At 36.6% G+C, this 144,179-nt stretch overlaps 4 protein-coding genes across 5 annotated transcripts; 2 read left to right on the forward strand and 2 right to left on the reverse strand.

Annotated features, from left to right (window-relative positions):
• The first annotated feature begins 13,838 nt into the window (after window positions 1-13,838).
• On the forward strand, window positions 13,839-48,458 carry LOC127814111 (uncharacterized). The gene is made up of 12 exons (XM_052355376.1): window positions 13,839-14,106; window positions 31,786-31,870; window positions 33,557-33,608; window positions 33,696-33,716; window positions 33,810-33,863; window positions 36,800-36,850; window positions 38,068-38,130; window positions 38,821-38,886; window positions 39,066-39,104; window positions 46,131-46,253; window positions 46,630-46,722; window positions 47,856-48,458. The coding sequence occupies exons 1-12, from the start codon at window positions 14,001-14,003 to the stop codon at window positions 48,201-48,203; spliced, it is 1,101 nt and encodes a 366-aa protein (XP_052211336.1). The 5' UTR covers window positions 13,839-14,000; the 3' UTR covers window positions 48,204-48,458.
• Window positions 48,459-48,489: 31 nt separating this feature from the next.
• Window positions 48,490-63,778, reverse strand: LOC127814112 (phosphatidylglycerophosphate phosphatase PTPMT1). Of its 2 annotated transcripts, XM_052355378.1 has the most exons (7): window positions 63,465-63,778; window positions 63,119-63,333; window positions 57,057-57,179; window positions 49,958-50,051; window positions 49,613-49,695; window positions 49,431-49,520; window positions 48,490-49,109 (listed from the first exon to the last, which is right to left on the reverse strand). In XM_052355378.1, exons 2-7 carry the CDS (start codon window positions 63,242-63,244, stop codon window positions 48,729-48,731), a joined length of 897 nt encoding a protein of 298 aa, XP_052211338.1. In that variant the 5' UTR covers window positions 63,245-63,333; window positions 63,465-63,778; the 3' UTR covers window positions 48,490-48,728. The 2 variants fall into 2 exon arrangements, with proteins under 2 accessions (XP_052211338.1, XP_052211337.1); XM_052355377.1 differs by having other exon boundaries at window positions 63,119-63,778.
• A 16,531-nt stretch (window positions 63,779-80,309) lies between these two features.
• On the forward strand, window positions 80,310-82,197 carry LOC127813867 (uncharacterized). The gene has a single exon (XM_052354964.1). The coding sequence runs from the start codon at window positions 80,684-80,686 to the stop codon at window positions 82,085-82,087; it is 1,404 nt and encodes a 467-aa protein (XP_052210924.1). The 5' UTR covers window positions 80,310-80,683; the 3' UTR covers window positions 82,088-82,197.
• A 23,021-nt stretch (window positions 82,198-105,218) lies between these two features.
• LOC127787375 (homeobox-leucine zipper protein HAT4) lies at window positions 105,219-107,235 on the reverse strand. Its single transcript, XM_052315392.1, has 4 exons — window positions 106,860-107,235; window positions 106,170-106,498; window positions 106,001-106,080; window positions 105,219-105,899 (listed from the first exon to the last, which is right to left on the reverse strand). Exons 1-4 carry the CDS (start codon window positions 107,041-107,043, stop codon window positions 105,542-105,544), a joined length of 951 nt encoding a protein of 316 aa, XP_052171352.1. The 5' UTR covers window positions 107,044-107,235; the 3' UTR covers window positions 105,219-105,541.
• Between the last annotated feature and the right edge of the window lie 36,944 nt (window positions 107,236-144,179).

The raw sequence follows: 144,179 nt of genomic DNA on the forward strand, positions 1-144,179 counted from the left end.
ACTAGAACTGGTCTTTAGGGCTCATATCTAACAATCTCCCACTAGCACTAAGACCATTCAGTGTGGTATCTCATACCCCACCTATCTAGATGAAAATCTAGTTGCTTCTGGTTCATGGCCTTAGTCAGTGGATCTGCTGCATTCTCTGATGTATCTATTCTCTGCACATTGACATCTCCTCTACCAATGATCTCTCTAATGAGATGGAAGCGTCTTTCAATATGTTTGGACTTCTGGTGAGACCTCGGTTCCTTAGCTTGCGCTATGGCTCCATTGTTGTCGCAAAACAAGAGGACGACAGACTTTATAGAAGGAACCACTCCAAGTTCTGTCACAAACTTTTTGACCCAGACTGCTTCCTTTGCAGCATCCGATGCTGCAATATACTCGGCTTCTGTTGTAGAATCGGCAGTCGTATCCTGTTTGGAACTCTTCCAACTGAATACTCCTCCGTTGCAGGTAAACACATATCCAGAGATAGACTTTCTATCATCAACATCTGATTGAAAATCAGAATCTGTGTAACCCTCCACTTTCAGTTCTCCTTCACCATAAGTAAGGATCAAATCCTTAGTTCTTTTCAAATATTTAAGGATATTCTTAACGGCAATCCAGTGTTGCTCACCTGGATTAGACTGATATCTGCTTGTAACACTTACAGCATGAGCAATATCAGGCCTAGTACATAGCATTGCATACATTAGGCTTCCTATTGCTGAAGCATAAGGAATCCTAGACATGCGTTCTCTCTCTTCTTGTGTCTTGGGGCACATATCACGAGAGAGGTGGATTCCATGTCTAAAGGGCAACAGTCCTCTTTTGGAATCTTCCATGTTGAACCTCTTCAACACTCTTTCTATGTACTTATTTTGGGAGAGTCCTATCAATCTCTTGGTTCTATCTCTATAGATCCGTATAGGCTGCTTCTCCCAAATCTTTCATGGAGAACTTACTTGACAACCAGACCTTTATTTTTGACAACAACCCTACATCATTCCCAATGAGTAAGATATCATCTACATATAAGACCAAAAATGCTATTGCACTCCCACTAGCCTTTTTATAAACACAGGGTTCATCAACGTTTTGTATGAAACCAAACGATTTGACTTCATCATCAAAACGAATGTTCCAACTTCTGGATGCTTGCTTAAGACCATAAATGGATCTCTTAAGCTTGCATACCTTCCCTGCGTTAACTTTAGGTGTGAAGCCTTCAGGTTGTTCCATATAGATTTCCTGATCTATATAACCATTTAAGAAGGCTGTTTTCACATCCATTTGCCAAATCTCATAGTCATAATGAGCAGCAATGGCTAGTAAAATTCTGATGGATTTAAGCATGACGACTGGAGAAAAGGTTTCTTCATAGTCAATCCCTTGTCTTTGTCGATAACCTTTTGCCACAAGTCTTGCTTTATAGGTCTCTACCTTTTCATCTGAACCTATCTTCTTCTTGAAGACCCATTTACATCCAATAGGTACTATACCTTCTGGTGGATCTACAAGAGTCCAGACTTGGTTCTCATACATGGAATCCATTTCAGATTTCATGGCTTCTAGCCATCTTTTCGAGTCGATATTTGATATCGCCTCTTGGTAAGTGGTAGGATCATCTGAGTGATCATTATCTCCTACAAAGAACAACTCTTGTTCATTTAGAAAACCATATCTCTCAGGTTGATGGGGTATCCTCTCACTTCTTCTAATGGGACGTGCAACACTCGACCCTGGCTCCTCAATTGGTACTTGGACATCTCGTGGCATAGTTTCAGGCTCGGTGAACCCTTCACCAAGTTCTATTTTCCTTTCATTGCCTCTTTCTTGAATAAACTCTTTTTCAAGAAAAATGGCATTCCTGCTTACAACTACTTGTTGCAGTTCAGGAATATAGAACTCATATCCTAAGGTATCTTTAGGATAACCCACGAAACTACCCTTTAAAGATCGTGTCTCAAGTTTCTCTGATTTAAGCTTTTTCACAAAAGCTGTACATCCCCAAATCTTAACATGTTTAAGACTGGGCTTCCTATCAAACCATATCTCATGTGGTGTTGTAGGAACTGACTTGGAAGAAACTCTGTTTAAGATATATATTGTAGTAAGAAGGGCGTGTCCCCATAGAAACAAAGGTAAGTCTGTACAACTTAACATACTTCGAACCATATCTAATAAAGTCCGATTCCTCCTTTCTGAAACTCCATTCAGTTGAGGCGTTCCTGGTGGGGTCCGTTGTGAAATAATACCTGAGACTTTAAGAAAATCTTCAAACTCGTTACTAAGATACTCACCTCCACGATCTGATCGTAAGGCCTTTATCTTTTTACCAGTTTGATTTTCTACTTCAGCTTTAAAATCTTTGAACATTTCAAAAGATTCAGATTTATGTCTCATGAGATAAACATATCCATATCTAGACATATCATCTGTAAAAGTTATAAAGTATTGATAACCTCCTCGGGCTATTACATTAATAGGCCCCCACACATCCGAATGTATAAGTCCTAACAATTCTGTGACCCTTATACCTTGCCCAGTAAAAGGCAATTTGGTCATCTTTCCAAGGATACAAGATTCACAAGTTGGATATGGTTCAGAACCTAATGGACCCAAAAGCCCATCTTTCTCCAACTTAGTGATTCTGTCATCCCCTATATGACCCAATCTGTAATGCCACAGAATTTTAGAATTTGGGTTATCACGTGGTCTCTTATTATTATTTGATACATGCAGATGCTCACTATTATCAACAGTCACATTCAAAATGTAAAGACTATTGACAAAATTACCAGTAGCAATCAATTTATTTCTAAAATAAATTTCACAAACATTATTCTTAAAAGAAAATTCATAATTTTCTTTCACCAATACAGGAATAGAAATAATGTTCTTAAAAGCTCCAGGTACACATAAACAATTGTTTAAAATTAAACTATGTTCATGTGATAAAATTAAAGATACAGTGCCGATAGTTGTGGCTGCAACTCTTGCCCCATTTGCTACCTTTAGCACAATCTCATTATCTGCAAGCCTTCTACTTTGTTCCAGATCCTGTATAGATGCACAAACATGAGTTGTCGCTCCAGAATCTAGAATCCATAAAGTAGAAGAGTAAGCAATGGAAAAATACTCATGAACTATCATCATACCTGTCGCTTCCTTCTTCAAGGAACTAAGGTAATCTTTACAGTTCCTTTTCCAATGTCCCTCTTTGCCACAATGGAAACATTTTCCTTTGGCAACAGTTTTTCCCTTCTTCTTTTCAATCACTTTAGTTGCTTGGGTGGCCTTCTTTTTACCTTTCCCCTTTCTAGTCTTACTAGTAGAGGACACAGCCATCACAGTGCCTGTTTTCATGGTACTCTGGGCCGTTATTAGCATATTCATAAGTTCCGCCGGGGTACACTCAATCTTGTTCATATAGAAGTTTGAAATAAAACCCCCATACGAATCTGGCAAAGACTGAAGAATTGCATCTATTTGAAGATATTGATGCATTGGAGCATCTAATTCATTCAGTTTATCCATCCAGGAGATCATTTTGAGAACATGGTCTCCAACTGATCCTCCAGCAGACATCTTTGCTCGAAAGATTGATTTAGATATCTCATATCTAGCACTTCGACTTCGCTCACCATACAACTCTTGTAAACGAGCAATAATCGAATACGCATTTGGCATCTTATTATGCTGCCGCTGTAACTCTTGACTCATAGTAAGCAAGATGTAACTCTTAGCAACAAGATCATCATCTTGCCACTTATTGAGTGTATCTTGTTCCTCCTGAGTAATATGTTCAACAGTTGGCTCAGGGATAGGCGTTTCCAAGATATATGTGATTTTTTCCAAGTTTGTAATCAATTTCAAATTTAGAAGCCAGTCGTTGAAATTTGGTCCAGTTAGCCGGTTTGCGTCAACAAATTTAGAAAGTGCATTTAGTGAAGCCATTTGATATATCTGCAGAAAATAAGTAGATTATTAGATATCTTGTTTTCTTAACTATCTGATTTTGGTCTTTAAATCAAACAGTACCTCCCACTGAGTTTTTCAAATTCCTTACTCCCATTTGAAGAAAAAAGCAAATTCACATTGGCATGAATTCTAGTGGGTATTTGGATTCTTATTAATTTTATTACTCCTCACATAATAGATTCTTGGAATAATAAATTCAATAAGTGGACAACGCTTGTCCAGTACATCTTATGTACGGCCCAAATATTTTGTTTCGGCTCCCAGTCCAATGTACCTCACATAATAGTTTCTTGGCAATTGAACATAGTTAAATCATACCATCACGCTGACAAGTCTGCACAGTTGAATATCGATTGCCTCACATAATAGATTCTTGGGTCACGATATTTGTGCATCCCCATCTCATCAAATGTTTTAAATAGAAATTAAAGTATTTTAATCAATGTGCAACCCCTATGTATCCATAGCCGATCAACACACAAATTAAAAAGCCCCAATTTCTACCGTGATGGAGAGCCCCGATTAGATTGTCTTAACTCTTAAGGTCCAACAAGTTACAATTTAATTTTATAAATATGGGAGATTTTTAAATTAATTGGTCTCACTTTTCACATGCAACGTTTTAACATACATCAACTATGTAAATAAACATTGCATAAAATTAGTCGATATGGTCATGGACTCAATCATGCATTCTAAGCGCAATTCCAGCCATTGGAATTGTGCGGTGCATTCGTGGGTGAATAAATAAGGAAACGCCTATAACTATTACAAGCATAACCCTTTCACATAGGGTCTTCATTTCCTTGATTATTTTGCCATCAATGACTTCACTCCAAGCCTTGCCTCGATTGGTGTGAATCCATTGCTTTTACAATGTACTATAAACTACTTTTACAATAAAATTAAAAACAATAAATAATTATTTTACAACCGTCATGAAAAAGACGGCTACCTTCGGCACGCAGACCGTTAAATAAAATAATCCATACATCCACATCACACATACATCATCCATGTAGTGTCCTAAGTCCATGACCAATACCGATATGCAACAAGGCATCCACAACATGCTATTAACAATTAAAAGCATATTATAAGCAATCATATGATTATTGGACAATTGTATAACTAATTATACATTGGTATTTTTTTTTAAATAATAAAATAAATAAATAAAATAATAATAACAATTATTATTATTTATTTTATTCATTATTATTATTATTTTAAATAAAACAAATAAATAAAACAAATAATAATATTAATTATTATTATTTATTTTATTCATTATCATTATTATTTTAAATAATAAAACAAATAAATAAATGAAATAATAATAACAATTATTATTATTTATTTTATTTATTATTATTTTAATTATTTTAAATAAAACAAATAAATAAAACAAATAATAATAACAATTATTATTATTTATTTTATTATTATTATTTTTATTTAAAACAATTAAAAATAATAATAATAAATAAATAAATCTGCCAATGGCAGACAGAGGGGGGGCCAGCCCCCACTGCGCGCACAGTGCGCGCGCATAGTGCGCGCACTGCGCGCGCATTCCGCGCGGTGGTGCGCGGGCGGGGCCCGCGCACCCACCAGCGCGCGGCGCTGGTGCGCGGGCCCTGCCCGCGCACCTGCCCGCGCGGCGCGGGCTAGCCCCGCGCCTTGCGCGCATGGGCGCGCATCTGGGCGCGCCCATGCGCGCCCAGCGCGCCCAACGCTCGCGTCTGGGCGCGCTGGGGCGCGCCCAGCACGCACCCAGCGTGCTGGTTGCCCCCCGGGATGCACCCGGTACTGCCCGTCCGTCCCGAAACAAATTTCGATACTTCCAGCTACGCCAAAACTGATTCCAGCACTGTCTAACAGTGTTAAATCAGTTTTAAAACGCTGCCGGCATGCACTCTTCTTCGGATCTCATCCAAAATTGTTTTATTTTTCAAAATACCAATTCAATGTCCAATAATCACATGAATAAAACCATAAAACTGAAAAACGATGGCTCTGATACCACTGTTGAGTTACATAGATCTTATCATATGCGCAGCGGAAATTAAAATTTAATTTGGAGGTATCCCGTTTTTCAGAAATTATGGTTTAATAAAACGAAGGCATAAACGAAAAATACCTCTTTGATGAAATCTTATTTCACCGTTAGATTTCCCGCCGTATAATCCTCCAAGTGTAGGATGCCGAGTCGGTCCACCCGAAATCACTTCTATTCAAGAATATCAAAGAGAGAAGATAAGTAGAAGAAATTTTTCACAAAAATTTCTAACTTACCTCTTGGATTCAAGAACACTTCTCCAAAATTCTCTCTACATTCAAGTGAATCAAGAAGACACTTATGAGAGAAAATAAGAGTTTGGAGCTATTTATAGTTCCAATTTAAAAACTATTCTTCATTAAATGGGTTGGGCTTCTCAAGCCCATTCCATTTAATGCAATTGGACCAAGCCCAATCCAATGGAATTTATTTGAATCCAATAGTGCCATTGGGCCAAGCCTAATGTACTAGCAAAAGGCCCAACCCAATCTATGATTAAATAATTACATTCATAATATAATTATTTAATTACTCTTATTTATCCAATAAATAAATGCACTATAATTAGTAATTATAAAATTACTAATTTATTTATTTTCTCTTTGAAAGTAATTTCTTTTTGGGTGGGACTTTCTGGGTCCACAAATAAATTGGCAACAAGAATAATCAACAATTAATTCTCGTAAATCATGAGTGACATCTAGCAATATATCATGATTACCCAATTTATTGTGAAGCGGGTATTGTGAACCTTTTACTACGTTACCATACAATACGGTCCTTCTATCATCCTATATCCCGACAAGATATGAGATCATGGTCAGTAGGTCGAATCTCTTAATCTTGTCATATGACCAAATCCAAAATCAATATTGACAAATTATGACACAACCCGTATGGAACAAATTCCATCGTCATATTACCTCGGCCAAGGATTTATCGTCAAGTGATTACTGGATCGCATAGGATATCTTCCTCATAAATCTCGAGGTGATAGATTCCATGTCTAATGCACACATACCTCATGTATCACTGAATCAGGCACATAGATACGTATGATTATCCTTGATTAGAACAACCACATGATATCGTTGATATCCTAATCCACCAATACACAGATATCCATGTCATCTCAGGTCTAAGGACTAGTTGTAAAATCGCAGCTAACATTAAATCATTGACCCGTGAGAAATAACCCATGTGATTTAATGTTAACAGTCCCGTTCAGTGAACTCGTTCTTGTAACGAGCACCCACTTATCTTCCTTCTATAGCTCATACAGAATGGCACGAGACTCACCAACCTTATCTTTCAGTATCTCATACTGAAACAAGGAGGAAGACAATGTGCTGGCCTTTACGAGTTGCTATCATCCATGATAGGAATTCTATGGCCAGGAACATGTTTATAGTATAACAAATTGTGGATTATCCGTAACTCGTATTCTTAACACTTAAGAATGGTATCCACTTCTTATTATACTAATGGATATATGTTTTATAATTTAAACCATATTGCAATTTAAATAAAAACATAAACTTGCCATTTAAATAATATTTAAAGAATTACAAGATCGAATCCCTTTGTGTCACTAGAACTGGTCTTTAGGGCTCATATCTAACACTTACCTACCCCATAATCTCACTAGAGTTTTTCAAACCAATCTCAACTATCTTCCCATGGCCAAAATTAGAAATGTCCCTAACTAAGAAAACCCAAACACTAATCGTCTTCCAAAAAATCCAACCACTATGGAGGTTCTCCTCTAGACCATCTAACAGCTTCAAAACCAAGTTGTTGAGTAAACCCGAAATCAGTAGTGTGACCAACGTAGTGAATGGGTTGATAATTAGACCGTCTAGGCCCAATCTCAGCCTTCTCTTTAGGCCCAATCTTGGTCCTCCCTTTAGATCTAGCCTTGGCCCAGTGCCAGCCTACCACGGCATCATTGCAACTCTATCGGATATCCGTGCAACCGTCTCAGATCCCATCCTCATTAATGGCGGATCCCACCCACATTAATGAGGGTCTCGTCGCCACTATGCTACCACCTGGGAATCTCCACCTGTGTCGAATAGCTAGTTCCATCACTTGCAAACGCATGACGCATGCATGTAAGAGGACATCTCCTCTTTCTATACAACCAGTTCTCCTCAGAGCCAATGTATGTTTTGATCTCTAACCTACTAATACACTGTCCCTCCTTACTCTCTTACTCACTCGATCGTCGGAGTGCATGTAGGTGCCAATCGCCCCCCCCCCCCCAAATGGACCAGTGGCAAGATCTCGCGCCCCGCCTCCAATCGTCATCTTTTGGTCAGGAAGGAACAATAATGATGCAGAGGATAGCCGCCACCAACACCACCAGGCTACCTATAACCTTATTCCCCTACCTTCTACATCCTTGTATTCTTCAGGCCATCCCTTCTTAGAGTTTATTATGGTTGTACATTTGCTAGACAGTTTTTCCCCAACACTTTGGAACCGTATGACAACACTATTAACCCTTCAAGAGCACTTGACCATGTTCAACACTGCAATGCTATTGAATAAAGGCACAAATCCTATTATGTGCCGAGCCTTCCCCAACACACTCAAGAAGTCGGCAATGTTGTGGTTTTCCTTCCTAGAGCCAAACTCCATTCACAACTTCCCTGAGCTTGCTACTCGCTTCCTCACCTATTTCTCCACTAGCCAAGCTTATATCAAGACCTCGGCCAACCTCATCAACCTGAAGCAGGGCAATAATGAATTACTTTGGGCGTTTATGAACCGATTCAACTAGGGGGTCATCCAAATCAAGAACTTCAATCCAACAATCTCTCTACACATCATCATGGTTGGACTACAACCTGAGCCATTCGCCGATTCACTAGCAAGAAAGTCGTCAATCGACCTTGACAACTTCAACAGGCGGGTGACATGTTACATCACCATAGAAGAGGTCTCGGCCGCCAGGAACAATTACCCGACTAGAGAATGAAGGAATAGTAAGGCGAGAGCTCGGAGTCGGAGAATGGAAGCTCGGCTCTACCCCTACCGAGTCACCCATAACCTCGACAACGAAGCTTACCACCTGGGCGAGCTCTTAGGGATTCCCCTACTAAGATCATGGAATGCGACCAGTCTACGAAGATACTACAACCATTTGAGTTTCCCTGTTATAAATCAATTTCATCTGTTAATTTATTTGCTCAAAGATTTGTTGTTTGTTATAACAATACAGGCCCAAGCCTAAATTTTGCCTTATTCTTTTCCAACATTTGGTATTCTCACATCAGGCTTTCGCCTATTGTATTATGCAATTACACATCGTCAAATAAAATTGAAAGTTGTTCAACTCTGATTACCTTTATCTTAAAGACCGGTTGCTCTTAATTTATCTGGGTTTCTCTCTCATTACTGTGCTCCAGTTTTAGACCGACGCAATTAGTTCACCCTCAATTGCCGAGGTTTACCCTGACAAGCAGACCTCGGGCCTACCCCACTCTCTCATTATCGTGTTCCAAGTTTAGGCCCAAGCGGTCAATCAGCCCCCAAGCGCCCGGATCTACCCGGTGGGTGGACCTCGGGTCTACCCTGTTCTCTCATTGTCGTGTTTCGGGTTCAGATCGATGCGGTCTGTAACACCCGAGAAATTCTTGAGGTCTTAAAGGTAATTTCTATAGGGGTCGTAAGTGAAATTTTAAGAAGATTTGGGACTATAGTGTAATTTTTACATTTATAAGTAACCAGATCAACTACAAGGAGTACCCTGGAACCGGGATGTCTAAGGAAAATAATACGACTTTGATGAGCGTTTTGAGACGTGATTTTTGGTATTAAAAGAAATCAAAATCGAGATTATTTTCGATACAACTCCGATTCAGACTAAAAAATTAAATTGTTGTATGGGACTTTCAGGAAGTTAACGAAACTCAAAGGAGACTCTGATGGAACAATCCTAAAGTGGTTTCAGGATAAAGTAAAGGTCTTGTGAGGGTACAGAGGCAAAATCGTCCTTATTGAGTAATCTTTGAGTTATTAATTGTGGATTTTCAATATTTGAATTTGAATGAAATTTACGTTTGAGGGTGTAATTGCAATTAGGGAATTTTTCAAATGATATAAGGAGGAAATTTGGATTTAAATGTATAATTTTTTTATTATTATAATGTAATATGTAGTTATATATATATATGTATGTGTGTCTGTTCGCATGTGCGTATGGATAGCCTTGCCCTACAAGATTGATGGCTGCCAATGGAGGGATTTACACGCAATGAAGGATGGCCAAGGTAGTGAGGAGAGGCTGAGGATTGCCTATAAATAAATGGAGAGATTGAGAGCAAATGGAGAATGGAAGAAACAAGTAAGGGCCGGGAATGGAAGAGGAGGCAAGCAACGATGGAGGTAGAGGCTGGGTGGTTGAGCAGTAAGCTCGGCAGCGAGGGTGGCCTGTGATGGGTGGTAGGAGGCGGCTGCAACAGCAAGCGCGACCACAGCTGCGAGATGGACGATGAACAAGGGCGGCCAGAGAAGGCCAGACGGTCAGCGAGGCCAGTGGTGATTGGTGCAGCGAATGGCATGGGCGGAGGTGGCTGGCTGAGGCGGGCATGCAGTGGCTAGGTATGGTGGCAGTTCGCACATGAGGCAGATTAGAAGAAGAAGAAAAGAAAAAAGAAAAAGAAAAAGAAGAAAAATAGGAAAATTTTTTTTAAAAAATTCTAGAAATTAATTTGGGGCTAGAGGAGCATGTTGAAACCAGAAAATTATTGGGGCATTTGTTTCGAGGTCATGACACGTATACCGGGGAAGCCTGAGAAGCTAACTCAAGGTAAGTGGGTTTTTTCTAAAATTATTTTTTTATGAATTATGATAGTAGAAAAATTGAGAAAATATTTGAGAAATTAGTTATTGAGGAATTATTTAGTAAGGAAAATGTTTGAGGAATTATCGAGGAAAATAGGGAGAAATAAAAGGGAAATTATGAGAAAATTATGGAAAAAAAAATATTGATATTCTTTTGAATGAATATGACGCTTAGGGACCGTTAAGCCTCGAGGTTGAGCATTAGTACTATTACTTGAGGACTGACACAAAAATTGAGGTTGACACAAGAATTGAGGTGGTTTGAGATATGTTCAAGGTGAGTGTTTGTCCTATAATTCGATTTATTGTGAGTAGTTTACCATCAAAACTTAGCTTGTTTTATACAAATGGCTTTGACTTGAGAGAGTTTTTGTTTATACAAACGATTTAACATGCGATAAGTTGGTTTCATGTGGGACGTTTGTCCTAAATTGTTTTATACCTATGCATTGAACTTCGTGCGTTATAAATTCATGCATTGAAGTGTTCATTTTAAATGATGCATGTTATGTGTTGCGGCATTAGCATGTTTATGTGTGGTTCATGTGAGATGTGGGTTGTCAACCTATGTGTGGCACTTGAGTGATAACACTTGGGATATGTGCCAATGATTAATGCTATGTGACCTACTTGGGATGAGGCTGAGACGTACTTCACCCTATGGTACTCAAGTGGCGAGGCTGAAAGTGGACACTACCCCGAATGTTGGCTCAAGTGGAAAGGTTGAGAGTGGATACCACCCCAACTACCTTTGAGAAATATCATTATTGCCTAGGTGGACATTGATTCTGGGGATAGTGTTGATCATCTTGTGGCCAGAGTTGTGTTAAGATTTGGAATGCTTTTGAATGGGAGCATAATGCCTAACATGATATAGGTACCCGAGTTCATGTGTTGAGGTTGTCTCTCTTAAGCAGGATTGTGTTATGCCAATGTGTCAATGAGATTGTACTGCTTTTAGAGAGATTGCATTTTCCCTAGTTAGGGTTAAGTGCTATGTGGGATTTTCTTGAGCTGGGTCATGTCGGGATATATCGATTTTGTTTCATGGTCTTACATATATTCATGAAAATGTATTTGAACTCTTACTTAGATGATTCAATATCTAATTTTAACTATGTTTTTGGAATATTCAAACGTTCCAGGTGAAAGCAGCGGCGCTAAAAGAAAAAGGGTTATTGAGATTAGTCATCATTTGCGTTGGGGATCTTTAGTGTACATTTTATCTATATTAGAGGTGTTTAGCAGTTGTTATTGAGAGATGTGTCTCTATGTATTTTGTTTTGAAGATGTCATGTAAAATAATGGTTCGATTTCTACGTTATGAATAAAGTGAATTTGGTTATGTGAAATTTGAAGTTTCGATCTTGCTTCCACTAATGTGATGATGTATCTGTCTTAGCTTATTCACTTTAAGTTTAATATGCTGAGAAGGTAGAATAAGATTGTTAAGATCTAATTTAGGTTGAGTGTATGTTGAAAAAAAAATATTCTTGAAATTACATGTTAATGCACACTTGAAAAAACGGGGCGTCACACGGTCAGTCTGTCTCTAAGCACCCAGGTCTACCCCGGTGGGTGGACCTCAAGTCTACTCCACTCTCTAATTGTCATGCTCTGAGCTTAGACCGACGCAGTAAATCCGCCCCCAAATGCACGAGTCTATCCCAACGGGTGGATCTCGGTCTCATTCAAACCATGCCTTATATCAAACAGGCATGGCCAAACCTTGAGTCACTTCGGTCTCATTTAAGCCATGCCTTGTATCAAACAAGCATGGTCGAACCTCAAGTCCATCCTGGTCTTTTTCTCTTAGCATGCCCCCTCAGACCCTTATTCCCGTTATATATATATATATATACAAGGACAAACTCGACAGCAAAAACAAAGGTACTTACCCGATCTCAAGTTAATATTTTTAAACATGCAACAGGACAAGAAGACCACCTTTATAGTCAGATTCAGGCCGAGTTCAGCACTCCAGAAGGCCCATGTTATTCAAATCGCAATCCCACCTCGGTCATACATCTCGGCCACGCTCCAACATTATCTCGGCCACACCCTGACATCATCTGGGCTATGTATCTTAGCTAAGTAACAATATCACCCGGCTTCCCCTTTTCTAGCTTGGATACTCGCCTCTCAAACATCCGACCTGGGGGGCTGTGGACCCGACTGGGCAAATCAGGCCCGTCCCAGTTTAGAAGGCCCAAAGATCGCTTGGCCTATGGACTGATCTCGGACCAACTTCACCCTGCAACGACCATCATCATCACTGTCGTACTTTGACACTTCTATGCCTATTACCAGTCCCATCGGGATTTATTGTAGGTCCTATCTCCCTACAACTCCAGGATAGGCATACGCACAAGTGGGTCTCCCCCCTCCTTTATATAAACTAGCCTGATTACAAGCCAAATGTATGTTCTTTTTGAATCTACTAATACTCTGCTACTTAATCTCTTACTTATTAGAGCATTAGAGTGTTTGGAGGTGCCAGTCACCCCTCGACGTACCGATCAAATGAGTCTATTCCCTAAGGCTACAAGCTCATGTCCGACCATCCATTTAGGCCAGAAGGAACAACAAATATATACATATAAATAATCTCTTTAATTTATAGTACAATTTTAATTGGTGAATATAATAATCTCTTTAATTTTTATATATTTTTTAAAAAAATAGTGATTTAGAAGAAAACCCAACAATTAAAAAAAAAAAATCTAATGAACCATTGAATTTATAATAGTAGTTACCAAGTGTCGCCTTTAACAATAGCTACTTATGTGTTTTTTATTTACATCATAATTTTTTGATAAATTTTTAAAAAAGAATTAAATTATATTAAACTAAAATTATAAATATTATTATTATTAGACAAATTAAGATATAAGAACTAATTTTTTGTATAAAATATAAAGTCGAAATACTATCAAGTCACTTAAATGGAGAAAAGACCAGAGTGTGAATGGAAGCAATTGTTTTGTTGCCTGAGCTGAGGACAAGAAGCGTTGTAACTCATAGTTGCTTGATAGACTAATCCCTTCTTCACGCAAAAGTTCCTGGGGAGGGATTGATCCATTGGTTGGGAAAAGCCCCCAATTCTGCAATTTCCATGGCTCGTTGTTCTTCGCCATCGTCAATTATCTCCACACTCATCATCACCGTCGCCTTCGCTATCGTCCCAATCTCATCCTCACTTCCCTTCATCGTACTTCACGGTAATCTACTGAATTCTACCCGATATGTGTTTATATGTAATGCTATGGTACCAAAATTGAATGGCGTGTTTCCCTTTTAATTCGATCTTGTGGTGTATTAGACGTGATCCTAATGAGTTTTATCGATTCGAGTATCACGTGTTAATGGCGATCGATTTACAGGAACTGTCAAGACAATTTTGCCTACTAGTTTCTCTTCATGGAATATATATGGCCCGTGGTATCACATAGATTTACAGGTTTCGAATTTGATTTGTCTAGATACCAGTCTAAGCTTTGAGGGAGGGAGGTAGGGAGAGAAGTTTGACTTAATTGGCCTGACATTATTTGCAGTGCAACTAGTGTTATAGTAGTAGAGCTCACTACAACCTTTTTGTATTGTCTGGAGATAAATACATTGCAGGAGAGATGAAGTCTCATTCTTTTACAAATTTTGCATGGGATATGGTTTTTCGATAGGATTTTTTTCCGTCATGTGTTCCTATGATATTAGGGTGCTTGCCCCACACATGCTTCCTGCATTCTTTCACGGAAAATGCACTACGCTGAAGCCTCATTCTTATGCAAATTTCCCAACAAATGCCGAAATTGCAAAACTGTTAGTCAAAAGTGGCCAACCACTTTTGAATACTATCAGAGTCTTACTACCCCTCGCTGTAAAGCTGGACGACCACTTTACCAATTAGATGTGAAGAATGTTTTTCTAAATGGAGACCTCGAAAAAGAAGTATATATGGAAATTCCTCGTGGATTTGAAACTAATCTCACAAGAAACAAGGTATGCAAACTAAGAAGATCTCTTTATGGGCTCAACCAGTCTCCTAGAGCTTGGTTCGAGAAATTTACAAAGGCAGTCAAGAAGTATAGATATAGCCAATGCCAGACAGACCATACTTTTTTCATCAAACATTCTTTGGAAGGTAAAATATCTATTCTTATTGTGTATGTTGATGATATAATTGTTATGGGGGATAATATTTCTAAAATCAAGGATGTTAAAGAAGTCCTGGTGAGAGAATTTGAAATCAAAGATCTAGGAAGCCTAAGATACTTCCTAGGCATGGAAGTAGCAAGGTCCAAAGAAGGAATTTCTATTTCTCAACGAAAATATACCCTAGATCTTCTTATTGAAACAGGTATGATGGGATGCAAACTAGTTGATACACTAATGGAAACCACTTCAAAACTGGATGTTGGCAAAGAAAGTGCTCTAGTGGATAAAGGGAGATGTCAATGTTAGGATTAGGAGCTCTTAGAAACTCAATTCAATACTTTAGTTTGCCAAATCTCTCAACACTCTTCTCCCGAAATCAACCCACAACAGAAAGATATAAATTGGAAATGAAAAACAACAAAGAGATTAAGGAAAGAAACATTCAAACCAAACAGCAGGCGCAATCTTTATCCTGGTTCGAATTGATCAAGGATCAATCCTACATCCAGCCTCTAATCCCGAGAGCAAATTCCACTAGAAACCGTTGAAACAGATTACAAGAACTCACAACTCTCTATCATACAAGTACACTGCGCTCACACAAGAGATTACAAAGACTAACTTTCCCTCAAAGCCTTTTCTCCCTCTCAGTAATCTCACTTGTATTTAGAGATAGAAATGAATGATTGTTTGTTGTATCCGACTGCCTAACCCTCGCCTCCTATTTATAGACCATAAGGGCGATAATTACAAGACCGATTATTTTATATACTCAATGTCTAAAATAACCTTTATAATATAACATCTAAGTTAACTACTCTAACTTAGAAATTTCCAGTCGCATTCACTCTACAAATGAGTTCTACTATTTTCTTTATCTTCTAGACATAATTCTCCATGCAAGAACCCAACAAATCTCCACCATTTTTGCATGATTATCTTCTAGAGTTCGGCTCCACCAATTGCTCTCATCTTGGATCTACAAAACAAACTAATTATTCACAAATATAAATGTGTAAGAGTCTTAAACAATGATGTAATTTTGACATTGGCACTGCTTTAGTAAACATATCTGCAGCATTATCTTCTCTTGCTACCTTTCAAATCTATTTCCTTCTTATCAAATACTTATTTGATAAAGTGATAACTAATATCAATATGCTTAGTTCTTTCATGATGTGCTTGATTTTTAGCCAAGTGTATAGCACTTTGGCTATCACAATTTAAGATTGCCTTAACCTTTCTCCTTAGGAGTTCACTTACTAAACCTCTCAACCATAGGCACTCATTCATAGCTTCTATAACCGCTATGTACTCTGCCTCAGTGGTTGAGAGAGCCACTACCGATTTTAAATTTTTTTTCCAGTTTATGGTAGCATTCCATAGCTTAAATACATAACTGGTAGACGACATCCTTCTATCTAGGTTTGTTGCATAATTAGCACCAGTGAATCCTAGTATATTAGGCTCATCTTTTTCACAAGCTCTACCATAAACTAAAGCCATGTTTATTGATCCTTTAAAATACCTAAATATCCATTTAACCACAACCCAATGTTCCTTACCCGAATTAGCTATAAACCTGCTAGCAACACTCATAGCATGGGCTAAGTCTGGCCTAGTACACACCATACAATACATGAGGCTACGTACAACACTAGAGTAGGGTATCTTGCTCATTTCTCTTATGCTCTCTTTATCACTAGGTGATTGGTTGTGGGATAGCTTAAAATATTGTGCAAAGGGAACATTAACCTCCTTTGCATCATGTATTTGAAATCTCTTAATCAATTTCTCTAGGTATGATTTTTGAGATAACTTGATTAACCTCTTTTGTCTATTTCTTTCTATTTCAATGTCTAAAATCTTTTTAGCTTCTCCTAGCTCCTTCATCTCAAAAGCTAAATTTAATTGCAGCTTTAACCTATGAATTTCCACATCTAATTAGCTAGCAATCAACATGTCATCCAAATAAAGAAGGAGATAGATAGAGATTTTAGATGAAATATGCTTAACATAGACACAACAATCAAAGGCACTTCTCTTGAAGCCTTGGTTGATCATGAATGTATCAAATTTTCGATACCATTGTCTGGGGGATTGCTTAAGTCCATATAAGGACTTCTTTAGCAAGAATACTTGCTCCTTCTTACCCCTAACCTCAAATCCCTTAGGTTGATCCATTAGAATGTCCTCTTCTAACTCACAATGAAGGAATGCGGTGGTCACATCCATTTGCTCTAGGCTTAAGTCCAAATGGGCAGTCATTGCAAGCAAGATTCTAATAGAGGTATGTCTCACTACTGGTGAGAAAACCTCATTAAAATCTACCCCAGCTACTTGGATGAATCCCCTTGCTACTATAACCTAGCTTTATACCTAGGTTTTTGCTCCTTACCTGCCCCCTCTTTAATTTTGAAGAGCCACTTACAGCTTACCACCTTTTTACCTAAGGGTCTATCAACCAAAACCCAAGTCTTATTCTTCTTTAGAGAATCCATTTCCGATCTCATTGCATCCAACCATAACTTGGAATCCTTTGATCTCATAGCCTCTTCATATGTAAGAGGTTCATTTCCAACTGTCTCTTCTGCACTTAACAGTGCATATGAGAGTATCCATACCTTATAGGAGGTCTAACCTCCCTCCTTTGCCTATCCCTTGCCACATTGTACCTACCTACACTAGGGGAACCATCCGAACCTGAAGATCCAGCACTACCAGAAGGCTGGAACCTCTCAGAACTTGAGGGAAGGTAGGGGAATCAGGATCAGCATCATGTTGGTTTATTTGCATAGGATAATCAGTACTGCCAGTGTGTTGATCTGCTGCCAAATCCATGGGACTATCCATGGCAGCATCTTGGACTTGCTGTTCCATCTCAACAGCCTTCCCTTTCCCTATCCTATCTTTTTGAATACCTACCTTATCATCCTTTAAGAAAGAATTCTCACTGAAAGTCACATCCCTACTCACCAAGGTCCTTGGCAATCCTTCTTCTAGGGCCCATAACTTATATCCCTTGACCCCACTTGGATAACCTATAAATAGACACCTCTTGGCTCTAGGCTCTAATTTTCCTTGCTTAACATGTGTATAAGCAATGCATCCAAATACCCTTAGATGCTCTAAGCTTGGCTTATGGCCATGCCATATTTCATAGGGTGTTTTAAACCCTATTGCAGCCGAAGGTGACCTATTAATCACATAGGCAGCTGTTGTAACAGCTTCTCCCCAGAATGATTTGGATAACCTAGCATGGATTAACATGCATTTCACCCTTTCTAAAAGGGTCCTATTCATTCTCTTAGCTAGGCCATTTTGCTTGGGGTTTCTTGGAACTATTAGATGCCTAAGGATGCCACTTTCTTTACACATTTGGGCAAATTCTTTGTTGCAAAACTCAAGACCATTATCTATTTTAATAACCTTGATTTTCATACCTTTTTGATTCTCTATTAAGGTTTTCCAGGCTTTAAATGCTTCAAAAGTTCCATCTTTTGATTTTAATACAAATACCCAAACTATCCTAGAGAAGTCATCTATGATAGACAAAAAATACCTTGCCCCACCATGTGTTAAAGATTGACTGGGGCCCCATAAATCAGAATGAATATATTCCTAAAGGGGCTTTGTATATGTGGTTTGCTTTCTTAGGGAATTTTACCTTGGAAGACTTACCAAAAATACATGTTTCACATTGGTCCAAATCTGTTAAATTTTCAGCCCCTAGGATACCTTGTTTGGACAGTTCTCTAAGTCCCTGCTCACTAATGTGAGCCATCCTATAGTGCCACAATTTAGTTTGATCATAGGTTTTATTTTCACCTATAGCTGCCTCACCACTTAAAGTGGTTCCTTACAGCACATATATACCATTGTGAAGGTCAGCTTTCATGCATATAAGGGATCCCTTTTGATACCCTTAAAACTCCCACCATGCCCTTTATAGGAATGACCACTCTTATCCAATTCTCCTAGGGATATTAAGTTCCTTTTTAAATCTGGAACACACCGAACAGATTTTAAAATCTTTTCCAATCCATCATGCATTCTTAATTTTATGTCTCCTATCCCTTTTATGATACACTCATGGTTGTCCCCTAACATCACCTTTCCACCACCTATATCTTGATAGTTTAAAAACCATTCTCTATGGGATGTCATGTGAAAGGAACAACTTGAGTCTAAAACCCACAAATCCTTATCTTCTAGGCAAGATGAAACCAATACATCTGCACTATCATAATCATACTCACATAGGGAGGATGAAATTTGAATTTAATTTTTCTTTAAATTCTTTCTTTCTCTTAGGGCAGAATTTCTTAATATGTTCCTCTTCATGGCAGTGATAACATTTAAACTGTTTCTTGCCTTTCTTAGACTTGGACCTAAACTTCCCCTTTGATTTAAACTCTCTTTTTTCAGTCCTACTTCTTGCAGTTAGGACATCTCCAGCAGTCTTTCCTTCTATTTTCTGTTGCAACTCCTTAGAGTTCAATGCTCCTATTACATCTTCTAAGGTCAGTGTATTCCTACCATGCTTAAGGATATCTACAAAAGTTTCATATGACTTAGGTAAAGAATGTAATAACACAAGGGCTTTATCCTCATCATCATAGTTTACATCTATATTTTCTAAGTCAAGACACCACTTATTAAACTCATCTATGTGACTATGCAATTTCTGCCCTTCTTGCATCTTAAAGGTAAAGAATTTTTCCTTCAAGAACAACTTACTAGATAGGGATTTTGTCATATACAAACTCTCTAACTTAAGCCATAATTCTGCTGCAGTTTCCCTTTTTGAAACTTCTCTAAGTACTTTGTCTCCTAAACTTAGAATTAGAGTATTGCATGCCTTCTTAATTATTTCTTTCTTCTTTTCCTTAGAATAATCTTGCGACATCTTTGACTTTCCATCGAGAGCCTCTTCTAATCCTAGATTACCCAACAAAGCTCTCATTTTCATTCTCCGAAGTTCGAAATCATTAGACTCATCGAACTTCTCAATGTCATACCGAGCAGCAGAGGCCGCGAAAGCCATGGCAAGGAACAATCCTATTGATTTCTAGGGTTTTTGGCAATTCTTGAAAGAGTTCTTGGCTCTGATACCAATTTGTTAGGATTAGGAGCTCTTAGAAATTCAATTCGATACTTTAGTTTGCCAAATCTCTCAACACTCCTCACTCGAAATCAACCCACAACAGAAAGATATAAATTGGAAATGAAAAACAACCAAGAGATTAAGGAAAGAAATATTCAAACCAAACAGCAGACGCAATCTTTATCCTGGTTCAAACTGATCAAGGATCAGTCCTACATCTAGCCTCTAATCCCGAGAGAAAATTCCACTAGAAATCGTTGAAACAAATTACAAGAACTCACAACTCTCTATCACACAAGTACACTGCCCTCACACAAGAGATTACAAAGACTGATTTTCCCTCTAAGCCTTTTCTCCCTTTCGGCAATCTCACTTGTATTTAGAGACAGAAATGAATGATTGTTTGTTGTATCCGACTGCCTAACCCTCGCCTCCTATTTATAGATCATATGGGCGATAATTACAAGACCGATTATTTTATATACTCAATGACTAAAATAACCCTTATAATATAACATCTAAGTTAACTACTCGAACTTAGAAATTTCCAGTCGCATTCACTCTACAAATGAGTTCTACTGTTTTCTTCATCTTCTGGACAGAATTCTCCATGCAAAAACCCAACAATCAAAGATTGGTGGGAAAACTTATATATTTGTCACATACTAGACTAGATATAGGTTTTCCCCGTAAGTGTGGTAAGCCAATTCATGAATGATCCTCGTGATATTGCTCATTTGTTTGGGGAAATTTAGTTACTTGGCGCACTAAGAAGCAATCAATGGTTTCTAGGAGCAGCGTATAAGCTGAGTTTAGAGCTATGGCTCATGGGTTCTATGGGGGTATGTGGCTAAAAAGGTTGCTACAAGAGTTACAGGTGACTATGGCACAACCAATACTAGTATTATGTGACAACCAATCGGTTATCAGTATTGTCAAAAATCCTGTCTACCATGATCGAACAAAATATGTAGAAATTGACAGGCATTTCATCAAAGGGAAATTAGAAGAAGGAATTTTTTAGCTAAGTTACACTTCTACAAACAGCTAGGTCACAGATATTCTGACTAAGCCATTACAAAGAAGAGTATTTGATGAGCTAAGTACTAAGCTTGGCTCGAATAATATATTTAGCCTAGCTTGAGGGGGAGTGTAGATTGGAAGCTGTTAGGCCGAGCTGTCGAGCTGATGGAAGGCCGAGCTAATGGCCGAGCTGATGGAGGGCCGAGCTGCCGAGTTGTTGAGTTCGTTATCTGCTGATTTATCCTCTCTGCTTATCTTGATTTATATTGTTGTTATATATTATCTTTCTTAGTTATTTTTTATTAGATTTGTTTGTATTTAAGATTGTTGTAATCTAGTCTTACAGAGTAGGAATCTAATCTTTAAAATTTAGGAGAATTCTTAGGCTCCATTGTGTATATATTTGTTGCATTCCCAAGGGAATAAACACAGCGTATTATTCTCCCAAAAAGAGGATTTTTGCAGAGGAATAAAAAGTTGCGTTTTGACAACGGTGGAGAATATGAAGACATTGGGTTTAAAAAGTTCTGTTATGAGAGCAGGCTCAAACTCAAAAGGACTGGGCCAGGGACACCACAACAGAACATATGAATAGATCATTGACTAAGAGAGCTAGAAGCATGCGTCTACATGTAGGGTTGCCCAAGTTGTTCTGAGCAGAGGCAATTAACACGATAACTTACTTACTTAGCCAGGGACCATCAACAACCTTAGATTTCAAAATACCAGAAGAGGTTTGAACTGGAAAGCGGTTAGACTTTCACATTTGAAAGTATTTGGTTGTGTCTCTTACATGCATATTAGTGATAATTCTAGGAATAAACTTGATGCCAAATCAATTAAATACACATTCATTGGTTATAGTGGTGATGAATTTGAATATAGATGCTGAGATGACCAAAATAAGAAAATCATTAGAATCATGGATGTAGTTTTTAACGAAAAGATCATATATAAAGATAGAGACACATTACAGTCCACTAGTCCAATAGATCTAGAATCTATTTACTCTGAGCATGATGACATCCCAAATAGTGTTACTGTTAAAACAGGTCAGAATCCTCAGGAGGAGGAAATTATAGGACAGGTTATTGAAGAGCCACAAGATTAGGTTCCTATATTGAGGAGATCCAGCTGACCGCATGTACCAAATAGGAAGTACTTAACCTATTTGCTACTGACAGATGGAGGAGAACCTGAATGCTATAATGAAGCATGTCAAGTAAAAGATGCGAGCAAGTGGGAGCTTGCAATGGAAGATGAGATGAAGTCTCTTAAATACAACTAGACTTGGGAGTTAGCAAAGCTACCAGCCAGTAAGAAAGCTTTGCAGAACAAATGGGTGTACCGAGTCAAAGAGGAGCATGATGGCTCCAAGAGATACAAAACAAGATTGGTGGTCAAAGGCTTCCAGTTGAAAGAAAGTATTGACTACACAGACATCTTTTCTCCGATTGTCAAGCTGATTACCATTCAGTCAATTTTGAGTATTGTAGCAGTAAATGATCTACATCTAGAGCAGTTAGATGTGAAGACAATTTTTCTCCATGGTGATCTGGAAGAAGAGATATACATGCAGCAACCAGAGGGATTCACAGTAAAAGATAGTGAAAGTCTGGTGTGTAGGTTGACTAAAAGCTTGTATGGTTTAAAACAAGTACCCCGATAGTGGTATAAGAAGTTTGATGGCTTCATGTAAAACAATGGCTTCCTTAGATGCAATGCTAACCACTGTTGTTACTTCAAGAAGGTCGGTTCCAACTTTATTATTTTGCTACTTTATGTTGATGATATGTTAGTAGCAAGAACTGAAAAATATGAGATTAACAAGTTGAAGAAACAGTTATCCAATGAATTTGAGATGAAGGATTAGGGTCCAGCAAAATAGATACTTGGGATGAGGATTAGTAGAGACAGGCAAAAGGGTACCTTGCAATTATCTTAGGCAGAGTACGTCTGTAAGGTCTTGCAGAGATTTGGTATGAGTGATGCCAAGCTAGTTAAAATGCCACTAGCTAATCACTTCAAGCTATCAAAGGAGTAGTGTCCAAAGACAGATGAAGAAAAGGAGTACATGGCTAAAGTTCCATATGCCTTAGCCATTGGAAGCCTAATGTATGCCATGGCTTGTACGAGACCAAATATTACTCATGTAGTGGGAGTAGTGAGTAGATTCATTTCCAATCCAGGCAAGCAGCATTGGGAAGCAATTGAATAGATACTGAGATACCTGCGGGGTATTACCGAAAGGTGTCTATGCTTTAGGAAAGGCGAGCTGAAATTGCAAGGTTATGTTGGTGCTGACTTCGCTAGAGAAGTAGATCACAGAACAAGCACTACATGGTATGTGTTCACATTAGGACTACAACAGTTAGTTAAATTTCTCAGTTGCAAAAGATTGTCTCTCTCTTTACAACTGAGACAGAATACGTAGCAGTGATAGAAGCAAGCAAGGAGTTTACTTGGTTACAAGGTTTGTTAGTAGAAATGGGTTTCAAACTAGAAATGAATGTGTTGCACGGTGACAGTCAAAGTGCAATACACTTGGCTAAGAATTCAGCATTTCATTCAAGGACCAAGCATATAGGATTCTGTTATCATTTTATTCAATCATTGTTGGAGGATGGAGTAATAACGCTTGTGAAGATACAAGGCAACAAGAACCCAATTGACATGTTAACCAAGACAGTCACTATTGAGAAATTAGAGCTATGTACGGCTCTAATTAGTCTTTAAGGATAAAAATGATCAAAATGAGCTACTGCATTGACTAGGTGTGAAGATAGATGGAAATCAGTTTTCAAGTGGGAGACTGTTAGTCAAAAGTGGCCAACTACTTTTGACAAAAGGCTGCACAACAACCTTTTGAATTAAGACAACACAACCATCCTTTTTCTTTTGACAAAAACAGCTTCTACTTTTGAAAATTTGAAGCAATAGCCATTGAATTGGAAGAAGAGAAATTGCGACACACAAGCGGTGCCTCTCTTTTGACAATGCGCACAACAAAAATTTTTGAGTAGTCATATGTCAGATCTAACTGATCTGGCAAGAGTTTGCCTAAGAATTCCGCAAGGAATTCTGGAGTTAGGATAGAAGTTCGACTGTAGGGAGAGAGAGAAGTATAGAACGAGAGAAAGAGAGGGAAAATTAATATTCAATTCATTCATAAGATCTTTGGTGGGATCAGTTTCTATTTGTATTGATTCCCACGGCAAGTTGAAGTCTCCTGCCCAGCGCAACTTGCGCAACTTGCTTCCTTCGCGCCACTTGCCAGCATGTGTGGCATGAAAGTTAGTTATTCAGTTACAATTATTCTGTTACAATGTAGGCGGTCCATGACAATACCCGCCCCTTGAGGAATTTCTTATCCTCAAGAAATACAAAGTAAACTTGCTACCCTAGGAAATTGTTGGAGTAAGTCCGGAAGGTACTCCCACGTGTTGTCAGTCATGGGTAGGTGATGCCACTTGACCAGTACTTGAATTAAGGGCGCCCCTTGCCGGTATATGACCCGCCTGTCGAGGATAGCTTCTGGCTCAGCTGTAGGTTCTTGGTTCTTGGTTCCCGTTGGTAGCTCAAGGCTCACTGGTTGTCCCCCCATGTATTTCTTGAGTAAGGATACGTGAAAGACTGGGTGGATGTGGGAACTGTCTGGGAGTTGCAGTTTATAGGCTACTTTGCCCACCTTTGCTAAAATGGGAAAAGGGTCGTAGTACCTTAGGCTGAACTTGGTTATGGGCTCGTCGGTGATGGCCTTTATCTGAGGGCTTCTGAGCTTCAAATACACCTTGTCGTTCACTGAAAATTCCCTTTCGCTTCAGCCTTTGTCTGCTTGCTGCTTCATTCTATTTTGTGCCATAGCCAGGTCGCGTCTTAGTTGTTGCAGTAATTCTTGTCTCTGCTGAAGGTGGTCATCCACTGCTGCAACATTAGTTAGCTCAGGTGGGGTCGGAAGTAGGGGAGGTTTGTACCCAAAGAGGGCTTCAAATGGTGACATCTTGATGGAACTATGGTGGCTTGAGTTGTACCACCACTGGGCTAGAGCTAACCATTTATACCACCGCTTAGGCTGTTGAAAACACAAACATCGTAGGTAATTTTCTAGGCACTGATTGACCCTCTCGGTCTGCCCATCCGTTTGTGGATGATAGGCGAATGACATGTTCAACTGGATTCCCATTGATTTCATCATCGTTTGCCAAAAGAGGCTGGTAAAAACTTTGTCCCGATCAGATATTATGGTGCGAGGAACCCCATGTAACTTGATGACCTGTTCAAGGAACACTCGTGCAACTTCCTGAGTGGTGTAAGGATGCGATATACCGATAAAGTGTGCGAATTTTGTAAGTCGATCAACCACCACCAATATACAATCCTTACCCTCTGATCTGGGAAGACCTTTAATAAAATCCATAGAAACACTCTCCCAAGTTTGCTCCGGAATGCTTAAAGGTTGCAGTAACCTTGGTGTGGCCACGGTTTCATACTTGCACCGTTTGCAAGTGTCACAAGTCATTACAAACTGAGTTACTGTGTCTTTCAATTTAGGCCAAAAGAATAGTTGCTTTACCTTGTGGTAAGTATTCTGAATTCTTGAATGTCCTCCCAAAGGAGACCCATGTAAGGCCTGAAGGATCTTGTCTTTCACTTGGTGACAGTCTCCCACTACTATCCTCCCCTTATACCGGAGCACTTCATTCTGTAGCTTGTATCCTGTTCTACTGTTAAGATCCAAGATCAATTGCTCGAGGATCCTTTTGATGTGGTCGTCTGCATCATAGCTGTTGGCCACCTCCTGGTACCATCCTGGTATTATCGTTGTGATGGCTGCTACCTTTCCTTGCTCTTGACATCTTGAAAGAGCATCTGCAACCACATTATCCTTACCCTTCTTATATTATATGATGTAATCAAGTCCCATCATCTTTGCCATACCCTTTTTTTGTAGCTGTGTGTGAAGTTTCTGTTGCAGCAGGTACTTCAAACTCTGGTGGTCAGTCTTGATCACAAATTGACTACCCTCCAGATAATGCCTCCACTTCTCCACTGCCATTAAGACTGCCACAAATTCTTTCTCGTAAATACTCAAGCCCACGTGTCTTTGAGCTAATGCTTGGCTGAGGAATGCTATGGGTTTGCCTTCCTGTAATAGTACCGCACCGATACCGTTATCACAAGCATCAGTCTTGACCACAAAGGTCTTGCTGAAATCCGGTAATCCCAATACCGGTGCCTTGCTCATGGCTTGTTTTAATTGTTTAAAAGCTGCTTCCGCTTCAGGCCCCCATCTAAACCCTTCCTTTTTAAGCAGCTGCGTAAGGGGTCGGCTTATCATTCCATATCCCTTCACAAACCGCCTGTAGTACGCGGTCAGGCCGAGGAAGCCTCTTAACGCTTTGAGAGTGGTCGGTCTGGGCCATGCCTGCATAGTTGCAACTTTTTGCGGATCAGTGCTGACCCCTTTTCCTGATATAATATAGCCCAGGTATTCAACTTGTCCTTGTGCAAATGAACATTTTGACTTCTTAAGATACAATTGGTTGAATCGAAGGATCTCAAAAGTAGCCTTGAGGTGTGTAAGGTGTTGGTCAAAAGAATGGCTATACACGAGTATGTCATCAAAGAATACGAGAATAAAATTTCTTAGGTGCGGTTCGAATATTTGGTTCATTAAGGATTGGAAGGTGGCTGGAGCATTCGTGAGACCAAAAGGCATTACCAAGAATTCGTAATGGCCTTGGTGGGTTCGAAAAGCTATCTTATGAATGTCTTGAGGGTTCATTCTAATCTTGTGGTAGCCTGCCCTCAAATCTACAACAACAACAATAACATATCCAGCCTTTATCCCACTATGTGGGGTTGGCTACATGAATTCTAGACTTCCATGTATTTCTGTCTTTTGTCATATCCTCATTTAGATCCATATATTTCATATCAAATTTTAATGTCTCTCCCAAAGTCTTCTTGGGTCTACCTCTACCTCTTTTTGTGACTAATTGTTCCATTTCATCAACTCTCCTCAAATCTAATTTAGAAAAAATGGTGGCACTCTTTAATTCATCTAGGAGATCTTCAATGAGGGGAATGGGAAATTTATCTTTGACAGTTAAGGCATTCAATTGCCGGTAGTCTACATAGAAACGCCACGTTTCATCCTTTTTTTTAACTAATAGAACCAGGGATGCAAACGGGCTGTGGCTGGGTTGTATGAGAGAATGGTGCAGCATTTCTTTAACCATTTTCTCTATTTCTATTTTCTGTGGAGGGGGATAACGATAGGCTCGGGCGTTGCAGGGTTCTGTTTGAGGTTTTAGGATGATGGAGTGGTCGTGGGTTCGAGGTGGAGGTAAGGTCTTAGGCTCTTTAAAAAGATCCTCATATTCAACCAAAAGTAAATCAAGTAAGTCAAGTTGGTTTACCTCCCATGCCTGTTTGGCTGGACTGCTGACCACCAGCCTGAGTTCTCCTGCGTTTATTGGTTCCTCCTCTTCCTCTTCAAGTGCTTGAATGGAAAAGAGTTGGGCCACACTGCTCATTTTTTGCTTTAGTATCTTCTGCAGCCGTTTCCCTGTAATCATTTTACACATTCCCACTTCCTTGCTTCCTACTATTGTCATTCTTCTTCCCTCCTTCTCAAATGTCACCTCCATCCTATTAAAATCAAATCATATGGGGCTCACATGCTTCATCCAATCTACTCCTAGGACCACATCACAGCCCCTCAATTTGAGCAATCTAAGATCAGTTTCAAAACTTTTCCCTTGCATGGCCCAACAAAATCCAGCACATGCAGATTTGCTCACCACCTTACTTCCATTGGCTACCATCACTGTGAGAGGTTGCGTACTAATGAGAGGGCATTTCAATTTTCTTGCAGTTTCCTCATCTAAGAAACTGTGGGTGCTCCCACTATCTATGAGAATCATCAACTTATATTCCCCCACCCTTCCTTCCACCTTAATGATTTTGTTGTTGGCTAATCCCCGCAATGCGTGCAATGAAATTTCTCCATTATCTTCTTCTCCTTCCTCCCGTGTTTCCGTTACATCCTCTTTTTCAAGACTATCCTCTTTGCCTTCTAATAACAGTAGCTGTTTCTTGCACTGATGCCCCGGAAAATACCTATCTCCACATTTGAAGCAAAGGTTAGCTTGTCTTCTCTGTTCCATTAATCTATCCCCTTGTACTTTAGGACCCATCGATGGCAAGCCCTTCATCTCCTGCATGCCCCTGAAATTATCTCTTCCCTGATTCCTTCCCACGGGAGTCAAGACATTGTGAGTCCCTCCCCTATTCAGCAACCTCTGTTTTTTTATAAGCGCTTCCACTGTCAACTCATGCAACCTGGCACTATCGGTGGCATGTTTAAGGGTCTTTGGTTGCAATACCTTCACCATAGGTCTCAATTCCTCGCTCAATCCACTTATAAAGCTTGAGACAAAATATCCTTCTATGAGATACGGATTGTGGTTGAGCATCAGCTCTTTTAACTCTTCAAACCTCCTTTGATACTCCGTCACCGATCCTCCTTGCCGAATCTTATTGAATTCCTCTACTACATCAGTCATTCCTCTTTCTCCGAACCTCTCACACAGTTCCTCCGCGAACTCTGCCCAGTGGCACTCCTCCTTCACCTTGGCCCATCCTTGATACCAATCATCCCTTGCATCGTTGAGATAGGCTGCAGCTAGAGTCACCCGTTGCGGCTCCGGCACGCCATACCATTCAAAGGCTCTTTCACACCTCCTCACCCACCATCTAGGGGTGTTTCCGTCAAACATGGGAATATCCAATTTAGGCATGGGTATTCCCGGATGACCTTGGACCCCAACTACTCCTTGTCTTCGTCCGACTGTAGTTTCACCAGTTTCCAGTTGATCCTCCTCCATCTCGGATGTTCCTGGCCTCCTTCGGTTCGTCCCATGGTTGGGAAGAATTGGTTCTTCTCTGTCTCGAGGAGGAAAATCAGGCGAGAGACTTACCTGGTGCTGCTGGGTGAACATCACCATGAACCCTTGTAATTGCTCCCTGATCTGCGCTCCCACTTCTTCACGGATTTGATTGACTGCTCCATCCAGTTTGCGATCAATGGATATGATCGCTTCATGGTTGCGATTGGATCCAAGCTCCAGCTGATCCACCCTCGCCGATAGATCCGACATCGTGGAGCCAAACTGCTGCAGCTGCATCTCCATGTTCTTCATCCTGGTACCCTCCGCCATCTTTCCAAATTCACCTTAATCGGAACTGGCCCGGATGGGCTCTGATACCAAATTGTCAGATCTAACTGATCTGGCAAGAGTTTTCCCAAGAATTCCGCAAGGAATTCTGGAGTTAGGATAGAAGTTTGACCATAGGGAGAGAGAGAAGTATAGAACGAGAGAAAGAGAGGGAAAATTGAGAGAGAAAATCAATATTCAATTCATTCATAAGATCTTTGGTGGGATCAGTTTCTATTTGTACTAATTCCCACGGCAAGTTGAAGTCTCCCGCCCAGCGCAACTTGCCTCCTCCACGCCACTTGCCAGCATGTGTGGCATGAAAGTTAGTTATTCAGTTACAATTATTTTGTTACAATATAGGCGGTCCATGACACCGTAATGTTTTATTTTACACTTGAAGCGCTGAAATTATTTGCGGCTGAAGAAGAAAATTGCAGCAGCGGGAGAAATGCGGTAGAATTGGAGTGGCGCACGCAACGCGTAAGGGAGGCCTATAAATTGGCCTCCCCAACTCATTTGTTTGCAGTTCATGCAGCCCAAAAATAGAGGAGAGAGAGAGAGAGTTAAAATAAGAAGAAAAATTATGTGGGTGTATTTGGGTTGTGGTTTTGTGAGTAGAGAGTGTTTGTAAAAACACTGTGTATATTTTCCTACATGGTGAAAATACTGCAGTAGCTCTGTGGATGTAGGCGATTTTCCCGAACCACGTAAAATTCTCGTGTCCTTCTTTTATTATTCTGTCCTTATTGTTACTTGTGTGTCTCCTTCTTTCTCCCCCCATTCCTAACACAAACGAGTACATAAATCTTGAATTTTTCCTTCTCTTTTCCAAAAGACAATAGATCCCCTGTTTGAAACTCGTCTTCTAACTACCAACATTGTCATCACACTTAAAAAGTCATTGTACTCAACATTCTTTCTGCTATGCTAGTTGTTGTGGGCATTGTTGGATACGGTTCCTGCATAATTGAATAATACAAAAGTGAACCCATGTCTCAACTTCATTTTAGCTGTCTCTCACTGAACTTTTGTTATGCTTATGGACAAATTGCAATTGCTATGTTCCCTTTGGTTTTCCTTTTTCTTTTTTTTCTTAGCACCTAGTTTTGTCTTGGTGAAATTGAAAGAGCCTTCATTTTAATGACCCATAGATACAAGGGATTTAAAGTTATAAAGTCTTGGTGAAATTAAAGCAGCCTCCATTCTACTTGCCCATAGACCCAAGGAATTTAAAGTTATAGTATCTTTGTGAAATTAAGAGGCCATCCAAATTTTTTTTATCTGAAAATCCAATTCCAGTTCAGACAACTTCGCAGTAAGAAACTTATGCCCCAAAGAGCCAATACTCTGACCTTGTCAGTGTTCATTTAGAATTCTATTTTCTAATGTAAACAACCACTTATTTCTCTCCCCCTCCCTCTCTGACCCCTGGGTTTTCTTTTTTATCAATGTTAGCACGCAACTGATTTTCCATATAAAACTGTATAAATATGTGTGTCAAATTTTCAACTCTCTCTTTTTTAACTAGTGTCTGGAGAAAGGGCATTGTTTTTTTCCCTTCATCTTTTTACTTGAACAGAAAGAATCAGTATTTTAACAATGGTTAAGTTTGTCCATTTATGCTTAATATGTTTTTCTAGCTCAGATTGATTGGGAAGATATCTTTCCATGCTTTCTAGTACATGAGATGTTTTTCAATCCCAAATCGAATGCAGGCCTCTGCATCCCAGGTTACCACCTGACCCATTGAGAAGCTTTCTCATTTCACAAATCCTATTATTTGCTGTTCAGGGATCTTGGTTAATGTTAAAAATCTATACGACACATATATATATCCTTTCACATGGCTATAGATCCAAAGTTTTAAAATTTAATGCCATTTAATTGAGTGGTATTTCGTTACAGTTGCTACCTTGAGTTCACTCTAGAAACTTTAGTAAATATGTTGTTGTCTCTTTTTCTATTCGTTTATGTTGAAGAGCTGGTCTGGCTTATGAGATTTACTAATATATAGCTGCGAAATACATTAATTTATTAGAGGAGTCACAGATTTGATTGAGGCATTTCAATCTTTATTAGATGTGGTCTTCATCTGTTCCATTATAGGATATTGTTCTTAATGGGATTTAAAATACATTATTGTCTTCATACTGTTTTTGTTTTTACATTGAACCTTATTCCATTGATTTATGCAATTGCCTTTATTTATCTAATTCAATTTGTACTTGGGCTTTCTAGATTGTAATAACATCTCAAAGTATTGCAGAATCTTTTAGAGGTTTTTGTTATAATATCCCTTTATATTTTGATTATTGGATAAAGAAGATAATTTGTTATTTCTGTTTTATTACTTTTGAAGTATGCTTCCAACTGATTTCTTCTCATGGCAGGAATAGGAGATCAGTGCTCCAATCGGGGACTTAAAAGATTCACTGAGCAACTGAGCAATTGGTCCAAATCTGAAGGATACTGCATGTATGATTATAGAGTTTCATAGTTTCAAAACAAGCTAGGGTTGGTCATGGGGTGGTAAGGGAGCAGTGGGTGCAGGGATGTTTAATGAGCTATAGTAGAACCAGTAATAGCGATGAGCCAAGGACTTGGCTGGAGGTGGCAAAGGGCTGTTGCTACAAGTTTGAAGGAGAAGAATCATGGAGTGAGGAAAAGAGACTAAGAAGAAGAAAAGTTGTTGCCTATAAGGGAAATAGAGAGAGAAAGTGAGGGAGTGACTGACAATGTTGGAGATGGAGAAGCAAGAGGAGAAGAGAGGAAGAGCTTCTATCTCCAAAATGAAATCTAATTTTAAGGATATCTTCATTTGTTTCAACATGAAAAATTGCAAAACATTGGAATTGAAATGGTGATTCCGTTAGCACATTATTCCATCTTTGTCATCCAAACAATGATTAGTCATTATCACTATAACAACAAACTTTAGTCCCACTAATTGGGGCCAGCTCCGTGATATCTATCTTTCCATTCATCAGTATAGATGGCCACATTTTTTGTAAGTCCATTATATTCCATGTCCGTTGCTTAGAAGGTTATGTCCCAATGAAATAATATTTTGTCTAGAATTCATAATGATGATCCTTTTTTTATCCCCACTAGTTGTTGAGTACCTAACACAACCCTTTTCCTTATTTGGGCTTGGTACTAATAGTAGTAAAGAGGAATATCTTCAATGCTAGAAGTGAAGGGATAATTAGCAAAAAGACAAGAAAAAGCAAGTGTTGAGGAGATTACTCAATTTTTATGCAGGTTAAATAATGACTGATATGTTGCTTATTTCATTCTATTGCCAATTTTCTTTCAATTTTCCACATTCATTCATCCCACCCTGTTGCCTTACAGAGGATATTGCCATGGATAGAAATGGTTGGAGGTCTATAATTCATGTAGCTGTCCCTGCCTAGTGGGTTTAAAAAGCTTGTGATTGTTGTATTCATCCCATTCCATCCTACTCTATCCATTCCCCCCCCCCCCCCCTTCCCCCTCCCCCACACCCACCCACCTCTCTCAAATAGAGGTTGGTAGCAGGGGCAACCTACATAGCAGCCCTGACAAGGATGGGGTTGGGGTGAGCTTACCATAGGTAGCCTTGTGAAGGGATCATGGCTATTAGGCAGAATTACGGTGGGATATCCAAGTCCTGCCTAGCCATCCTTGTCGATCAACAATATTTGATTACCTTAAAAACATTTAAAATGGGAAAAAAGTGGATAGGTTTTCTATTGAATCTGCATATTTGATTACCTTAAAAACATTTAAAATGATAAAAAAAGTAAATAGGTCGTTTTCTATTGAATCTACATCTATGCATGGATGTGCACCCTAACCCCACTTTACAAAGCAAGACATTCATGATTTTTGGTTTTGGAAGAGCCACAACAATAACATATCAAGTTTGGTGGTATCTGAAGAGCAGTATGTGAATAGATGTGCCTTTCCTTTATAGATTACTTTTACATTTTCCCATTAATTAGTTCATGCATTTGGATTATTTATTGGATTCTGTTTTTTAATGCATCAGAAGGATGTTTCTGCTGTTGTTAATATCAGGGAAATGACTCATACTCCAGTTTAGCTATGGCTTATATATATACATAATAATCAGAGCTGCCTGATACATACCCTTTTACTTTTTCTTTTCCTCTGCAGAGAAATTGGTAATGGCTCATGGGACTCCTGGTTTATGCCCCTATATAAACAGGTAAGACATAGCATAAAAATAAGTTTTTGTCTTGTCATCTTCTTATTGGTAAGTTGAGCTTGACTTGAAAATGTTCAATTTTTGCAGACTGATAAAGCTTGTGACAAGGTGATGTTTCTTCCTGACCACATTTAGCTGTTCCATTGCCTGGTTTTTTAAGTTTATCTTTGCCTATTGACAACTTTATAATTACCATGACAGGTGAAGAAAATTAAAGAACTAAGGAATGGTTACAACATAGTTGGGCTCTCCCAGGTGATGAATGACAGATACATGTTTTCTATTTTTTTAGGCTGTGCATTTGTCATGCAGTGTACACCATATTAGTTTTTTTTCTTGACTAACGAAATTCCTTTATTAGCTATGCTATTCTTTGGAAAAATCGTGGTTTCAATATCTGAAGAAATGAAGATAGAAGAGGTGGCATGGGTCAGATTATTATGATAGATAATTAAAGTCAGAAACTGTTGACAGTATATAACAGATAAATGAGAGGTGCAACTGGTTGAACAAATGACCACCATTACGTTCTTGCACCTGCCAGGAGTGGCCCAGTTTCCCATTGTAGCAACTGCAAGAGTAGTTGCAGTGAAAACCAGGATATAGCCATAGCACTGGACTGTATTCACTATACTTCTACAAATTTGGTGGCTTAATAATTAATCAGACCTTGGTAAAGCTAAACTTTCTTTAAATGCAACAATTGTGCTATTATGTGTTTCAATACAAGGTCAGAGAGATGTAAAGCCAAAAACCAAAAAGATATATTTATGTTCTGAATACATTACCCCGGTGAGTTGGATAATAGGTACTGTAATTGGTATTCTTGTGATCTGTTTAATGGGTATTTTCTCATTGAGAAATGCAACAATTCTTGTACTGGGAGTCTCAAAACCACCATTTCTGATGATTCCTTATCAATCTCAGTATCAATCATTTACTTTTAACTTTTAAGTTAAGAAGTGTTCTGATTGGTAAATTGAAGAAACTTCTTGAATGAACTATGAGATTCACATGTAACAACAGTCTTGTGAGAATTTTCTCAATCTGGTTCTTGAACATTAAGAGGAGATGGCATTCAATGAGAATGCAAAACATGCCTATGCAATTCCTTAAATAAACATTAGTCCTCTGTTGGGATTACTGTCTAAGGACTTAACCCTAGCCATGGCAATGGGTCCCCTAATGGCCCCCAGTTACCCTAATGGGTCCCAATTACCCATTTAAAATTAATATAAGTATAAAAATTGAGATATAGGAATAATGCCTATTTGAAAATTTATTAAAACAAGTATGTATTGAAAATTTATTAAAACAAGTATGTAAATACCCAATGGGTCTCAATTACCCATTTAAAATTAAAACAAGTATAAAAATTGAGATATAGGCATAAGAATTACTTGAAAATTTGTTAAACTAAGTATGTAAATGGGCAACACCATTGCCGTCCCTACTCAACGCTACAACTCCTTCCCTTGAACAATGGCAACATATTCTGAAGTCACTTTCATATCTCTGGACATTGTGAACAATTTTATCTAGGCCACTGGCCAGGAGCTGAAAGTTCCTGAGGACTGCCTTTCAGTTTAGAAACTTTGCTAGTGCTTATGTGTGCTCAAAATGTTAGCAATTGCAGAAAAGAGAACTAGTCCTTCTCCTTACCCTTATGAACATTTATTCATAGAACTATTCACTCTCCTGCTCAACTCAACTGAATGAATCTCAGCCAACATTTTGTGCTTGCACTTCAGCTTCACTGAATCTCTCAAGAAAGTTGGAAAAGGCCTTCAGTTTTCAAATTGTTTGAGACTATGTGCTGTGTAAATGCAGCAGAGATGTCTCCTGGAAATGATTGTAAAGTGACATTTTAGATTCCATTTATGTGTCATCTTGTTTGTTATTATCATTGCTTTGACTCTGGTTGTATCTTACCTGCTTAACTTTGATTCAAGAAAAGGGACATACAAATTTTGTTGAAAAATGATTTAAATTAGTTAAATTAAAGAGTTTGAAGCCCAATAGACTTGGCCACCTAAGAGATGTACATTAACTAGAAGAGACATACATTACCTAGGAACTCCGAATGACATTTATATTTTAGGAAGGCATCCCAAAAGACATTCATATAGGAAGTCCAGAAGATTTGCCTTCGAATAATAATATATTCATAATGAAAATATCTGAAAACACTATTACATAATGTAAATATATATATATATATATATTGGGCCCTAGATTTGAGGTTGATAAGTACTTGCTTTCCATCTCTTAGTGCAAAACTGTAAAGGCCCATTTGGTATGGCGATAAGAAAGTGGTAATGCCATCTAAAAGGGTAACCATGTTTGGCATCTCAAATGAGTAGGGATAACTTAAGCCAAGTAACTTACAGAAAAAAAAAAAACTTTAGCCAAGTCTTAATTTATTCCATTTTTAATTTATCCCACAAAACTGGAATAAATTTATACCAAGTCCCCCCAAGTATTATATTATCCCACTTCTATGGGATTAAATTTTTGTGTTGGAGACAATTTTACCTCTCTCTCTCTCTCTCTTCATTAATGTCACGCTGTATCTCATTCAGGATTTTTTGTACCAAACATGGGATAGGATTAATTTAAGTTTATACCTCTGTAAAACTTAGAATACCAACAAACATAAGAGTTTCTTGATCCCTTGCATAGTGGAGGCTCTGACTATCTTCAAGAAACGTCATCGCGCCTCTTAGCAAGAGATTTGACATTTGGTTAAATTCTGGAATTTTCTGACAACACTCATTTTAATTATTGTTTATTTTCAAATATCAGTCTATGTTTGGGTTATTGTATGTCTTGTAAGCTTTGTTTGGCATGTTGATTTTATCTGATGGTGGTTTATATGGGTGATTTGTAGACACATTCAAGCATCCAGAATTTGCACTATAAGTTGATCAATCAGGAAGGTTTCCCACATAAAAGTCATGGCAATTTCTTAATACTTTTGTCACGCTTCCATTTAATTCCACTGGGAAGAAAGAAAATGAGTGTCTGATCTTGTTTGTATAAAATAGTTGTTCCTATAATCTGTTTTTCTTTATATCTTTTTCAATTTTTACTGCTTCTTACTGAATAATCCTCTTGAATATTCATCTGAATTCTGATGCTCAGGTAACTTCAGAGGTTATAGTATTCAATAATTTTTCTTTGGTGGACAGGGTAACTTAATAGGTCGAGGTGTCGTAGAGTTTTGCGAGGGAGGACCCCCTGTAAGAATCATCTATTTTAGAATGTTGCTGGTTTCCTGGTTTCTTGTTCATGCCTGAAGATTTTTCTATATTGTCCAAAGTATTTTGAGTGTGTTATTGTACGAATTATCATTTGAAAAACTGTTTTATTTGTTATGTCCCCAACCATTGTAGCTAAATTGTGGGTCATGTGGCATAATGAATGTGGTTAAGTTCTTGAGTTGTACCTGGCTGGTTAGTTTAATTAGACTTGTCTCTCATTCGTTGGGTTTATGAATGTTTATAGAAGCACCTTGTGAAGTATGTGGATTGGCTTACTTTCTCTTTCCTGTTTATTCATCCTATATCAAGCTTGCAACCTGTTAGAATCTGTGAAAAATTGCAAAGAATGGAACTGTAAAGACTACTGACCTTTTAATGTCAATTCAAAACTGGCCTTAGTTTATTATCAAAGAAAAAGAACAGAAAATAAAACTGGCCTTAGTTGATGCAGTGCTATGGCTAATGATATGGAGAATGAACTGCTGAAACCATTGCCTTAGGAGGAAAAAAGAAAGAAAAAGATTGAACACACACGCTTGTGCATAAAGCCACGTTCTAGTTTGTTGTGGTGAAGATTCAAAATTGTTTCATGGAAGAGTTGAAGCTGTGGTTGGCACAATTGGTGTTAGACCTTGGGAAAAAGAGGTGGAAGTATCATATGAAAGATGTTATTTCCTTTTTAATACTGATTGTTGCAATCGATCCTATTGTCCCATCTCATTCTTGAATATATAAATTGTGACATGTGCATTCTTAGTTTTCCTGTATTGCTTCTTGAACTGTTGCAACCTCAGAGTTCCAAAATATGAAGAACCCTAAAACCCTCTTGGTTTTACACCTGACCTTTCGAGAAGCCATTGACTTTTTCTGTGGGGGAGAGGAGGATAGCTTCTTTCTATTCAACATTCACTTGCTCCATTATTGTTAAATAATTTATTTTCTTTAGTCATTCAACAAGTTTTTAGTATTTTACTCTAGAAAACAAGTAGATTTCACATTCACTTGTTGCTTTCAAGAGTTATGCTACTTACTTTTTCTCAATACATAGTATTTAATCTATACCTATGGCATGATGAGCCAAAAGTTCAGTTCATTCATTGATAATGGTTCAGTTGATTGTTCATGTGCAACATGTCTTGTTTCCCTTAACTTCCCAGTCTTTGACAATGATAAAAATTCTCCCTTCCATTGAACAGGTAAAAAATTTTATTTCATTAGGAGGACCTCATGCTGGTACAGCTTCTGTTCCTCTTTGTGGTGTAAGTGCTATTATAATATTTTTACTATTATTACCTCATTCACAATGCTTTTAAATTCTATTTGGATGAAAGGTGCGCAGAGGTTGTGGGTAATGTGGGAGGCGGAATAGTAACCCAAAGGTTTACCTGCAACATGATGGATCCTATAAACTATACAAGTCAAGGATAGAAAGTTGTGATTGGACCAACTTTTACCGAGAAAGGACAGAGTAACTTAGGGGGCTGTTTAGTTGTAGAAAACAATTCCAGTTTTCCAGAAAATTGCTCCACTGAAAACAGGAAACCAGAAAACTTATTCAAATACAAAAATTTTCCAAATGGAAAATGGAGATTTGGAAAATGTGGTATTCCAAAATTGAACTAGACTTGGAATATGAGTATATCTGATGTGGGTTTATTCTTTGTCTGAAGTCTTTTTGAGTTCCTGATCAACTCATACATTTGCTACAGTTAACACTTAACAATATATTATTTAAACTATAATAAACTATTGTCAGTTGCCTGAGAAAACTCCCTGGGCTCTAGCCTAGGTCTATCAACTGTGTTGTACTTTAGAGTTTTCACTGCCAACTACTATTTGCTATTGAAATAAACGTACTCTGGTTTTTCCCTATCATCTACTATTCACTCAAAGAAATATATATATTTTATGACAGTTATTGATTTAGAATTGGAATTTTTCTTTTACAGTCTGGCATCTTTTGCATTTTGGTGGACAACCTGATCAAAACTGAAGTCTACAGTGACTATATCCAAGTATCCATCTTTCCTTGAACTTTATTCAGACATGACATTAGTGTTGGAGAATTTTCTTACATGTAAAACTCCTATTGAAGATTGGATCTGGGCTTCTCTTTGCATTTTTTCAATTTTAACTTTTGTTTCTGTTGTCTCTGACAAGGGCCACATATTCAATTTTAATTTGTGGATTGCAGGCTCACTTGGCTCCCAGTGGTTATCTTAAACTACCAAATGTAAGTAATCTGTTTCTTTGTCTACATGTAATCTATGAACTACCAAATGTTATTGTTTTTATCTATAAGTATGATGTGTAGCTAACAAACGGAATTTGGAATGGTCACTGATGTGTAAAATTTCGCATTCTCCTCACACTTTCTGTAAAATTGTCCATACATATTCCAGATTCTTGAACCAAAAGTTTTCTGTTTTTCTGCAATGGTCATTTCTATGTTTTATTGTTAGTTCTTACGTATAGTACAAGAGCTCATAGTCTCTTATTGAAATCCATTATGCTTGATATTCTGTATAACTCTGCTTCCCTCCTTGAATTGTGAAACTTCTAAGCCTTCTGTTTCAATCAAGTACCGCAAGAAGTGAGCCAGTGTGTTGATGTAGGGAAATCCAAATAGCGCATTATAATAATGATCTAGTGATCTTGTCTGATCCTTTAGGCATATATTAGGCTTTACTGATATTCCTAAAGCGAGTATGCACACTACTGGGTGCCATCCACTTTAAATTTCCTATAATCAGTTAATAGAAACATAGCTAACAAATAAAATTTTTAGCATTTAGAAAAGTAACATACCAACTGAATGGAAATGTTACTGATTTTAGCAGTTATGCCTAGACCTCTCACTACCCTGTATCATGTGTGGCCATAGTTTAAAGTTGCTACAGAGTACCATTTGTAGCCATAGTTTGCCCCAGTGTTGTGAAAAAGCAAGCGTTAAGCGCAACTAAAGTGTAAAGTACAGTTCTAGTGCTTTTAATAGTCTACACAAAGCACAAATGAGAAACCTAGCCTAAATGCGAAAAGAGAAAGCCTAGCCTAAGTGCTAAAAGCGTGCTTTTCTGTAAAACGCAAGGTGCAGTTATTTATTTTTTTTGATATTTTACTATTTTACGGTTTAAAAAGTGTTATTACTGTGGACCCTAATGCACCAAGATGCACCGATCTATTATATAAATATCTTGGGGTGCTATAGAGGAGAATGATTCAGTATTTGGTTATATTTTTTGACATGGGGTGCTATTGCTAATATGGCTAGAGGTGAAGAGTATAGATTTAATAAGTAAAAGCAAAGGATGCAATGCAACTACTGGAGCACTAACTTCAACTTCTAGCTCATGGCTAGTTTTGGTTGAAGAAGTCAATTAAATGTCATCAATGATGAAGGTGATGAGAATTATAACTCCAATTCAGATGACTGCCTTAATCTAGACTGAATCACTAAAAATGAATTAAAAGACCCTCTTTTGTTCTCTTTTGGCAGGAATTTCTGTATTGATAGTATTATCTAGTAATTTAGTGCAGTTATTATATTCCTTCTTTATTTTTTTCTCTAAAATTTGCGCTTTATTTTGATTGAGCACGCACTTGCACTTTGCACTTAAGCTCTGTAAGGTATTGTCACGTACTTAGGCTATTAGGCCTTTACAAATAAAGGAAATTGGCATAGTTGGAGGGGTGTTATAGCATTACAAGTTGTATTAGAGATTGATAACCATTTTGGCGCCAATCTATTGCTGAGGATCAGTATAAAAAGAACTGACCCAGCCATTTCAAATCATGGAAATTCAATTGAAGTAATTCAAATTCCCTCCTCTCTCTCTCTCAATTCCCGAATTCTATACCTTCTCCCTCTCACTTTTCTATCAGATCTAGGATCTGACATTTTGGTATCAGAGCAAGCTCTTGGACGATGAATTTCAAGCGATTAGTCCACCATAGCCAACGGTACCCGAATGAAGCAGATGGAGTCATAATTGCAACAAGTTAACGGCGACGGTGGTGGATATGTAGAACTGCATGGGATTCATGGAGGAGGTGATCAGATTGATGGTGGATAGGAAGTTAGATGCGGTTGCAGAGAGATTACACGAAGATATGCGCAATCACATATGGGAGAAGATACGAGAGCAAAGCAACATGCTGCACAATTAGATGCAGTAATTCATGCTCATGTTTTCCAGCTAAAATCAAGTAAGAATCTCGCCTAATTCCCCCCCTAGAGATAGGCTGGAACCAATCCTTCCGAGAATTGGAACCAATAACCAGAATGTCAGATCATCAGAGTTTGAGGTGGATCCCACCACAGTGGCTGAAAATGCGGTTAAAAGGCAACAAGAGACACAATTCACACCACACCAATCCGGTTTTCTAGTACCAAAACTGGAATTACCTGTGTTTGAGGGACAGAAGCCTCGATGGTGGATCCAGTGATCTAAAAAGTTATTTCGCATCCACCAGGTAGCCAAAAACCAGAGAGTGGCCTTGGCATCTTCCTATCTCAATGACGTTGGAGACCAAAAGTAGAATTACCTATGTTTGAGGGACAAAAGCCTCGATGGTGGATCAGGCGATGTGAAAAGTTATTTCGCATCCACCAGGTAGCCGAAAACTAGAGAGTGGCCCTGGCATCTGCCTATCTCAATAATGTTGGAGATGTATGGTTCCAAGGATGGTCCAAGGTTAGGGATAATTGCAACTGGGATGAGTTTGCCAAGGGCCTGTGTGGGAGGTTCGAAGAATGTGGTATGATGGATATAGTAGAATAATTTAACAAGCTGAAATAGGAAGGAACAGTACAGGAATATCAACTTAGATTTGAAGAATTGAAGTCCCTTACGTTATGACGTAATCCATACATGACAGAGGAGTACTTTGTATCAAGTTTTATAAGTGGATTGAGCAATGAGCTTTTGCCTATAGTGAAGATGTTGAAGCCTACGACGGTTTAGGAAGCAACTGAGGGGGCCTCTTTGCAAGAGTTGTTCGTGGAGGTATTAATGAGAAAATAGAGGGGGGAAAATGAAGGAGGCAATCACGGGCTGATACAGACTGTTGGGAAGGCACGGGGGAAGGAATTCTTGAAGGCAGGGGTAGGATTCAGATATCAAGTAGCTCCATCATCTACCCTAACCCTACAACAGAAGGATAAACTCGTAAAGCAGAGGAGACAAGCAAGGTTATGCTTCCAATGTGGGGACAAGTACTCTCCCAAACATCAATGTAGGAAGCAATTGCTCCTATTAGAAGGGGAAGAAGTAGAAGGAGAGGCCAGAAAAAAGAACTGATAGTAGTGGAAGAAATGGAAGAAGAAGACAATGGAGCAATATCCCTGCATGCGATCAAGGGAATGGCTAGTAGTAAGATAATCAAAGTGGAGGGTAGAGTGTAGGATAGCACACTAATGGTTTTGATTGATAGTTAGAGCACCTACAATTTCATTGATGACTGGACAACTAAGAAGGTGAAGTGCCAGTTGGCTAGTACACAACCACTATCTGTAACCGTGGCTAACGGAAATAAGGTGGTGAGCAAATCTTCTTGTTTGGGTTTTTGTTGGGAAATGCAGGGGAAAATCTTTGAAGCTGATTTGAGATTACTGAAACTCGGAGGCTGCCACATAGTATTGGGGTAGATTGGATGAAGGGAGTGAGCCCAATCAGTTTTGATTTTAATAAGATGGAAGTATCCCTTGAAAAGGAAGGCATGAGGGTGGCTCTCAAGGAAATATGGAGATTGGAACTTGCAAATTGATCAAGGGAAAGAGGTTGCAACAGTTGTTCAGGAAGAAAATATCTCAGGTGGCACAATTATTCTCAATTGAAGCGAGAGAAGAACCTGAGAACTATGGGGAATCAGAAGGGAACTGCACGATGGCTAGCCATAGACAGCCTTAGGTCTCATGGTAGGTACATGAATTGGCCTTACTTGTTATATTACTAGTTGAATATTAGGACCTCTTTGTAGAACCTAAGTCACTACTACGTGAAAGGCCTTTGGACCATTCCATACCTCTTCAACCAAATGTTGAACCAGTAAATATTTGATCCTATAGATACCCTCCCAAGCTTAAATCAGAAATTGAAAATCTTGTAAGGGACATGCTAACCCAATCAGTTATCAAACCAAGCCATAGTCCTTTTGCCTCACTTGTCCTCTTGGTTAAAAAGAAAGATGGTACATGGCACTTTTGTGTTAATTATGGACAACTTAATGCCATCACCATCAAGGATAAATTTCCAATTCCTATCATCAAAGATTGCTTGATAAACTCAAACATGCCTCAATATTCTCTAAATTGGACCAAAGGTCTAGCTATCATTAAATTCGGATGAACGCAATTGATATACCAAAGAAAATTTTTAAGACACACCGCGGTCACTATGAATTCATTGTGATGCCCTTGGCCTTACCAACACCCCTGCCACATTTCAAGTTCTCATGAACCACATATTTAAACCCTACCTTAGAAAATTTGTATTGGTCTTCTTTGATAAGATCCTAATCTATAATGCCTCATTCGACGATCCTAATCTATAATGCCTCATTCGACCTACGCCTTGAGCATCTTAGGACTACTTTTGAGGTCCTTAGATTCAACCAGTTGTACATCAAATGGTCAAAATGTGCCTTTGCACGGAAACAAATGGAATACCTTGGGCACATTATTTCCAGTGCAGGAGTTAGCATGGATCCTAAGAAGATTGAGGCTATAACTGCATGGCCTAAGCCCACTAACATCAAGGCATTGAGGGGATTTTTGAGGCTCACAAATTACTATAGAAAATTTGTGAAGAACTATGGCCTAATCAACAAACCGTTAACAAAACAGTTGAAGAAGGATGGGTTCAAATGGGATCATAAGGCAGAAGAAGCGTTTGAACAACTTAAGAAGGAGATCAATGAGGTGCCCGTGTTGGGATTGCCAGACTTTAGCAAGCCTTTCACGCTGGAGACAGACGCCTACAACACAGGGATAGGGGTAGTCTTGTCACAAGATGGCAAGCCATTGGCTTTCAATAGCTAGGCCCTAGCCCCAAGACACTAAGAGCTTAGCATTTATGATGAGGAGTTGATGGCATTCTTAATGGTCATGGATAAATGGAGACATTATTTGGAAGGAGGGTAGTTCATAAAAAAGACAGCTCACGAAAGCCTCAAGTTCTTGCTACAATAGAGGCTGCATACACACTTACAAAAGAAAGGGATGGCCACAACAACTATTACCGCAGTAGTGCTGGATTGGTTCCAAGAAGTGACAGACAGCTATCAGTTGGGGGTGTGGACAAAGGAGTTATTGGAGTAGTTGAGCATTAATACCAATAGCAAACCAGGGTACACTTTGATCAGTGGATTGATAAGGTATAAAGGAAGGCTAGTAATTGGAGAATGTGAGGCATTGAAACACATGATCCTTCAATACTTGCATGGGTTACCGTTGGGAGGACACTCAGGCATACAAAATACATACCAGAAGGTGAAGCAGATTTTCTATTGGCCACTACTAAAGAAGTATGTGATGAATTGTGACATTTGTAAGTGATGCAAACATGAGATAATGGTTCAACCAGGCCTCCTACAACCCTTAGCCATTTCAGAGCACACATGGACTAATGTGACTATGGATTTCATGGAGGGTTTACCAAGATCTGAGGGAAGAGATTGTATTCTGGTGGTGGTTGATTGATTTACGAAGTTCAGTCATTTCCTTGGCCTATCCCACCCCTTTACAGCTCAGAAAGTTGTTAGAACCTTTTTGGATAACATGGTGAAGTTACATGGAGTACCACACTCCATGATATCTAACAGAGATAAGGCGTTTACCAGCTTGTTTTGGAAGGAACTACTACGATCTCTGGGCACAAAATTACACGTGTCCACTGCCTACCACCCGGAGTCGGATAGACAATCGGAAAGGGTTAATCAGGGCCTAAATTCATACCTAAGATGTCTATGTTTTCTATAGCCAAATGGGTGGCATAAGTAGATATTAGTGGCTCAGTGATGGTACAACTCAAGTTACCATAACTCAATCAAGATGCCCCTGTTTGAAGCCCTGTACAGCTACAAACCAACCCTCTTACCAACTATTGGGGGGCAATCCACAGTGGCAGCTATTGGTGCCTATATGCAACAAAGGCATGATATCCTACAATTGTTGAAGACAAAATTGGCCAAGGCATAGAACAAGATGAAGTAGATGGCAGATAGGAGGCATAGTGAAAGTGAATTCTCAGTAGGGGAGGAAGTATACTTGAAATTGAGCCACACACATCTCAGGGCCCTAACTCATCAACCAGTGTCTAAATTGAGCCCCAAGTTCTATGGGCCTTTTCCAGTTCTTGCAAGGATGGGACAAGTGGCTTACCAATTGCAGTTACCTAAGGGATCTCAGATCCACCCTATATTTCTCATCTCCCTGCTCAAGAAAGTTGTCAAGACACAAGTGGCTAGCCAAGCACTTCCCCCTAATCTCAGGGGGGAAGTAGACTCAGTGACACCAACCGCTATCTTAGATAAACAAATCATCTACAAGCAAAGAGCTCCCCTCACACAAGTGCTTGTCATTGTCTTCCTTTCACTCGGACAACAACACTTGGAAGTATTTGCCAGACCTCCTACAGCAGTTTCTAGCACTGCCAACCTACTACACTTTTCTTGAGGACAAGAAATGGCTTGGGGGGGAGGGAGAATTGTCACGTACTTAGGCTATTAGGCCTTTACAAATAAAGGAAATTAGCATAGTTGGAGGGGTGTTATAGCATTACAAGTTGTATTAGAGATTGTTAACTGTTTTGGCGCCAATCTGTTGCTGAGGATCAATATAAAAGGAACTGACTCAACCATTTCAAATCATGGAAATTTAATTGAAGTAATTCAAATTCCCTCCTCACTCCTCTCTCTCTCTCTCTCTCAAACCTTGCCCCTTGATTCCTGAATTCTATACCCTCTCCCTCTCACTTTTCCCTGCCAAATTCCTTCTCAAGTAGCTGAGAATTCCCGTCTTTGCGCTTGAGTGTGCTTCAAGCCTTTAAAAACACTAGTTTGCCCCTCCTGCAGTTGTTATAATCACTTATCCACCAGGTTCACTTATGATGGCAGTATGATGATTATGCATGACTAAAATTTGATTGAAGTTTACTCTCTTGATATTGAATTCCAATGTTATAGGTAGTAATGCAGATTAATTTATTGATACTGTTTAGCTTATAACAACTTGAGGTCTGAATGACTTTCCCTTTTGCAGGATGTTCCCGGATACTTAAAGAAATGTAGATTTCTTCCCAGGCTAAACAATGAACTTCCTGATGAGAGAAACACCACTTACAAGGAACGGTTCAGCAGCTTACAGAACCTGGTGCTTATCATGGTGAGCTGGCATGTTCATATTGATATTACGTTTTCGTATTTGATTTCTTTTACCCTCCCCTAACCCTCCCAAAGCAGGAGCCTCACACGCTAGGGACACCCTTCTTACTATTTTATTTATGGGGAGAGGAAACTTTGGTAGCAATGGTGCATTTATTCCTTTTGACTTGAAGGTCACAGTTTGAATTGTTGAAACACGCTCTTTGTAACTTAAGGGTAAAGCTGCATACAAAAGATGACCCTATCCCTAACCTTATAAAATGGGGAGTTTCATGAACCAGGGATGCCCAATTTTATGGTTTTCTTTAGAAACTTGTATAGTTTTCTGTTGAAGCATGCTGTTATTGATTCTCCATCCTGTCTCTGCACCTCAACAGTTTGAACATGACACTGTTCTGATACCGAAAGAGACTGCCTGGTTTGGATATTACCCATATGGGGCCTTTGATCCTGTTCTGCCCCCACAACAGGTATTGCCTCTATTTCTAAGAAATTTATAATTTGCTTATTTGTCTCTCATAAATAATAATGGTATTTGTTTTGATCTCATGTCAACTGGGTGATTTAGTTTTTAGCTATTTCACAATCCATGAAAGATTGCATTTTCTGTATGGAGCAAAAATCTTAAGACAGCAGGGAAAACAGCTACCCCAAAGTCTAATCTCTGTTTTGTACTAGCTGTCATTTTGTTTGCTAATTTTTTCATTCATAAATTTAGCTAGAAGAGCAATTTTTGTCATTCTTGCTTTCATGGGTATGATCTTATCAACCTGGACAGCCGTGTGAATTTCATGTTTTAGGTAATGTAGACCTGCAATGGGGAAACAGAAGTAGAGGCTTGTGGGTCTACTAACGCCTTTTACTTAGGAAAAAATTGATTAAGAATTGTTGATGATTGAACAAGCTCCCAAATGTGAAATAGATGTAGCAATTAATGGCACATAGCAAAACAGTTTTGTGGTCACATTAATTGTTGGCAAGAATAAATGAAAATAGAGCGAGGGTTTAAACCTCATTAAAGAGAGAGACAGAGAGGTTAAATGATTGCCAGTAGAAGTTTCTTGTAAAATTGAATTGGCAAATAATGCATGGGCCTCATCTGATTTCTTTTTTATTCGATAAGCTAGAAAATTTTTGGTAAGCTGTCATTAAGAGTGCCAATAGGACATTAAAGGTTCAAATCACTGTTCCTCTTCTCTGCCATCTCTTTTCTTGCTTGTCATCTGGCGGAATGTTTAATTTATAACTTATTTGTCAGAAATTTGGTGGGAAACCGTAAATGAGAAATAGGATATAACAGCCTTACATACATGACCATGATTAGAAGTGCTAAGTTTTAGAACACATGTGACCAACCTTATCTAGTGGGATTAAGTTTGTGATTGATATCATTGTTTATTGCATTAGTTGTGAGAAGTCATGCACAAGCTGCTGAGTTAGTTGGGGCAGGGGCAAAAAAAAAAAAAAAAAAGAAAGCCAAAAGCTATGAAGAAATTGGAAAAGAAAAGCCTTTTGTGTCATTTGGTGTAACATGTCTGTTATCAATAAAACATTCTATTTCTGTTTTTTTCTTCATCCATTGTTGAATTTTGGTTTGCTGCAGACTAAGCTTTACGTTGAGGACTGGATCGGTTTGAAAACCTTGGATGATGCAGGGAGGGTCAAATATGTTAGCGTGCCTGGGAACCACCTCGCAATCTCAAACAGTGCTGTACAAAGGTATGTTGTTCCCTACTTGGAGGACAAAGCATTAGAAAAGCGCAATGTTAAAAGGCTTGGTGACACCAAGATCGATGGGGTTTATCCCAAAATTTCACAAGGTCGCAAAGAAATGCAACTTTTTCATCAGAGAAACAAGAAGGCTGTGATATTCGAACTTTCATCTTTTAGTTGGCCAGCATCAGTCACAAATGTAATCAGAGAACTGCTTGGCTTGCGGATTGATAAGTAACCTCCAGGCGCATCATTCTACTCTGGCTAGAATTCAAGCTGGCGGGGTATTATATAGTATCTGTATTTCTGTCGTTATGCTTGTACGATAGGTTTAGGGTTTGATTTTGTTAGGATATGCTTTTTCTGTATTTGGCACTCATCACTTGAATTGTTGTTCTGAACCTCGGATAGCAGGGGCTCAGTCTACGCATATGATATTTATTTTTACTGCTTGCATTTTATGAAGAATTAGATTCCATAATTTTACCTGGAATTTTGGGATGCTTTGATTAGAAGAGATCTATTTCGTGTACGAAGACGTGCAGTTTTCTGCTTGACATTTCAACTTAGAAATTAACCAAAAAAATGCACTGCTTTTGGCATCAAACTTAAAGTTGAAAAAAATAGCAACAGAGTACAATGGAAATAAGAGATGAGTCCTGAACGCCGCCGGTGAGGGATCATTCTCCATTACATATCATACACACGCGGTTGGAGTTGTCAACAGTAATTAGAAACTCTATACAGGCATGATACACAAGGTTCAATAGACATGAATGTTCACATTTAGAACACCCAGTTGATCACTGGCAATTGGATCATTGCTCAGCTTTTCACCTGGAATCTTCTGTTGGGTTTGGCAGCGAAGCCAGAGACAAGATATTCTTGCCAAAGTGGCCTGACCAGCAACTCCAATCTTGTAGACTAAACGCAAATCTGACCAAATCCTGGTTCCTATAGCATCTGAATCACAGGTTGGATCATATCCATCCAAATCCTCTTGTGTTACAACAACCACAGAGCCATCATCAAATGCCACGAGATCCCTTGTAGCCAATAAATTCGGAGTTTCAAGTACTACATTCATATTCTGGCTCAGTTTACAGCTAGCTGTGACCTTGAGGTGGTAGTAGTCTTGAACAGCCTGCAACCATCTCAGAGTATTTGAGTAGTAGTAAAATATAAAACTGAGTAACTCAATCTACCAAATTTCATGTACCATCATCATAATCCACCCAATATATGGTCCTCGCCAAAGTAAACATTCTATTCAGTTCTATGGTGTTCCTACCAATAGGAAGAAATGGCCTGTGCAACCACAGTATCAATGTAACTTAACAAGGGAGTGCTCTCAACAATCTGTATTAAACTCAATGGTGCTCTTAAGTAAAATAATAAAAAGAGGAACTTAATTGAAAATTTGCCTTCAGGATATAAGCCCTAGCGAAGTTAAAACCCAACACACCTGCCACTGGGAAGATGCTAAGAGCACCCTGGGCCGAATTGATTTCACATAATTGTAAGCAGCCTCAGGTGTCATATGTTTGTGTTGAACCTAATCAATTGAAAAAAAAAAAAAGGCTTTAGAAAGGTGAAGAATATTCAATCTTATTAGTTGATTTCAAGCTGTAACTGATTGGAACTCACAAGATAACATATAACGATGGTTGTGCTTCGTCCTCGACCAGCTTTACAGTGCACATATGTGGAGCGTCCACATGATGCATTTTCTTCAGGACATAAAAAGAAAATTATGGTGACAACTTATTATTCATAAGAGATGTTCCTGGATGTTCTAAAACAAAAAAAATAAAATAAAATGAAATGAAGTTTCAACATCTACCACCACAAAGTTTTAAGCTGGTCAGTGGTAGAATGCTTGGAGTTGGGAAACATCATTTTTGTTCCAATCTAGAGTTACCAAGAGAAGAATAAGAGAAAAAAAAAAGAATACTAACAAAAAGCACACATTCACTAGTTAAGAATACTAACCATTAATGAAGTCTACGGCTTGGCATATATCACTCAGTGATGGAGCAAAGAGGTAGTCTCTTGTTGGGAGTACCAAATGATCAATGCCATGAGCCTGTCAGAATTAACCAGAAATAAATGAAAGAATAGGATGAGAAACATGGACTTCAAAAGGATGAATTTTCATTTTGCAAAGTGTTACAAATTATACATTCCACATAATTTTCCCCTCGTAGGCTTAAACATTTTACCAACCCAGAAAAGCACCCATTTTTAAGATCAGGAATATCCAAATACACTATCACAGATTTTGTTGAAATCTAATTACACTATATTAGTGTCATCAAAATTGTGAAGTCTAGACAAAGAATCAGGTAATAACTCCAAGCAGTTGCAATAAAGCTTGGATTTGACCCCCCCCCCCAAAAAAAAAAAACAAAAAAAATAACACAAAACAATTATCTGAAACTAAATTGGTAAATAACATTTTTGGTCAACTAGCAAGTAATTAAATCTTCCAGTTAAGCAACATCTTCCAGCAAAACTGCAGCTACCATACACTAAAAAATTTGTTATAGATCCAAGCAGCCCCCCCAACCCCAAAAAAAAAAATAATAATAATAATAATAATAATAATAAAAAGAAAAAGGAAGAAAATAAAAGAAAAAGGCATTGAATCAAGCATAAAATTTCAAGAAATATAACAAATGTTAAGGAATGTTCAAACATAATAAAAAAGAGAATGTCCAACAAAAGATGTAGCTAGGTGTATCATCCAGAAAACATGACAATCTTACAACTATCTTTATGCACTCATGCACAAGTGAGTAGGAAGGCAAACAAAAAGAATATTGTGGAGGAGAGGCAACTTAAAGATAACAATATAAGCATCAACATGAATCTTAGATATCATAGTTGAAATAAAAGCAGCTTCACACTATCTCAACAATAATGGGACATGGATTCAACTTCTTTTTTGGAGTATTCGAATTCTTTTTTTAATACTCTGAAAGTACATTAAAAGTTTCAATCATTGATTTAGCACTCCTCTAGATAAGTGATAGACCCCCGATTCACTGGACATACCAAAGGCGTCCAAGGAATCAGGATAGTTTGGGAATTAAGCTGGTGGTTGTAACAGCCAGCCAGGTGGAGGAGGGGAAGAACAAGAATTACAAGGTTGTGTAACAACCTACATGTGCGGATTCCAATTCCGTTAGAGGAGGAGGAATAAAAGAGAGGTGGTGGCAGATGAGAGGGGGGGGGGGGGTGAAGAATTTTCAGTGGAGTAGGAGAGATTAAGGGCCTCTCGAATTGCCTTGTTTCTTGTTTCTTTCGGTTGTAATTGGATTGTGAATCTTTTCTATTGAATCGGATCTTCTCACAAATTGTGGGAGTCTACCAATTTGGTATCAGAGCATTGCGGTCCTAATGGTGAACTTAACGGATCGAGTAGGAGATTTAGAGAAGAGATTGGATAGCATACAACTAGGTGTGGACGCCATGAAGAGTGAATCGAATGCCATGAGAAGTGAGGTTCGATCGGTGGAGAAGAACGCTAACAGTTTGAATGGATGAGAGCGAGATGGGAGGAACAACAGCGAGAGAGGAAGAACAAGGAGAAGTTGGGAGAACACTCACTAGGGGTAGGTGATTCAGAGGCGACACTCGAGGCTAGTGGGAGGCGAGCTGAAACAGAGGGGTTCGAGGGAGGCTGGCAACCAGAATCTCGCGGACATCAACTGGAAATGTCGCTCTTCGATGGAGGTGACCCAAATGGCTGGATTTTCAGGGTCGAGAGATATTTCTCGGTGAATGGGTTGACGGATGTGGAGAAGGTGAATACAACAACTGTATGTTTGGAAGGACCTGCCCTCTCGTGGTTCCAGTGGAAAGAAAAAGGGCGAAGAATGAGGACTTGGGAGGATTTCAAGCTGCTGCTACGAAGCCGATTCCAACCCACCCAAGAAGGGTCGATAGAAGAGCGTTTTTTAGCTCTTCGGCAAAGAGGTTTTGTCTCAGAGTATCACCAGAACTTTGAGACGTTGGCATCGCCTCTAGAAAATTTTCCAGAAGCCATGCTAGAAGGGCACTTCATCAACGGTCTCAGTCTGGAAATCAAGGCCGAATTGAGGGTGTTGAGGCCAAGGAGCTTGGAGCAAATGATGGACCTAGCGCAACGTATAGAAGAGAGGAACCTTGTGCTTCGGGGAAATGTAGCTGGATTGACTTCAAATAAAGGGCAATCCGCTTCACTCTTTATTCCGAATTACCAACGTGGGAGTCCTTAGCCCCATGCGCAACCAGCCTCTAAACCTATTGTAGCGAACTCCCCCTATCCATTTCGGCCCCAAAACAATGGGAGGGTGAGTAATCAGCCTTGAAAACGGCTTAGTGAGGCCGAATGGAAGTCCAAGCAAGATAAGGGCTTATGTTTTAGGTGTGATGAGAAGTATACGATAGGTCACGAGTGTAAGAATAAAGAGCTGCAAGTGATGATGACATATGATGAAGAAGTAGAGGAGGAACAGTGGGTAGGGGAAGGAGAAGACAACCAATGCCTCAGCCGAAAGAGGGAGGTAGTAGGGGAACCAATTCAATAGGGTGAGGTCATTGAGCTGTCCATGAATTATGTGGTAGGATTGACAGCACTCCAAACAATGAAGATAAAATGGGAGATAGAGCAATAGTCAGTTGTGGTCCTTATTGATGGAGGAGCAACCCATAACTTTATTTATGTGGACTTGGTGGTGCAATTGTTGGGCCTAATCAAGGAGGAAACAACAGGGTATGGTGTGGTTATGGGGACAAGAGTGGCAGTTCAAGGGATTGGAATTTGCAAGGGAGTTTTAGCTCCAAAACTTGCAGAATGTGGAAGATTTCTTGCCCTTGAAGTTGGGAGCTCGAATGTTATTCTGGGAATGAAGTGGCTAGCAGTGGTGGGCAAGATGAATGTGGATTGGAAAACTCTCACAATGAAGTTTCAAGTAGGAGGCATGGTTGTAACTTTGCAAGGGGATCCTAGCTTGAGTAAGACTTTGGTATCCTTAAAAGCTATGGTGAAAGCATTTAAGGAGAAGGGGAAGGGGAAACTGTTGGAATTGGGGACATTGGTAGCTGAAATTGAAGAAGATCAGAGGGTTCCAGAATTATTGAAAGAGGTATTGGCCGAATTTGGAAGGGTGCTTACTGCTACGGAAGGGCTACCACCTAGCAGGGAAAGAGACCATGCCATAAACCTAATTCTGGGATCCTCACCGGTGAGTGTAAGACCCTATCGTTATCCTTATTTACAAAAGAATGAGATTAAGAAGTTAGTGGGTGAAATGTTGGCCGCTGGAATCATTCAACCCGGTTCCAGCCTATTTTCCAGCCCGGTATTATTGGTTAAGAAAAAGGATGGGAGGTGGCATTTTTGTGTCGATTATAGGGCCTTGAACAAGGTTACGGTTCCAATCAAATTCCCCATTCCAGTGATAGATGAGCTACTTGATGAGTTGCACGGCGCCGGGGTCTTTTTCAAACTTGACGTAAAATCTACTTACCACTAGATACGAGTTAGGCCGAGGATGTTCCAAAGACAGCATTCAGGAATCATGAAGGGCATTACGAGTTCTTAGTAATGCCTTTTGGGTTGATGAATGCTCCGGCTACCTTCCAAGCATTGATGAATGAAATTTTTAGAGATTATTGAGACGATTCATGTTGGTATTTTTAGACGACATTTTGGTGTACAACAACAGTTTGGAACAGCATGAGCAGCACCTACGATGTGTTTTGAGGGTGTTAGCAAACAACCAGCTGGTGGCCAACAAAAAGAAGTGTGTGTTTGGGCAGCTCGAAATTGAGTATTTGGGCCATGTTATTTCTTATCTCGGGGTTTCAGCTGATAGCAACAAGGTGCAAGCAATGATAGATTGGCCTACTCCAACAATGGTAAAAGAATTGAGAGGGTTTCTTGGTCTCACGAGGTAGTATAGACGTTTTGTGAGAGACTATGGTAAACTGGCTCGGCCTCTAATGGAGAAATTAAAAAAGAACAACTTCTTTTGGGATGTGGCTGATGAACAAGCCTTCCAGCAACTCAAGGTAAAAATGGTATCCGTACCCGTAAGCCTTGCCCGACTTGAGAAGCCCTTCATCATTGAAGCTGATGCCTCGGGACATGGAATGGGGGCTGTTTTGATGCAAGAATAGAGGCTGATCACTTATTTCAGCCAAGCATTCAATCAGTTGGGGAGGAAGAAATAAGTTTATGAAAGTCACTCATGGTCGTAGTGTTTGTAGTGCAAAAATGGAGGCACTACTTGTTAGGTAGAAAAATTTTTATTAGAACGGATCAAAAAAGCCTCAAGTACTTGATGGAGCAGCAGGAGCTAAGTCCTAAATATTTGAAATGGATGGTAGAGTTGATGGAATACCAATTTGAGATACATTATCGGGCTGAGATGGAGAATAAGACGGCTGATGGGCTGTCCAGGATCTATCACACAGCAGCTTTGATGGCTTTGACAGTGCCTAGGGTAGTCCAATTGGAAAAGGTGGCAAGTGAAGTAGAAGCTGATGAAGGACTGCAAAAAATTATCCAGGAGTTACAAACTGACCCCTCCTCCTATCCCAATTTTCAGCTGGTGGACAAGCATCTCGTTTACAAGGGATGACTTTACTTACCCAAGGGATCCGCACTAATTCCGTTGATACTCCAAGAAGGGCATGATGGAAGCGTGGGAGGTCATTCAGGGTTCTTAAAAAGTTACAAGAGGGTGTCAGCAAATGTCTATTGGTCGGGTATGAAGAAAGACGTGCATCGGTATGTAAGTGAGTGTTCGACTAATCAACAAAACAAATATATAACCTTGGCACCGGGGGGACTGTTACAGCCACTACTGATTCCTAACCAGATTTGGGGCGACATCGCCATGGACTTTATTGAAGGACTACCAAAATCTAACAAGGTGGACTCAATCTTGGTCGTGGTGGATCGACTTAGCAAGTATGGGCATTTTATTGGCCTTAAACATCCATTTACAGCTGGGGATATGGCTGGAACTTTTATCAAGGAAGTGGTGAGGCTCCATGGAGTTCTTAGGTCTATTGTGTCGGATATGGACAAAATTTTTATGAGCAAATTTTGGGAGGAGATTTTTCGGCTACAGGGCACCAAACTCAAAAGAAGTATAGTTTATCATCCACAAACGGATGGACAAACCGAGATACTCAACCGTACTTTGGAGACCTATTTGAGATGTTTTGCTTCCTCCAAACCAAAGGCATAGTTCACTTGGTTACCTTGGGCTGAATTATGGTACAATACCTCCTATCACACACTTGCCAAGTTAACCCCTTTTCAAGTGGTGTATGGGAGAGAACTACCCCCCTTAGTGCGGTTTGAGAAGGGAACTACCCCTGTCTCGATGGTGGAGCAACAAATGATTGAAAGGGATGTGGTCCTAGATGAATTGAAAGCACAAATATTGAGGGCACGGCAATGATGAAGAAGAGAGCAGATCGGGAAAGAAGAGATGTGAAGTTCCAGGTAGGAGACTTAGTTTCAAATAAACTAAGACCGTATCGACAAAGGTCTTTGGTTGCCCGTGCAAATGAGAAACTAGCGGCCCGCTATTATGGCCCATTTGAGATTGAGAAAGAGGTAGGTCCTATAGCTTACCAACTAAAACTGTGACCACATTGCCAAATCCATCCTACATTTCATGTGTCCCAACTACGGGAGGCTAAGGATGCAATGAAGGCCATGATGGAGTTGCCCAAATAGCTTAATGAAGACCTGGAAATGGTGGTGGAACCATCAGCAGTGCTAGGAGTGCGGTCGGGGGATGGCAGGAACATTTGAGGAGCAGAGATGTTGATTCAATGGAAGGGCCTTCCACCATTGGAAGCCACTTGGGAGCCCTACTCAGTGATCCAACAGTAGTTTCCATTTTTCCACCTTGAGGACAAGGTGAAAGTTGGGGGAGGGAGTATTGATAGACCCCCAATTCACTTGATATACCAAAGGTGTCCAAGGAATCGGGGATAGTTTGGGAATTAGGCTGGTGGTTGTAACAACTAGCCAGGTGGAGAAGGGGTAGAACAGGAATTACAAGGTTGTGTAACAACCTACATGTGCGGATTCCAATTCCGTTAGAGGACGAATAAAAGAGAGGTGGTGGCGGGGGCGGGGGTGAAGAATTTTCAATGGAGTAGCCAGTGTTCTAAAAGGCGCTAGGCGCTAGTTGGGCGGCAAGCTATCGCCTAGGCGCCGCCTAAAAAATTAATTTTTTTTAATTTTTTTTCTTAATATATTCTTTCTTTCCCCCATCCCCTCAAATTTCAGCTCGTTCTCACTCCCCCCCCCAAAAAAAAAAATTTCACAGTGCTCTCTCTCTCTCTCTCTCAAACCTGCCTCCTCCGAGCACATTGCTACCCCCCGCCATTGCCAATCGGTCCGTCTGCCTCCTTCGATCACATCGTTGCCAATGCCAATCGGACCGTCACTGTGTTACCACAGGTAAGTCCGAAGGCTATTCCAATCCCTGTCTAGCGGCGGTGGCAGCAGCGACGACGACAACAACGGAGTTGGGCGACCCAAGTCGATGCGACGACGGCTGCTGCAACGATCATCACTAATGGAGTTGGGTGAGAGGTCTCGAGCCCAAACCACGTCTGGGTGGCCGCATCGGCCGCCTAGGAGCCACCCAAGCCCAATTAATTGGGCCAATGCCTAAGGGACCGATTTGGAGGAACTCGCGGCGGCCAAGGGCCACCTAGCGCCTCTCCGCCGCCTAGGCAACCGCCTTTTAGAACACTGGGAGTAGGAGAGATTAAGGGCCTCTCGAATTGCCCTGGTTCTTGTTTCTTTTGGTTGTAATTGGATTGTGAATCTTTTCTATTGAATTGGATCTTCTCATAAATTATGGGAGTCTACCAATAAGTGAGACTACATTAGTGGTCCATTCTTGCACATTTTGTAATAAACATCATGCTACACCAAAATAAAAACAACATAGAAGACCAAAAAAGAAAAAGGAAGAGAAAGCAACTAATGCATGCCGTATCTGCTTCAAGGAGAACAGCCACAACAATGATATGATACAATAATAGAACAACCAAAAGAACTTACCAGATATAAAGATGTTGGAACCAAAGTCTCATATGGCTCATTTAAGGTAATCACTCCACGAACACCAAGCTCCTTCAGCCGTTCAACATCAGCTGGAAATGGCACAGCACCTAATAGTACAAACTGTAAAAGGCCAAACATTTTTATATAAGTAAATTCATAGAGCTGGATATACTAGGGAAGAATACATAAAATGCATCTCCTATGAAACACCAAACAAACAGTCAAAACAGTTTGATGAAGCAGAGGGAGAAGCTCAGATTTATGATCTTTCCTTTTCTATTCCTGCACCCCTCCCTAGGCCCAACAGGAAAGGAAAAAGTAAAAACAGATCTAAGGGAAATCAAAGGGGAGGGGCCAATAAAGTAAATCTGAATACCTATCAAAATGCTGCTTCTATGGTGAAAAACATTAAAAGAAAGTAATATAATAATAATAATATATTAGAAATGATAGAAAAGAGGAAGGGAGTGGAAGGTAACTACAAATATTAGTATACCATACCATTTACCCATCTTTCACGGTGAACTGATTAAAATAAGGCCTCCAAAGGGGTTCAGGGGCCAGGCATGGAGGGAACTTTGCTGTTTGCTTTTTCTAAGGTGTTCTTAGAAATAGGGGCATGTATATCCCCCAGGAAGCTATCTAGAGATCAAGAGGGTCCACCAGAGTTGCCTTATTTGTCAGGACAGCCTCAGCAGATGCTATTATTCCAGCAAACAAATGCATCATAAATGCCAAATTGAGGAACATTGGTGCTTCTTATGTAAGAAGAGATGGAGTTGTTAGTCTACTTACTCCGTCATTGATCAGTGGCCAGGAAGATCTGGGTTCCTATTTCTCAATTTTTGGTTTTCAATGAGGTGCTGGTTTTAGGTGTTGAGTTTTTGTTTGCCTGGAGCTGTGATTCCCCTCCTACTGTGAGGGGAAGCCTTTGGCATCTTATGCCATTTTTCCTTATGTTCCCACTTGGACACAAGGAATAAGAGAGCCTTTTGGAGGATGGAGCATTCCACCCATGTCTCTAAAGGATGTATCCTTGCCTTCCTTTTTTATGGTCTTGAGGCTCTATTCCTTTGTCCATTTCTTCTTTAGTTCACTTTCTTGATGAGACGTATTTTTCTATTGACTAATACATGCAACACTTCATTTTAGGTCTTGTGCTAGTGTCTGAGATGTATTGGACAGCATATGCACAGGACATACCTAGAACATGTAAGACATTCCAAATTGTGTCCCCTAATTTTTTATTATTTTCATTTTTTAAAACATTTAGGACACGTAACAGACACATCCAAGGATTTAATACATGATGACATCAATGTCCATGAGTTACAAATGCCTTAGAGGATGGCAAGATTCTTATAGAATTAGAACTTAATTTCGGGGTAAAAATGCAAATGGAATAAGTTTTTGCCTAAGGAATAAAAGAATATAAAATTGATCTCCATTCTCTCATTACAACTACAACAAGAAGAAGAACCATCCAAAGCCTTAATCCCACTAGGTGGGACTACATGAATGCTAGCTTTTCACCCTTCTCAATTCATGGCCATGTCTTTTGTAAGGCCATTATACCCCATGATCCCAATTACAACTCCAAAACAAGAATGATTATTTTTCTTTGTATTAATTTTGTTTATATTATCCACCTTTCCTGACTTGGTTAGGACAAGGTGCATTGATGATGATGATGTTTTTATGCATTAAATGTAACATTGAGAAATGGATGGGTATGAGTGGGTTTTGAAAATAGCTTGTGTGTCAAAATTGTCGCAACAAACCCCCTCATTAGAGACTGGGTCAAATTCAGACCCATGAGTCTAGAGCCAAATTGGTTGCCAATAACTTTTTCCAAAGAATTAGAATAGGGAACCACAATTTAACATGCAAAAGACAACGGGTGGAATCATGCATACTAACAAACATAAAATAACTTCATACTAACAAAACCACAAAACATTTCCTCTTTTTACATACTAACAAACATAGTAGTTACAATGGGTGGAACCATGCATTAAATTTTCAAGGATAGAATAAAATAGCCTCATATTACAGTAAAGGTATGAGAGAAATAAAATGGTTTAAGTTCAAATCATTCTCTCAAGAAAGCAAGTTGCCCAAAATTAATCAAAACCTATTGATAGTAGAATAAACCAAATTAGCCCTTAAACATTACTTCAGCACTGTTGTGATCCAGTCAAAATGATTGGCAAACCAAACAAAGTTTTTGGCTTTATGTGATTAAGAGCCTTTGATTTTATCTTCATATGTTTGTCACGCTTGGCCGTCTCCTATGGCTGCAATTTACTGCAATTTTAATTCCTTCTGCATTGCTGATATTTTTGTAATTTTTATTTCAGTATTTCCGTTATTACTTGTCTTATTTAAACGACATTAGAATATTCCTTAGGCATGTGGACAGCTGGTTGTTTGTTGCAACGGCCGGGCTGAGAGAATCTGTCCTTGGGCAGCCTATATATAGTCCGTTACACGACTATGCAAACCATGAATGAGAATTATTGATTTCTACTTCCCTCTATCGTTCTTCTCTACTCTCTCTTTCCTCTCTCTCACTATCGTCTCCATTCTTGCTCTGTTCTGAGCAATACAACCTCCAATCCTACTCGGATTGGAAGAAAGCCATTGCCACGCTTGGGCTGTGACAATGTTTTATTTTAATTACAACATTAATAAATTATATGGGAAAATTTAAGTGGAATAAAATTAAGCAAATGCTATTCGGAACTTGGAGCTTTGCTCACTCAACCCCACCCCCCGGTCATACTTCTCCTCCTGCTGTCTCTCTCTCAAACTTTATGATAAAACTGTGTTTCTTCTGCTTACAGATTCCTATTCTTTCTTACTACCTTTTACTACTCTTCTGATATTGTGCTATTGCTACTACTGCTGCTTCTTCCTGTTTTTCAAATCTGTTATTTTCTTTCGATCTCGTCTTCTCTTCCTTCTACTGCATCTATCTATGTCTCTAGTGCTACTGCTACATTCCTTTTGTCCAACAACTATTGTGTTCATTTATAATTTTAAGATTGTGACTTTTCAAGCTACATCAATGAGCTAGAAATGATTAAAATGAACAAGAAATAGCCAATAAAGTTTGTTTCAGCAATTTCATCAACAACTTAAGAACTTCATTGAGACAATGCATTTAAGAGTACACTATGATGACAAGACACCATTACAGTGTGTCTCACTAGCAAATCATTTATAGCTGTACAAACAAGATCTAATCAGAAAACTTAAAATTGAGCCTTAAAATCCATGAATTAACCTTGTTCAAGATTGGCCAAAAACATGTCCTCAAGAAAGTATAAAAATAAATATAAAAAAATAGACATCTCAGATCAATACACTGAAATATAAACAATCAAATCCATTTATTTTTAAAACCTCGAAACAACCAAAACAAATTTGATTAACTTCACTGAACCAAAATAATTTACATAAGTTTTTCATAAAACTGGCAATTCCATTTTTTAAAGCACTATATGATTATAAGTGTACTCATTACATCCTAGTGAAGAGATGAGGGAGATATAGAGTCTGATCTTCCTATTGTTGGATGACAACAAGCAATTAAGAGCCTCAGCTATTGGAGGATAAGGAGCAACAAACCACTGAATTTTGACATATCTGTTAGAATTTGCATTAGTTAAGCATTCAATTCTCAGTAGAAGGCTTTTAAAATGTAGATAGGAATAATCTTGCATTTTATATTTTATGAGTTTAAAATATGTAACGGTAACTAACTCTTAAAGATTAGTACCGGTCCCTGTTATTTCTTTATTTGCATTTTTAGTCCCTGTTGTAACCACCTCTATATCTTATAAAAAGAGGCGGATAGGTTCTCGATTAGGGGATTCATTCAGTCATTCTTTCTTATTGTCTTGCACAGTCTCTGAAGAGAATTAAGAGAGAGCTTCGCTCGGTCCTTGTATTCTCGGGAGGGAGGGCTATTGTTCATAGCCAAGAGTGTGGGAGAGGGAGTGTTGTATCCTATTGCATTCTAGTGGATTCTATCAAGTATCGGCAGTCTGGATGTAGGGCATTTTATGCCTAAACCAAGATAAGTTTATTGCCCCTTTACTTTCTATTATTGTTTTTTATTTACTCTAATATCTGTTAGTCCATTTCTGTTCTTATCGGTTGAGATTTGGGCCATTTGGCGGTGTGAGAGTGGAATCGGTCCTAGATTCAACAATATCAACAATCAAAACTATTTCTTCATGAAAACATAGAACAAAAGAAATTTATCTTTTGATTAAATTTATCAAATAAAAAGTTAAAATATATAGTTTTTTCATCAAAATGGTATGAACCCATTTTCTGAGCAGTATATGAAAATATATACATATATGTATTTGCCATGACCTGGTGATGAGAAGAGGAAGGGACAAAGATTGATCTCACAGTTGCTGGACGAAGATAAGTGTCAAGACCCCAAGGATATAATAGTAATTATGCATTATATGTATTAATTAATTGTAGTTAGTGGTTGTGCTTTGCTATTTCAGTGATTGTACATTTCAGTTGGAATAGCCTATAAATAGGTTAGATTAGGTAGAGAATGTTCAGAGTTGAATGATAAACAGAATTTCTGATTTCTCTCTCATCAATTCTCACTCGATCTCCCTCTGATTTCTCTCTAATCTCTCCCTCTTTTTCTGTTCTGTCTGAATATCTCCCCCTATTCTTCTGATTTTCCCCCTTACTTCCTGTTCTATTTCCCTCAGATTCTTCCATCTTCCTATCAAAACCCAAGGTAAACCCTGGGATCCTGACAATGAGCCACAAAGTCAAATGCTTCTGCTGTTGGCAAACTAATCAAATGAAGGGAGATTGATCAATGTTTATGCTGCTGGACAATCAGAGAACAAGGATGATTCTTATCAAATTGATCAAATAAGATAAATGATCAAGAATGATTAGCCCCTGACTACAGCCTGTTTAAATTATTAGAACGGGTTGAATCCTATCATTTTCGGGGGCATTAGGTAGGTTCACGCCTTCAGGTTGATAATGCCACATGTAATGAAATGGCATCTTCATTTTGCACTATTAATATATTCTCATTATTATTTTGGATTAAATAATCTTCATATTGGATTGTTGATACTTTTTAATGGTTGTAGACTTTTAGTGCATTTTGGTTATTATGATTCTCATTATTCTGCTCCATCATTGCTATATTATTGCATCATTTTTGTATCCATATCCAACACTTAGTAGTTGTGATATATAGTATTTTCATATGGTGTTCACCCCCTCATGGAAGTCTCTTTTTCTCTCATTCATATGTCCTTATTTATCAGCCAGAGAGAAAGAAATGTAAATGTTTTACCAAATATGTAACCTACGGCATGACAAAAGAAGCCAAGATATACTACGAGATATTATTATCCACACCAGCTACCCTTTTTATGCTTTGCCATTTAGTTATGAGTTTTTAGCCTTTTGAATTCATAAGCCTGATTTCTCCTCTTTAAATACTTATGTGTTAAGAATGAACTGTTGTATGTTCCTTTTTCTTAGGTTATTTGAATATATATATATATATATGTGCAAAATTCCATTCATCAGAATGCATATGCTTATGGATACAACAACTCTTAGACAAAGGATGCAGCAACAAGGGCGAATTTCTTGAATTTAGTGAATCTAACATGTATTTATCAGTGTTCAAGTGCTGAAGGTGTTAAAGTTAGGGATGTATGGTAAAAAACAATCCAACAAGCAGATTTTTCAGCAGCAGAAGTGCCTCCAACTAGAATTACCAACAATACAGCAAGTAAAAGCAAAAGTTTTTAACAAGGACACTTTTCAGGTTCTTTTCTCTTCACAATTTTTATTTAGCATTGCATAGTGTCCGCTTATTCAGTTGGCACTATTCTTTCCATTCAAACATCAAGGAGAAATAAACCATTTACATAAAGAGGTCATCACAGCAACAACATATGGAAAGCCACATAAAGATAAAGGCAATGACGTAGAAACTCTGAAAACCATACAAGTAAAACAATGAAGAAGAAATTGAATTATACCTCATCAACCCAATCCCACCATCGAAACTCTTCCTGAAACTTATTCCTCACAACATTGTACAGAAGCGTCGGGTAAAACAGCGCACGAGCCCCGGCACCAACCAAAACCCTCTTCACATCCGTCATCGCGATGGTGCCAACATGACCTCCCTCCTCGTCACAGCACACCTTCTCGTCCTCCCCATTTTCCCGTTGGTCTCCCCTCTTCAATTCCTCTATATGCATAATAACTCCAATTTCAACCCAAAATCACGACTCCAGAATCAAAATAAACCCTAATCTTCCACAAAGCCCAATATCACCTATTTCAACACTTCAAACACAATAATTACAACAACAACCATACAGAATTTCTACGGAAAATCGGATCGGGGATGGTCGGAAAGCAATTCAATTGTAAACGGCAGGGACTGCGAAATTGAAAGCATATTCTGCTAAAATGTATGGATCGAAAGGTTGAACGCGGCGGAGACGACAAGGCTGGACTGGAAACTGCCCGGAATGGAGAAGAAGTGGAGTAGATCTAGGAGTCTCCCGGTTGGGAACAAACCATAGAGTTGGAAATTGAAAATTGGAATATCTGAACCCCTAATTGCACTCTTCTGGATTTCGCCTCCTTTTGCCGATATGTAACGACATCCGTTAAAACGTATAAACCGCGTCCGTTACGAAAAGAGAGCAATTAGGTGCGCCCCTCAAGCTTAGTTATCGCGAGATTTTGGAGAAATAATATTTGATAATTAAGTGCATTGGTGATATTTAAAAATAAAATTATAAATTATTTTACTTTTTTGATTAAAAATAGAAGATCCATTATTTTTTATTTAAGACAATTTAATTTGAGTTTTTAGATAAACAATTTAACTTAAAGTGATTCTTTCTTTCTTTCTTTTTATTAATTAATTGGGTTAGTTATAATTCAAAAATCCTAAACATAATCATTATTGATTTGAATATGAATTTATACAAATAAAAATGTATTAAGAAAAAAATCGCCGCTGGTCAAATTCTTCTTCGAATCGCCACTAGTCTCCCTTTTCCACTGTACTGTCTCTTGTCATCGCCACTGCCTGCCTCTTCGGGGCTCGTGGGCGTCGCCTGTGTGTCCGTTGTCGTTGCTTGTGTTGTCCGTGACAGCCGTCACCTCTGTCGCGACCTGCTTCAACGGCACCCGTTACCACCCTCCATTGCTCCTTTAGCCATCGCCCAAACTAGTAGGCCGTCGTTTCTTTGCCCCTTCTTTCACATATTATTATAGAAAATTAAATTTTAATTGTTTTATTCATTTAACAAAAAATCATGAGTTTGTCCATTTTTTAAAATATGTAATTTGCACCATCTCAATACAACATGGATTATGTTGAGTATATTGATGATCATGATGAGAATGAAACTACACAAAGATATATAGAATGGGTAAGTGGTGTAAGAAGAAATTATTAACTTCTACTTTTTTGTCTTTCAATCTATGATCTTTGAAATCTATGATTTTCCCATACTTGGCTTTGATGATGATGACGAAGTCATTGCAGTACATTTATTGTCTTCTATATATTGATGTTTCTCCCTTACTCCCTTTAATAAAACACACTCTGATTTTATGGTGAATTCTCGTTGTGTTCACTTATGGATAGAAAGAGGATCAATATATGTGTAAATCCTCCTTTAATCTGATGCATCCATCAAGCATCAGTTATTTAATTAATGGATGGATGAGATTTACTTATTAATAACTTTCCACTAATTTTCATGCTCAACTCCTTGATTTCAGGCCACTTGTTTACTAAACAGTAAACTAATATTCTCCCACTTGATCTGAAAATTGGATGAAACTAAGACTTAAAACGTAAATATGATCCATTATAACCTTAAGCATCAAAAATCATCCTCCTAAGACATCATAATTACCTCAATATGATAAAACACTAAATGTGAGTTATAGCAATTGTACATTGATCACACAACATATTTCCTTCCATATACCACAATACTAGCGTCCTTCCATACTAGGCCTATAATTGACACATATAATTTCATAATGATCCACAGTAATGTTTCTAGACAACTCATGTTATAACATATCAAAACACAATAATGTGCACATCATTACTAGAAATTGGAAATAGTGTATATCAGAAACATATAAGTGAGCTCAGAGTGTTAACTTTAGTACATCATTCAAAAAAACAATCAAGACCCATTCTATGTACATGTTCCTTAAAGATCTCTTCTAATATGCTCAACAGATACTCTTTGTTTTAGAACTTCCTCCTTAATAGCAAAATATTTGAATTCCATATGCTTGGCACCTCTAGTGTATTTGTCGTTTTTAGAGAAGAACATTGCCGCAAAATTATCACAGTAAATTTTCAACGACTTAGTAATGGTGTTGACAAGCCCAAGTCCTGAAATAAAGCTCCGCAGCCATAATGCATGAATTGTGGCTTCAAAAATGCTACAAATTCTGCTTCCATAGTGGATGAGGCAATAACATATTCCTTAGCACTTTTCCATGATATTGCTCTTTCTCCAAGAAGAAACAAATAACCAAAAATGGTCTTTCTACTGTTAATGCACCCAACAAAATCTGAATCTAAGTAACCAGTTACTTCCAAGTGATTAGTTTTCCTATACATGAACATGTGATTCTTGGTGTCTTGTAGATATCTCAAGATTTTCTTTGTAGCTTTCCAATGATCAATTATTGGATTACTTTGATACTTGCCTAGCATTCCAACCACAAAACTGATATCCGGTCTTGTACAGGTTTGCACATACATTAGACTTCCCATAATAGAAATATATGGAATTGATTCCATTTGTTTTCGTTTTATATCATTCTTTGGACATTGCATAAGACTAAATTTATCTCCTTTCTAAATTGGAACAATTCCAACAGAACACTTTCCCATATTAAATTTCTCTAGAATTCTTTCAATATAGGCTTTTTGAGACAATCCCAACAATCCTTGTGATCTATCACGAAATATTTCAATTCCTATCACATAAGATGCCTCACCCATATCTTTCATTTCAAAATTCCTTGAGAGGTAGTCTTTCGTCTCACGCAGCATGCCCAAATCATTAGTAGCAAGCAAGATATTATCAACATATAGGACTAAAAATAGAATTTTGCTCCCACTTATCTTTCGGTATATGCAAGATCAACAACATTTTCTTCAAAATCGAAAGAGGTGATGGTATCATTAAACTTAATATACCATTACCTGGAAGCCTATTTAAGTCCATGTATTGATTTTTAAGTTTACACACCATATGACATTTTTCTTCAGTTAAAAAACCTTCAGGTTGGTTCATATAAACTTTTTCTTCAAGATTTTCATTCAGAAAGGTTGTTTTCACATCTATTTGGTGTAATTCTAAATCATAATGAGCCACAAGTGCCATGATAATACGTAATGAGTTTTTCTTTGAGACATGTGAAAATGTCTCTTTATAATCAATACCATCTTTTTGAGTGTATCATTTAGCAACAAGTCTAGCTTTATATTGTTCAATATTGCCATTCGAGTCGCACTTGGTCTTAAAGACCTATTTACACCCAACTCGTTTGGAACCTTCTGGCAATTTAACGATATCCCAAACATCATTTTCATACATGGATTTTAATTCCTCTTTCATGGCATCAATCCACTTCTTTGACTCAGTACTTTCTATGGCTTGTGAAAATGAAACTGGATCTTTATTAATTTCAATGTCAAGATCTGATTCTTGCAAATAGGTTTCATAATCGCTTGAAATAGTTGATTTCCTTATTCTTTGAGATCTTCTCAAAGGTATTTCTTGTAACTCATTTGCATCAGCTCTTTGTGAGTTAGTTTCTTCAATGGGTGTTTCATCATTCAAATGTTGTTCAATGTTGTTATGGCGTTCTTCAACAACTGGAACAACAATGGACAAGGGAACGATCATAGATAAAGGAACATTTACCTTAACTTCCTTTATGTCCACATTCCGTTGTTCCTCACTCCCACTAACTTCACCATTTTCAAGGAATTTCGCATTACCAGTTTTTACTATCCTTGGACTATGGTTAGAACAATAAAATATGTACCCTTTAGATTTTTCTGGGTAACCAATAAAGTAACCACTAACTGTTTGAGAATCTAACTTTCTTTCATGTGGATTATAAGTTCTTGTTTCTGCTGGACAACCCCAAACATGTAGGTGCCTTAAATTGGGTTTCTTATTTGTCCACAACTCAAAAGGAGTTTTTGGAACTACCTTACTAGGAACCCTATTTAGCAAGTACATTGTTGTTTTTAATGCATACATCCACAATGATTTGGGTAATGATGAATTATTCATCATACTCCTAACCATATCCATCAATGTATGGTTACGCCTTTCTGCCACACCATTTTGTTGAGATGTGTATGGCATAGTATTTGTGCACATATGCCATGTCTTTCAAGAAGTTTTGCAAATGGACCAGGACATTGTCCTGTTTCACCATATTTCCCATAGTATTCACCACCTCTATCAGACCTTACAATTTTTACTTTCTTGTCTAATTGCCTTTCAACCTCATTAATGTATATTTCAAAAGTATTTACTATTTGATATTTTTCTTTAAGCAAATAGACATATCCATAATGTGAAAAATCGTCGATAAAAGTGATAAAATACTTTTCTCCACCAAAATATGGAGTATCAAAAGATCCACATACATCAGTGTGTATAATTTCAAGAGGCTGAGTGCTTCTTGTGGCTCATTTCTTGTTATGTCTAGTTTGCTTTCCCTTAATGCAATCCACACATAAACCAAGATCAATAAAATCTAGATTTTGTAGAATCTCATTCTTTACCAACCTTTCTAATCTTTCTTTGGATATGTGACCCAAACGTTTATGTCACAAGTAAACTGAATTTTCATCGAGCATATTATGCTTAATTCCAATATTTTGATGCATAGTAAGCAAGGATTCAACAAATTTATCATCAAGTTTCAATTTATATAAACCATCAATAAGAACACCAAAACCAATAAGTCTTGAATTCTTATACAAACTGAAACAACCATGTCCAAAATTAAAACCAAAACCATAAACATCCAATTTTGAAAGAAAATAAGGTTCCTAGAAATTGAAGGTACATAAAGAGTTTGTAATAGGTTTAAATGATAACTAGTATCTAAGACCAAATGATAAGTCCCTATGCCTTTAATTGGAGCCTTCATATGATTTCCCATATACAGGAAATTTTCAATTCGGCTTGTGGTTTGGATTATAAGGAATCCCTGCATCATATTGGATACATGAGTAGTAGTACCAGAATCAAGCCGCCAAGTATTATGAGGAATATCAATTAAATTTGATTCAAAATATACAAAAGTATTTAATATACCTTTCTTCTCGAACCAAGCCTTGCGTTTAATGTAATCCTTCTGATAGTGCCATTCTTTCTTATAGAATCGACACTTATCATCATTTCGTTCCTTCTTATCAGCCTAAAGAGCTTTAATAGGCCTTTGCTTTTTCTTAAAACTTTTGGCTTTCAATGCTTTACCAGCTCCCTGAATAGTGAGGTTGATGGAATGACTTCCCGAATTCTTAAGCTTGTTTTTCTCCTCATTAAGCTTACTGGTCAATTCATTAACATCTCACTTATCCTTAATAGTGTTATAGTTAATTTGAAAAGCACCATATTCAGGAGGCAGTGAGTTCAAAATAAACTGAACCAAGAAGGAGTCATCCACTACCATTCCTAAGGTCTTTAATCTTGCTGCAATATTAGTCATCTCAATGGTATGTTCTTGCATACTTCGCGACCCATCAAACTTCATGGTTGTGAGTTGTGCCATTAATTTTCCAATAAGTGACTTATCAGCAGAACGAAAACGTTCTTCCACAAATTTTAGATATTCCTTTGCACTTTATGTTTGTGGAATGGTAGTCTTAATGTTATTTGCAATAGTCATCCACATAAACATAAGACTCACTCAATCTGTTAGACTGTTTCCATACTTTATATTTGGACTTCTCTTCCTCACTGCTCAAATCAGTAATAGTAGCAGGCTTTTTTTTCAGTGTGCAAAGTCAAGATCCAACACACCTAAATGGAAATTGACTTCTGCCATTCAGAGAAGTTCAAACCATTAAATATAGTAATAGAAGAAGCTTGCGAATGAAGAGAAATTGCTACAAATAAAATATATAAAGATTCAGATAAAACATAAGAGTATATTGCAATACACCTTTGGGCAAATACTACAACATACTATCATAAATAAATGTCATTTTACATCATTATCAAGAAATTAAAATCTTCAACCAAACACATATGTTATCCTTGGATAAACAAAATATATTTGATTCAAGAATTTTAACTTTTTTCGGTTATGTTCACTAATCATAAAAATAAATTATTTTCCTTTGGGAAAATCCTAAAGTTCTAATGATCAATGAATGTCATTTATTCATCTTTTATTTTTATTTTTATTATGGGCATTTCATAAGTGTCATGAAAAATGACTATTTTATGCATGACAATCAATCATTCTAGTTTGGTCACTTCGGTGATCACAAACCATCTTAATTAATATAAAATCATACATATACTATTATCTAATACATGTAAACAATAAGGCAGTGCATAATAATAATTGAATTTTTTAACAATTAATAATGTTAAATGCCATCAACACCCTTATTAGTTTGTAATTTCTGGACATAAAATTGGCATAACTGTTAAGCCTTCATACATATATCCATGGCGAATAAAACAAGCAAAAGCATGAAACAATCACATAATGCTTTCAATTCAGTGGCGACCCACCCATTTCATCACTTTTAAATATTTTATATATGTAATAAACCATTGCAATCATCATGTCAATTCTCAATTCAAAGCTTTGTGTACATTAATTACAATCAATTCGTCTACATGATTTGGCCCACTTTTGGATATTTTATAATTCATTCAGCTGTTAAACAATTCACAAGCAATCAATTCGACCATTTCAAAATAATTGATAAACATCCCAAGAAACCAATTCAATTGTCTAACATATCTAACAAACATCAAAAGAAACTTAAATACCCAATCGCATAACTGGAATCATAGGTGGGAGACATTCATGGATCAAAAATTCAAACAACATTCATGGAAAATCATAAATCTCTAAACCGTGGCTCTGATACCACATGTAAGAAGAAATTGTTATCTTCTGCTTCTTTCTCTTTCAACTTACGATCTTTGAAATTTATAATTTTCCCACACTTGGCTTTGATGATGATGATGAAGCCATTGCAAAACGTTTACTATCTTCTGTATATTGATTTTTCTCCCTTACTCCATTTGATAAAATACACTATGATTTTCTGATGGATTCTTGTTGTGTTCACTTATGGGCAGACAGATGACCAATATATGTGTAAATCTTCCTTTAATCTGATGCATCCATCAAGCATCAGTTAATTAATTAATGGATGGATGAGATTTACTTATTAATAACTTTCCATTAATTGTCATGCTCAACTCCTTGATTTCAGGCCATTTGTTTACTAAGGGGGCGTTTATTAAAATGAGCAAGATAAGGTGATATCAAGATAAGATTGGGATACTTTCCGGACCAAGATATGGAATCATCGGATAAATTTATCTTGAAAGGGGGAAATAAGAGGTCACGTGATGCCTTTTCCGGAAATGGCCAGATAAGCTTAACAAACACGTTGGAAAGACCAAACATCCGGAATGCTTCCCATATCTGACCTTTTCTCCCTCTTATCTTAGTTAACAAACACCCTCTAAATAGTAAACTAATAAGTGGTACTGGTAGTAATGAAAAAAATAATATTGGGTGGGTTGATGATTGTGCTGAGCCAAACGTAGGGATGGAGATAGCCACGTTAGATGATACATAAGTTAATTCAACATATAACATTACAGGGGTTGGGGTGCCGATTAGAGTTGCTCGGGTGGGGAAAAAGGGCTATTAGGCGTGGCTTTTATAATAATAATTTTTTTTTTATATTTTCTTGGGTGATTCGATTTAAAATCGAACCGTGCAATTTGTACAACGCCCAAATCATTTTTGACCGCAAAAATAAAAAATCAATCAGTTTGGTCTGGTCGATTTTTTTGAACACCCTAGCCACGTTAGATGATGCATAAGATTTGTACAATAACTTGTAACTATGCCCTGGGAAAAGGATTTGGGATCTGACACATAAAAGTCTAGAACTAGCAGTGGCATGTATAGAAGGATATAGAAATCTTTAGATAAAAGGCAAGTTGGAAAAGATAGGAAACATTGTTGAGACACCGGAACAGATTGTGAAGCCACTATAGAAGTGATTTTGACAAAGTTTGGGAAGTGGATTGTTAATAAGTTTTTTGATATCCATAGTCATTAGTTATTAATACCCTCAAAAGTGATCATGGATTGCTCTCATAACAAATTTTATCAATCAAGCGCATGCAAAAGACTAATACAAGAGTTAAACCACGCTGAGCTTAAACTTTGTAAAATTAAAGTAGTAAACACTATAGGTGGCGAGGGCGGATCCATGCATGAGCTGCCCTAGGTTTCAGCCTGAAGCTCAGGGCAACTCACAATTAAAAAAATAATTTTTAATATAAAAAATTAATTTTTTAATGTAAAAATAATAAATTTTATTAATAATTCAATCAAAAAAAATTTCAACTTACCCCAAAATTTGTGATGTGTAATTTTATATCTCAAAAAAAAAATTTAGCCTTCCCCTACATAAATTTCTGAATTCACCCTTAATTGGTGATACTCTAAATAAAAATATACAAATGTTGTTATGTCAAACATAGGACAGAAATTGACTCTGATTATTTTTTCTCAATTGAATTAGAATCAAATGGATGCTTACAAAGTGTATTTTGGGCTTATGGGAGATCATGATCATCATAAGATTTCAATTTAATAGAAATGAATGCAATGCAACCACACTAGCTAGATGCATCCGAAGTTGATCCGCTAACTTTGTGGAGTGTTCGATCAATGTTTAACAAGTTAATGATCAATGCAAAACACTCCACTGTTGCTGTCAAAGAGATCATGACATGGATTACTGCTTTATATGAGAAGTTTGGTGAAAATAATGAAATTGATCATGTTCAAGAAAATGCAGGTCAAAGTCAATATGCAAATATTTCATTTGTGAAAGATATATCTCAGATAACTGTTCGTGATCCTAATGGTCCAGTGAAAATAAAAAGGTGTTCTAGAATTGCATCACGAGAGAAATCTAATCTTGAATTAGCAATGTTTTAAAATGTGCTAAGCGTTAGTCGGGATGCCAACATGAGGCTTAACGCCTAGGCCATCTAAGCGGAGTCTTGAAAATATGCCTGGAATAATTGTAGGGAATGACTTAAAACACATAAGAGTATCCTACTTGTAGAGAATGACTTAGAGAAGGGTTTATTAAAATTTTTATTTTATTTTTTATTTTTTTCATTCTTTTCTTAATACCATTTTCTCTCTTTCTCTCCCCCCCATCCCCGGTACACGAAATTTTCAACCTTCTCACTCACTCACTCTCTCTCAAACCTACATCAGTCAATCACATCATTGCCCCCCTCCCCGGCGCCAATGTCGATTAGACTGTCGTTGCCCTTGTCAACGCAAATCGGATTGTCGTTGCCCCTACTTGGCCAGCTACAGAAACTCGCAACCACAAGAGAGAAATCGAAGAGACGATTGGCGATGATGGAGATGATGAGAGAGAGAAATCGGTGCCAAAAGAGAAATTGAGGCTAAGGTAAGTTTGTAAGTCTTTGAAAATCAAACAACCTACGCTGCTAGGCATCGCCTAGGTATCGATTGGACCCGATTGATCAGGCCTGATGCTTAGAGTGCCGATTTACCTGTATTCATGGTAGTCAGGGGCCCCTAAGCCGCCTTTTAGAACATTATGAAGTAGTAGAAAAAATTGAAAAAAACAGTGCACATGTAGCTATTGCAATGGAAAAGGGCATTATTGAGCTGGATGTCAAAAGAGAAAGGTGCCGTTTAAATAATTGAATTTATTTTTTTTGTTGCTTATAACATTTTGGTATTTGATATTTTTATTATTTTATCATTTTGCAGATAGATAGATGAAGAGAAACTTACTCGAGGGTAGTAGTTTTAGTTTCAATTGCCAACATATTTGTGCTTAGTTAAGTAGTACACTTAAATTAGCCTTTCTTATGTTACTATTTAATGTTTAATGTCTGATTTTTTGGTACAAAGCATTTTGATAATTAAATGGTTAAACTTTTTTCTTAATATTGTGATTGTAGGATTTCAGCAAAGCACGGGACATATCGTTGAGTCGGGCCTGGGAAGTTCTTATAGATGCAAGTGTGATGAAATTTGATGATATCGTTTGGTCATAATGAAGATCTCAGCAAATTTTGTATAATTTTTACCAGTCTGATGTTGGACATGTATGTACAAGTATAATTTTTGTTCACTTGGAATTTGTGTTTGGATACAATTCAAAATTTTGATATTGTTTTATCACTTGGGATTGTATATTCTATTATTATTTTTTTAAGATAAATCATTATAAAGCATAAATATTTTGTTACAGGACAGTTATAATTTGTAACGATTTTATTCTATTGCCTGTGTTGAATAACTCTTGTATTGTTTGATGTAGGTAAAACGAGAAGTAGGAGGTATGGGCCTCATGGGGAGTGTGAGACCCACACATCTGCATTCTACTTGCTTGATAGAATCTTAATTTATAAAATATATGAACTAGACCAAAATAACATACGGCCACTCAATTTAATTGTCTTTAGTAAATGAATATGAGATATATGGGAGAGGTTTTGCTAATAACAAGAAAACACCAACAAAATAGAAGCAATTGTTGTAATTTTTTTTAGATGGCTAAGCTGGCTATTATTTAGGAAAATTTTATTTGTATCTATATGTTTTGCTCTTCGCAACCAGTGTAAAGTAAAATATTAGATTTTACTATTTACAACCATATTTATTATTTTTTTGTAACTGTTTCTGTACCAAACATACTCTCCAAACACTATCCCCCAAAAAGACGCCCTACGCGCATCAAATCCTCTTCTTTTTCTTCTTAAAATTATTTGTTGTTATTTATTGTATTATTATAATCATAATTTTTCAACATATATTAAGTTATTTGTAATAATATTTTATTTTAGTATTTGCTATTATATTTTATTTAATTTATGAAAAAATATCATAAATTTAATATAAATTTTAAAGAAATAAAAATAAACATAATTTTATTACGATTTTCATTTAACTCAAAATAAATTAAAATTAAAGCAACATTAATTCAAGAAAAAATAAATATAATATTAATCCAAAGATGATTCGGAATAATTTATATATATTTGAAATAATTTATATATAAAATCATTATATATATTATATACATATAATAGTATACATATAATATATAATACATATAATAGTGTAATAGTATAATATACATATAATATATACTATATAATATATAATACATATAATAGTATAATATACATATAATATATAATAGTACATAATATATTATATACATTTGAGAGAATGAACCACAGGGATCGGGAGAGTTGCATTCTCCCGAATTCATAGTTTCGGGAAAAATAATTTTTCTCGAACTCATGACTTCGGGAAAATTGATTTTTCTTGAATCCATAGATTCAGGTGTTTATCGAACCCTGAGATTCAAGGTTACTCGAACACTCAGAACCTCGGGGTTCGGGGCATCTCCCACCCCCCGAACCTCAGGGTTCGGGGGCATTTCCTAGCCTTGAACCCCGAGATTCGGGGCATCTCCCAACCCTCGAACCCCGAGGTTCAAGGCATTCCCTAGCCCCCGAACCTCGAGGTTCGGGGTTTCAAGACGTATTTTTTAATTTTTAACTAATGTTATTTTTTTAATTCATCCCTCATGTATTTATATGTAAATTATGTGATTTATCGTGTATTTATATGTAAATTATGTGATTTAACTAGTGATAAATGTTGTAAATTGTGTTATTTCTCGCTGAAATACGTAAATAATAATGGATAATAATCTTCCATAGCTGATAATAACTGCTGATAGTAACTAGTAGTTGGTTATGACAAAGAGAACTGGCGTGAGCAATGTTTGGTGTTGAATAATAGTAGTTGTGTAATGTAAAATTATAGTTGTGGGTGATTAAAATGGTTATGGCAATCGTGGTTGAGAAAGTGAGTGAACGCGCTTAAAGAGTAATAATGAGTGGTTGAGCGTCAAAGATTTAAATGAATGACAAATATAAGTATTTTAGTAATATTAAAATTAGATTGCGAACAGCAAAACTTATGATTGTAAATAGAATTTTTCCTTATTTATTGGTAATTTTATCTGCCGCTTTTAAGGTAATAAATAGAAAGTGACACAGCCACCCTGGCTATGAGTTAACCCAACCACTTATGGCTATGTAATAAGTTAAACCACTTGGCCTCTCCGAAGTCCGAACTAATTATAAATAGTAGTTGCTCTGCTTCAAACATGCATATCCTGCAAATGGGCTGCCAGTGATTTGTTCAACTGAGTTGACTCGTTTAGGCCTCAAGGCCTTCCCTCTCTTCGCGCCTTTTTCACTCAGAACTGATATCTGGGTTTAGAGGCTTTAAACAGGCTCTGTTGGGCCGTCCTCCACCAGTTGCCGGCTGGGCCCACAATCTAATGGGCCCAATTGGCCAGCTGTTTTGTAATTTTCTTAAAAATAAAAAATAATTTTTACTAAAACAATTTTAAATAATATCACAAATTATTTTTATAGCATTTCGAGGCAAATAAAAAATTGTAAAAGTACTTATAAACTCATAATCTACATAATACAATGTTTAAAATTATAAAAAAATATATACATTGAATTATAAAATGATATACTTATTTATGATTATAAAAATTTTAAAAAATTATATTTGTTTTATTTATTTGAACCTCAACCCGACTAGACTCAATTTGGGTTCAACCATTAATTAAAGATTAAACAAGTATGATATTTTTATGTTGGGGTACGAAGAGGGTGATAATTAATGAATGTTTTTGTACCATTATGAGATTTTTTAGTTTCACAAATAATTGTTGTAATCCAAAAAAGTTTGTTTTTGCTTTCATTTATTCCAAAACCCACAACACAATCTAATATGTTATTAATTTTTCTTAATCAATGTTGGCAAAACACATAGTATTGGACGAAAATCAAGGATCGATACAAGTTCAATCTTTTAGACTTTTAGTTGTATGTTTTTGAAATTTGAATTCAAAATCCACAACAGTCCATTTTTTTAGGTTTACAATAGAGTTATTAATTTCATATTTTTGTGTATATTTGAATCTCATAAATCTGTCTATATATACATGACTGCTGAAATATGTAATAGAGAAAAAATACATTCAAAAGTGTTCTATTCTTCTCTCTTGGAGGCCATATATACCGAACACCAATTCCTAATTGGTAACTAATCTACCCCAATTACAGGAAATAAACTAGGAAACTAAATCCTATAATTATAAGAACAACTCACACCGACACTCTCCTTCAAGTTGGTGAAAAGATGTTGTTCATGCCCAACTTGTCAAGTTAGTTGTAAAAGGCTTGACTCAAAACAATTTCAGTTAACACGTCTGTCAATTAATCTTCTGACTTTACAAAAGGAAATTGAACAATATTCGCATCTAATTTCTCTTTGACAAAATGTCTGTCAACCTTAATATGTTTGGTACGATCATGTTGGATTGAATTATGAGAAATGTCGATAGCTGCCCTATTATCACAAAATAAATTTGTAACTATCAATGGAAGATAGCCAAGCCTCTTAAGCAATCTTTGAAGCCAAAGAAATTCACATAATCCTTTCGCCATCCCTTTATATTCAGCTTCTGCACTAGACAAGGCCATTACCTTTTGTTTCTTACTTTGTCAAGTCACCAATTTCCCACCCACGAATGTAAAATAGCCGAAGGTAGACAAGGCCACTGACTTTGATTGGGCCAATTGTTCTACTACTCGTTGCTCCACCACTGGTTATTTAACCATGTCAGGTTCTAGTCCTATTTTTTGGAAAACCAATAAACATCCAACAATTTCTCGTTCTTCTACAAAAACAAAATATCGTTCCCATGCTACACTTACTTCTAAGTTGTAATGGTTAAAATATTTTTTCTTGGATCTTGGTATTAAGTATCTTCAACCAATTCCAGTTCATTATAGCCAAGCTACTATTCACATTGTCGAAAATCCTATCTTCCATGGCCGCACCAAACATATTGAAATTGACTATATATCATTTTGTTCAAGAAAAAATTCAAGTAGATCTGCTTGCTCCTTCCTACTACCAATTTATTGATCAATTGGCGGACCTTTCTATCAAACCACTTGGAGGTGTTGCTTATTGCTAACTACTTTGCAAGTTGGATGTTCTTGACATTTTAATCCTAACTCCAACTTGAGTGGGGAGTATTGGACAAAAATCAAGGGTCCATACTAGTCCAATCTTTTAGGCTTTTAGTTAGTTTTTAAATTTTGAATTAAAAATCCAAAAAAGTTCAATCTTTTAGGCTTATTGTAACAGAGTTGTTGGTTTTCTATTTTTGTATATATTTAAGGGTAAATTATATGAAACTCTCATACACTTAGAGTTATGTGCAACTTATCCCCTTGTACTTTTGATTATATAAAAAAATTCTCTTACACTTTTAAAATATTGCAATCAGCCATAATTTATTATTATTTTACATGATTTTATATAATAATCTACATACAAAATACATAATTCTACATAGATAATTTTAATATATCAAAAAAATACATAATTTTGCATTAATCAACCAATAGATTGCACAAAATCATGTAAAATAATAATAGATTGTGGCTGATTGCAACATTTTGAAAGTGTAAAGGAAATTTTTAATACAATCGAAAACACAAGGGAGTAAGTTGCATATGGCCCTAAGGGGGCGTTTGGTACAAGAAAAATTTTAAGATTCTTGAAAATGTTAGGTTGTGAATCTGTATTCCCATATTTAGTATAATTTTTTTATAAAAAGAATCCTGGAAAATAGGATTTCCAGGAATGATTTTTAAGTAACTTTCCCACAAAAAGATTTTCATGGGGGGGTTGGAAATCCAAGTTTCCCATGAACTTGGAAATGTTTTTAACAAATAAAAAAACTAAAGCACCCCTTACCCTTTTATAATCCCATACAAACGTATTATATATATGTAATATATTTATATTAAATATATTATATATACATATATATATTTATATATTAAAATAGATATTCATACAATTATACAAACATATATATTATGTATATATATTATATATATATATACACATGCATATATATACATAATGTATAAAAAATGATATTTTTTTGACTTTCTAAACATATTGTGGGTCTTAATATTTTATATAATATAAAAAATTATTATTCTTATATAAAAAATTAAATAAGGATAATTTTGAAAAAAGAACATGAATTCTCAACAATATTATATTTAGACCAAACATAAGAATGTAAGATTTTCATAAAAGAATACTCAACATTCCTGAGAATATTTAAATCTAAGCAAACATAGAATTGTATAAATTCTGGGAATTAAAGATTTTCAAAAGTATTTCCAAGAATAATGAATTCTAAGAATTTAAAAACTTCTCTCGTACCAAATGTCCCCTAAGTGCGGGGGGTTTCATATAATTTACCCTATATTTAAATATCATAAATTTGCCTATATATACGTGACACTTGAATGAAATAGGACAAATTCACAAAAGAATTTTTTCTTCTTTTTGGTGCTCACCTTTTTCACACATAGTTTCCAACTTAAAAAGATTAAAATGGGAGGAGTAAGATTTTTAATAGAATAAAGAGCCCCAGCGACCACTATTATATATATATATATACATAAATATATGTCCAAACATGACTTTGCGTCCTCTCTCTTGTGCATGCAGATGCATATGCAGATGCAGTCTAGCAAAATTAGAAATTAAGTTTGGTAAATTAATTAGTTTATGGTAATAAAATAACACTGTCATATGTATATATATATATATATATTATTTTAGTAGTAATCCTGTTTTATACAAAAATTCTAAGTAAACGGCTAAACCCATCTCATGTAATTCAAACACTCTTTAAAAGCAAGAGAATCATATCCATCGTTCAAAACTCTCTCATGGACATACTTTCGGCCATTAATTTTGGAAAGAGGAGTAAGAGATGTCTCATCATGCCTTGCCCTCTCCTCCTCCTCATCTAATAAAGGATTATCCTCCTAATCGTCCTTTCTACGCTAGAAGAGACTATTTATTGTTTTAAAGTGCTTTCTATCCGCATATTCTATTTAAACAATATCACTGCTTATAAAGTTATTTTTTAGTGACCAAAACATTAAAAATTTGAATCACAAAGAAGATGGCGACGTTCAAAATAATTATTCTCTCACAAAACAATACAAAAAATGTCGTACATTAAAACATCGTTTATGTAACATGGATAGTCTTTTCAAAATTCTTAGCTAATTAAGCAAATAACACTAACAAATTAATACCCAAGTTTTCATCAATAAAAATGGGTGCTTTATGATAAGGAGCTCCCAGTGCTGCGACCATGAGGCCATGGTGATTGGAAAGGGGTGCAACATTTCAACTAGGGGTGGTGACAAGACAGTCAAAATATTAGGCAAATTTTCTTGGCGGGGGGACCGTAGTGTTTTCCTTTTGGGCGTTTGATTTTCCGGGAAAATGTGAAATATTAAACTCAATCCAAATCACTGAGTGGTCCTACAGAGCATCTGCTGCTTGTCATCCCTCCCTTAATATGCAAAGAATCATGGACTGCGTGAAAAAAGAAAAGCATAGCACAGCATAGCATAGCGTGGCATGGCTGCGCGGAGACGGAAAGCATAGCATAGCATAGCATAGCAAAGCCTTCAAAGTGGAAAATAGAGATGGAGAGAGATTTAATAAAAACAAACAAAAGCAAGCAAGCTAGCGTACGCAGTCCAAAAGCAGAATTATCCTCGCCCTTCCCCACGCAACCTATTTGCTGCTATTTGCTGTTTGGTCCCACCACCATTCTTTCCCTTTTCCCAAACTGCCCCTCCTTTTAAATTCTACTTTTAAAATTGATATATAAGAGGGAGACCAAAATGACATTAACAAAGTGGGATGGAGGGTTGTCTTCGAGAACCGAGCCTCCAGTGCTGTGCTGCTGTGCGAACACTGGAAACATCGCTGCTTCAGATGCGATATTCTGCTACCGATCAACACAAAAACACTAGAAACTGTATTTCTATTTTCCCGAGAATTTGATCAGCAAGAAAGTGTTTAAAAAGGCCTAGAAAAAGGGCATGAGTGTCAATTGCTCCACAAAAGCATAGCTTGAAATCGCCTCACCTCACTCATCCCCATAACTTTCTTCATCACTCTCCCCTCTTCCCTTATCCTACTTTTCCTTCCACACTAAGTCTCCTCTCCTTCATCTTCCCAGATTCTGCAGCCCAAATTCATATCCGAAAGCCAGAGAGCTTCCCCTCTGCTCTTCAATGGCGGATACAGTTACAGACACTTACGTCAAGCCACATAAGCTAGCCTCACAAATCCCGAAAGATCAACCGAACCCAAGTAAGTTTTACACTCATTTCTTGTACAAAGCCGTTGTTGTTGCAGTTTTTCTGGTAGTTCTTCCTCTGTTTCCTTCGCAAGCCCCCGAATTCATCAACCAAACTCTCCATACCAGAAGCTGGGAGCTTCTTCAGCTTCTCTTCGTCGGAATCGCAGTTTCCTACGGCCTTTTCAGCTGCCGAAACGACGAAACGGAAAAGGATTATAACACCAAATCGGATAGTGCTCAGTCGATCGTGACGAGATTTCTTCAGGCTTCGTCAGTTTTTGACGACGAGGCCGAGAGCCCATCTGGGTCCAACGAGAACAAGGTCCAGACGTGGAATTCGCAGTATTTCAGGGAAGAACCAATGCTGGTTCTGGCTGAGGAAAGCTCCGTTCTTGAAGAAGGAAAGCCGCTGTTTCTGCCGGTTCGGAGCTTGAAATCGCGAGTTCCGGACGCTGTTTTTGCCGGAGCATCCGTTGATTCGAGTTTGAAAGTTGGGTCTCTGAGCAGGTCTGGCTCAAATCGAGGTTCAAGCAATTCATTTGGAGGTTTGAATTCTCTGGATCTGGAGGAGAAAGCAGAGGACAATGTTGTTCTCCGTTCTCCCATTCCGTGGAGATCGAGATCAGGGAAGATCGATATGAAGGAAGACATTGATGGAGTTTCTTCAACGGAGGAAACTGAGCTCAATCGAATCGAATCGCGCTCTATTAGGCCCCAGTCTTCTCGCCCATCCAAACCCAATTCAGCCTCTCCTTCCCCAAACAAGATTTCCCCTTCACCATCACTTTCTTCCCCAAAGAACCCCTCGGAATCACCGGCCAAGAACATAGAAGATGCGGCCAGGAAGAAAACCTACTACAAATCTCCGCCGCCACCAGCTCCTCCGCCGCCTCCACCGCCGCGACATGTACACAAACCTGCTCTGGTGAAGTCCTATTCCAGCCTCTCGAATTTCGAAATTTATCCCGGCAAGGAGCTGAGAAGAAGCGTCAGGAGCGTACCCTCTGAATGTACGCGAAATGACAGGGAAGAGCCGCTGATGGGGAAATCGGTGAGAAAGATTAGAGGAAGCGAACCATTTGGGGATTTTCTTCAGGACAATGAGGATGAATTTGCTGAAACTAGGGCGGCGGAAACTGATGAAGAGTCGGACGTTGAAAACGGCCGGGGCAATGAAGAAGCGGCTTCAAACGGCGCCGGAGACGGGTGGCCGCCGGACGTAAACAAGAAGGCGGACGAGTTCATCGCCAAGTTCAGAGAGCAGATTAGGCTTCAGAGGATAGAATCGATCAAGAGATCAACTGGGCAGATGGCTAGAAACTCTGTTGTAAAGTAAATGGGTTTGAGTCGCTGAGGGACAGAATTGGTGTTTAATTTTCTCTATAAATCAATTTGATGCTTCTAAATTTCTAATAATTCTAAGCCTTCTCTCTTTTTATTTCTTTTCGTTGTGGGGATAATTCACGGGCACTGGATATCACTTTTACTGAGATTTGTATGCTTCCCTCTCTGGTCTCTCTCTATGATGAGATTCCTATAACAAAATAATATCTTTACATTTTTTAACCCAAAAAAATGGTACTAAGTTACATAATAATATTAACATTTGAATCGTAATATAGGAACCCACCCAAAGTTTCATCTCAACTGTGAATTGTGAGGTTTTGTGGTTTTTTTTTTAGGACTGAGGATCGAAATAAATGAGTGGATATGCTATGATTAGATTATTGAGAGGGAGTGGGAATGTAGGAAATTGTGTTCATGATGTGTTTTTTCAAAAAGGAAAGGGAATGGAGGTGCTGTTTTCGGTGGGTCGAATCTAGTGCCGTGACTAAGATTTTGAGGCTTTGAGGCTCTGGCTCAGAAATATAAAAATAAATTTCTGATGATTTATAGTATACATTTGAATTTTATTTTTTATAATAAAATATTAAAAAATAAATAAATATTTATATTATATCAAAGAATAAAATAAAAAAATTGAAATGATCAATTAAAAACTACTCTTTTACAAATTTAAAGGCAAAAATATCGATCAAATTGACATAATCAAATTGTTCGAACATTTTTTTTAATAGACAACATAGTTTATCTATTCAATCTTTCTTATCACATAGTATATCCCAAAGGGTCAGCTATTGCGCGCGTATCTTAGTATCTTAGCCTATTGTCTGATCAACTAATATAATATTTTAATTTATTTATGTATTGTAATTAATCCTAACTTTTAGACAACACTAAATTAACAATATCAACAAATATATATATATATATATAATGAGTTTAGGGTTGAGTAGGAATCAAACCCAATTGGTTGTGGCATTATAAAAGTGTTAAAACAAAAAACAATTTTTGTGTCTTAACTATAATAAGAAAAAATAGTGATTTACATAAGTATTTTTGAGAGAGTGAAAGAGGGAGAGAGAGATTGCAAGAGAGAGAGAAAAGAGGGAATGAGAGAAATATTAAGCATTCTGCAAATTTTGGTGATAGAATTTATGGGCCCCTAAATTGACAGAATTTCTGGACCTTGGGACAACCATCTCTTGGGCCACACTGTAGGTTCGGGTCTGGTCGAATCACATAACTCATCCCTCCCTTTGCAGGAATTTTTGTCTTTTCTTTTTTATTGTTGTAAAGAATCCTATTGGTATTTATGAGACTACAATTTGTCCATTACTAAACACATTTTAGTAAAATACATATTAGACTCGTAAAATAATAAAGAAAAGAGTTGTAAATAGATTAAATAGTAAATAGTTTTACTATTTCACTAATTTATTCGATTTTTCAATCCAAAATTGAGATTGAAACGAAATTTGAGTTTTTTAAATGATCAAACTAAAACCTATTTGATCTTGGACTACACTATATGTTTTTGATTTGTTTAGATCTAAATCAAAATTTGAACACCCTTGTTAGAGAGAGAGATTCCACAAGAATAAGGGATCGGACCCAATGGTTGCTGAAAAAGAAATTCAACAAGAATAAGGGACCGAACCCAATGGTTGTCAATGTAAGTACCATCGCTCGGATATCCCAACCACCTGAACTACCGAACGAAAGCGCCTACGGAATGAGAGAGAATGAAACACAAGACAAAAACTACCATGACATGCATACACAAGAATGAAAATAGCGGAAGTTAAGTTATATACATGCATGCACTACGGGTACCCCGCTAGCATAGCGGTCACAAGATAAATAAATGAATACAGACTCTTGTGTTGACATACACGAGACACGAGAAATGACCTGGCATATTCGAAAATAATAGAATAAATCCTACTCAGACATCAGAGTTAACGGGGACTGACGAGACTGCATGTACATCATACCGACTCAGTCGCTAAAAGCTGACTCCCTTGCCCATGGCCCACGCTACTACTACCTAGAATGATGGAAAACAAAGTGAGTCGAGAGACTCAGCAAGCATAAAGAAAGAAAGGCTGAAGGTTGAACATATCCAATAAACTCTCCCCATAACACCAACCCCCAAGCACACACAAGGCATGAGACGCACATCACAATATAAAAACGTAAATAAAGCACGTATCGGTCCTTGGGGCCAACACAAGACACACAGCACACAAATCCTATACCAACCTGCCACTGCCCTGAAAGGCAACAAATACCTCCAACAAACCTATGTGCGTCGTCTCGGGTCAATGCTCCCGTCACCCAAATGCTCGCGTCGGTCCTCCCTACACCCGAGCTATAGAATAACCAAGCCGTAGGCTCCCTTGGAACGGTCCTCCCGACACTCGAGCTGTAGAATAACCAAGCCGTAGCTCCCTCGGAACGGTCCTCCCGTCTGAGATCTGTGAACTGTTGGTAACTATGAAATGCACATAAAAATGCAATGGCGTAGTGAGTATCAACGTGATACACTGACGCCCGTACATTCAACAGTAATTCATATAACAAACCATGAACAGTAATTCAACATATCAATCATGTAATAAATCACATAATGGAAGAGCTAATCAGCAGTGTTCGGCACCGATCAACTGTCAGTGACTAGGAGTGTCCGCTCGACGGTCCACTTCAGGGCCATACGATAGTCTACCCCAACGTCACCAAACAGCTAATCCCGATAGCCTTAACCGAACCATAAATAAATTCGAAAAATCCATAAATAAACCTGTACATCTATGAACCTAGTCCCCAAGTAAGGTTTGACATCATTCCGAAAGAAATGGGGGCGGTACAAACCCCCGTTGGCACACAACACATAAAATTCTAGAAGTCTCAGATTTAATTTAAATTATACCAAATGGATAATAACTCAATAAGTGATGCTAGGCACCGAATTAGCATAAGGGAAATGATAAAATACGAGAAACCACAGAGACTCTTACAAGAATTAAAAAACACAAGGAGAAGGTTAGGAACTTGGCTTTACATGGCCGTTCCCTGTCTTTCTTGCACTCCCGCTGCGAAGTAAAATGTTTAATAGCGATTAATAAAATCGTGGCTCACATTAATTAAATCTAACCGTGTAACACGAATAATTTAGTCATATAAAATTCTTAAACATATAACGCTTCTAATAATTTTTACCCATGTAGATACACCACAAATAAAACCCCAACGAGTCTCATATTTATCTTAAATTAATTTATGCTAATAATTCCTCAATTCGTATAATTAATACGCGAAACCAAAACAAATTAAAGAAAGACGAGGGGTTCACAAAATGGAAAGAGATCGCAAGGGTAGAGGGAGCTTGCCTCGTTTAAGCTGATTACAACGTTTTTATGCTTGAACGCCACCAAAATAATACACGCTGTAAAATAGAATAAACTCTCAAAATTAATAAAATTTGACCTAAAATTAAATTCCAACCGTACAGAATGTTTAATACATCTATCTCTACTTATCTGGCTAATTAAAACTTGATTAAACCTTGATTTAATCCCCAATTTCTCCCAAATTTCCTCCATTTTCTCTCTTGTTGCGCGCTGCTTCTTCTCCTATTTTTTCCTCTATTTATGCTAGCTCGAAGATGCCTGAAATGGGCTTAAAAAGATAGCAAAATGTAGGGATGTTCAAAAAAATCGGTGCATCGCAAAAACCGGTCAAACCAAACCAAACCAAACCAGACCGAACCAGTCGGTTTATTTTTTTTGCGGTCGGAAACGGTTTGAAGGCTGTCCAAACCACGCGATTTGCGGTTTGGATTGTAGGCAGTTCGGTTTTAAACCAAACCGCCCAGAAAATAATTAAAAAAAATAAAAAAAATATATTATAAAAGCACGGTAAGCACCAAGCCCCGCGCAACCCCCTTCCCCACCCAAAACCCTAATCCTTAATTGCAATCGACAGAGCCCCCTCCCCCACCCGCAACCCTAATCACAGTCAGCAGCCCCCTCCTTCACCCGCGCACCCTCCCCCACCCATGCAACCCTAATCGGCAACCCCTTTCGGCTCTCCCCTACCCGCGGAACCCTTCCCCAGTTCCTCCCAATCCGATCACCCCTGCTGCTGCACCCTTTCATTCCATCGTCTCAACGTTTTCTCTTCTTCTTTCTTTTTCTCGTCCTCGGATTATCGTCAGTAGCCCACACCCACGGTTCCACCGTCAGCTGCGACAGATCGAGGTAGAAGAGATGACTGACGGCTACGACAAATCGAGGCAGAGGAGAGGACCGACAGCTACGACTACGAGACATAGCTGGGGCCGAAGCTCAGGCCAAAGCGGTTCGCCAATCTCACCAACGAGGATCATTCCGTGTACCTGGCAGCGAATATCAGTTCTCCAATAAGTAGGTGTGTGTATTTTTATTAATGTCTAGTGTTTGTTTGTTTGTTGTTATTGGGTCTAAAATAGGTTGTGACTTGTGAGGAGTGAGAACTTCTTAAGTTGATAAGAGATTCGGCTAAGTGCAGTCTAAAATGGGTACTATTGTGTGTATTTATCAAGTTGATAGCACTTCTCAAGTGTATGTTAAACAGGTTATTTATAATAGGTTGAAGATTGTATGCTAAACAGGTTATTTTCAAACCGTGGCAAACTGCACCAATCTAGACCGCAAAATGCGGTCTAGATTGGTGCGGTTTGGTCGTCAAACCGTACTAGTGGTTTGGCGTGCTAAAAATAGTTTAGACCGGTCAAACCGCACCGCGAACACCCCTAGCAAAACAAGTGGTTGGGGAGAGGCCACATGGCAGTCGCTGGAACCAGTGCTGGGAGGCCATCGCCTAAGGCCAAAACAACACTGTTTTGGGTGCCATTGGCTTAGAAAAATCAGCATAAATCTGCCCGTCCACCTTACGCGCGCAAACCACCCGGCTAGCTGCTCCCTTCAACATATAAATGCACTTACTTAATTTTATATTGAATCTCAACCACTTCCGCAAATCACATTTCAGCACCCATAGTTTCCATTAATTGCACACACCCCTTAAATAATTTCCCTTACACCCGAACTTCCAGAAATTCACCTAAATTAATTTATTTTAATCCTTTCTTATTTCCATAAATATTCTCAAATAAATTAATTATTCTAATTCTCATTTTCTCAAAACAACATAAACATTTATTTTTCTTTTACATCCTCAGATATTTCATAATGACTTCAAATATAAATATTAATAATTAATATTTATCTCCAAATTTCAGAATGTTACAACCAGCACCATACTTAGAGGATGTTTGTTAATTAAGATAAGAGAGAGAAAATGTCATGTATATGGAAAGCATTTTGGATGTTTGGCCTTTCCAACGTATTTATTAAATTTATCTGATCATTTTTGAAAAACCTGTCACATGACCTCTTATCTCTCTGTTTCAAGATAAATTTATCTAATCTCCCCTCTCAAATAAAGTTATCTTACATTTTTCAGATAAATCTCAATTACCTATATGCCACTTGTAGGATAGTTAATGTCATTTAATACATTTTAAAATTTTAAATTTATTAAAAAAACTTATTTATTTAAGTCTTATAATTAATAATATTTAATACATTTTTAAATTATCACATGTTTTGACAATTTTTAAAATTTAAATGACATTATTCCTTTTACTGATTTTTAAAATTTAAATTTCTCTCTCTATATATATTTTATTAACTAATACAATTCATTTCACCAATTTTAAAATTATTTTATTTAATTTTATATTTTATTATCTATTATGAAAATATATTTTGGCTATTTTTAATTATCTAAGTGAAATTATTGTAATTCCAACAATAATTATTTCTATTTTTCAACTCTTTTTAAATCTATTTTTAATGAATTTGTTGTTGATGTTAAGAAACAATTTTGAATGAATTTGGCAATAGGGATATTTTGGTAAAAGACTCTTATCTTGGTATTTACCATATGCATTAACAAATACATAAAAAGAAAAAGTATAATTATTAGTGGATTTCAAAAAATTTAACAGTATGATAGAAATCTTAGAATGTATTCTAGTCTTATCTTGATCATTCCATATTTTGGTCTAAAAAGTATTCCAATCTTATTTTGATGCCTCTTATCTTACCCATTTTAACAAATGCCCCTTTAAGAGGAAATAACTTTTGAAATAATGGAACATGGCTTAGGCCATCTTCAACGATGGTGAATCCAACTTGCCAAGCCAAAATTTGGCCAGCCAAATCAAAAATTGAAGCTCCAATGGTCCTCGCCATTTCCAATTTCCCTTGTAAAAAATTTGGCAACCTAGAAAATTCTCACCACTGTTGGTGATGGAAATCTCCTCATCATCTCTCCCCCGCCCTCCAACAGCCATCAATGCAGGAAGAGAAAGAACTATTGTAGGCGAAGGCGAAATCGGTTGGAGAGTTGTAGACACCAGATTTAGTAGCGGCAGCGACCAATGAAGACGAGGAGCAATGGCGACAGTTGCGAGTAGAACGACGATGAGGAGTGAGAGGTCGAAGTCAGATGAAGAGGAGATCGAGATTTCTAGAAGGATAAGTGGAGACTGAGATTTCCATAAAATGAATTTGTGAGATTTTGATATTTTTGTACTTATTTTTGTATTGGATGATTGATATTGTGTATTTAATTATTGATTTGTATATTTAATAATTGATTGTGTGTATGTGTGTATTTAATTATTAATTTTGTTTATGCGTATATCTGATTATTTTGTGTATTTAATTATTAATTTTGTGTATGCATGAAAATTATAGATAAGGTAAAATAAATAAAATTAAATTTTTTTAAAATAAATAAATAAAATAGAGATTAGAATAAAGAGTTTGGTTGAAGTACACATAATTTTTTAGATAAAATTAAAATAAAAAATAAATTATTTATAATATAATAGAAAATGAGATAGAAATAGAGATAGAGAGATCCATTGGAAATGGCTTGTTGCGCAAACAGAAGGCAACCCAAACATACACACAATCTGAATCTCTAATATAAAACCCTTTCTAACATACAACAAACTCGAAATCGAAAATCAACATACACCACAAACAAGTATGAATAAAAAATGGAAAGTAGAATGAAAACGAGAGATTTATCGTGGTTCACCCGAAAAGGCTACGTCCACTTTAAGCTCCAATAACGGAGAGCTCACTGCACTATCGGAGTTAAAAATATGGTTTACAAACACACTGTATACAAGCCTCACAATCACTCGTATTTACAGAGACAATTTCTCTATCAAAAACGCCTCAAAATCATAATAAGAAATAGATCAGAGGCTTACCCTATTCAACTAGAGAGAAAACCAGAAGGAACCGAAGGGAGTCTGATTCATGGAATGAGAAAGACCCTCTCAAGCCCTAATGCCAACACACTCTCTCTCTCGTCAGTCACAATACATATCCCAATACACAGTAAATAAATAGGGGTCGCACGATGCATTTGAAAAGCTTGGATTGCACCAAATTAAAGGCAGCATCGACGGTCCAGATTGCAAAAGGACGAGATAAGGGGCACGATCGAGATGAAGGACGCCCGAGCAGTTACCGAGCTACCCTCCAATGCCACATGGCACTATTGCAGCTGACCCTTCTACCCGGGTCTTTAAGTGAGAAATGATTGGTGAGGTTGATCTAATAATGTAATAACACATTAGGCGCACTCAAAATAGAGAAATTTATAGCCATTACCTTTGTCATAATATATAAAATGAGTTGATAAATGTTTTGGCATTAGAATAAGAAATGTCATTATTAAAAAAAAATAAAAAATTAAAATATTTTTAATTATACTTGATTGCACCCCTTATTCAAGTCATGAAGAACAAATATTTTTTATATTAAGATGTGTAGATATTTTAGCAAGTTCAATAAAAATAAAAGAGTATTTTATAGATTTTTTAAAAGTAGATGATACCTTTAATCAAGATATTTTTAATGTACTCACAAGTAAAATAAAAAATTTTAAACTTGATATAAATAATGTGAGAGGGCAAAAATATAATAATAAATCTAATATAAAAGGTAAACAATAAGGTGTGCAAAAAAAATTATTAAATATAAATTCTAGAGCATTTTATACATCATCTGATTGTCACAATTTTAATTTAGTTCTTTATGATATGGTTATGTTGATGTTATGACATTTTTTGAAGTAACACAACGAATGTACTCATTATTTTCTTCTTTTACAAAAAAAATAAAAAATTTTACAAACTCATATTTTTAATTTGACACTTAAGCTATTATCACAAATACGTTAGAAAAGTTGTATTGAAAGTGTTAAAAGTAATAAGATATCAAGTTTCGCAAATAAGAGATGTTTTATATCAATTAATAGAAATTAGTGAAAATCTTAAAATTAAAAGTGAAGTTATTTTTTTAACAACATATAAGATTGAAAATTTTGAATTTCTATTACGTATGATTATTTAGTATAATATGTTATTTGTTGTTAATACAGTTAATATATAAATTTTACAATGTAAAGATATGGACATTGCTGTTGCAATAGATCACTTAAACGGTTTTATTTCTTTTATTTTTTTTAATTGATAGAGAAAATAGGTTTAAATCTTCTATTATTTATGTTAAAAAATTATAAATTAAATGAATATAGAACTAAAGTTTCATAAAAAATGTACAATAAAGATAAAGAGACAATTTAATGTGAATGAAAATAAGGAGATGAAATTATCTATTGAAAAATCTTTTAAAATTAATTATTTTATATATTTAGTTGATCATGCTATTTCTTCTCTTTAAAATAGATTTGAATAATTTAAAATTTACGAAGATAATTTTGATTTTCTTTATAAAGTAGAAAAATTAAAATTACTTGATGATGATAATTTGAGGAAAAATTATTTAAATCTTGAAAATTTTCTAAAATATGATATGCTCTTTAATATTGATGATTTAAATTTATTTTCAGAATTAAAAGTTTTAAAATAAATTATAATCATAGAAATAAAAACACCACTTGCGATATTAAATTTTATAAAAAAATATAAATTATTTTCCAAATACATGAATAATTTATAAAATATTATTAACCATTCTTGTTACTATATGTTCTATGTAAATAAGTTTTTTAAAATTAAAAGTAATAAAATCTTATTTACGTTTAGCTATATCATAAGAAAAATTAAGTAATTTGATTATATTATCAATTAAAAAAGATTTACTTTTTAAATTAGAACATAAAATTTTAATTAGTGATGTTGTAGCTCAAAAAAATAAAAAAAATAAATGTTAATATTTTTTTAATATTTTAGGACCACTAAAATAAGACCTACCAACTCTTAAGAGGACCCTGTTGAAGTTATAATATAATCTCAACCAACATCTCACCAAATATGCTTTTATCTCAACTAAAATTTGTTGGGATATCCCAAATATATTTGTTTCTTGCAGAATGCAGAAAAGGATGTAGTAGTAGTAGTAGTAGTAGACTCAACTCATTTTGGTTGTTTAGAATATTAGTTGGCTTCTTTTATTACGTGATTTTGGGTTTATTATTATTATTATCATTACTTTTATTGCATGTTGGCGCATTAATTTGGTCTCTTAGAAATAAGAAGATTCGTGAAAGTGTCACTGATTTTTTTTTTTTCTCTTTCAATGGTCGGCGGTCGGCCTCAATTTTGATGGTTTCAGTAGTGAGATGGCGGCGGCCAGTAAATAGTCTTGAAGGTCACACACACACACACACACACTATATATGCATGTAACATGGTTCGTGTTTTGAGTATCACAAACTTTCCTTTTATAGGAGATTGATTTAAGTTCATTAATCATCTTTTTTCTTTTTTTGGATGATTTGTCAATTAAGATGTGTTTAATTAATCATAATTTTTTATAAAAAATAATTATTTTTCATTTAAATTTTAACTTTTAAAGTGTTTTATTAGTTAAAATTTTTAAGTAAATTATTTTTTTATTTTTAGTTACATGATGTCATTTTTTCACTTTTGCTAGAAAATATTTTTTAAGGGGGTAAATTAATTTTTTTAAAGAATTAGAAAACAATCCACATCTTCTATTATATGCATCGAAGACTTGATCTGGTGAAGGAGAGGAAGCACGGCTGGCAATCTGAGGAGAAGCAACGAGGACTATGGTCAAGAGGAACAAGAGCACAACTAGTAGTCACGAGGAGGAGCAACAAGGTTGACAGTGGCAAGGAACAGCATCAAGGCTGGGGGTTGCAAGGAAGAGAAATGTGGCTAGCGACCATGAGAATGAGAAGCGTGGTCGATAACAAAGCTTGAGGAGAAGTGTGGCGGTGACGGTGAAACTTGGTTCCAATAATGAAAGTAGGTAGGTTTGATTTAGGGTGAAATTAAATATATCAATATATATATATATTTTATATTTTTATAAAAATAATGATAATTAAATATTAAAAATTAAAAAAATATAATAATTTCTAAATAACTTAATTATCCAAAACTTATTTTATTTCCATATAAATTTCATAATCTAAAACTTATTTTATTTTCATATAAATTTCATACTCGCCCTTGTATTCATTCTCTACTCTCTCTCTCTCTCTCTCATGTTTCGTTGATGGGGTGAACAACTTTAGGCTGTCCTGGCCCTCTTAGTCAAGCACTTGTCAGGAGATGGTGCCCAGTGGGCCCGCCCACACAACCCCATTTTGTCACTGAGGTCGGTACACCGTCTAACCCCTCGTCGTTACATTTACATTCTATAAAATTATTTTCAATAATTTGAAAATATCTTTGAATTTTTTTATTAATATTTTCAAAAGTATTTATTTCATGATTCAAAGCCGAACAATAATTGAAGGGTATGCATTTTTATGAAACAAAATAGATATGTATTGATTAAAATTATGATATAAAAATTTATTTACCACATGCATAAGCTTAATAAATTTAAAAGTGTATTAAGTTATATTAATTATCCTTCTATTTAAAAAATTTACAACAATCTCAACCCAAATTTATGATGAAAGTAAAATAAAACTCATGATTAGATACTTAAATTAAAATAAAAAATTTAAAAAATATCCATATATTATTAAAGTGGTAAATGATATTCAAATAATAGATGTAATTCCTTTTAAATATCTTAAATTATTATTATTATTTTTTAAAAATTATTGGAGATGAGATGGTGATCCAATTTGCTTCCCTCCAAGTAGCCAAGGCATGTCTAGCCCCCTTTCGCTAAGCTAACACACCCAAAAAAAAAATAATAAAAAAAATTGAGGAAAGATAGAACAAATAAATATTAGTGTTAGGCAAGACATTTTTAAAAAATTATCTTGAGAATAGTATTTTTCCCTACTAATTGTAAAGGTTTATGAAAATTTTAACCCCCAAAATACAATGCATAACTAAGAAATTAAAATTGCATTTTTTGATCTCTTCTACGACCAAGAACTTAAATTTGCCAATTAAAAGCAATAAGAGAGTAAAGAAAAGATATGACAATAATAAAAAAAAAAGTTATTTTTCACACACTGCTCCCTATTTTTCCAAATCTATTTATAGACAATGAAAAGGTACTTGTCAAAAGGCACAAAACCAAATAACACAATCTCTTGAAAGATCAAATCCCTTAGAGAAATGACTTATCCTTTAGAAAAATTACAACTCTTTAATATATATAAAAGATAATTTAAAATTTTAAATCAAAGAACATGTCTTTTTATTCTATAATTATTTATTTATTTAAATAAAATAAATCAAAAAATAAATTATAATATATATTTATATATAACAACCCTAACCAAAGACCAAATTAAAAAGAGAGGATATATACCACCGCCAAAAGGACACAACCGCCCCCCCCCCCCCCCCACCCCCCCCCCAAAAAAAAAAAAAAAAAACTATCAGTTCAGTTACAAAAAGATACATGCCGTGCATCTAGAAATGGCTCACGACAGAACCATTCAACCTTGAAAAATAACAACCATAATGAGGTGGGAGATTAAGTAACATGAACCAATGTTCGAGCACAGTGCCCAAATGATTCCATCAAGCTAGCCCACCACCAATTCGAGACTAACATGCCAAGCCATGAAACAATACAAAAGAGACCTGCAGCAGGAAAACAACAACCCACCGACTATATATCTTCTTCGATGAGGCTGGCTATTCACAGTGTCAGTCAATCCATCCAAGATTTGCACATACCAACGTGCTTCCTTTTCATGTTATGGGTCTTCAAAATTCAAATTCCTAGCTACAAGAGAAATGGCAAGAGGCTAGGAACTAAATCTTTGAGAGTGATGAAGAGTGACCATTAGTGCTTTGGTGAAGGAGGCTATGGAAAGAGATGAACCCGCTGCAAACAAATTAAGCTGCTTGTGTTGCACAGGAAGAAACAAGCATTGTTAGCACAGTTGAAACTCGTCACAACTAAATTAGATGCATTGGAGACACGCTGTTAAATGAGTCGATCTCGGAACCCATTTTATTTGAGATAATATCATGTTGCAATTAAATAACATCAAAATAGCACCAGTACTCTTGTGACAAAATTTAATGACATTGTATTATTTTTGTAAGTTCCCATAATGTTTGATTGCAGGAATCAGTGATAGATTTTCGCAAATTTTGTAACTCTCTGTCATGGGTTTTAATAAAAGTGACAACTTTCTTTCTTTCAAATAAAAAAAAAAAGAGGTAAATTTAATTAAAAAGCATGAAGATATATTTCAGAAAACTTTATTTGGAATTTAATAAAAGAAAAAAAAATTGAGGGTGAGAGACTAGAGGATATAAGTCTACGTAATATTTATTTAATAATTGATTTTTAAGCGATACTTATAAGGTGATTAATTTATTATTACTTAAAAAAAAGATATTAATTTATTAAACATATGGGCCAGACATGTGGCACGGTTAAGATTGAGTCACATTGAGTGGGATCAACAGGCTACCCGCCCCAATTAAGATGGAGGCCCAGAGACCATACCCACTTACCCAACAAGAAGAAGTTTACTAGTTGTCAGGTAAATACCCATAACATATCTTAATTTTTGAAAAACTATAAATGTTCTGAATAATTATAATAATAGATAACCAACCACATATAATCTTGAAATGTAATAATAGGTTCATTAAGGAGGTAGACGATTATAAATAAAGCCACTTTGATTTTCTTTTTATATTATTTAGGAGAAAAATTTATATGTATGTTGGTCCCAAGAAGATTTAAACTTGGTTATAGAAAAAGCCAATTAAAACTATTTAGGGTTGCATAATATATCCTTTTCTTTATGTCAATCGAGACTCATAACTACTATATATTTTAGGTGTGGACTAGATAAACTTCAACCCAAAAATCACTTGCATGAGTGCAGCCAACATGGCCTGATCACACTAATTTTTTTCTTTTTATTATTTATATGTAAAACTTGAGGTTAATTATAATTTGATCACATAAAAAATAAAAAAAATTCAATCGACACCCCTTGATAAAAGACGAGGAGAAATAGAGAGACAATTATTCAACCTTTCATATTTTATTTTCTACAATTTAGGTACGGTGATAATTACTTAACGCTAATATAAGTTAGAGAGGGAATTGAATTTTTTTTTTTGCAATTACAGACGAAAATTATTCTGTTTTTGATACTTTTTCTACACCTAGAGATGAATTTCATGATTTAAATTGTCTCTAATTCTGTCGCTAATTTCTTTTACCACTATTAAAATACAAGTTTTTTATTTTTTCTAAATGCGGTCTCTAATTTCAGCTCTAAAAGATCACTAAATCCAATTTTTTTTTTTGTAGTGTTTAATGCTTAGCAAACAGAACCCTTCACAGACACCATCTTGCCTATCGAGATTAAGCGTGCCTCTCCCCATATGTGCTCTTTGCAAGCGTTGGACAAAGTGCTGAAACTAGAAGTGCCCAAATCAGAGGTGCCATAGCCACGACTTGTCATTGATGATGTTACTAAAACAGAAGAGAGGCCTAACTCAAAGCTTTAGCGAGAACATCTCATTTGGCATCATCTTCACCTTTGTAACAAGAACTTCATTAATTCTTGTCCTTGATCTAAAAAATTCCATGCTTAAAAGACACATCATGGCCTTTTCTAAGGAGTTTTCCAACACTAAGAAGATATACTTAAGACTAGGAACATAAAAAAATATTAGATTGTGCTCTCTTTTATGTTTTAATTTTTAGTTTTGAATTCATTTTTAATTTTTAATTTTGAGTATTTATTTTAAGATTTTTAAAAATACATTCTTTTTGTCATTTTGAAAAACTGTTTCTTAAAACAGAAAATTAGAAAATGTGTTTATTTTAAAATTTTGAAAAAAAATATTTTATAATATTTTATTCAATAAATTTGATTATTAAATAAAAAAATTAACTCTTTTTAAGGAAATTTTACAATTAAAATAAAATAATAAATTTGACTAATGAATTACTAACATACATCTTACCGATAATTTATATTAAATATTATTATACATAATATATATAATACACTTAATAATATACTATATATTATCCTATATTTTTAATTATAATATAGATATACTACATTTTTTAAATTTTAAATAAATATATAATTTTATTTTCAAAATTTAAGAATAATTTTTTGTTTTTTTTTTCTTTTCTTTTTCTATTCTCTTCAGTGCCCTACATCTTCTTTGTCGCTCGACCACCACCAGTCGGAGATTTACACGATCAAGGCCTACTATTAGAAACTCCAAGCCAAGGGGGTTAACATACAAAAAATGCGTTAGATTTAACAATTGGATTTTTGTAGATCTAATTTTTATTTTTTTGTCACAAGTGAAAAACGCATTGCTAGTCGTCACCGGCCATCGTGACCGGTGGTTTCCAGTGATCAAAAACAACCACCAGACACCCAAGGCCTATCGACCAACATACCCAAAAACCATCAAGATCCAATAGTCAAATTTTCTTAGATTTAAATTTAAACGTTTGATCAAACCCAACACCCGCCTATATACGCACTATCAATCGTCATCGGCCACCGTGGCTGGTGGTTTCCGATGATCAGAGACAACCACCCGACACCCAAGGGTCCATGGACTAACATACTAAAAAATCAGCAAGAGAAGGAAGAGGAAATGAGAGAGGAGATAAAACCAACAAGATCGAACGGCAAGGGGTGGTCGACGGTGACTCTCGATGGTGATAGTGGTGGTAGGTGCAATCGACAACGACTAGTAGTGGTGGCGGGCGTGGTCAATGGTCGAGGCTTGAGAAGGAAGGGAAAAAAGGAGAAAGGAAATAAGAGATGAGAGAGAGGAAGGCGAGAGATTTGTGTGCAAGATTGGGGGGAGGGGATTGTTTTCCATGTTTTGGTGTTTTTAGGTTTTCTTTACAATTTTTTTTTTATTTTTTAATATGTGTTTTTGAAAATAGTAAAGTCAACGTATTTTTAATATTTTAAAAAAATTAAAAATTCAAAACAAACTTAAAACAACAAAAGAGAATGTAGTTTTAGAGATTTAATTGGTAGCTTTCTTTGTTTTAATAAGCACACCACCATGTCCCTTCACAAAAAGTCTTTTGTGATCTCCTGTCTTTACCTCGCCTTGGACAAAAACTTCTAGGCTTGTGAACATCGCTTTTTTTCTGGTCATATGGTTACTGCAACCATTATCGATATACCAAACATCCTCACCAGCCTCTTGAACACTGCAAGCAAGAAGTACACTCTCATTGCCTTGATCATCATTCTCGTGCAATAAATTTGAGTCTTCTTTCTCATATCGTAGCAATTCTTCTTTATATACCCAAATTTTTGACAATAATGACATTGACTTTAAGAGAAATTACTAGGGGTGTTCGCGATACGATTTGACCGATTTGAATTATTTTCAGCACGTCAAACCGCTAGTGTGATTTTTCAACCAAACCAAACCGCGGTCTGGTTTGGTACGATTTACCGCGGTTTGAAATGCTACTTAAAATTACTAAAAAAAATATTTAAAAATGGTAAATAAAGACACAAATATTGATAAATAAAGATAATTAAATGTAAATAAATATGAGTAAAAAATAAAAACAAAATAGTATAAAAAATAAATAGGATGGGCCGCCAATTATTAGATTTTTATAATAATAATTTTTTTTTTATTTTTTTGGACGGTTCGGTTTAAAATCGAACTGCAAACTGTCCAAACCATTTTCGACCATCAAAAAAAAAAAAATCGATCGGTTCGGTTTGATTCGATTCGATTTGACCGATTTTCGCAGTGCACCGATTTTTTTGAACACCCTTAAAAATTACCTCTTCTTCCTCTTCCACAGCCTTGTCTTCTTCTTCCTTTATTTGAGGACCGTGAGCCATCTTCACATTTTGAATTTTCCTCTGCTTGGCTTCTTCCTCGTCTTCACCCTTTTTCTTAATTTCCACCACATCCTCTAAAACCTCCGCGGCTATATTCTTGAGCTTGAAAAGCAGCTTGCTCAATCAGAGCCATGTCAAATTGCTTGATACGGAGTCCATGCAATTGGAGTGATTCGAGCAACATATCAAGGGAGAGTGTACATGTGTCCTTTTGACTCTTTGATGGTGATGAGAAAAATATCTTCGGGTCCATAATTACTCTCATGTCCGGGGAAAGTGTCTTATAGCAGTCAAGTCACGTGTTCGCTTAAGGGGTATTTCGCAAATGTGATCTTGTTTGAATCTCGAATGACATGTGGCTGATATGTGTTACCACGCCAGTTGGCGGGATGCTCGGTAAGGAAGTCCTTAAGACCCTCTCGCCGATAATGACGAAGGGAGAAGGCTATCCCGAACTTCTCGGAGAAGGCGACTATTATGGAATCCTTATCAATAAGATTCCAAGAAAAGTGGGATAAAGATCCCAAAGATCTCTACTCGAAATCTTGATCTCAACACAAAGATAAAAGAAGGAGGAAGGTAAAGGTAAGGGATCAGATTACCTTTTGATGATTAGAGCATAAGTAATTTTATTGGGTTTTTTCGAATAGAGGATATCTGACTTAATCATCGGAGATTGACCGAGGGAACAAGTCTCCGTCTTCATTACAGGTACACTGGAGGAGAAGGAAGAAGGTGATCAGCCACCACATCATCAGATGGCAACAGCAATGTGATCAGACTTACGGGTCATTGTTCAAAGAATCTTTTCCACGATTCAATGGTTGGGTAATGTCTCTCCATTGCTCTAGAGTTGATTGGCAACAAAAATAACTCGATTAAAATTAATATATTCTTCAATAGATTCGATCTCATTCATTTTGAGTAAATCAAATACTCCTCTTAAAGTTTATAGCTGCACCATCTTCACTTTCTCTTCGTCTTTGTATGTAATACAAAGAGTATCCCAAGCCTCCTATTGCCGAGGCTGCCATAGAGACCCGCTCAAAAATGGCTTCATCTATAGCTTGGTAAATCAAGTACGTAGTAGAGTACTTTTTTCTCCTTCTTCCGATTGGCCTTTAAACCATCCTTGTAGTCTTTAGAAAGAATTGATTCATCAATCGCTTCTTCATAACCATTGCTCTAAAGGTATATAAGGCCCATTGGCTATACTTGTTTCCCGGTCAATCGTGGAAGTTGTGGCTGGAACACGCATGTTGTTGTTGGAAGCCATCTCAATCGAGCTCTAACACCACTGTGTTGGAAAATTAATTAAAAAATTTACTGATGAGGGAATATTTATAGGGGGGCAATTTTACTGTGCTACCCCTAGAGGTTACTATTAACTTGGAGCCATGTGTGCTAGTAAAGGCCAATGGGCGATCGCCACGTGTCAAGACTTAGGAGCTCCGCTTATCTTTATAATCTTTATTATGATTTTGAACTGGAAAGAGATAAAGAGGAAGATTAAGTCAACCAATGATATCTTTAAATATCTCAAGAATTATCTCTATTAGGGGAGATTATCTTTTCTCCCCATGGAAAGGGGATCGACATCTCTTTTTGAAATATATCTTATCTCCTAAGGGAAAGGCTAACGGACATCTATAAATAGAGGACAACCTCTACAGGTATGGGATCTGACTCCTAATGGACTCTTTGATTATCCTTCATTACTGTTATTATACTCCTCAAAAACCCTATGAACTAACTTAATCATCGGAGATCGACCGGGGGAGCAAGCCCCGTCTCCATTGCAGGTACATTCAGAGAGGCAAGAAGGGAACGTGCGGCTACCACTTCCGAAAATCCTTCATCAATTGGCGCCCACCGTGGGGCCTCGTTTTTCTTTTTGTCTGCCAAGTATAATCTCAAGCCACTCGAAGCACAATCAGATTGAGTGGGAAAGAAAAGGTTTCATGTATGTGGCCTCATTAACGGTATGCTCCCTGGTTTAATATTTATACATCGATCACTGTTACATAAAAGGAAAAAAAATAGCCGGAGGCACTATGCGTATCAACTGTTAATTTATGTGTGTAAAGATCAATTTTTGTATGTGTCAATTTTCGCTGTTTTCCCATAAGCTTGGCTCTTATGTGACCTCATTAACGGCTTCCGAAAAAATGGGAGAAGAAATTGGGAGCGGTAATCCAGGAGAAAGAAGATGTTCATCTTATTTTATAGATCCCATGAGGCTTGATTTTGCCATCCTATGCGGCCTTATGTTAAAATAAAACCTTTTAGAGGCTGGAAAAAAAGACAAGCAGAATCAATTGATGAAGTTTCACGGCAGCAAGGTACTGCTAATTTTTCTAATCCATTGAGTCTACGTGTTTGTTTATCACCGTTGCTTATTAATTGCACTTGTTGAGATTAAAAACCTCAAGATGATGAAGCTTGATTTTGTTCATGTTGTATACATTATATTTTTTTGGCTTATCTTTTGGGCTACAACATCAATAAAGGGCTTTTCCAATAAGCATAGCATCTTTTTCTACCCATGGGGGTTTTATTCCATGACGGCAGCAAGGGCCAAATTGGGCTAGCTCCGAACCCTCAAAGAGATAGCCAATGGTTAGTAGGATGCATCTTTGCATGACAAGACAGTAGAGATGGCTATCGCGGACGTAGGCATCAAGACCGAACCGCGAAAATAAAATATGAATATTATTCTGGATTGCGGACGTAGGCATTTTGCCGAACCGCGAAGACAAAATACGAGCAGTATTTCGGAATACGGACGTAGGCATCAAGACCGAACCGTGAAGGCAAAATATGAACATTATCTCTGATTGCGGATGTAGGCATCAAGCCGAACCGTGAAAACAAAATATGGATGTTATTTCGGATTGTGGAAGTAGGCATTTTGCCGAAAATAAAATATGGATATTCTTTAAAATCCCGTCATCAACTACAATCCAAGCCAGCATGTGCATATGAAGACCAAGGGTCTGAAATGCCTCGACAGCGCAAAAGTAAAGGATCAGATGTGATCCTTAGGGGGCCCTGAACCCCCAAACACACAAAAACAAAGGATCAGATATGATCCTCGGGGGGCCTCGAACCCCCGAACACTCAAAAACAAAGGATTAGATATGATCCTCGGGGGGCCCCGAACCCCCGAACACTCAAAAACAAAGGATCACTTGTGATCCTCTAACTCTTGACAACTCAAAACCGAAGGTTCAAAGGGGACCACCCCTACTAATTAAGGCACCAGTTCGGAGGCTACGAACCTCCGCCAAATGAAGACCAAAGGGGACCACCCCTACTAATTAAGGCATCAGTTTGGAGGCTATGAAACTCCGCCAAATGAAGACCAAAGGGGACCGCCCCTACTAATTAAGGCACCAGTTCGGAGACTACGAACCTCCGCCAAATGAAGACCAAAGGGGACCACCCCTACTAATTAAGGCATCAGTTTGGAGGCTATGAAACTCCGCCAAATGAAGACCAAAGGGGACCGCCCCTACTAATTAAGGCACCAGTTCGGAGACTACGAACCTCCGCCAAATGAAGATCGAAAGGCATCAGTTCGGAGGCTACGAACCTCCGCCAAATGAAGACCAAAGGGGACCGCCCCTACTAATTAAGGCACTAGTTCGGAGGCTACGAACCTCCGCCAAATGAAGACCAAAAGGTATCAGTTCGAAGGCTACGAACCTTCGCCAAACGAAGACCAAAGGGGACCATAGCCTCAGCCAACGGCCCCGAAGGCAAGGCGCGCAACCTCAACCAACACTGCTTCGGCCAACGACCCCGAAGGCAAGGCGTGCAACCTCAACCAACACAGCTTCGGCCAACGGCCCCGAAGACAAGGCACACAGCCTCGGCCAGCGGCCTCGAAGATAAGGCAAGCGGCCTTGGCCACCACAACCTCGGCCAGCGGCCCCCGAAGATGAGGAATGCGGCCTCGACTAGCATAGCCTCGGCTCTAGGCCAAAAATAACAATAAAAATATATATGTACTAATTTAAGAGCTGGCCCCTTTTCTACTACAGGAAAATTCTCGAACGTCACTATCACCTCGAGCGACCTAATCACCCTTTGCATGGGAAAACTGAAAAGGCACCGGGAGACTTAAGAAGCGAATTCAGCATCCGAGACTGCTAACCCAAATTTCTAGCAGAATTTTTTTACAGAGGCTCAGAAAAACAATGATGACTACTCCTTCAGCTACTCAAACTCCTCGCTCGATCAGCTCAAGGAGTGGGGGGCAAGTGATGAGGGAATATTTATAGGGGGGCAATTTTACTGTGCTACCCCTAGAGGTTACTATTAACTTGGAGCCATGTGTGCTAGTAAAGGCCAATGGGCGATCGCCACGTGTCAAGACTTAGGAGCTCCGCTTATCTTTATAATCTTTATTATGATTTTGAACTGGAAAGAGATAAAGAGGAAGATTAAGTCAACCAATGATATCTTTAAATATCTCAAGAATTATCTCTATTAGGGGAGATTATCTTTTCTCCCCATGGAAAGGGGATCGACATCTCTTTTTGAAATATATCTTATCTCCTAAGGGAAAGGCTAACGGACATCTATAAATAGAGGACAACCTCTACAGGTATGGGATCTGACTCCTAATGGACTCTTTGATTATCCTTCATTACTGTTATTATACTCCTCAAAAACCCTATGAACTAACTTAATCATCGGAGATCGACCGGGGGAGCAAGCCCCGTCTCCATTGCAGGTACATTCAGAGAGGCAAGAAGGGAACGTGCGGCTACCACTTCCGAAAATCCTTCATCATTTACCTAATGAATGTTAGAGAAGAAACTTGTTCTCTAACTCTAGGACTCACTCATTTTCTGAATAATCCTCAAACTGATTTCTTTATTTCCTTGATAAAAGCTCAAATCACTAGCACCCTTTATATAGACCAAGGTGGTACATATCTCAACAAAAACTTAAATGCTTGTAATGTATCTAATAATACATGAACCGGGAATAAATTATTCAATCTATTAATCCTCTACACATGTGTGAGGTTACTTAGTATTCCAATATCACAATATTAGTGTAAGAATAAAAATATTTTGTTATATAGTACTTTATTTTCTTTGATAATTATATGTAACCTTAAATCCTGACTCTGCCATTGCAGTACACACCAAATAAACACACACATGATTATGTAATTTAGCCCCAAAGAGAATTGATTGGTCCTAATCATATAAGAGTTCACTATAGACTTACTAGATTAATTAATCTTAAAGGTTACATGACCTAATTTTTGAGCTGGCTTCCTTCTCCACATGTACGTAGTTGAGTCCCATTGTAACTCCTAAATTAAAAGAACAATATTTTTATAGAATTTTTGTATAGAAATTTAAATGGCCCACTAGACCGGGACATGGTGGTACTGGTAGTTTTGTGACTCTTAACTTATTTGGGTATGTGGTATATGTTCAAATTATAATAAAATACATTAGTTTTATATATATATATATATATATATTTGTGCATAAAAATATAAACTGCAGATAGATGGAATCATATGCATGGAGATTGTATGTATGTATCAGAGGCATATTGCAGCAGGATTTGTGGGGGACGTCTGGGAATAAACGGCCCACATCCTCACAACTCTCATCATATCCTCAACTCAATAATTGAAGAAGATATAGTTTTGTGTATCATACCGTTACTGTATGAAAGAAGCCATTTACTGACAATATATATATATATATATATATATGGTTCTGTGTAATGCCTTTGGTTTCCTTGCTGCTGCTGCTATTGGGGGCAGTCAGTGGTGTTATAAAAATTACAATATATATATATGCTTTGGTTTCCTAAAAGAATTGTGTTATTTTTTTCTTTTATTATTTTATCATTTAATAATACAAACTATACAACATAACTTGTGTTTCACATTAGATGTTCTTGTCCATCCCATGGAAGTGAACAGACTGGGATCCATCTTGTGATTTCTTAGTTGTGTTCTTTGATGTTTAACTTAGTTACGAGGTAAAGAAAGTGAGTTTGGGTTAAAAAGAGTTTCTTATCCATCATCATCATCATACGAGTCTCAAGACTCATTAATTAATAGAATATATAATAGAGAAAGAATAGGTGAATCAACCTCTTCACTAAATCACAGGCCCATCAAACGTCCGTAAAAAACAATTAAGAAAAAAAACAACTCACATGCCCCATAAATAACACCACCATTGATTCCTTTATTTTTTAAGCCCAACTCAACTATATATGAGACCTAAATGAGCATTTGTGACTGCTCCCAAATTTCAATCACACGACTGCCAAAGCATACTCTTCTTATTATATCATGGGACCATCCATCCAATCTAACACCCCAATGGTAAATTAAGATGATGCTTTTACTAGCGAGTTATTATATGCAGTCATATGAGATACTCGTACTTTTTTCTATGCCTCCACTACCCAAAATTAAGGGGTAAAATTAGGACAATTAAGTTTTTTTTTTTTTTTTCTTCAGGAATATTAGGACAATTAAGTTAGAAGCGTCTAACAACAAAGCAATGAAAATTTGAAATCCCAAAACACGAACCATAAGAAAAGCAGTTGACAAACATATAACAGGGACCCTGCCATGGTCAAAGCACAACAAATTTCTACGTAATTCCAAACCATAAATCCAAATCCCATACAAAAGCAAGCTTTTTTAAGTCTTTGAATTTAAGCATAATTTCTACATAATTCATAGGCGGCATAGCATATTGAGTCAAACTAATATAAGTCTTTGAATTTAACAATTAGGCAGATCTAAAGCACTTTACATTAACATCAAAAGTTTTCAGGTACTTGGGTTCTTTTTCCTTTGGAGAAGAGGGTAGAAGAAGAATTAGTAATAAAGAAACTAAACTAAACTAAATGGTCATCAAAGGTTGAAGACTTGAGGATGGGCCAATAAAACAAAACATATTGAGACCCACCAAATCACATTCCCAACAACTATATCCATATCTCAGACACACATGGAATCAGTGTCCAATTTCTACACTTCTTTTTCCCGACGGTATCCTAGGACGATAATTCCCCATTATGCCCTCGGCCCCAGGAGACTTTTCCGGTCTAGGCCGCCCAGATCGAACGGCCTCTGCGGCAAGGCGGCCCATGGGTTGATGGGCATGGGGCGGTGGTGGTGGTGGTGGGGGTGCTCGAGGGGGACATGCGGCGGCGTCGGCGCGTGGGCGGAGGAGGGTGGGACGGCGACGCGCTCACACGAGGGGCACATGGTGAGGGTGGTGGGTGGGGTCATCTGCATGTACAGCTGTGGGGACAGTTTCAGGGCCCTGAGCTCCTGAACTTCCTTCTGCAGTCGCCGGTTCTCCTCCGTCAGGTTCTCGCAGAGCCGCCGCAGAAATTCGCAGTCCACCTCCGTCTGCTTCAACTTCGTCCTGCAACCACAACGGCCGTCAGAAGGGTAATCCCGGAATTTCTCCACCGGTGCTAAAAATACCAAACTACCCTCGGGAATAAATAAATAATAATAACTCACCTTGCCCTCCGGTTCTGGAACCACACCTCCACCTGCCGGGGCCTCAGACCAAGCCGCTTCGCCAGAGCCAGCTTTTGCTTCTGCAGAGCACTCAACACCCAAAGGTTATGAAATGACCAAAACAACCCCTCCGGTCAGCCATGGATGATGCATGTGTTTGTGTGTTTACCGGGTTGAGAGTATTATGTTCTTTGAAGCTTTCTTCGAGAATAGCGGACTGGTCTTTGGAGAGGCGGAGCTTCTTCCGGGAGTTATCGCCGTCTTCCTCGTCGCTGATGCCGCGAGAGCAAGCCCTCTCGGCGTCGTTGTCGTTGTCGTCGCCGTCGCCGGTGGGCTCCCTCTCGCTTCTCTTCCCGCTCAGGCTCGAGATAGTGCTGTTTGGTGAAGATACTCCGGCTTCGTCGTCGCAGTCGGCCGACGACGGGAGCCGGTTGACATCGATTCCTTTCAGGAACGACCGGGTGGGCTCCGATGCTTTGAACGGCTCCGAGTTTCGATCTGTGTGAACAAAAGAAAGACATGAGAGATCGGATCTAGTGATATACGGCAAGAAATTGCAAATATTTGAAGAAAGCGATGAAGGATTTAATCGATGTGAAGATAGACACGGAGATCTGTCCGCCATTAGTGTTGAAAGCTTGATTAAAATTTGAAAATAGATGAATGATTCCAGAGAGAGAGAGAGAGCTACGGCGAAAAACAAGAACGAAGAAGAAAGGAAAGTCGTGAAAACACAGATAAAGGGTAAAGGAAAAAGATGAGAAGAAAAACAACAAAAAGGAACAGCTTTATGAGAAGAAAACTACGATGAAGAAAAAGAAGCAGATCCGGAAATGGGTGGAAGGATCTAAAACCGTACCGGAAGGAGAAGCAGGGAAGGGACCGGTAGTCCAGGAGATCTTGTGGGGAGAGAAAGCGGCCACGGGGGGAGAAGAAGAGACGACGAGAGAAGGCATGAGATTCAACTGCAGAGAACTCCGGTTCTCCGCCGCCGTAAAGCTCAAGCTCAGACTCAAGTCCAGATCTTCCCTCTCAACCGTCATCGAAACTGGCGGTCTTCTTCAGAAACCCAGTTCAGAGAAAGACGAAAGGCAAGCCAAAAATCTAGAGAATCTTCTGGATTTTCTCAGAGAAGAAGAAGAAGAAGAAGATGGAGTAGTCTTTGAAGAGGGGAAGGGAGTTATATAGAAGAGAGAGAGAGAGAGAGAGTGAGAGGGGGGTGGAAATGTAACAATCATGAAATGGGGATGGTGTCAGGAGGGTACCAATTATCTTCAATCATGGCTTCTGCCTCCCCAAGTAAATTTCCCCATTTTCCATGGTTTCTTTTGTCTTCTTCCCCCCCACCCCCGCCTCCTCATTGCTAACCCTTGTTTTGTTAACCATGGTTACATTTGGACTCCCTGTTAACTCTTGCCGTGACTCTATGTTGACTTCTTGACCCACCATCAAATTATATTAAATGAACCCATACATCCTACATATATATATATATTCCCAAAATAATGTGAATTATGTGATGCTTTTATAATTAGCGATGCTAGATTTTAGCCATCCCCAAGATGTTTATTGTCTGCCTGAAGTGAGCTCGCAAATTTGTCTTTCTACCCCTCACGATTTGACTATTGAAATGATGGTACCAAGTTGATTTGATGTTCATCTTATCGAATTTTCACGAAAGTATTTTTAGGTAATGACTATCATTATTTAAGACTGTTGATAACGTATGAATTGGTTGGGGGTTGAGTGGATGCTTTTGACTAAGTGTTATTCAAAATGGTTCGTTCTAGTAAAGTGTGAAAATGTAGATGTAATTTGACGAAATTCGATCTGTTAACTCTCAACTGCGCCAATATTTTTTATTAATTTTTGAAAAAATAAATAATATATTCTTAAAAAAATAAAAAAGAGACAAAACACATAAATTATATGATTAGTGACGTGTGTGTAATAATAATAATAATAATAATAATAATAATGAAGAAGGAATGCGAGCGAGAGAGAGAGAGAGAGGGTGGGGGCCATGTTGCCCTGTTTGGAGGACACGCCAGATGGAGTTAGGCAACCGTCAAAATCAACGGAGTCAATGGCTATGATTATTTCACAGACACATAAAAAGCATAGCCTTTATTAAGCACCCCATCATCACTTCCCCCCGGTGCCCCGCCCCGCCCCACCCCACCAGCCCAACCCACTCCTTATCCTCTCAATAATCAATTCCATAAAAATCATTTCTTTATCAAGTTATATTCACTAAAATAACATTATAGGCATTTTTAGTCTGTGATAACCGTGATATACAAAATAAAAATAAGATTTATAAAATTACAAAAATATCCCTGATAATAATAATAATTATTATTATTATAAAAAGTAAGTATATAAATTTCTGTCTATATTTTTAAAATTAATTAGGCGTGGGATTGGCGTGAGTGAGGGGATGGGATGTTGGAGGAAGCAGTCGCTTTCTCAGCCTTTTCTGTTGAGAAAGGTGAAAAGGGCATCGCATAACGTTCACCCCCACCCCCACTAAGCCCCACTCGCTTTCACCGCGCGCTTCCTCACGATCCACATTTCCCCCACTTCCCACACTATTTTCATTTTTAGTATTAGTTGGGTAATGTTAAAAGGCCCGTTTATTAACTTGTTACGAAAAACTAAAATTATTTTTATTTGGGAGTAACCAATAATAAATAAATTACATTTATGGTGCATTTGATCCCAAGTATAAAATTTATATGAAAAGAAAATATTTTCTAAGCAATTGAATTGCTTAGAATTATATTCTAAAAAAAATATCAATTGAAGGAGTTTGATTGTCTTAAATTTTTAGATTTTCTAACTTTTGGTGTTTGATTGCGATTATTTTTTATAAAAATAATCACATATACACATATAGATAATCAATAATATATAAATCAATAATCAATTATAAAAAATAAAATTAAATATACATACACAAAATATTAAAAAAAATAAATTAAATATACAAACACATATACACATGGCCTATTTTATCCATCATTCCTCGCTACTATTGCTGTTGATAAAACAAAGAGGATGGGGAATTTCCTTGCTACTCAACAACAAAGATTGTGAGTTTTCCCTTATGAAGCACGGAAACAGCTCGGAGGCATCGTTTCAGCATTTTTGAACCGTTTCCCGTTTCGGAAACATGAAGACAGCCTTCGGGCCGTTTATGAAAATTGAGAAATGCGTTTCACACTAGAAACACGTTTCCAGCGACCACTGTCAGTCACCTGCAGCGAGGAAGACAATGGTCACCAAGATGTGAGGCAGCGGCGATCGGCGGCGAGGCGAGATATGGAGTGTGCGACGACGGTTGAGGTGAGAAATGGTGTACGGTAGTGGGCGGCGACGAGGGTGAGAGGCGAGCGACGGTGGTAGAAACATTTCGACTGTGAGAAAGGCAAGATTGAACGCGATGGTGAGGGCAAAAGACTCATCGATAGCGAGAGAGGCGAATGACGATGGCAGAGACGCGTCGACTATGAGAGAGGCGAAACGAAGGCGATGGTGAGGGCAAGAGACTCGTCGATGGCAAGAAAGGCAGTAAGGATGGCAGAGATTGACTGTGAGAGAGGCAATATCGATGACGAGGGCAACAGACGCATCGACGGCAAAATAGGCGATGAGTCAGCGACGATGGCAAACAAAGAAAGTGGCGGCAGTCGGCCATTGACAACAAGCGGCGTGGGTATTAAAGAAAAGCAAATCTAGGGTTTGCAAAATTATAACTTAATATTATTTATAGTATATAAATTATATATTAATTTCACATACACCCCTATATTTTTAAAAATTACAGTTTACCTCGCGTTTCCGTTTCCTAACTTTTTTGAAAAATACTGTTTCCGTGTTTCTCGTTTCTATTTCAGTGCAACATAGGTTTCCCCCCTCTATATATATATATATATATATATGCATTTTTGCATGTAACATTCTTCACCTCCTTCCGCTCGTCCCCACCTGATGCAGCGTCTCTTCTGCCCTTACAAGAAGGTCGTCGCCCCATCTACTCCTCCCATCGCCGACCAGCCCCTCAAAGTTGACATCACACAGGCGATCCATCTCCCAGCAACTATCGCAGACTCATTAGTAAGGAAAAGACCAAGTTCTGGTCCATCCTCTCTCCAAGACCGTCACTTTGACACTCGCCTAGAGAATAATTTCTCTACCTCCCATGGGAATTCATTTTCCAACAAAAGTGAGAAAAGAGGGTCACGTGACTCTTAAGTGGGGGAATATTTTTCATGAAAAAATTGATTAATCAAACACTCCAAAAGCTGAAATTTGGGTAGAAAATGACCATTTTCATAAAAAAAAATGCCCAATCAAACATGCCCTTAGTATACATTATTTTTAATTTTTAAATTATTATATTAATTAATTAAATATTTAACACATAATACATCTATAATCAACGAATATCATTATTTAAAAATTAAAAATAAAATATATTTATTATTATTATTATACCTAGTGAAATAAATCTATAGGGTGGATTAATGAAAAATAACGGAAAGAATTGGAGGAAGGAGGTCACGCCACATGGCTTCCCAAATAGCCACCTCAAATCACTGAGTGAGGGTCACCCAGGGGTGGCCGCACCCTTAGGAGAGGGTCACTCGGAGTTGGCATACCAGGCAATGCCACGACCGCACCTCCAAATGAGGGTTACTTAAGGGTGCCATGGGCGCGCTCGTGATTCGCACGCCATCACCCAGTGAGATCCGATCATAACTACCTCTGAGTTACTCGCTAAGAAAATTGAACCACCTGACACCTAGTAACCTTTTTCGAATAGGGGGGGTCCTCCTTATTCAGTACGTAATCTCTCACGCTCACATTTCCTTCTTGCATGCAACTATTCTATACTTTTGAGATGCTAACTTAGGCATCGAAAGGTTTGCACGGAGATTCTCACCCCCGTTCCTAATCAATCTTCTTTCCAGACATGTCATCCATTATTGGGAGAGGTCATCCATCACTATCATTCAATCCTGAGAGAGTCATCCATCATTGTTGCCTCTATCGCTCCTCCCGAGAGAATCATCTATCGATGTCACTCCCCCCGAGAAAATCATCCATCACTGTCGCTCCAGATAATCACCCATCATCCGAATAAGTCACATTTCTGTCATCCTAAGACGATCTCCCATACATAAATTCATTATTGTGATTTAATAACAACAATTACACTTTAAAAATAATGGTTAACATTACCTTTACATTTTTATAAATTACATTTATTCAACCATTCTTATTAATTGATAAAATACGATATATTTACTATCAATTCAGAGTTTGAGAGCTAAATCCAAAATTTAACAAATACATAAATATATATATATATATATATATCTGGATAGAAGAAGGTGCATTCAACTAATTCCCTAAACCCTTGTTAACATTATAAAAAAAGTATGAACCTAAAAGTGGGTAGTGGAATTTAAACTGCATTTATTTTCTTAAAATCAAGTAAAATTACAACGCAATTGTTTGATTACTTTGATGTCGCAAACGTAAAAGTTTTGTTAAAGTATGTTTTGATTTTTATATATTTGATTATTTGACTTAACACGATTTTTTTTTTTTTAAGAAGCTACCCTAAAAATGGGGGTGTTAAGGGCAGGTTTTTTAAGATATATTATTTGTTATTATTTTTATATAATATATAGGTAAGGTAATTGGGTGTATTAAAAATATGATCTTATCTCATTATCCCGCATAGATTTGGTGACCACTACTTCAACTTGTGGCCTCCAAATCATAGGTGGACGGTGGTGCAGCACCAACATGTTGGGAACACCAAACTGAAGATGGGATGGGGGCTATGATGTAGAAGTGCGCGTGCCACGGTCCCGGTGGTCACCAATAATTGGGCCAAAAATCCTTGGGACGGTTACAGTACTGTGGCTAAGGCTAACATCAACAATTATATAATGCTCTCCCCCACCGGACCACAATGGTCCCAATGCAAGTGGCTTAACTTGACAACAATTTCTTAGGGTACAACCATAAAAGCATCTTGTACTTGCCCTCCCTAACCGCTTCACCATTCCTTTTTTTTTTATATTTTTATTTTACCAACAGATAATATTATATAGATAGATAATAAAACATTTGCAGGTGAACCTTTTAATTGAAATTAAATAATGTGAAAATGGGGATGAGCCTTTAATTAATCAAGGGTTCTCCTATTTGAATATTTTGGTCTTTAATTAATGGAAATATGGGAAGATTTTATATTTTACATGAAAATTAAACCCATCTAAACAAAAAAAAGAAAGAAAATTAATCACCCTCAATACATAACTTAAGTAATCAGATGAATAATATACAAGAACTCCCAAAAACAAATAAAATTAATCACTTCATTTGGAAAATTCAATTTGAATGGAACAATGGTGATTGGTGAGGAGGTGAGGCCAGTAAAATCAAATGATGTGGGAAAGGAGAGTGATTTGAAAGGTGAAAGGAGACACGTGCAGCGCAGAGGAGAGGAGAGGAGACAGGGGAGAGTGGAGTTCACGTGGGAAGGCGAAGATGAGCGGACGGAGGCCCTCTCATATCACACCTCACGTGGTCACACCCAAATGTCTTGCTGGTTTGCACGTGCTCCCACATAACATACCCCATCCCATGCATCCCATCCCATCTCATGTTTATCATCATATCATCATCATCGCCGTATCATTATTATACATATAAAAAAATATAAAATGCATTAAAAACGTTCCATTCATCTTCTGGGTGAGGGTCCCACCACTCTCTCCAGCCGTGCGTGTCATCTTGTCCTTCTCTTCCCCGACACCCTCTCGCCCTACAATCATTTGAACTCTCCCGCTTGCTCTATCACTGCCTCGTCACTTTCTTCCCCCACGTCACGCGCGACGCCTCGCTCGCGCGTGCTCATCCACCCTTGGATGATACATTCATTTAACTTTGATGTTTTCGACCAAACTTCTTATTTTATTTTTTATTATATTTTAAATAATTTATTCTCTATTTTTTTATTTTAAAAATCATACTTATTTTTACCACTCTTTGTTCTACTTTTTATTTAATTCTCTTTTTTTTATTTATTAATAAATTTTAATTTTTTATCTTATCTATAATTTTTATTACTATAAAAATTTAATATATATTTTTTAATTTAATAATAAATATTATTGTTCTTCTATTTTGCCTTCTTTGTCGCTTGACCTCTTTCATTACTTGTTTGTCTTAGCCATTTCATTGCCTAACTTCTTTCATCATACCTATTCGTCTTTTTCTTTATCGATTTGATTATCTTTGTTGCGTTGTCATCTGAAAAGGTTCGTCTTCTTAACACTCGTCACATCTGTTTGTTTTCTCCTTCACAGCTTCTGGTCATCTTCTTTGACTATGAACCTCTCCCTATTCATCATGCCCGATCGTTGACGATAATCTATTGTTGTGTTCGTGAAAAGATGGCAAAGCCTAAGGCAAGGGATGGCAATCACTATATTTGGCAAAAGGAAAAAGCTTCACTATTTGAATGGTGAGCAGACCCTTCAATGACAAGTTATATTAGAGCAGCTTCTTCCTTTTCTTTTGCTAAAATTTTACTTGGCTAATGGAGGATACTTGCATTGGAGACGATCTTAGAAGTCTTGATTTGGTAATAAATTCAAGTTCTTAAAAAGGTTTTAGGGCTTAGGTTGAACTCTGTTTAGATTAAGAAATATTTTAAGAATTATCAATTAAGTTTAAAAAATAGAATTGAATAAGGTTCTGAAATAAAATTAAATTCAACATACTATTTAGTTAGGACAAATTACATTTAAGGTATGTTTGATAACATTTAGTTAGAAATGATAACATTTTTTAATTTGCATAGAAAACAAAAACTATCTCCCTCTTCGATGAAATTTTTTATGAAAAATAGTCAAAAACATGTCTTAATAATTATACCATGAAATTGAATTTCATGAAAAATATAGTGTGATAAACATCGAAGATGAAATTCAATTCCTTAGATGTGACATTTTTCACGCTAACAAACATATTCTTAGATTTTTTATAATTTTTATAAAAAATATTTATAATTCAAAAATATCATTAAAAATCTTTTTATCATTTATTATTTTTTTCCCATACCTTTTTGATATTCAGACTTGATATGATGAGAAAGGAAGAGAATGGAAGGCACGCGCTGCAACGAAAGCGTGCGTGGGTTACGTGCGTGATTTGATTAACAGTTAAAGTTGATGACTTGCGAGTAGCTAGTGGCATCATCACAGCACAGGCTTGCCATTGCCCAATGGTCCCGGGTGCCGGTGAAATTACGGTTAAGGCCCGAGGGGGTTTGTAAAGATGAAGGAGAGCTATGGATGAGCTAATGATTGGCGGTGGCGTAGTCCAATGAGTAACTGACCATGATGATTGATGGTCCATCACACTATGCAAATGAAATTGCAATCAAGTGGGGCCTATTTTACTGCTTTCTATTTATTTATTCTTTTATTAAACTTTAATTAACTTTAGACTGACATTTATATCCTATTGGACAACTTCATCAGCTTATAAATTTAGTAAAATGGTCCATAATTTAATAGTTCGTGATGATTCATAATAAATATTAAATTATTTACAAAGTTAAAAATTTAACTACCCAATAAAATTTGAACCAACCCTATTAATTTTCCAAACTTTTTGCATTGTATTAATGGCATACCAACCAACCCTATGCTTTGTTGCATTTCAAAAGGAATTAATAACTTATTTCTATGGTATAATTTGTTAAAATGAGTAGGATAAAGGGAATATTAGGATAAAGTTAAAATATTTTTTAGACTAAGATATGAAATAATTAAAATAAAAGTGAAAAATATTTTAAGATTTATATCAGATTATTTGTTAATTTTTAAAAAAATTATTGAGAATTATACTTTTTATTCATATATTTGTTAAATACATATGATAAATATCAAAATACGAATTTTTTTTATCAAAATATTCTTATTACTAAATTAATTCAAAACTATATCTTAACGTCAACAATAAATTTATTATTAAAATAATATTTTACGATCAATATGAATTGTTAAAAAATAAAAATAAAAATTAAAAATAGGGTTTTATTTTCTAAATCAATGTTCAAAAATAAATTTTAAAAAGTAAATATAATTATTTGTGGAATTATAATAATTTCACATAAATAATTAAAAATTGTCAAAATATATTTTTATAATAGATAATAAAATATAAAATTAAATAAAATAATTTAAAAAATCGATGAAAGAATTTGTATTAGATAATAAAATATATAGAGAGAGTGAGAAATTTAAAATTTTAAAATTGGTGAAATGAATAATTTCATTTAAAATTTAAAAATTATCAAATATATAGAAATTTAAAAATATATTAAATGACAATAATTATAAGACTTATATATACAAGTTCTTTTAAAACCAATCTCATCGTAAACATAAGATTTAATAAATTTAAATTTTAAAAAATTTATTAAATGATATTAATTATTTTACGATGGGCATATGAGTAATTTGAGTATATCTACAAAATATCAAATAAATTTATTTGGAGGGAGGGCTTGGATAAATTTATCTATAAAAAATAAGATAAGAAGTCACCTGAGGGTTTTTTTCGAAGAATGTCGAATAAGTTTGATAAACACGTTAAAAATGATAAACATTCGAAATGCTTTCCATATATGATATTTTTCACTTCATAACTTAATTAACAACACTAGCTAAAGCTTTTCTATCACAATCTTAATTATGTCTAGCTATATTTAACAAGGGTATCTATTTACAATAATCAATATGAAAAAGAAAGATGGTTTATGGGAAATTTAACTTCTAAATTTGGGGTAATGCTGAAATTTTTTTAATTTTTTTTTCTCTCCGTGTAATGACTTTTTAGAATATTTTAATCATAGAAAACAATTAAGAGACAAAGACTCTTAAAATTTTAAGTTTATTTGTCTTTAAGGGTGGTTCAGATGATGACCAAAATCTCATGTCAAGTATGAAATTCTGAATTCAAATTTTCTATGCCTCTTGGTGTAAACGAGATTTACATTTGTTTTTTTTTTTTTTATGAAAAAAAATAGAGCTACTTCTATTTTAGTATTTATATTTATATTATATATGTATGAACGAGAAAATGTCACAATTAATTAAATTATATTTGAGAAAGAATTGTCCATGCTTAGTTATGTCACTTGTTTTAAAAGCTTTCTGTCATAATCTTAATTATATCTAGCTATATTTAATAAGGGTGTCTATTTATAGAAATCAATTTGAAAAGAAAAAAAAGATAGTCCATGGAAAATTGAACTTCTAAACTTGGGGTAATTTTGAATTTTTTTTTATTTTTCTTCTTAGCATAGAAGTAGTTGGGAGTTTGGCTTTCCTTTTTTTTTTTTTTTTTCTTTTTTTTAACAACAAAAATTCCCTCACCCCGAAAACATACGACACAAATTATATATACCCAACTAAAGATAAATATTTTATAAAATAATTTTATTCTATAACACAAAATATTGGATAGTGAAATGTGTTATTATGTATATATAAAGTATTGTCACAAATCGTTTCATAATTTATCCAATACCACACATATATAACACATTTTACTTGGACTTAACATACTTGTGCCAACTTCAACTTGTTCCGTTAATGTGTCATACAAATAAGAGATGCATTTCACTTTGATTGGAAGCCTACCCACCAATTGTCTATGCAATATATATATATATATATATATGGCATTGCCCCTTTCATATCATATCAACTTTCAATTCCCCTTTCCCCATGCATGTGCCTCCCTCCTACTCACCACCACGTCATCCACACCTAATTGTAGTTCATCATTCCCTCATTTGGACAAATCAATTTGGGTGTTTCTACCGCATCCACATCCCTAATTATATATATACTATAACACACACTTATATATATTTGATTAATTAAATTCGGGCCCATAATAAAGATTTATGATGACTTCTTATGTGTGTCAATATATATATATATAATTAAAATAATATTTTTGTATGATCATAATTAATTAATTAATGAGTTCATCATCTTGGGAAGATTAATTCTATTTATATATATATTTTATTGAAAAAGTAATATTTTTATAAGGAATAAAGCAAAGTTTGGAAAAGATATATAACGAATGTTGACATACACAATTTGGACCCATAAGCAGTTAGCGACGTATCTAGACAAACCATACTATTATTGGAAAAGGAGTACTGCAGGATTAACAACATTTGTATGATTAAAAATTAATTAGTTCATATAATCTTGTCAACATCACTTGCTAATAAAAAATCTCAAAATCTGCAACATATGCCCAACCATTAATGTTGACAAGCTATTACGCTCTATGCTAAAGACTAACGAAATAGGATGGAAATAATAGATAGATAGATAGATAGATAGATAAAGTCTATCTTCGTTCAATCTCCTTTAATTACGTGATCGAAAGAAAAAATGTTAATTTGAAAGGCATTTAATTTGATCCATGTTATGCACCCCCTAACAAACACACCTTGTTCAATGATAATATGTATTTAGTACTTTAACTTAAAATTTTAAAATTATAGAAATAAAATTTATGTTTTAAATATTTAAAAATATAAAATGTTAATTAAAATATGTAAGTGTTTAATTAAATAATATTTTTATTAAATACTTTATTGGCAGTGTCTTTTTAACAATTTGAGAACAATATTGTTGTACTTTAAGGCGAGTTGCATGCGTGTGAGGCAGCAAAAGCAAGCGACAACAATTGATTATTAGGTAATCAAATAATTTAATAATAATAAAAAAATAAAGAAAAAGAAAGGAGAAAGAGATGGGTGTGGTCCGACAAGGTGTCGGGTGATGATTGCGTGTCCCCACGAGTGCGTGATAGCTGTCCCACGTGTCCCCCCAAACCCCAATAATGGATCTCTTCCCGCTGCCCGACAACTACGCCCACCCCCCACCCGTACGGGGCTTCTCCATGTGATTTCCACGTGAACTCGGCCCCGGCCTTCTCCTTCCTTATTATCCTCAACTTGCTGCGCTGGATTTACGCTTTTGCCCTCCCCAAACTATTCTAAATAGGGTGGGTGGGTGCGAGCCACGTGACCGGTGGGTCCAAGTGGAACAACCTGGTTGATTTGGACTTGTCGTCGGGTTCGGGTTGGGCCCGCGCTTCCAGTCTTGGTCATAGAATCTTCGCACCCCTCCCCCGCCGAAAATTCCACCTTTCTTCGCCCTTCTCCACTGCTTTTTCCTCCTTTGGAATTTTTTTTTCTGATTTTTTTTAGTATGTTGGTCCATAAAAATGAGAGTGTCAAGTGATTATTAACCATGGTAGCTCGTGATAACTGGTAGTATATTTTTTAATTTTAATTAAAAATTAAAAATTAGATCTATAAAACTTAAGTCATTAAATTTGACTTATTTTTATGTATATTAACACTCTTGAATTAACATTCCTACTGATAGGCTCTAATCTTGAAAATCTTTAGCTGGCAGTGGTGGCCAGCAATCGTTGGTGAAGATAGTTGTCACTAGTTTAGATTGTTTATTGAATAAAATATTTTTTTTCAAAATTCTAAAGTAAATGCGTTTTTAAATTTTATGTTTTGAAAAATAATTTTTCAGAATCATAAAAAGAACATATTTTTAAAAATGTCAAAACAAACACTCAAAACATAAAATTAAAAATAAATTAAAAATTAAAAATTAAAACACAAAAAAAAAAAAACGCATCATTAATTTATGATCTAATCAACAATTCAACATTGACATTGAAAAATCTTATAGACACACTAAGACTTTTGACAACATAAACTTTTTCTCAAAAAGGTTGGCCCAACTTTTCCTGGAAAATAAAAACAATTTCAAGTACTCCTTTTTCTCTTCTTTTTCTTATGAGAATGAACACTTTTCTCTTCAAAAGTATCGTCCTAGTGGTTAAAATAATCCTTCACTAGAGAATTTTCTCCATCTGTATTAAAGTAGATTTTGGTTGTTTAGAAGCAGCTTTGTCCTTTTATTACCTTTTTAAGTAGATTTTGGCTCTTTATTACTTTTTTAAGGTTAACAATAGTAGTCAATTAAAATGTGTAACCTGGTTCAGAAGTCTATATTTTTTTATTATTAAAATACATCTCAACATTATTATCCATAAATAACATGTTCATTTTTATTAAGTGAAATTTTGTCCACCTTAATGTAAAAAACATAACCTTTAACAATATTAACTATTGATCATAGTACTCTGAATATGTTTTCAAAAAAATTGTGTCTTTTAAAGAGTGAAAATAATCATAACACTAAACGATTTCTTTCTTGATTGTGTATTAAAGTTGAAATTAAAAAAAAAAAAAAAAAGGGGGAGTTGAGTGACAATACAGTAGTTTTGAGAAGCTAGGACTCATTCTCTATGTTCAATCCTCGGATTCTGTTCCCAAATTGGGCGTCATTATTACTACTCATGTGGATCCTACGTGGCGCAGCATTAGGACACACAGCTGGCGACAGCAAAGCACACGTGTATGCTGCTGAACCCACACGTGCAGGTGCGGTCAAAGTCACGTCGTCCGAGGCGGTTCCGGTCAACCCTCAATCTGAATCCAAAATCATTCCATCATTTGGCTCTCATTATTCTAATCTGAAAATCTGATCATTTCTTCCTTAGGGAGCTTCGCGAGGCCAACTTTTACCGTCCCCCCACTCTGCACGCTCGCGTGCATCGTTACCTGTTTAATTAATTGGATAGAAATATTATTTAAATATTTAATTTTAATAATATTTATATTATATGTTACTATAAATATTAAATCTAAATATTCAAATAATATTTTTATAAATCACTCGCACTTGCCAAAATTTTATTTTTATTAATTCTAACTTTTGTTATTTTTAAATAAAAAAATATATTTATACTCATAAATTTTTGAAAATTTAATTTTTCGTGATTTGTCTTTAAATTTATATTAAAAAGTATATTTTTGTTTTTAAACTTTTACATAAAATTTTAAACCTTTTGAGTATCAACCCAATCAATAAAAAATTAAATTACCAATCAACAAATATAAACCAAACTATAAAAGAAGGCAAATAATAAGGTAAAACCAAGAAATATAAATCAAATTAAAAAAAAGGGTGAATAATAAGGTAAAGTAAATTGTGACAATAAGAGAAAATAAAATTCTAAAGTTTCTGTCTTATTAGCTATCAATAAATTTGAAGTGGAGCATACTTTTAATTCATTAAAATTAAGAAATAATATTTGATTTAAGATCCTATCAAAAAAATTAAAAAAAAAAGGCCAACTTAACTAAATAAAGCTTGGAATCCAGTTCGGTTCCAATGACAAATTATTGACATCTCCGATTCCTTCCCAAATGAAATGATGGGCTTCCAGCCGTCCGATCTGGCCAAAATGACCGTCTACCGTGGATTGCGGTCAGTGCACACGTGCGCGTGCATGTGCGGGGGGCATTGCCAAGAAAGAGGCAGTGGTGTAGGTGCGTAAAGAGCCAGCTTTGCTTGGGATATATATTCGCTCAACAAAGTGGGCCCATTCTGTCAAGGCCATGTTACCGGCTTAGCTGGTCTCAATGTGATTTGACCGTTAAAAAGAGAGAATCGTTGCTTCAACTTGGAGATTTTTTAGGTTAAAATTGTTTTGAGGCATTCTCCAAACTAAAGATTGCTTTGCACGTGTGTACGTACCAACCTTATTATTTGTGAAATCCTATATTCCCTGTTGGACATATATACCCCCCGGCCACCTCATACACTTCCAGGATAATAGTCCGCAAAAACAAGGGCAGTTTAGTAAGTTTGGGCAGATAATGGTTGTGGGAACTCGTTGGAGGGCATGTTTGGTAGGGTGGAATATTATTTTAAATGCAATCGAGGATTACAAAGAGAATGCTATTCATTTTAAATCCCCACATGATATATATAGTTTTTAATAATCGGGTTTAAATATTTTTATGTGAGTATTAGCGTAGCTGTTACCTAATCATTTCATTGCTTCCAATGATGAAAGGCCATCCAAAACTATTATTTGCGCATCACAATATCAGTCAATAATATCGTTTTTTCGCTTGTTTGATTGTACTTGGGAGCAATCATGTATGTGATATTTTTCACTTGCAATGTGTGGTGGGCCAAACATGGCACAATAATTTGATTCTAATATGGAGAGAGAGGCCAATAATAATAATTGAGTCATCGAAGATTCTGACTTTGTGTTGGGTGATATGGGAGACCTTTTGGGCCATGAACTTGCTATATTTGCTTTTCGTGTTTTGATATGTTGGCCATGGTGATTGGTGCTCGATGCAATTAAGTAAGATATACCAAGGATATGAGTAAAAGTCACTACTTTTTCATTTTATTTTAGAGAAATTCAAAATTTTGAATTATCTTAAACATAGTGATCAATGATGAGGAGCCGAGAATCTATATATTGATATTGACACCAACGAGAGTATGGCTAATGGAAAAATAAGGGTCTAATAAAACTTGGTCAAATCTATTTAGTTATTTTTGTGGGTTAGTATTGTGCTAATTTTCAATAGAAGTGGTAGATATTTTATCTATTTTGTAGTTTTATTATTATCTTTGAAATTTCAGTAGAATTAATCCCAATATATTTTAGTTGTCTTCTCTCTTAATTCTGTTATCTCTTCTTTCTCTTAAAATTATACTCACCACATATATGGATGTTGAATTAATAGCAAGAATTTTACTTGTGAACTAAAATCTACATGGATGGTTTTCCACCTTTATCATGTATTTAAGTGACGAGTTCATGTGGGTCTAGTCGACCAAATCGTGTAAAATAGCTGTCATGCTAACAATTAACTAATGATAATGACAATAACAAAAAATAATAATATGTAATTCACACTACTAAATAGGAAGGTAATAGACGCGGCTAATTGAGAACAGTGTGGGCATTAAATATTTAATTAAAAAACCAGAAGTCCATATGGTTGATATATAATTATGGAATCCTACCATTTTATATTATTATTTGAAGACTCAAATGGCCCTCAAATGCCACTTCACATATGAGCTTGCAGCAATCCACCACCTTGTATGAAGACCTCCCAACTCCCAAGCCCAAACATCCAACACAAAGTACCATAAAAATCATATACCTATACATACAAATCCATTATTTATTTATTTATTTGTCATTTTAACGATTGAATTTTGTGGATCAACAAGGCAAAAGCCCATCTCTTGAGGCCCAGCACTAGGTTCTCGATTGGGCTGGGCCTCTTCATGCAGGGTCTAGTATATTTGTCTAGCCTCCAGTGACTTTGAACCAATTTTGAGTCCAACCAATCACACAACAATGTATATATATATATATCATGAAAAATATATATATAAAGATAATAAAATTTTCAGTAAAAAATAATATTATATATATATATATATATATATATAGTAGATGGCATGCATGGTTGGAATGCAATGAACGTGGAGATTGAATTTGCATTTTGAGCACATGAAGCCGCAAGGCAGAGGAACAATGTCAAATAAATAGATGGATATCATATAAATCACCTATTTTTCTCTCTTATATATCTCTCTAACAAGTCTAACCAATGTCAAATATGATTCATGACGTAAGGGGAAAACCATCTTATTGATGAGCAATAGTAGGTCCTAGCTATCATTCGCTCTCTTCCCAACTCCTAGGATAAGATCAAACTCATGTTGATGCATGACGAAAACATTAAAAGGGTATTGCAATTACATCTTGAGTTTGAAGCAAAGCGTCTAGAAACAAAAGCTGATATTATTTTTCTCCCGGAGTCGAAATAGCATAAGACATCCATCTTTGAGTGAAAACAATTTAGGAATTAGAAAGACTCTTAAAGACAAGGAAAGTGATTTGGTCTCAGGAAAGATAAGATCACCAATTGCAATAAAGGGAAGCGTGGTGAAGGCAAAGGGAAAATAAGAAACGCTTGCTATAATAATTGGGGAAAGTTGGACACTTGGCTTGTAATTGCACTGAGTCAATATATAGGAGAAAACGTGCTTCTTGATCTTGTCTCTTATTCCTCTAATTTATTTTTATGTGTGTTTGTTGCTCATTATCCTTGTGATTGGATTGTAAACATTAAAACAACAAGACTCATAGCGAGAGACTATATATAGAGGTTAAGTGGAGTGTTGCTAACTTTTGAAGGGACAAAAAATATATATGGGGAACAATACAAGTGAAGAGGTGCTAGGAATTGGTAGTGTTACTAAATAAAGTTGCGAGATTATGCATGTTAGTTCTTCATGATATTCTTTATGTTCCAAGAATTAGGGGAAACTTGCTTTCAGTTGTTAATGTTTTGCTTAGATTAGCCTATAGATTTAGCTTATCCTGTAGTTCTATTAAAATTTTTCATGGGACATCTTTTATAGGTGCTATTCTATTTCTGATGATTTGATTATGTTGAATATTGAGGATATTTATTCTAATTAATTCTAATTACAACGTTTCATATTTGACTTCAAATGATGATATCACTACTACAAGAAAAATGAAATTTAGTGACGAGCAACTTCTCATCGCTAAAAGCTGAAATTCAACGATAAAATTTTTTGTTGTTGATTAAAAAATAAAAAATAAAATTTATTTAAAAAATTAAATATTATTTTAGCTACGAAACTTTTTCTGCCGCTAAAACTTTCCTTCGCTAATACACAATAAAAATTAGAATATTTAAAAAATTAAAATAAATTATAAATAGCGACGGAAACAATTCTGTCGCTAATCAACAATGGAACTATTTCCGTCGTTGACTTTAATTTAAAAAAAAATTATTGCCTGCTCTAGAAGGCTGCGCGCGCTACCTTGCAACGCCACGTGGTATCACCTTGAGTCGCCACGTGTAGCCCTGGGATAATTTTCTAGTGCACTCATTTCTTCCCTTCCTCAATTTTGATTCCTGGTCGCTCGTGCACATGCGCAACTGTCCAAGCTGCGAGCTTCCTTATTATATACACTGCACATATTAACTATATACTATACTTATAGTCATTTTAATTTTATTTTAAATTAAGTTTTTAAATTCATAAATTAATACTTAAAAAAATAAATATTATAAATTTTAACTCAACTAATATACCACTTAAATATTGTAATTAATTTATCTCTTAAATATTTAAATTTTATTTGATTAAAAATTAGTTTAATACATATTTGTTATTATAAATTTTACAATATCATATCAATTTACATATTTTTGGTTTGTAAATAAAATACATAAAATATGCATTTAATACATTTTAATATTTATTTAATTTTTGTTTAATACATAATTAATAAATTTTATTTTTTTAATTTATTTTTTTCATTTGTATCAACTGGCTAAATTTTTTTAATTATTAATTTAAATTTATTTTTTTATTATTTATTTAATTTTTTTATTAATGCTAAATATATTTAATATAATTAAATAGAAAATATAAAATTTAGTGACTGGATTAGTCCCGTCGCAAAAAATAAAAATAAAAAAATAAAAAAATACTAAATTTAGCGACGGGATAAGCCCCATCGCTAAAAAATAAAAATAAATTAAATAAAAAGTAAAAAATTTAGCGACGGGATAGACCCCATTGCTAAAAAATAAAAATAAATTAATTAAAAAATGTAAAATTTAGCGACGGAACAACTCCATTGCTAAAAAATAAAAAATAAAAATCTAAAATTCAATGACAGGGCAACCCTATTGCTAAAAAACAAAATAAAAAAAAATATAAAATATAAAATTTAGCGACGGGGTCACACTTTTCACTGAAAAATAAAAAATATAAAAATCGAAAATTTAGCAACAGGGCAACCTCGTAGCTAAAAAATAAAAAATAAATTAAAATTTTTTAATTATTTAGTGACGAAATATTTTATCGCTAATAAAAAATTTGGTGACGGAATATTCCGTCACAAATCTAAATTTTTATCTCTAATTAGTGATAGAAAATTTTTGTCGCTAAATTTGTTAAATTAGGGATTTTTTTTTTGTAATGTATTGTGAATGAAAGTAGCAAATGATATGCTATATTGGGTTACATTGGGCAAAAGATTGAATGAAAAGACTAGCTAGAAAAGACAAGCGAGTGAAGTTATCCACTTGTGAACCTTGCTTAATAGGTAAGTCAATGAATAAGTCATTTGAAAAAACACAAAGAACATCCACCCCCTTGAGACTAATTTATTCTAACATTTGTGAACTTATGAATGTTAAAATGCGAAATTGTAATTCATATTTCATCTTTTTTTTTATCAATCATTATCCCCACTATATATATATGAAATAGTTCAAGTCTCATTCTGAAGTATAGAGGTATGCAAATAGTATATTATTGCGCTGTGTGTAACTAATACTGTTTAGGTGATGTCTGATAAAAATATTTGTAGACACAATTAACTGCGCTTCTCTCTACCAATGTATATAATAGTTTAATATTAACGCTTCTTCTTGCCCTTTTCTCTTCCAAGTATGTCAACACCTACTGTAATATTTCAAAATTTAAAAATAAATAATTTATATTGTTTGAGGAAATAGGAATGTAAAGGTAATTAATTAAATTATTATTTATTATTTATTGTATTTGTGGGTTTTAAGGAAAATAATAAAATAAATTGAATTGAGTGAATTTCTAGAAAATTTGTGGTGTAAGTGTAATAAGTGGGAGTTAAGAATAGGGGTGCATGTGTAATTGCTGGAAGTGTTGGGTGCTGTTGCAATTTCGGAGAAAAGGGTCGCGGATCACTTTAAAATTAAATCGAGGCGCACATATGTTAAAAGCAGCGTGTGGCGCGGTGGTCGCGCGCGAGGGGTGCCAGAGGCTGGACGCGGGATCGAACCGCGGGGGTGGCGTGCAAAACGGCGTCGTTTGGCCTCAGGCGGTGGCCTCCAGCGGCTGCCTCCGCTGCTGCCACGTGGCTCTCTCCCAACCACTCATTTTTCACCTATTTTAAGCCCATTTCGGGCGTCTCCGAGCCAGCAGAATCAAAGGAAAAATGGGAAGGAGGAACAGACGCACAGCGAAGAAAAGAGGGAAATTTTGGAAAAAAATTTCAAGATTTAATGTGGTTGATCACGATTTAATTAGCCAGGTACGTAAATAAATATGTATTAAACATTCTCTACGGTTAAAATTTTATTTTGGGCCTAATTTTATTAATTTTAGAAGTTTAATCTATTTACAGCGTGTATTAATTTAGTGATGTTTAAGCGTAAAAATGCTGTAAACGGCTAGATACAGGCAAGCTCTCATCTATCCTTGCGATTTCTTTTTATTTTATAAACCCCTCATCTTTCCTTAACTCATTTCGATATCGTGTATTAATTATATATATATATATATATGTGTGTGTGTAAACACAGTGTATGGCGTGAAGGCCACTGTGTGTGATGGGTGATGAAGTTAGATGAAGTTAGAATAAAAGAAAAGAAAAAGAATTTATGCCACTGTTTGTATATTAGGATGCGTTAAGTTAATTTTATTATATATTAATTAATTAAGTATATATATATTGAGGATGTTATTGATGTAATATAATTTAAATCAAATATAAGACTTGTCGGGGTATTATTTACTGTGTGCCTACATGGGATTTTAGGCGCTAAATTATTTATATTACACGGTTAGATTTAATTAAATGCGAGTCAGGATTTTATTAATCGCTATTAAATGTTTTATTTTGCAGCGGGAGTGCAAGAAATGCAAGAAACGACTGTGTAAAGGCAAGCTCCTAACCCTCTCCTCGTGTTCTTTAATTCCCGTAAAAGACCCCGTGATTTCTCGTATTTTATCATCTCCCTTACTCTAATTCGGCGCATAGCCTTATTTGTTAGATTATTATCCATTTGTGTTTATGTAAATTAAATCCGAGACTTCTAGAATTTTATTCGTTGTGAGCCTATGGGGGTTTGTACCGCCCCCACTCCTCTTGGGAATGATGTTGAACCCAGCTTGGGAACTAGGTTCCTAGACGTGTGGGTTTATTTACGGTTTCTTGGATTTATTTATGGTTCGGTTAGAGCTATCGAGCAGAAGAGCAGGGGTCGGTTGTTAGTGACGTTGGGGTAGACTATTGTACGGCCCTGAAATGGACCGTTGGGTGGACACTCCTTGTCACTAGACATTGACCGGTACCGGGCACTGCTGACTAGCTCTGCCGGTGTGTGAATTACTGCATGATTAGATACCTTGTATTATTGTTCATGATTTGATATACACATGGGTACGGGATGCATGTTGGGATATTCATTTATTGAGTATGCTTGGTCACGGACATTCTAGCTTGGTTAGGTTGCATCCAGCGCGGCATATGCATGGCGTGTGGTTTACTATGTGGGCGGAGCATAGCCTGATGCCTGGATGTATGGGCGCCTTGTATCACGTTGATGCTCACTACGCCATTGCATTTCTATGTGTATTACATGGATACTGGTAGTATTTAGTTCTCGGACGGGAGTACCGTTCCGAGGGAGCCTATGGCTCGGTTGTCGGGAGTACCGACGGATACGGGTGATGGGAGTACCGACCCAGGATTGCGCGCGCAGGTTTGTGAAGACATTTGTTGCCTTTCAGGGCAGCGGCAGGTTGGTATGGGACTTGGGTGCCAACTGTCTTATGTGGGCCCCAAGGACCGGTATGTGGTTTTATTTTATTATGCTATTGAGCTATTGTGTTGTAGTGTCTCATGGCTTGTGTGTACCTGGGGGTTTATTCTGGGGTGAGATTTTTAGTTTTGTGTAGCCTTCAGCCTTTTCTTCCTTATGCTTGCTGAGTCTCTCGACTCACCTTACTTTCCATCATTCCAGGTAGTGGCGGCGTGGGCCATAGCAAGGGAGTCAGCTTTAACGACAGAGTCGGTATGGTGTACAGGCAGTCTCGTCAATCCCTATCCACTCTGATGTCTAGGTAGAATTTACTCTATTATTTCGTACTGTGCCAGGTCTTTTCTCGAGTCTTGTGTATGTCGGCACAGGAGTTTGTGTTTATTTATTTATCTTGTGACCGCTGTATTAGCGGGGTACCCATAGTGTATGCATGTCTTGAGCTTTGCTTCCGCTGTTCTCATTTTTGTGTATGCATGCTGGGGTGGTCTTTGTCTTGTGTTTATCTCCTTTCTCCTCCTGTAGGCGCTCCCGTTCGGGTAGTCCGAATGATTGGGGATATCCGGGCGGGGGTGCTTACACCTACAATAAAAAATATGCTTGTTGATATCTGTGATGAGTAAATAAATTAATGTGTCCCAAATGGAAAACGAGCATTGACTGTGATGTGTAAGGTTGATCCTTCGTGACAAAAGATTATGGGTTAGAAAAATAGTCTTACAAAACAAGAAGTCTTTAATGCAAAAATGCCCACAAAGTACAAATCAGTTTCATACTAAGCCTAGCTACTTCTTTTTTCTTTTGAAGCCTCAAGATGTGAATCAACAATTCAGAATTTAGAGATTTTAACAAGAGCAATTAAAAATTAAATATACGATATGCGACTTTAGTAAAAACAAAAGGATAGATCCAAGAAAATATCAGTTCAAATATTCGAGATCAATCACAAAATAATTGGGATATTATAAATGAGGTTGTTAATAATAGAATTAAAGTATAATGGTTAAAAAAAAAAATGCATTTATAACTTTATTGATTTTGTTAAAGGTAAAAGAAATTTTCAGAAAAACTAACTTGCAAAACACAAAAGGTTAGGAGTAAAACACTAAGGTGGTGTTCTTTTTGTATTTTAATTTTCAATTTTAAATTCATTTTTAGTTTTGTATTTTGAGTGTTTGTTTTGATATTACTGAAAATGTGTTATTTTTGCCATTCTAAAAAATTGTTTCTCAAAATAGAAAACTAAAAAATGCGTTTATTTTGAAATTTTGAGAAAAATTATTTTATGATATTTTATTTAATAAATTTGATTCAAAGTAAATTGTAAATATTTATTAGTAAATTGTAAATTTGATTCAAAGGCTTTAAATTATAATACAAGAGATAACTGATAATCTAATTGTATGTAATACATTAAAATTGAAAAATGCTTTTTAAAGTAATTTTCGATATGGTTCAACTATTAGTTCTATGATAAATTTATTTTTTCCTACAAATTGAAATCTAATGTTAATTTCGAGATTTAGATTACCCACAACATGAAACAATGAAGAAAGAAATTATAAATCACAAAATAACAGAACATTGGTTTATCATAGATAAAATCCAAAATCTTAGAAATATCATTAAAAAGGAAAATCAATATAGAAAAATCATATTAAATATTTAGCTTAATATTCAAATAAAAAAAAACAAAAAAAGTTGCATACATATGTCTGATTCTCCTTCATTGCTATTGCATATGATTATTATAATCACACCAACTTTATAAACCATCAAATTAAACCCTAATTCCAAAATTGAAACGCCTAAATTTAAAACCTGAAGATGAGCCACAACAATAAGAAATCAAATCACAAAAGGAAGAAACAATCAGTGAAGGGGAGACGAGCCATGATTCGAACGACAGCGGTGGCTAGGGTTGTTGGTTGTGATGCAAGGGGAGCGACAGAGGGGGGGGGGATCAACGGCGGTGGTATAATACCCCATATTTTTGTGAAGATGCCACATATTTTAAGTGAGTTTAAAATACCGAAAATATGTTTGAATTGGCAACAAATGAGCAAATCAGTTGTAGGGAGTACCCTAGAGCTTAGATACCTAAGGTTAAAAGTATATTTTTGATGAGCGTCTCGAGGCGAGATTTATGACGCTGAAAGAAATCAAATCAGAAATGGTTTTCGGTTAAGCTAAGTTGTAGCCTAAAAAGACCGAATGATGGTAAGGGGCTTCCGAAAAATTGTATATATTGAGTAATTTTGAGTTATTAATTTTGAAATTTTAAGTATCTCGATAAATTTGATGTTTGAGGGTGTAATTGTAATTAGAAAATTATCCAAACGAAATAAGGATGAAATTAAGAGCTTATGTGGTAAAAGATTGAAGTTGAGGACTTGAAATAAGGGCCAAAGTGTTATTTGAAAGAAGTTTGGGGTTTTAGCTTGGATTTCAAAAGTTCAATTCATTCTAGTTTTGGATTTCAAAAGCCACTCAATTATGGCTTTGAGTCTTTGGAGTCCATGGCTAAGATTTTGACAAGTGGCATAATGTGATTGGTTGGAGAAATCTATAAAAAGGCACCATGGGTTCTTCACAAATCATTCCAACCAAGTTTGAGGAGTGAAGCACTCTAAGAGGAGGAGCTTGCTCTAGAGAGAGAGAAGGGAGTTTGGTAAGAAAGCGGGAAGAAAGCGGCGGAGAACGAGCCTCGTCGGAGTTGCGGGTCTTCGCCGGAATTCGCCAAAATCAGTCAACAAAAAAGTGAGGTAAGTCTCTTTTTTTTGATAATCCTGTATAGCGGAAAGAGAGGGTTGCGTAGATTCAAACGGGGGTCGAATCGGAGTTAAAACGAGGGAGATATGGCCGAAATACCAAACCGAGGCGTTGCTGTCCGAAATCTGCTGCCTGCGCGTAAGGGCGAGTGGCCCTCCTTTCTAGGGCGCGTGAGAGCGTGTGAGAGGCTTATTTTTCTCCAAATTTTCTAGTTATACCCCTAATTTAATACCCTTCAACCTTATGTAAAAATATTTGAGTTTAGGTTTACCAAAACGTGTGTTTTCTGCAGAAACCTAGGCCGTTTGCAGTGAAACCGTACCGTTTAAGAGATAAACCAACAAGGTGAGACTCCTATACCCCAAACCTATTTTTTATTCTCTTATGAGAGACTTCTATTGGATGAGACGTGTTTCGTGAAGTTCTTACACATAAACGCTTGTTATTCTCTTACGTGAAATCATGTTGTATATATGAACTGTACTTTTCTGAAAAATATATGCTGTTGGCTTTTTTTAACTGTTGCATTTATAAAATTCGTGTGGCCATACTGTTGTACCTATTTGTTGTTGGCCGAGGGCAAAAGTCGGATATCCCCCGAGAGGCGCTATGCGTGCGCCATTGAGAAAGCTCTCGTGGGGAAGACCGTGAGCCTAAGGGACAACGGATGTGGTGCTTGCATGAGAGCTATGAGGTCGAGCCGAAGTGACATGGTTAGGGACCTCTCGAGAGGCGCTATGCGTGCGCCATTGAGAAAGCTCTCGTTGGAGGAGGCTAACGTGTTTACGAGGCACTTCGGAGTAGTTTTCGTTGTCTTCTCATACATCTTATACCTGATCATGCATCGATATAAACTATTTTTTCTTGGAGTTTCTCACTAGAAGATTCATCTTCTAATTGGACTATGTCCCTGGAATATTCAAACATTCCAGGTTCGACGAGCGGCTCTAAGGGAAAGGAGGTAGTTGAAGAATAAGTTTAATTTGCTGTCTATAGCATGTTTAAAATATTTTCATTTATATGCGAACCTATGTATGTCTTGGATATGTTTAAGACGTTCAGTTATATCTTGCAAGAGATGATGTCCGCATTAGAGATATTATGGTTGTGAACCATATCAGGTTCGATCTAGCTTCCGCATTAGAGATTTTAACGCCTGTCTTAGCTATTCGATTATTGGGTTTGTTAAGCTAAGAAGGTGTAAATTTAGATTTTTGGGATATTGTGTGATGTATGACAGCTATTGTGATATGAAAACTTTTTATATTCCCGAAATCCTAAGTCATAACACGCTCAAGAAATTTGGGGTGTTACAGGTGGGCAGTGGCGGACGCGATGCTTGGCGTTTGGCAGTTGAACTACGGGGGGTGGCGATGTCGGACGCGATGCAAAGGGAGCGATAGGGGGCGATTGACGACGGTGGGCGGTGGCAGGTGTAATGCTCAACCGTTTGGCAGTCGAACAATGAGGGGTAGTGAGGACGGTGGTGGGCGTGGATGGTGGCGGCGACTGCGCCTTGAAGATAAAAGAAGAAAGAAGATAGAAGAAAGAAAAAAAAAAGAGAAGGATTGGAGATATGTTTTGCGTTTTGGATTCAAAGTGGCTGTTTCAACTGAAAACAACCAAAACGTGATTTCAGCGTTTTGAGTTTTGTGTAATTTTTTTTTTTTTTTGTGTTTTGCAAAATACATTTTTAAAAATGGGTAAGTAAATGCGTTTTGAGTATTTTGAAAAACTAAAAATAGAAAATTGTCCAAAAACAATAAAGAGAACATGCCTTTACATGTGCAAAAATATTAACCTAGCAAAAGCCAAGATTTTGAATTGGATATGAAGTTGTGTAAGAAAAAGAAAAAAATTAAAAATGAGGTTATAGTGGCTTTTAGCAAAGGTATGATGTAAGAAACACATGATTAAGATAATTTAATCAGGTGGGAAAAATGAATAACAAACTAAAATTTATATTTTTTTACTTAAGAGTTGACATATATATATATATATATATATATCATCATAAACACAGATAACATCAAGATATTTTTAAATTTAAGAATAAATGCTCTTCTTTCTTATTTCTTCCTCATAAACTTAGGTTCTATAAGTATGCATATAAACCAAATAAAACTAAAGTTGTTTATAAGTACTATTGTCATATTTATATTTATAATATATTTTTGTATAATTTTTATAATAATATTAGTTTTTATGTTATAGATTAAAAAGGGGTAAATTATAAAAGTGCTAAAATTTTAGTTTGTTAAAAACCATTAAAACAATGACTTAACAGATGAGTTGGACAGAAGAGATCCATGACAACATTATTGAGCGATGAACATGAATTGATTAATTATGTAACAACCTTTTTGTTTGTGTAGCCCATCTGCCAAGTCATCATTTAATTGTAAAATCTAATAATTTCTAGTGACATTTTATAATTGTAATAAATTAATAAGTGGGCTTAGTGAATTGTTAAAATTAAAAATTTATTTTAAAATTATAATAAATCTAAAAGTTTAAGGCGCATTCGTCAGCGCACCTTAACCCATTGTCTTAGAGTCAATGATTAATATTACTTTTTATTTATTTATTTTTATTGAGAATTATTTTATATCTTAATAAAAAAAAAGAGATGCTATACCCACAAATGACTCTCACAAGCAACTCTCATGATATCACATACACAAAATTTATAATAATTTAACTCAAAATTAACAATAGTTCATAACTTAATTTTAAATAAAATTATTGTGAATTTTTTGTTGGATGACTTATTTGTCAACTTTTTTTTTTTTTTTTATAGCATTTTATGGAAGGTCTCCAAAAGACAAAACATTGATTTTAACAGAAGAACAGTACTATTACCTTGGATGTCAATGAGAATGGGCAACATAATGGCACTAGACGCAGTAGTAACAGGGATCATGGAAGTTGCTCCTTTTTAAAACTCTTCATCTAGGCGGTCCTTCATTGGTGACAATGTGAGGCTGAGGGGATGCTTGTGATGCGTGTCCCACGCAGTGGATGGTAAGTTGGGAATGCAATGCAGATGGAGACTGAACTTGCAGTTCACACACCTGAATGTTTTAGAGGTGTTTGGCTTACCGGTTTGATTTCTTATTCATTCAACTTATAAATTATCAAACTTATTTTGTTAAGTATTTGATAAACATTCAAGAGCTTAAATGTTTTTAAGCTTAAAAGCTTCTCCACCAGTATTTTAAAAACACTTTTACCCCTCAGCTTTTTCAAAAATGCTGTGAATAGCTTATTGTGTTGAGCGACCAAATGTCCATTTTACCCTTAAACAAAATACATAATTCCAACCACACCTCCATCTTCATCCTTTGCCTTCACTATCGTCGTTGGATCCATCTCCAACCGCCGCCGCCATCGTCTGTCGTCGTCACCATCGCCCCAGTCATTTACCTCTTGCAATCGCCCCAGTCGTTCGCCTCTCGCCGTCGCCCTAGTCATTTGTCTCTTGTCGTTGCCCCAACCATCACTATCGCAATCGCCCCAACCCCAACCTCTTGCCATCGCCCCGCTGCCTCCTTCGTTTAGTGCTCCTTCATTCTATATATATATATCATATATATTACGTATATACATATATATTTAACATATTTATATTTTAATGTATACTTTAGATTAATATATTTAACATTTTTATTAAAAATTAATATTTTTATGAATTTTGTTTACATTTTTCAACACCATGTCTATTTTGGTCTTTTTATCAAGTTTAGATAGCTTATTAACTATTTCAAACCAAACACATAACTATTAATTGATAACTTAAAGGCACATTTATCCAAATATATTATAACTTAAACATTACCTAACTTTTAAGTTAAAAGCTAAATAGTTTAAAAGCTATAATAAAAAAAGGTAAGACAAACACCCTCATTTCTTGGTGGTGTAAGGGTGGTAGTGGTTGTGACTGGACTTATTAAATCTCTACGTTGGTATGATATTGTTTATTTTGGGCCTACATTCTCATGGATTTACTTTTAAATTTTACCCAAAATGCCTCGTACTAATGAAAATTTTATCCACACTTATATGCCCATGATTCTCCCCATGTCTAGCCAATGTGGGACTTTAGTTTGCATACTCAACAATCCTCCCCTCAAACAAAAGGACCACATCATTGTGGTATTTTTTTGGGTCTTCCCTCCAACGATCATCCATCATGTCTGCTCCATCGTGATCAATTACTCATCTTCACCGTGGACCAGCAACACGTCCATGAAAGGCCAAGCGACATCTATAAATCGAGGACAACCTCTACAAGTAGGGGGATCTGATTCCTAAGGGATTCTTCTATTATTTTTTCTATTACTATCTCCAATTTATAACCCTATGAACTGACTTAAGCGTCGGAGGGATCACGGGGAGCAAGTCCCTGCCATTTTTGCAGGTACTTGGTCCGGGACAAAAGAAGGTGATCGGCTCTGCATCATCAATTGGCTCCCACCGTGGGGCCCTCGTCTTTTCTTTTTGTCTGCCAAGTACAATTTCAAGCCGTACAAACTCAATTACATGTATGTGCTGATGGCATCATGGGTACGCTCGTTCTTTTAATATTTTTGTGCCTGCTACGATTTTATTTTTCAATTATTGTTTTATGCAAAAAATAATTGAAAGAGAAGGCCGAAAGATTCATATATATATGTATATATATGTTGTAAGAAGTTCTGGTTGAGGCATAGTAGAAGATTTAATCGCGAAGAGCAACAATAAAATAATTTTGCCATTGTTTTGCATCATACGCACACATATACATCATATACAAATGTGAATGGAAGAACTGGCATGAATGGGAGGAAATTGAAAAAGTTGGCATTATATATATCCACCATTAATTTATGTGTGCAAGCATCGATTTATGTGTAATGGCTTCTCGTGGAATTTGAATCAGAAGGATATGCATAAATGATGTATATGTTACATACTGTAAAGTACATCTATGTATGCGTACCATTATGGGTGGAGACAAAACTGCTAAGCATATGTTATGCTTATTATATTATGGATTTTGTTACTTTTCCATCAATTTTGCTCTTACATTATATTATGAGAAGTTTCAGAGGAAGTTTGGAAGAAAATCTCATGTGCAGCATTTTGGAGAAAAAAGAATTTTATCCATCATACTGGCATATTAAAGCTTTTGGGTAAGAAGAATGTGGTATATTTATATTATCTACAAATAGAGAGGCGCAACAAAGGCAAGCAACGACGATTGACGGATTAGAAGAAGGAGCAACTTATGACGCTTGAACAAGACCGTTAGATGGCTTAACAGTCTTCTCAGAAAATAGAGATGATGGCCTCTTATTTTGCTTCTTCATTGATTAATCCTATATCTGTCTCTTGATGTGCTTCAAGAATTTAATCATGCTGCCTTCGTTTTATTTATCGTAACTGTTTGCCTTTGTGAAAGAATTCTCTTTGTTTTATCTTCAAAAAAAATACATGAGTGAAATCAAGAGCTGAATTCTCGTCTTTCCCTGACGCAATGGAATATGGCTATTAAGAAAGTAAAGATTGAAGTAAGTAACAGAAGGCCGACCACGATAATGGCTAATGAAGGACAGCGATAATCTACAAAGTGACAGTCGCAAAAGACCTAGACTGAGGCAATCAGTCTCCCTTAAAAAGTTGCTGATAACCAAGGTACTGTTAATTTTGCTTTAGCTATTGATCTCATTTTTCGCAGGATTGTGGCTGTAGCCACCAGCATCCCTAAAATCGAAGCACCCAATCGAACCATCGGACCAATTGTAAATTTAACTGGTCGATTTGGCAAAGAAATCGACCATTGCATGTTTAGGAAAAATTTGCTTCATGTTAGAATCTGCTTTAGAGCAAGTTGATAAGAAATGGTGGAATTCTCTTTAGGAATGACCATGTACACTCCGGTCTCTGCAACTGATTCTGTGATAACATCATGCAGTGATGGTAAATTCTTTATTTTTTCTAAATTATTGGGTCTATGCATTGTCCATTGTCTCAATCGATAGAATGTGGGTTGCTTCTTAATTGCACCTGTTGAGGTTGAAAACCTCAAAAGGATGAAACTTGACTTCGTTCACGCGGTATATATCATATTCTCTCTGAGACATCTTTTGAGCCACTACATCAACAAGAGGCTTCTCCAATGAACATAACATCTCTTTCCAGCCATGGGGCATTATTTCATGACTGTTGGGGCCATATTAGGCCAACCCGTATCCTCAAGAGATGACCAATGGCCAATGGGATGCATTTTTGCTTGGCAAGTAAACAAGGAAGGGTATTGGCTACGCATATATATGATTTTGGAATTGCGGATGTAGGCATTTTATCGAACCGTGAAAATAAAATATGGACATTATTTTGGATTGCGGACGTAGGCATTTCGCTGAACCGTGAAAATAAAATATGGATATTCTTTAAAATCCCGTCATCAACTACAATCCAAGCCAGCATGTGCACACAAAGACCAAGGGTCCGAAAGGCCTCGACAACGCAAGAGTAAAGGATCAGATGTGATCCTCGGGGGGCCCCGAACCCCCGACAACTCAAGACAAAAGGATCACATATGATCCTCGAAACTCCCGACAACTCAAAATCAAAGGGGACCACCCCTAATAATTAAGGAACGAGTTCGGGGGTTACGCACCTCTGCCAGGCAAAGACTCAAAGGGGACCACCCCTAATAATTAAGGAATGAGTTCGAGGCTACGCACCTCGACCACCAAAGAATCAAAATGGACCACCCCTAATAATTAAGGAACGAGTTCGGGGCTACGAACCTCGAATATCGGAGGCTCAAAGGGGACCACCCCTAATAATTAAGGAATCAATTCTAGGAATCACTCCCAAAACAAAAAGAAGGTTTGATGTAACCCCCATCGGTTCGGAAAGAACCTCCAACGAAAGCCGAAGGATCAAGATTCTCGTTAAGCAAGCAGTGCTACAAGAAAAAGCTACCTTATCAGGATAATAGAGCTTATCCTAGTACACTTAAATGGTTAAGGGCCGAGATTTTATGAGTTTTGGAAAGTAAGCGAAAGAGGGAAACCTCGGCCACCATAGCCTCGGCCAGCGGCCCCCGAAGATGAGGCAAGTAGCCTCGGCCAACAGCCCCCAAAGACGAGGCACGCAGCCTCGGCTAGGGACCCCAAAGATAAGGCACGCGGCCTCGGCCACCAGCCCCCGAAGATGAGGAATGTGGCCTCGACCAGCATAGCCTCGGCCCTAGGCCAAAAATAACAATAAAAATATATATATGTACTAATTTAAGAGCTGGCCCCTTTCTACCATAGGAAAATCCCCGAACGTCTCTATCACCTCGAGCGACCTAATCACCATCTGCATGGGAAGAGTGAAAGGGCATTGGGAGACTTAAAAAGCGAATTCAGCATTCGAGACTACTAACCCAATTTTTAGTAGAACTTTTTTATAGAGGCTCAGAAAAACAATGACGACTACTCCTTCAGCTGCCCAACCTCCTCGCTCGATCAGCTCAAGGAGTGGGGGGTAAGTGATGAGGGAATATTTACAGGGGGCAATTTTACTGTACTACCCTTGGGGGTTACCATTAACTTGGAGCCATGTGTGCCAGTAAAAGCCAATATGTGATCGCCACGTGTCAAGTCCTAGGAGCTCCACGTGTCTTTATAATCTCTATTATGATTTTGAATTGGAAAGAGACATAAAGGAAGATTGAGTCAACCAAGAATATCTCCAGCACTGCAAGAATATCTCTAACATCCCAAGAATTATCTCAATTGGGGAATGTTATCTTTTCTCCCCATGGAAAGGGGATCGGCCTCTATTTTTGAAAGATATCTTATCTCCAAAGGGAAAGGCCAAGCGACATCTATAAATAGAAAACAGCCTCTACAGGTAGGGGGATCTGATTATGGGTTGTCCACTTTGGTATGATATTGTCCACTTTGAGCCTAAGCTCTCATAGATTTACTTTTGGATTTTACTCAAAATGCCTCATATCGATGGAGATATTGTCCACACTTATATGCCCATGATCCCCTCCCATGTCTAGCCGATATGAGACTTTAGTTTACACACCCAATAGTGGTGGGTTTTGAACTTCATGGTAAGTGATACCGATAAGGTGCATTAACCATGATTCCCATATCTCGCTTTATCTATGAGATGGTGTGATCTGCATGGATTGCAAGAGAATTTGCATAAGCAAGATTGAGTATTATCATCTTGGAGTTTCAGGGGGTGTTAATGATGAAATTAATGGGTAGTGTTTGATTTCTCTTGGTAAGAGAGCACATGAAATGTGCATGATTAAGTTGCACCGTGGAAGCAAGCAACGATGGTGTCTTTGATGGGTAATTCACAAAAATAATAGTTGAATGTGAAGTCAAAGGCAATGAATGGATGTGGGTGGTTAAAATTTTGAATTTGTAGCTCTAAATCTTGACTTATTTTGGAGGGTTTTAGAGAAGCACAACAAAAATGAAGGTTAAGTTCACATGTTTGGCATTGGAAGCAAAAAATTGAGGTCAAGCAAAGGTGTCAGTGAGTATAATCGAACACCACTGGTTGAAGGGTGAGAGGGTAGCACTACTGGTTGATTGGGCAATTGATTTCTTGGGGAAACTTAAAGCACAATCTATGGAGAGTGACGTGGCAATCGAGACCAACCAAGAAGGTACTTTGCAAAGATGGGCGACAATAGGCACAATAGAAATCATGGATGCTACCCTTAGAGCATGGGGATTAGAGGATGAGGATGCGGGTTGGTGAAATTAATTAGTGGTTAAATTTGTTGTTATTGCATTTGCAAGGTGGTTTCTCCATTTTGGGGTTTAAGGCAGGCACATTTAACATCGATATGGAAGTTGCAGCTGGAATAATGGTAAACATGGTTTGTTCGCTCATCTCCACAAGCGAAGCAAAACGTGTGAGCGGAAATACCTATGAAACCAAGGGTTAGTGCAAAAGATTAAACCAAAACAAAATATCGAAAATACACAAAGTAAAGCAAAGAACTCCTTAGCCAACGAATGACAGTCACGAAGACTATAGATCAAGGCTCAGATCTAGGTATCCAACACCACTTAGGTAACACCAATAATAGGACTACCAAGCTACCAACGAGCCTAGCCCCAAATTACCCCTCTCGCCTCTTCTGACCCCTTTTGTTAGAATAAATCAAATACTTTACATGAAGTAGAGTCCACAAAGGAGAAAAAGTCACAAACACTACAAAAAAATTGATTTTTAGCGGTAATTTTTTTAACATTTTGCGGCGATTTTGAAAAACCGTCACAAAATTCATTAAAACATTTAATTTTGCGGTGGTTTTCAAAAAACCGCCGCTAAATTTAGAAAATAATTAAATAATTAAAAAATAAAATTAAATTTAGCAGCGGTTTTTGAGAAACCGTAGCTAAATTAAAAATAATTAAATAATTTAAAATTAAAATTAAATTAACATTTACGGCGATTTTCAAAACCGCCGCAAAATTCATCAAAAAATTTAATTTAGCGACGGTTTTGAAAAACCGCCGCTAAATTAAAAAATAATTAAAAAATTTAAAATTAAAATTAAATTAATATTTGCGGCGATTTTTAAAAACCGCCGCAAAATTCATTAAAAAATTTAATTTAGCGGCGGTTTTTGAAAAACTGCCGCTAAATTCAAAAATAATTAAATAATTTAAAATTAAAATTAAATTGAATTAAATTAACAAAAAGAAATATAAAATCTTAAAAGAAATTTAAAATTTAATTTAAATTAATTACAAAATCTTTATATATATAAAAGTAGGATAGTTTTGAAAAAAGAAATTTCCCCCCAAAACTTCCATTAATGATTTGCAATTAATACTTATTGTATTAATAATTTATATTTTGTAATTTGCATTAATAATTTAAAATTTTCAATTGTTTTGAAATAATTAGTAATAAATTTTTTCCCCAAAACTTGCATTAATGATTTGCATTTAATACTTATTGCATTAATAATTTACATTTTGTTATTATTGAAAAAACTTATTCTTACTCATATTTAAGAGTTTTAATTTATATTTATAATTATAATATAATAAATAGAAAATAACGAACATCTTTAAGTTGAAATATTATAGATTTTATAATATTTATTTATAAATAAATATAATATAATAAAAAAAATTTATAAGTATATTGAATTAAAAGTGTTCTCCATTAGCATATTGAATAGTGAATAATTAAGTAAACTTAAATTTTTTCAACATGATTAAAGATTAAAAAAATTATAATTATCAATTTTGTTAAAATTATTTAAAATAATATATTTATTTTTTTATTTTTAAATTAAACTCTCTCATATATCACACGGGTTCACCACTAGTTAACTAAAAATTTAATTTAAAAAAATAAAAATAAAAATAAAAATAAAAATAAAAATAAATTTAACAAAATTTTAATAATTTTAAAAAATATTAATATAATTTTAAAAATATATAATTTTAAGAATTTAATTTTGTTTAATTTTCGCGGTGGTTTTAGAAACCACCGCTAAAATTAAAAATTTTAATTTTTTTAAATTTTTAATTTTAACGGCGGTTTCTAAAACTGCCGCTAAAATTTACAATTTTAATTTTTTTTAAATTTTTGCGGCGATTGAAAAATCGCCACTAAAATTAAAAATTTTAATTTTTTTTAATTTTTGCGGCGGTTGAAAAACTGCCGCTATATATTTTAAAACCGTCGCTAAATCACTAATTTTGCGGCGGTTTTAAAACCGCCGCAAAAACTATGATTTGCGATGGTTATTCCAGCAGTTGGTCAAAACCGTCGCTAAATGCTCTGCGACGGTTGATTTAGTGGCGGTTTTCAAAACCGCCGCTAAATCACTTAGTGGCGATTAAAAACCGCCACTAAATGCTAAAAAAATCGCCGCTAAATGCCAGTTTTTTTGTAGTGAAAGCTATTGGGTTAAAGAATATAGGTCGAGAACTTACCCTTAGAGAGAGCCATCGAAGCGGTTTAAATACGTGACGCAAGAGGCTTCATCGGATCGGCCAAAATATCAAAAGAAGATCCAAGATATGCGGCACAAAGCAACAAAGTGACGACGCACACAATCATGATAGAGGTGATGCACATGGTGTTGCCGACAGTAATGATGGAAATGGGGTGATTGGCGTTGAGTTTGCTAGGGAGAAAGAGACTCCCAAAGAGCATATATATATATGGATAGCTAGGGTAAAAAAAAGGGCGGGCTGGACTCCCCTTACTTGAGCAGATGGGCTTAGGCCCATTTCTCCTCCAAAGTAAAGGTTAATGGGCTTATGACCCAACTTTTATTTTGGGCTGTCAATAAGTGGTGTTAGACTTGATTGATACTTCAATCACCGACCAAAGCTTATGAAGTTTAGACCTACCTGAAAAATCGTCATCACCTTTGTAATACCCAGAAAATTATTAAGAAAATAAATGATATTTAATGAAGGGTATAACTGGAATTATCGAAAGAATAAGGCTATATGACACACTAACGCAGTCTTAGATGATTAAATCAGTCGGAGGGAGTAACCCGGACCTTAGATAGCTAAAGAAAATTATACAGTATCGACAAGTGATTCGAATTATGAATTTTAGTGATGAAAGAAGTGGGATCGGGAACAGTTTTCGGTACAGCTGTCGACCGGGCCGAGAAAATCGAATCAACGTAGGAAACGTCCAGAAGATCAACGGAGCGCGTCAAGGACTAGTATTTAATGTGTAGAACAACCCTTAAGCGATTTCGGGTTGAATCAAATGGATTTAAGGTCAATTTGACCAATCGGGCCTAAGTGCAGTTTTCTAATTTTGCCCGAGGGAGGTCAAAACGGTAATCTTTCAGGAGTTTTGAGGGTCAAATGAGATGTACTAAACTTGTGGGACTTAGAGGTATATTTGGATTTATCAGGGGAGTTGTAAAAAGGGCAGAATTGTCATTTGAAGAAAACAGGGGTCAAAATGCAAAAAATGGAAAATGGCATAGTGTGAACGCAGCAAAACGGCCGCCGCAAATCTTCGCACGTGGAGGTCGTATACGGCGGTGGGTTGCTTGTAGGCCAAGTTGTGGCCGGTGATTGGCCGGATTTTGGCCGGATTTCGAGTATAAAAGGAGGCCGAGGGTTTTGATTTTTGGGCTTCAAATCGATCGAGTTTTTGAACGGTTTCGGGAGAGTGAATAAGGGGCTTTTGGTCGCGAGGCATCAAGGAAGATTTTGGGAGGCTTTAGAAGCATTTTCGTCAAGTGTAAAGGCCGATTAAAGCTCGGCCGAGGGTTGGTGGCGGACCGCCGCGAGCCGCCTGCAACTGCCATTTTCGGGCTTTTTCCGGCGAGTTTTCGGCCTGATTTTGGTGCCATTGGGATCGATTCTTCAAGAGCTTCAAGGGGGTACCGATTTTGCAGCCATCGGAGCAACCGCCGGTGACCGGTCTTGAGGAAGAAGACGACGCGCGTGGCTGCACGCGCCAGCTTCCACGCGCAGGCACGCGCCAGGCGCGTGAGGGCGCGTGGATGGGGGCATTTCGGTAATTCCAATTCCAGTATTTTTGTTGATTTATTTTAGGAATTAACATGTTAAAATATTTTGGAAAATATTTGAGGAGATAATTATTTTGGAATTATCTAGGAGAAAATTGGGAGAAAATAGAGAAAATTATGGAAAATTGAGGAAAATGGATTTTAATGCTTCCTTAATTAAATATGGTGTTTAGGAAGTATTGTGACTCGAGGTTGAGTATAAGTTCAAGCATTTGGGATTTAACACGTAAATCGAGGCGTTGCACGAGGATCGAGGCGATCTGAATACATTCGAGGTGAGTGGTCTGATCCTGTCTTTACCATATCTTAAAAATATGTTGGAAGGTGTGTAGTGGGTTCAGGTGGGCGGTGTTACCCTCCCGGACTTAGGTTACACCAATTGGAACCAGTTCTAGTGAGCGGTTTAACCCTCCGGAACTTGGGTTGTTCTGCGAAAGCATTTCACTTACGTATTTACGTCATCATTGGCATATTGTACATGTGATATATTGCATCAACTGTTTTACTTTCAAAAGAGTCGGTGCATGGCGAGTAATTTTCATATCATCGGAGTATTGATATTCGTGTCAATGTTGTTTTCTGAGTGGGGCGGGTTGGGGTCTACTTGAGATTGGGACAATGTTAATCCAGGTGAACGGGTGTCACACTGGGGGCACTCGAGGGAATAATGTTAAACCAGGTGAACGGGTGTCACGACGGTGCACCCGAGGGATTAACGTTGGACCAGGTGAACGTGTGCCACAGTGGGACATTCGAGGGATTAAGTATGTCAAGGTGATATCTCGAGTTAGACATGTTTTGCATGTTGCCGCTTGTCTGAATATTGCCATGCTCGTGTGTCTCTCATGCATTGTATAATCTGTTTCTATACCGTCACTTAGATGTTTATCATCTAACTTGGGCTATGCCCCTGGAACGTTTAATGTTCCAGCCTGGAACTGCTGCGAGGGCAAGGATGTGGCCGGTTGAGGCCCAATGGTGCTTAGTTTGTTAAGTCGTTGTAACGTTTGGAGGATTTAATATGCATTTCAGGTTGTAAATGAACAGTTGCATAAAAGCAATTTTATCATTTGATCTGTATTACATATTTTGCTATGGAAACACAATGTAAGAATTATGGTGTTTTGGTATTAGTGTATCCGTTGCGTTGTATTAAGACTCGTTTAGTTTAAGATTAT

Source organism: Diospyros lotus, chromosome 12 (genome assembly GCF_014633365.1).
Source record: "Diospyros lotus cultivar Yz01 chromosome 12, ASM1463336v1, whole genome shotgun sequence".
NCBI lineage: Eukaryota > Viridiplantae > Streptophyta > Magnoliopsida > Ericales > Ebenaceae > Diospyros > Diospyros lotus.

Bases quoted from the DNA above. Each gene is read 5' to 3' on its own strand.
- LOC127787375 (XM_052315392.1), bottom strand. From the start codon at position 107,043: ATGACGGTTGAGAGGGAAGATCTGGACTTGAGTCTGAGCTTGAGCTTT. The intron at 106,499-106,859 runs GTACGGTTTTAG...TTGTTCACACAG, and splicing joins CTTCCCTGCTTCTCCTTCCG to ATCGAAACTCGGAGCCGTTC. The intron at 105,900-106,000 runs GTGAGTTATTAT...TTGTGGTTGCAG, and splicing joins TTCCAGAACCGGAGGGCAAG to GACGAAGTTGAAGCAGACGG.
- LOC127814112 (XM_052355377.1), bottom strand. From the start codon at position 63,343: ATGCATATAGAGGAATTGAAGAGGGGAGACCAACGGGAAAATGGGGAG. The intron at 57,180-63,118 runs GTATAATTCAAT...GGCCTTTTACAG, and splicing joins GGTGGGATTGGGTTGATGAG to TTTGTACTATTAGGTGCTGT. The intron at 50,052-57,056 runs GTAAGTTCTTTT...TAATTCTGACAG, and splicing joins TTCCAACATCTTTATATCTG to GCTCATGGCATTGATCATTT.
- LOC127813867 (XM_052354964.1), top strand. From the start codon at position 80,684: ATGGCGGATACAGTTACAGACACTTACGTCAAGCCACATAAGCTAGCC.
- LOC127814111 (XM_052355376.1), top strand. From the start codon at position 14,001: ATGGCTCGTTGTTCTTCGCCATCGTCAATTATCTCCACACTCATCATC. The intron at 31,871-33,556 runs GTATGATTATAG...TTTCCTCTGCAG, and splicing joins AAATCTGAAGGATACTGCAT to AGAAATTGGTAATGGCTCAT. The intron at 38,131-38,820 runs GTAAGTGCTATT...TTTCTTTTACAG, and splicing joins CTTCTGTTCCTCTTTGTGGT to TCTGGCATCTTTTGCATTTT.